Here is a 120,321-nt window from a genome sequence, read left to right as displayed (position 1 = left end):
GGCGTATTGGGAGGGTCGGTTGGGGTTGGGTTCTGACAGACCGAAAAAGAAGGCTTCGTCTAGGGAAGGGAAGAAGGTCAAGATTGATCTGGCGGGGGAGTGGCTGTCAGGCGTGCACCCGGGCTTGCCGGTTCGGTTGTCTGTCGCGGATGATCCTGAGCTTCGGTCTCTTGTCGATGCGTATCTGCGGCGGTGGGCAGGCAAATCGGGCCCAAAGGCTAAGGCCGAAGGGCAAGCTGCGGCAGAGGACGACGGGGCTGTGATTGAACCCATGGATGTACGCAAGATGGATGACCTGGCTGACTGTCTGGTCCAGGGCGTGACTTGGTTGGAATGGCAGGCTATGAGGCAGCGGATTTCGACAGAGGGGCTGGATGCCGTCTTGCAGTTGGAGAGTGGAAAGCTTTGATGCATTTGATACCCTGTATAATAGATTGTTTTATGAACGTGATAGTATACTCAAGATCATGAATTGTCGCTGCATGCTACTCTGTATACATTTGAACATGGAGTCTAAGGGTTTAGTGTGATACTGAGTACGTTGCTGCATGCTGCAACGGCTATTGTCCATGATAAGCTTCTAACTTGGGCCGAAGCAACAGTTACTGCAGAGGTGGCAGACAAACACCATGGGAAGAACCATAGAAATGGATTGGATTCGCTCGCTACATAGTCTATAGAGATCGTCACTCTGCCAGAATGCAACAGATCGTAGATCTCTACGTCATTCCGGCAGATCAAAAAGTAAACCATACAATTGCATAAAAGCCACTGTCGTCGAACAATGTCGGGTATCCGAGTCTCGCCAGATGTGATCAATGACCGTTTGCAATACAGAAATTCAACTGGAAGCGTCTCCAGAAAACTGCAAAAGAAGCAACTTCGTTGGTTAAATCAGCGAGACCTGGCCAGATCCGCTTCGTGGGAGAAGTAAAAGAAGCACCAGAAGGGTGTAGAAAGATTCCTGCCCCGTTGGATAAGATGAGAATGTAAGAAGAGTAAAAGACGTCTAGATGAAGTTTGTGCCCGATCTAAGTTTGTACCAGAAGAAAAAATGATAAAGGAGAATCCCTCGTTCAAGAGGTACAACGCCAGCGGGCGCATTTCGCCTCGGAAACGATGATCTCTCGGCTACACAACGGTCATTGTCACAGATTCGGAGACCCGGCGACTCGCATTAGGCTGGCTAACTTAGTGGCGGCGGAAGCCGGTGGGGTAGGGCAGCTTGCTGGTCTTGAAACCAGTGGGCTTCGCGGCGCCGCTGGGGAATGGAATAGTGCCGTTGCCGTAGGGGCCACGAGGGAAAGAGGTCTCAGTGGGAACGGGCATATCGGAGGTCTTTCCGTTGCCCTTGCCGTTGTTGTCGGCGTAGTGCTCGTTGGCGCCGCTGTCCTCGACGTCGTTGTCATCCTCGTCGTCACTAGCGGTGGAGGTAGCAGTGAGAGTAGAAGGAGCAGTCTACAATTGCATTGCGTTAGCACCGAAGACGCCCCAAGACAAGAACAGAATCGATACATACCACAGTGACAGTGGCAGTGACGGTGACAGTCGCCTGGCTGCAGCTGTCTCCGCTTCCAGAGCTGCCAGAAGCAGCAGAGGAGGTAACAACAGCGATCAGAGTAGCGGTCGAGGTAGAAGTGGAAGAGAGTGTGGTGAGTTCGTCACCAACAGCAGCAGAGGAAGTCTATGATACAGAAAGTCAGTCCATCGGTTGCAATATGACTGCAGTAGTCGACGATCAACATGTGACATACAGCGTAGACGGTGTGGACGTCGGTCGAGGTCTTGTGGATAGTAGTGGTGACGACGGTCTTGGTGCTACCAGTGCCCAGAGTGTAGGTGAGAGTGACATCCTGGCCACCAGTGGCGGTCTCGGAGCCACCAGATCCAGGAGCACCAGTGCTGAGAGGGATGGAGCTCGAGGTGATCACCGAGGTCGAGTCACCAGCAGCGGAAGAGGTAGCAGCAACCGAGGAGGAAGCGGCCCCAGCGGACGAAGAGGGCACGGGAGTAGGATAGACGACGACAGTCGAGGTGGAAGCAGGAGCCGTCTCGTTCAAGCCTCTGGCGTGGAAGAACTTGCGAGCATGGAGAGCCTGGTGGTTGGCCTCACCACCGGCAGCCAGGATGGCCAGAAGAGCGACGGAAAGCTTGCTTGTGAATTGCATTTTGGACGTATCGCACAATGACAATCAATGCCTTTGCTAATCTTTAGAATGTTTGGGTTTTCTGTTCTTTCTGGGGAGAAGACTGCGCTTGAGAACGAGTGTGGGGGAAGCGAAATCTATTCGCAACCGATATCAGATGAAAGAATGACTGTGTAGAGAAAGGAATGATCTCTGACACGGAGCAGAAGTGAAGGCAGCAGACAGTCTAGATAAAAAACCCAGAAGAAATGAGGGAGACCCGATGCTGATGTAGGGGAATTAAAAGGAGGGAGGGGGGCCATCCGAGCAGATTTGTATATTGGTTGTAGGATTCAAATTAAATTAATTATTTTATGATTTTTAATTATTATTATTATTATTATTATTCTTGTTATTATTATTATTATTTGTCTTTGCGACAAACATCTCGTTTCTGGTACACGGCACAAGTAGCTCATGCAGTACAAACACTAGGTACCTGGTACCTGAGTTGCAGGCTGCAGAGTGCACTCAATTCCCATAGAAGGTTAAAAGACTCTGAAGTGGGTGGCGTCAAGTGGGGAAGCTAAAAAAGGCCAAGTCGACGGCATAAAGGCTAAATACTGTATCGTGTTGTAGACTCTGACAGGCATAATAATGTCACAGGCATATCAAGTCAGTCTCTTCTATCCTCCTAGGTAGTAATGGCAACATCCAATGCTCGGAAGTGTATCATTCTGATACTGTCGATAAAAACCTCGTTACTTGATGGATTATTCTCCGTAGCTGCCTCAAATGATGGAGGTAATATCCAATGTATTGGGTGGGTCCAAGCTCAGGAACCGCACGCATATTCGCTGCGGCCTGAGATGAAGGCCCGTTTCATGCTGTCCTGGCTGCCTGTGATTGGCTGATTTCCCTTGCTTAATCTCTCCGCGTGCCTCTCACACGCTTCTGTTTTCCGTTGCTGTGGTGGGATTTTTCCTTGGTACTACTACTACTTATCTTACTAGTACCTAAATTGTCTTCCCTCCTTTTTCCACTCTCGCCGTTCGGTTTGCCGATATCGAGATAGTGCTAGATAGATTCAGGACACGGCACAAGTTTACGAGGAATATCTAGAGTTAATAGGAGACTTAGATACTAGACTGAAGAGCTGTCCAACGATAGGTACGCTTTTCAGCTATGGCACCAAATGGCTGTGATATCAGGATGATAACCGTATGTCCTAGCTGGAGGTAAATGCCAAGTTACCAAGTACATTCGCGTACGCTGGGCACTCGGTGTAGATTGATTATTTCCCAGGTGGCACTTTCTCGAGGGGCGAAAGAAATCAAAGAAGCCGGAAAGAATGATATTGCCTCAAGTTCCAGGCCCAGCAATGCACGACTCTTCCCTTGAAAAAGGAAAGTATCCAAAGTAGTGGACCCTGCACTGGCAAATTCATCTTGATCTTCTCTGGGATGAACATATTTTGTGTCTCTCGTCGAGACTACTACCTATCATCTCAAGTCCTCCCGTCTAATCTGCACGACGGGAGTAGTTCTGGGTAATACTGATTACGGGCCCAATTCTTGGTTACGGTGGATTCTATGCCCCTTTTCCCCTGTTCCCGTCGTGAGATAGGGAAGAAACCATCTAATTCTTCACATACAAAGAGCGTGCTCTGTGGAAATCGACATCAATAGTGCCATTTCCGCGTCTATTACCGAGGGGTACATTGAGAGACATTCGACCAGCTAGGGTAAATTGCGAGCTTTGACAGTTGCCGATCAACAGTCATCATAACGGCAAGCGATGATCGATAGGTCTCGATACGGATTATCGATGAGAGGTGGAGAACAGAGAGTCTAGACAACGAGCAAATTGTTCTGGAGTCGCGGCATTTTTTTCCAGATGATGAGAGTCTAGATAGCTTCTTCAGAGGTCAAGCTTCTCTGGGAATCCTATGTCGTTGTTTAGAGTAGAGACCGTGCATGATGCATCACAATTGAGGACTCATGGTATCCTAGATACTACTACTACTTCTGCAAAGGAGTCTCATTCCTGTATTCAGACTTGAAACGTGGTGCGAAGGGATCTGTGCTACAGTCTGTTACTTTCGTGGCTTTTGTCCTCCCTTGTTCGTTGTTCCCATATTAACCACCCTACGCCAATGTTTCATCGTCGGAAGTGGCTTGAACGTCGGCAGTAGCGATGGTGATACTGAACCACAGAGCATGGAGGACTTGAGAGTTGGGACATTGTGTAGTCTGACTCCTTTTTGAATTATGTACTCCTTGTACAGTATGTTTCTTGCAATAGTTAACTGATGACAATGATAAGTAATCAGCATCAATAAAATGTCACAGCAGAAAATATATTTTGCCTAATCAGAAACCACTTGACACGCTCGATACCTGCATAAGTTCTAACTCCTGCCTCCTGCTTTGCCTTTTCACATCTTGATCACAGAAGCATCAGATCCCTCAAGCATTGAGATGTTCTAGATGAAACATGCTCCAGACGATCTTCGCCAAGCAAATATGGAGTAATGCGTTTGAGATTCGAACTTCGAGCGAGCAGAATCAGCCGAAGAGGGGTCCAGATTCCAGACACCAGGCCTCGGGTCCCTGGATCAGAATCCAGGACTCTTCCAAAGTTCCAGGTTGTCCGGAATTGCTCTCATGGAGTTGTGATTTGTGAGGCACCAGGGGACTCACCTAGTTCTCTGTAGTCTGTACACCGCGCAACAATAACCCACAATTATAATCGTCCCCGTGTTAATTAAGCTGTTACGAGCTTGTGATATGGCCCGTGGCTCACAGACCAGTCTATGCTGACTAGACTGGTCCCAGAGGGAAGCATGACAGCATCAAGATCTAGAGCACTATTGAAAATTGTGAAACTGTCTCCTGGACCCTGGATAGAGCCATTAGAGTGGCTCTGCTGGACCCCAGCAATTCCCCTGTCAAGTAGATACTTCTGATGGAGATGATCAAAAATGCTCGATATCTGCTCTCGTTGTGCCGTGGGTTGGGCATTCTAGAACTACAGCCGCCCGCCTCTACCCACATACGCCCGACTTCTTACAAAATGACCCCACTGTGGTGGACGGCAGTCAGCCGCCTCTGACGTGACTTCACCAAGCATTGTTTGTATGGTTGCTTGTTTGACAGTCCTTTCTCACTATCATCAGGCCGTAAGTGTCTTGCCAGTCGATTTGTCTATCACATCCATTCATCATGGCGAGCAATTCCCACCAGGCGCTTCGATCACACTACCAAGCCGCATTGAAACGTTTCATCGCTTCTTCCAGGAACCTCGAGATACTCAACTCCGTTCCATCGAACCAATTACAAGAGCACAAACAGCCTTCGCAGGCCCCAGATGTACTCTATGTTCTGGACTCATCGTTCAACCCCCCAACGCTAGCTCATCTGCGAATCGCAAGCTCGGCCCTTCTCGAAAAACCCAGCGTCCCGTCGCGATTGCTGCTCCTCCTCGCTACGCAGAATGCCGATAAGCCGTCCAAGCCTGCCGCCTTCGAAGACCGTCTGGTTATGATGGAGTTGTTTGCACAGGACCTGTTATCCCACTTGCGGACAACCTCGTCATCTCCGGCAAATGCGAGCCTCCAACAGATCGACATCGGAGTGACAAAGAAACCATACTTCGTGGATAAGGCGGCGGAGATTGAGCAGTCAGACGTATACCCGAAGCCCCTGGAGCAGGTCCATCTCACGGGCTTCGACACTCTGATCCGAATCTTCAACCCCAAGTACTACCCCCCGGAACATACCCTCCAACCGCTTGGGCCGTTCCTCTCGCAACATAGACTACGAGTCACCATGCGTCCGAATGATGAATGGGGTAGCAAGGACGAGCAAGAGGCTTTTCTGCTCCGCCTGGCTCAGGGTGGTCGGGAAAATGAAGGCGGCAAGCGTGAGTGGGCGCAGCGCATACAGCTTGTAGAAGGGAAGAAGCCGGGTGATAGGGCCGTGAGCTCAACGAAAGCACGCGAGGCCATCCAGACGAATCCTCAGGATCTCGACTGGTTGACCCCTCGCAACGTCCGGGATTACATCCTGTCCCAGCGGCCGTACGCCGAGTAGACGAACTCACGGCATCTCGATGATGAAATACTTCGAGTAAATTCAGACGGCGCTATCGTAGCATAATGACTTTTTTACCACCTGTTTCGTGTATTATACATGAACCTGCCACCCCGAAGCATATATACTGAGATAAACGACCCAACCGGAACACCCTACTCCAACGTCATATACCTAGCATCAAGGAGAAGTACAACCGTACGGTGCAATCGTCCTTTTCACTCATCGCGATCTTCTCTCTTCCCCAGGGTATAAGCCAACCCACCGCCCGCCATGTTGGCCAGACAAAGACCCATGGTCGTGCCGCGAACAATCCCCCGCGCGCCCCATTTCTTCATCAATGGCTGTCGTCGCCGACCTGCAAGCAGAAGATAGAGGCCCGACCAGGCGGCGCTGATCCCCGCGCTGTCTGTCTTGAAGCCCTGGATATTCGCATAGCTTGTGAATAGGAGGACCGGGGGAAATAGCATTGGCAAGAACTGGAAGGGACGCATGTGTTGCGCTGTGATGAGAGAGGCGAGGAGGGTAGGAGGGAACGGGTTTTCTAGAGGTAGAGGCATAAACATTGATTAGTTTCATCACAGATTGTATATTCATTGTAAGCTGGGTCCTCTTACCTCCCCATGCCTTGGCTCGTTGCACGAGAGACTGTTTCGCCTCTTCCATTGGATCTGCACCGGCCATTGTTCCGGATGAGTGGGATGTCTTGATAAAGGTTCAATAATGAACGAAGGTTATAGAATGAGAAGTCAGGAAAAAAGTTCAATTAAGGATTATGGGGACTGTCTTCCGATTAATGCTCAGCCATGCGACAGTAGCTCATCTGCTCGATAGATAAAGTACTCAAGCTACTGCCGGAAGAGTGATAATCTGACAGGCCTAGCCCGGGGCTTAGCGTCAACATCTGAACCTCCGAAAGACACCACGTTTATCTTCCAAAGCTAGGGCGACCAACCACCACAACTCTACGGTCAAATTGACGCCATTCATCCTTATTCACTGTTAATACATCGAGCTCTTCCTGTTTACCGTCTGAAAAGCGCATTATCCTCTCGTCGCCTTCGCTTACGGCCACGGGATCGGTCCCTCCCGCCTTTAACTTGCGCCGCCTCCGAAGCGATTTTTTTCTCAATAAGAGGAAAAAGAATAGATAACCGACCAAGCGGGTGTCAAGCCAAGATTCTTCTCCCACGACCGGGCGACTAAAGGCCATCATACACGCTCTTTCGCCATGCCGTCCGCTTCAGCATCCGGCGTGGATAATGGCGGTTCAGCCAGATCACGCGAACACAACCAGGGGAACCAGGATCGCAAATACACTGCGGAGCAGAAGGCGGCCGTGATCAGGATACGAAAATGCTCGAGCACGGCGTACTACGAGATTCTATCCTTGGAGAAGTCAGCGTCGGATGGCGAGATCAAGAAGGCATACCGCAAATTGAGTTTATTGACACATCCCGATAAGAACGGGTATGAGGGGGCGGATGAGGCATTTAAAAGTGAGTTCTTCCTGCTCAGGTGCTGGGATGCTGGGATGCTGGGATCTTGGACGTAGCTGATGAATATGGCCGCAGTGGTCTCTCGAGCTTTCCAAGTGCTATCGGACCCGGACAAGAAATCCAAGTTTGATAAGTTTGGCGGGGATCCGGACAGCAGGTTCACGCCTAGTGCTGGGCCGTCGGGGGCGTCTCCTTTCGGTGGCTTTGGTGGTGGTGGGTTCCCGCGCTCAGCGGGTGCTGGTGGTCCTATGTTCGAGGAGGAGATCTCGCCAGAGGAGTTGTTCAATCGCTTCTTCAATGGCGGGTTTGGAGGAGGAGGGTTCAGCCCTTTCGGTACGCTTGGCTCACATCTTTTTTTTTGTCTCTCCGAGAGTTCATGCTTACGGATGCTATTTAGGAGGTCCCCAGTTTGTTTTCAACATGGGCGGAGGTCCAGGTTTCCGGGTACACCAGTTTGGAGGACCCCGACCGCGACGAAGACCTCGCGAAGCCAGCGCTCAGGCTGAAGCCGCACCGTCTGGCTGGGCAACGTTCCAGTCACTCCTCCCTCTTATCCTTCTATTCGTGCTTCCTCTGCTCTCCTCTCTTTTCTCTGGCTCGTCGTCTCCCTCCGGTCCTTCCTACAGATTTGACGCCGCTGTACCCCCTCATACTCTGCAGCGGACGACACCAAAATACAACATCAATTATTTCGTCAATCCCAGCGACGTGGAAGACTACAGTGCGAAGAAACTTCGCCAGTTGGACACAAAAGTGGAAGTCGACTATATCACCAAATTGCGGTACGAATGCGAGAGCGAAGTACATGCTCGGGACCGGATGATGCAAGAGGCCCAGGGCTGGTTCTTCCCAGATGTAGAGAAGATGAAGGAGGCGAGGAATATGGAGCTGAAGAGTTGCCGGCGGTTAGATTCTCTAAAGGGGAGAAATTAACCAGCGTCACGATACGTCCTTTGCGTTTTGACCTGAGATCTTGTTTCTTCATACTTAATTCCTTTTGGACGTTGCTCCTTCTGTCTGCCTTTTTTGTTTTGCATTAGAAGCCAATGACGGGCGGAGAATTTCGATGGCGGCCCATGGACTGATGAGTTACTGGAAGTCTACGATCACTCTTATTCTGCAAATACTTTCTATCAGCGGCTGTGAAAGCGAGACTGAGATATCAACTCAAAGACATTTGATACTCTTTCTTCAGAGGGATCACAGTGAATGACATTACCTATCTTCATGCTTGACAAGTGGAGGAATGGCAAAAGCGGTCTAGCTTAGTTAAGGATATTAATCATGCAGGCGAATCTCAGCGACCATGACCGAATGTCGCCTGTGTAGAGTGACCACTAGCATTCATCCATCGGCCGTTGTCGTTAATCCTTCTTGTTACTAAATCATAGATGTCCCCGGATTCCGCCAGAGTACATATTTATTTGACTGTTGACTTTTGTGATCCTTCTTGAATCAGAGTCATACCGATCACTGCTTACTCTATCTTTCTCCGCACCTTCTGCCCCGCTGACAGAGCCTCTTCTCTTGGGGCATTCGTTCACCACTCTCTCTCGTCAACAGAGGATGTCAGATACACTCTCTGACGCGGATAAGGTGAGTGCTGTACTGCTTGATGCCCTTTATCAAAGTGAGTGGTTTATGGCTGGATGACAACTAAAACTTTTCGTGCAGATCCGCAACAAGCGCCTCGCAAAGCTTGGAACCCCATCCTCATCCTCACAAAACGCGGCAGCCCCAGAGACAGCCTCTACCGAGCCTCCTACACCTTCGCAGCCGAGTCCTTCTTCTCAGCAAACTTTCGTCGCTCCGCAGCCACAGATCAATATCAGCAGCGCACCGCGCTCCCAGACTTCTTCGCCTCGGCCGGAGTTGCAACAATCAGAAGGCAAGCGGATTAAGATCACACCGTCAACCTCTGCCACTCCCGCACCAGACCGATCATTATCTGCTACCCCGGTATCGAGCACCCCTCCGCCAACGAGGGCAGAAGAGAGTATTGAATCCTTTGAGGATCGCACACTAAGCGCCGTCTTCAAGCTCAGCTTGAGGGAGGACCGACAGCGGGACATCCATGGACACAGGTTGATCTATTTGCCTGGGTTGCGGAGCGAACTCGAAGACCAGGGTCGGGAACCGCGCATCGAGACTACTGTCCTGGACCAGGCCCTCCTTGAAGCCGCCTCGAATGCCCAGCAGAAGCCTTTAGACTACCTACTGCCATGCTGGAGGCGGATCTCGAGGCTGCACAAGGGCTTTCGCCGTGCCCGCGAGGATGATCCGAAATTCGGTGTCATCTGTGAGGCCCGGCGCCTGTGCATGAGCTATTGCATCTTCGCGATCACGATGCCGGAGATGTTCGGGTGTGTTCTTGCCTATCCCTTGTCCAGTTGACCAAACGGACGACAGATTTGACTGATTCTGTTGTCCTGTAGGCTCGAGCCATCTGAGCGGTCGCCGCTCAAACCATATCTTCTTCTGGATCCCGAAGATGATAAGGGGGTTGATCTTGAGTTCTTGGGCGAAGCTGTGAAGAGATTTGAGGAAGACGAAAGCATCAAGCCGGCCTTCATCGCCGCTGTGGAGGAGATGAGTCGTGACCTTGCTGCGATGACTATCAATGATGACTACAAGCCTTATCTAACGGTATGCTATACCTCTGACTTTATTTTCTCAAGATCTCTGCCGCTAACCTATCTAGGCCCTGCGAAACCTGGTTGGTAATCCGGTCATTGCAGCTGCTATTACGGAGTCGTCTTTTTTCAACGAGTCTCGCGATCCAGCACTGTTTGAGAAGGACACGCTTCTGGGTCCCTGGTTCCGCTTGTCACCTCTCCAGAGCAATGTTACTATGACCTATTTCTCAAGTCCCAAGACACGGGATCAGTCATATATCTTAAATGCGCAAAGATCCATGAGAATGATGCAGCAGATGCTTGGCTCGGATCTGTTTGATGTCATCAACCATATCATTCGCGCCAACAAGGAGGCAAGAGACCGAGTCCTGGACTGGTTCGCCGCCGCTTTGAACATCAACCACAAACGAAGAGCGATGCAGGTGGATCCTACTACTGTATCTTCGGATGGTTTCATGTTCAATCTCACAACATGTCTAGACAAGCTTTGTGAACCTTTCATGGACGCAACCTTCACAAAGGTAGGCTCTGCACTTATCTCATCATGCTCGTCCACCAAGCTTACGAGGTTCCTAGATTGACAGGATTGATGCGGGATATCTGCACCGGAACCCACGCGTTGATATGAAAGATGAAACCAAGATCAATGCCGATCAGCATGCGTCTGACGCGTTTTACTCAAAACAAGAAGAAGGGACTTCTAACTTTATCACAGAAATCTTCTTTTTGACTGTTGCTGCTCATCACTATGGTAGTGAGTCCCTGACGGCAAAGCTGGACCAGCTTGAGAAGGACCTTCGGCATATGGAGGGTACGATCAGGAGGTTTGAGCTGGAGCGACACAGATGGATCAGCAACCCAGTGCAGCTTAGGGTATTTGAACAGGCTCTGAAGAAGTACAAGGACAAGCTGGATTTGGGTCTCGCTCTGAAGTACAGTCTGCAAGGTGTTTTGTTCGACGATCAATGGCAGGCACGCTCCATGCTGTTCATGAGATATGTCATCGTTTGGCTACTCAGGCTTGTGTCCGGCGTCAACTTTCCAAAGGAACCGATTAAGTTGCCTCTTCCGGAGCAGCAGCCGGAGGTATTTAAATGTCTCCCCGAATACTTTGTGGATGACATTGTCAGCAACTTCAAATTCATCATGTGGTGTATGCCCCAGATCATCACCGCGACCCAGGGAGACGAGCTGGTTATGCTCTGTATCACTTTCCTGGAGAGTTCGGACTACATCAAGAACCCTTACCTGAAAGCGGGTCTTATTTCGATTCTGTTCCGAGGGACATGGCCTCGCCCTGGTGGCGCCCGCGGTGTTTTGGTCGATCTTTTGAACTCCTTCCCTTTTGCTAATGAATACCTGCTGCATGCCGTCATGAAGTTCTATATTGAAGCAGAGCACACCGGGACGCACACCCAGTTTTTCGACAAGTTCAACATTCGCTATGAGATCTTCCAGATTATTAAGTGCATCTGGCCAAACACTCTCTATCGGAACAAGCTCTACAACCAGTCCAAGCAAAATCTGGACTTTTTCGTTCGTTTTGTGAACTTGCTTCTAAACGATGTGACATACGTGCTTGATGAATCCTTTGGCGCGTTTATCACGATTCATGATACCCAGGTGGAACTCAGTCGCAATGGGAACAACATGGATCCTCAGGAGCGTCAGCAGAAAGAGGAGCAACTTGCTTCCGCGCAACGGAACGCCAAATCCTACATGCAGTTAACAAACGAGACAGTCGCCATGCTAAAGTTATTTACGGAAGCGTTGGCAGACTCGTTCACCATGCCTGAAATTGTCCAGAGACTGGCAGACATGCTTGATTACAACCTGGATGCCATGGTTGGCCCAAAGAGCTCCAGCTTGCGAGTGGACAATCTGCAAGAGTACGGTTTCAACCCGCGGGCTCTGCTGAGTGAGATCGTCGACGTATATCTCAACCTGATGACCAAGGAGAATTTCATCATTGCCGTTGCAAGGGACGGACGATCCTACAAGCCGGCGAATTTTCAGAAGGCTGCGGATATCCTGCGAAAATGGTCGCTGAAATCTCCGGAGGAGCTCCGACAATGGGAACAGCTACAGACGAAGGTCAGAGCGGCTAAGGAGGCTGACGAACAAGCGGAGGAGGATCTAGGCGAGATTCCTGATGAATTCTTGGGTATGTTCGATGAATTACTTACCTGTGATGGCCAAATAGCTGACAGCTTTTCTCTAGATCCCCTGATCTATACCTTGATGGAAGATCCTGTTATCCTCCCTGGATCCAGGGTATCCATAGATCGTTCCACTCTTCGATCTCACCTTCTGAGTGACCCACATGATCCATTCAACAGAGCTCCGCTCAAGATGGAGGACGTAACCCCTGGTAAGTTTCCATTTCTCGCCCATCTCGAGCGTCGAAACCGACCCGGCTGACTGGTTTGTCTAGATACGGACCTCAAGGCCAAGATCGAGGCATTTAAGACGGAGAGACTAACGGCGCGACGACAGCCCTTAACGCAGACTGTGACTGACAGTATGGATACGTCGACTGATTGAAGTAAAAAAAAAAAAAAAAAGCTCGCATTGAAGTTGTTGTTGATAATTATTGCTCGGCATAGACTTCTGAAGCCACCCAAGCCAGCCAGCCCTTGCGCATACTTCATTTTGAATTAGGAATGCCATGCTTGACGATCCCGGATTGGAACGGATTTGTCTTCACGTTTCCCACATACTGCGTACTCGGCTATTTTGTATATACTGATACATCATAAGTACTGGCTGCTAAGGAGGGAGAAGAGATGTATCAGTCTACAATTGTGACAGAGTTGGTCGATGTTCGATACATCGGCCTGTCCTTGCATTTCGTGTAACTTAAGTACCTAATCACGTGCAGCGACTATCCCGTGACATCATTGGATAAACTCAAGCTATTGATTGTTCTTTGTTGACTCGCGATTCACCTCCATCATATCCCCAAATTCACTTCTCTTTGTTCTGAGGCTTGGGAGAGGTATATAGTCATGGTCTGGAGAACCTCCTATTGAAGAATTCCTGATCACCCATTGTCTCAGACTCGCTCTAGCGCCCTCAGCATCTGAGCAGCCCAGACCAGCGTGACCCTTGCAAGAAGTAGCTTTATCAAGCACTATTGCCGCGTATGTTTGTCTCTAAATTAGTGTTGATCATTTTGGTTTCACCTTATTGCATGCTTATACTGATATGCCAGACAGGCAAACATGGGCTCCGCATTTTCGTCGTTCCTGGGGTCTCTGCCCCCTCTGAGAGACTTCATCCTTCCCACGCCCCAGGCCTACACAGCCCTGCTCAACATATTCCAATACTTTCCAGTTGTAAGTTTATACGATACTACTGAAACTATCGTACTCTAACCCACAACCAGTTCTCGCTCGTCCAATGGGCCGTCTCCTGGCATCCAGCAGGCAAAGGCTCCTACCAGAGCTCCTGGCTGAACCTCCCAGGCAAACTGGGCTGGTTCATCATGGAGGTCGTGGGACCGGTGAATCTGCTCTACATCCTTTGCAAGTTGCCGCCGACGCTCAACATTGCCTCGCTCCCGCTATCTAATAAGCTCGTTGCGTCCCTGTATGTAATCCACTATATCAACCGCGCCATCATCTCGCCCTTCTTCGCGGCCCCCAGTATGTCCCCCATGCATGCGACCGTCGTCACCATGGCGGTGCTGTTCAACTGGCTCAATTCAACCTGTCTGGCCGGTTGGCTGGTGGGATACCACGTCCCTGTGCTGGGGTACCAAACCGACGGCGCCGTCTCGGGCCCTCTGGGAGGGTGGTCGTCGCGGTACTCCCCCGCAACGCACTTCCTGCCCTGCCTGGGGATGGTCCTCTTCACGGCCGGCATGCTAGGCAACATCCACTCGGAGCGCACGCTCTTCCGACTCCGCCGCGAAGCAGCCGAGAAGCGTGACGCGGCCAAGAAGTCCGACAACGAGATCACCCAGGATGAAGACGAGGACCATCCGACCTTCATCCAGGCGTCGTCCTCGTCCATGGACGCAAACGCGAACGCCAACGCCAACGGCAAGAAGAATAAATACGCCAAGGTCTACGTCATCCCACCCGCCCGCGGCGTCTTCCGCTCCATCCTCTACCCGCATTACGCCTTCGAATGGCTCGAGTGGCTCGGCTTCGCCCTCGTCGGCACGGCCGTCTTCCCCGCCCGCCAGGCACTCATCACGGGCGCCTATGCCTCGCCGCCCTTGCAGATCGCTCCGTGGTTGAGGCCCGCTGCGGCGTTCGCGGAAAAACTGCAGGTTCCCCTTCCTCTTCCGGCGGTCGTGTTTGTCGTGAATGCGGTGGCCAATATGCTGCCTCATGCGCGGTGGGGGAGGAAGTGGTATGTGGAGAAGTTTGGGGAGAGGGCGGTTGCGGGTCGAGGGGCTGCTGTTCCATGCTGTTCGTGGCTTTAATCTGGATTTGAGTTGTGAGCTTCTGCGATAATGACATTGGCGGAAGCAAAGCTCAAAGATGGGATATCATCTCTCTTGGAATAGTATCACTGGAGAGTATCGCTAGTTGCTTTGGTGGACAGGTCACTCATGACTTCCCTTCGCAGACAGTTGCTGCGGTACATGCGTTTCACAAAAGGTTCTGTCCGGATCAGATATTCTTAGCCACAAAACTTCAGTCACCCTCTACAATGTCTACGGAGATACAGGAGAGACATATTGGAAATTGCCTTTCATTTGATTAGGCTCTAGAAGGTAGATCTAAAATCAGTACCTCCAGTGTCATGTACAACACATTGTTGAAATATTGAAGAAAAACCATCAGCGGCGCCGACTGCCGCGATCATGCATATCCCTTTTGATTAAAAACCGCAGTAACGAAGAAAGAAACATCCCACCGAAGGAAATGCTGACCGCATGTAGAAGCAGTCATGTATGGCTTGAACGCCGATGTTGAAATCGTAAATGTTGAAACTCCGTTTGACCCCCATATTTTCTAATACAAAACCCTGAACCCTTATGTTGAACTTTTGGTATCATCGTCGTAACTCATCACATTAACAAAACGAAAAAGAAGTTTCGTTTGTTTTCCGGAGCGACAGGTTGAAGAATGTCGTCTCCGTTTATTGAAAGAACCAGTTACACCATTTATTTGGTGTACTTCTGGCGGTAAAACTTGGCAGCGTTGACCATGTTGGTCAGGGCAGCCTTGGTCTCGGGCCACTGACGGGTCTTCAGACCACAGTCAGGGTTGATCCAGAGCTGGTCAGGGCGGAGGTAAGGAAGCATCTCCTCGATGCGATCCTTGATCTCCTGCTCGCTGGGAACACGGGGAGAGTGGATGTCATAGACACCAGGACCGATGTGGCGGGGGTAAGCCTCCTCAACGAAGACCTTGAGCAGCTTGGCATCAGACTTGCTGTTCTCAATGCTCAGAACATCGGCATCCAGAGCGGCAATGGCGTGGAAGAAGTCCTGGAACTCGGAGTAGCAGAAGTGAGAGTGGATCTGAGTACCATCGGAGACACCGGTGGTGGCCAGGCGGAAGGCGCGCACAGCCCAGGCGAGGTAGTCCTCACGCTCCTTGCCGGCACGCAGAGGGAGACCCTCACGGAGAGCAGGCTCGTCGACCTGGATGACCTTGACACCCGCGGCCTCGAGGTCAATGACCTCGTCACGGAGGGCAAGAGCCAGCTGCTGGGCCTGGACAGACTGGTGGACGTCGTCACGAGGGAAAGACCAGCGGAGGCAGGTGATGGGGCCAGTAAGCATACCCTTCATGGGCTTCTTGGAGATCGACACGGCGTACTTGGACTCCTTGACGGTCATGGGAGCGGGACGAGAGATGTCACCGACAATGATGGGAGGACGCACGCAACGAGATCCGTAACTCTGGACCCAGGCGTGGGTGGTGAAGACATAACCGGTGAGACGCTCACCGAAGTACTGAACCATGTCGTTACGCTCGGGCTCACCGTGGACGAGAACGTCGAGGTCAAGCTCCTCCTGGATCTTGACAACGTCGGCGATCTCCTTCTCGATGAACTTCTCGTACTCCTCAGCGGTGATCTCGCCCTTGGTGAACTTGTTACGCTGGATACGGATCTCCTTGGTCTGAGGGAAGGAACCGATGGTGGTGGTGGGGAAGAGAGGAAGGTTGATGGACTTGGTCTGCTCGGCAAGACGGATGGGGAAGGGAGACTTGCGGTTGTGCATCTCATCGGTGACAGCAGCCTGGCGCTCCTTGACCTTGGGGTCGTTGGTGCGAGCGGAAGAGGCACGAGCCTGAACGGACTTGGCGTTGGCCTCAAGTTGGTCACGGACAGTAGCCGGGCCCTCGGTGACGGCCTTGGCGATCACGACCACCTCGTGGGTCTTCTCAACAGCGAAGCTGAACCAATCCCGGACCTCAGCATCGAGATTCTTCTCGCTCTCTAGGGTGTGGGGGACGTGGAGGAGAGAGCTGGAGGTAGAGACAATGACTCTGTCCTTGCCGAGCTTCTGGATGGCGAGCTCAACCTTCTCAATGGCAGCCTTGAAGTTGGTCTTCCAGATGTTGCGACCATCAACAACACCGGCAGAGAGGACCTGGTTGGGGCCAAGAGCGGCAATAACAGCATCGAGCTGCTCAGGGTTGCGGACAAGGTCCACGTGGATACCATAAAGGTTGTGAAGAGCAGGGAGAACATCAATGTTGTGGACAATGTCACCGAAGTAGGTGGCAAGGACAATGCGGGGGGCCTTGTCACCGAGAGCACCAAGCTTCTCATAGACAGGCTTGAAGGCAGCCTTGGACTTGACAGGGAGATCGAACACGAGAACAGGCTCGTCAATCTGAACGTCCTCGACACCGGCAGCCTTGAGCTGGGCAAGGAGGTCAACGTAGAGGGGAACCAGGTCGTTGATCTTGTCAATGGGCTCAACTTTCTGACCACGGTCGGCCTTGGCGAGGGTCAGGAAGGAGACGGGACCCAGGATGACGGGACGAGTGACGATGCCAGCCTCCTTGGCCTCGAGGAACTGAGCAACGGGCTTGGGGTTGGCGGCGAGCTTGAAGACCTGGTTCTCCTGGAGGGTAGGCTTGACGTAGTGGTAGTTCGAGTCGAACCACTTGACCATTTCCTGTAGATATCATATTAGAATCGGGAACCTTCTGAACAAGTGGTTGTTGAAGGGACACCATACCAAGCTAGGAACGTCAATGGCGGGCTGGCCCTCAGAGGCGGGCTTCTGGAGACCACGACCCATGGCGAAGTACTCATCCAGGGGGTGAAGGTTGTACTTGCTGTATCTCTCAGGGACGACCTATTCAATGACTTTGTTAGATTATCTACCGGAATATGGATAGCAGTCAGGGGAACATACGCCGAAGAGCTGGATGTGGTCGAGGACCTGATCGTAGAAAGCAAAGTCGTTGCTGGGGATGATATCGACACCAGCATCTTTCTGGATCTTCCAGTGCTCAGCACGGAGTCTCTTTCCCTCGCTCAGGAGCTCATCACGAGAGATCTTGCCACCCCAGTAAGCTTCGGTGGCCTTCTTGAGGTCACGGAGCTTTCCCATACGGGGGAAACCCAAAACGGCGCTACAGACACAGATGTTAGGGCAAGTCAAGAAGAAAGTGTTAAACAGTCAAGAGAGTCAGTGGATTCTTACGATTGAACCATTTTGAATGATGTGTGATATGAACGAAGAGGGAGAGAGAAGAGGAGACGAGGCTTGAAAGAGAAGGAAAGAGGAATGGTAAGAGGGATGAATTGAAAAAGTCACACAAAAAGATGAGACCAAAAACAGACAGACAAGAGAGATCAGTCTCTTGCTGAAGAGAGAGTTCAAAGGGGAAGAGGGAGGGATGAGAGAGGAAGAGGGAAGAGAAGAAGCAGAGAGAGGGACGGGGGAAGGGGGAGAATATTAATATTGGGATTACTGGATGGAGGGGAACTAACCCCCTCCTCCCTCCTCGATGTGGGCCCGCCGATAGATAGGAGCAGCAGAGGGAAAAAAAAAAAAAAAATAGTAAGTCGGAGGGGAATGGAGGGGTAATTGGTGGTAATTGGCCGGTAAGACACGACACTGAGCTATTAGGTGTTTTTATTAGGACAGGTAATAATAATAAATCGATGTTTCAATGACAGTCAATGTATGATAAACTCTTCCGGAACATACCCAAGTAGTCATGAGTCAAAATGGCGTGATGGTTTTTTGTCCCTTCCAGAGTCTATCAGTCTCCATCCAATCTTTGGGCCCCATATTGTCCTCCTCCATAGACCATAGTTAGGTATGGTAGTACGTACTCCGTTACGGAGTAAGGACGGAGCATGTAGTTGGACATCGGAGAAGGCTGGCCATTCCGGCTCGGGGTCCGTGATCGGCCACTAATTAGGGACAGTATCAGATTACTGGTTCTTACCATACATACGGAGTACATGGATACCTAGGTATGGATACTATCAGAAAACTCTGGGTTTCAACAGCTGTCCTCTGCATACTGCGGAAGGGTGAAGATGCCTGATATTGGTTATGGGTACATGCAAGAATAGCTGATATAGCACAGTTACAAGTTCATTAATTATATCAGTAGGAGTGATGTGGTTGTCAGACTAGACCCTTAGATGGAAGGAATCAAGACAATTGCTTCAAACTAAGGTACCTAAGATTATCCTTGCCACGGTAGACTCGAAGTTACGGACCAAATAAGAAGGAAGCTGAGCATCATCTCTTCTCCAGTCGATCTGAATGGGACAAACCCCCAAGTACATTTGCGAGTGTAGTGTACCTAGACCGCTATTTGGGAAACTCGTACAGATCCTCGGTCAGGATGTGCAGAATCTAGATAATCATGAGATGAGCAAGTGCCTATTAATTATCGGTGACAGAATGACACAAGACGCGTAATATTCTCACCACATTGGTGCTCCTCCCGTCTACATTGACTCGGTCAGAGGCATCCATTTACATCGCCGACTGATATATTATGGTCGACCCTGTGAAGACAAATGAAGTAGGTATGAAGAGCTAGAGACGGGAACGGCCAATAATGTCCCTAGAGGTCTTCATCAAGAATGGAAGAATTGCAAAGTTGTCGGTTCAAAGGCCAGAGGAAGCAAGAACCTGAATGCCTCCTTCCTTTTCTTGACCCTCAACACCAGGCTTCCGTTCGCTGCTTCCATTCTGAGCATCCATGATCATCCTCATCAGAGTCTCCGGGCTGAGCCTGACCTCGACGGCTCAACCCGGGGGCATGCCTCGCTTCAGCAAACTACGCAGCGATCGGTGTCTCTGCAAGGATCGCATCCTGTCTGCACGGAAACCTCACTGATGCTCAATGGATCTCCTTCTCTGCCGTCGGTTTAGAAGGATTTGGAAATCCCCCTCCTCATCCGTCGCTGAACAATCATACCAACTGAACGAGACAGAGTCACCACTCTTCCTAGATGACCATCCAAGAGGTGATTGAGAATGACCTGCTGCTTACATCTTTGCTGGACACCCTTTCTAACATGAACAGGCCTTGCATCTGCGAACGAATATACAATCGTACCTCAAAGCCCAAGAAACTCCTCTGAAGGTATTTCCGAAAGGCTTCGAAGGAGGCTCTCTCGAGAGTCAAGAAGACCGAACGTGGCTTCACGAAGATCTGACAGGAGATCTGGCACCTCTTTGTTCTCAATCTCTTCGAAGTCTGCGAAGTACGGCGCCGTCGTCACACCACATGAGTTTGGAAGTGGCTTGATGAGCGAAAGAGGCTATGATAGTGATGCACAGTTCATTTCTACTCCAACTCACATTGCGGATTATGTAAAGGCTGCAGCCAGTATTGGTCGTAAGGGTGTACCCCCTGCCCAACCCTACCGCAACGAAGGGAAGAGTCTCTGTGCAAAGGACGAAAAGTGTCCGATATATCAGCATACAGAAGTGTCACTCAGTTCACCGGAGCATGAAGGCTGGAGTCCGCAGGCATTGCATGGGCTTTTCATCTCCCACGAACCCAAGGTCCAAAGTCCTAAAGCCAGAGGGAGTCCTCGTCCTCGCGCGGGCCTGAACAATGAAACTACTCCCAACGAGAACAATGAGAACTATGGCCCTGTCCCAATTGCTTCAGCTTCAGCAGCATCCCTGAACATCTTTGATGACGAGGACATCATCTCTCCTGCTCTTCAAGAACAGCCAGGGTCTTCTGGTCGCGGCTCTAACAGGCCAGACCATCCTCTTAATCTGCTCGGCCCGTTAACCGAGCACTCTCCAGAACTTCTAATCACAAAAAGAAGACAACGACATCCAGTATCGACATCCGAAGGCCAATCGATCCACCTCACGGATATGAACATCTCTAAGATGCTTGCGTCTGCGTCAACTTCACCTCGAATCCTTTCGGCCAGTCAATCAAGCGATGAGAACCCGCCCGGCAGCAACTCGGGTACTTGGACGGCGCAATATCAAGGCGGCAGCCTCGGTGCTCCCGCTAGAATATTGACACCGTTCTGGGACGCAGGGGTATTAAAGCTGGGGGTGCAAGATGCGAGGCAAGCATCTTCGTGCTACTCTCCTAGGACTAGCTCCGCGTCCGCTGACGTTCCAGCGAATATTGAGAAGACAAATGTGAACCAAAACAAGCGAGAAATCAACTGCAGCAGGACACCTTTCGCTGCTCTTTCACTTGATGCTTCATCTCGAAGCGTACCACTCTCGGAAACTAATGTTCCATCTTTGCATGATGGCTCCCTTGGCAAAACAGATGCCTTGAAGAGCAGATTTACAGAACAGTTTGACTTGAACCGGTCCATAACCTCCCTCGGATCCGTCGCAATGAGCAGTGGAATGACGTCGCCGCGCAAAGTCAGCATTGGATGGATGTCCGGAGGGCGACGTCTCGGCTATGGATATACTCTGGTAGATGGAGACAAGGACGACACTGCTGAGAAAGAGTCCAGCAAGGCATCATCGATCAAACCCCACATTTCGAATATCATTGATCGTTTGAGAGTTCACCGCTGGTCTGGCGCAACTGCTCTCATCAGGCCTTCAAATGCCAGCGACTCTGCGAGTTGCGACTCTGTCATCAATTCTCCCTCCTGGTTTAGGCTCCCAGATCGAAAAAAGTATCACGCCGACGCTCACATGTCTGATAACCGAAGAGCTCTATGGAGCCTGAAACCTGGAAACTGCTCGAGCGACTGTCTGTGTGAGCGTCATGCATTGGGGAAGCGTGCGTCAGCCTCTGATGAGACCCTCGGAGAAAGTTCTATGGGATCTGCGAGAGAACCACAGTCATCACAAAGCCTACGAATGGGACAGCACGATCTTAAGCATAAAGAGCATAGGCATACGACGACGACAACCAATCCTAACTGTCAATACGCCATTGGTCGAAGAAAGGGAGCACAAATCATGAAATTGAGGTTCTCCAATCATAGGAGTTGGCGCGATACTGCGAGCGATGATGTGTCAATGTCTCCGTCAAAGCTTACTGTGAAGGAAGAGAATTCACACAGTACTTTTCAAGACAAAGAAGGATGCATAACCTCACAAGATGTCTTTGAACGACCCAGTGTCCAGCAGTCAGAAGGGGACAATGAGAAATACCTTCGATGCGCTGACCAGGAAACAATTACCGATGATTGGGCTAGCATGTACCAGGACTGCCTCGAGTTGTATTCCGACCCAGAGTGAAGTTCTCTGGAGGAATGGATCCTTTGCCTAGAGAGACGGAGTGCGGATTGAATTTTCGGCGAGAGCCAGGAAGAGGTGTTCGAGGGGCGTAGTCTGATGGAACATGGATGGCTTCAAATATTGCCTTTTTCGGACTGTCTATCAAAGGCGAGCAGTGACATCCATGGGACCATGCCGTTTGTTTAATTCACAATGTTATCCCTATTAGCACATAGAAAATATGAAGACTGCCAATGGACCAGAAAAGGAAATCAATTCATGTAGTCGTACAGAGGTATATTAGAACGCAGAAACACCGAGGCCAGATATCCCACCGAGCGAGCTATTTCTTTTGCCGCTTGGTACTCTTGTCACTCCCATTGCTCAGTACACTGGCTGAGCGTTTATGAGATACGCCCTCGCGGTCCTCCGTACTCTGATCCGCATCTTTGCCGGCTTCGGCACCTTTCTGCCCCTTATCAGCATGCTCTTCCACGGCATTTTTAATCGGATCTGCCGAAGGAGCAGCGGTAGCAGAGTCTCCAGCTGCAGAATCAGGATTCTCCAGCTCTTCGGACTTGACCTCGGGCCTTTCCTTGTCCTTGACCTCCTTCGTCTTGCGCTCTCTTTCCTCTCTGGCTGCCTCCAGAACACGGATCTCACTATCGACCTTCTCCGACACTTTGCGCGCATCAAGCAACAGGTTGACCGAGTGGATAAGCTTCTCGAATTCCTTGCACACGCGCTCCGTGGGCATAAGCAGACGCGGCGGGATCTCCAGCTCTGCCAGCGCCGTGGCGAGTTTCTGAGACTGCACGTTGGACTTGGCCTGGGTGAGCTTCTGTGCGCGGTCGCTTCGGAACTGCACGCCCGGGGCAAGACGTTCGTGGTGCTGTACGCCGTACCTGGCTTCTTCGGCCGGGGTGAGCGTCTTGACAGTTTGCGGGGGTTCTTTGGCGGCGGCGGCGGCCGCTGCCGCTGCCGCTGCCGCTGCCGCTGATCCCTTCTTGCTGGATGGAGCGGCGGATGCATGGCTGGGGGTATCTGCTCGGCTGTCGCGCGCGCTGGTTGGGGCGTTCGATGTAGGCGTTTGTCCTGCGGGGCTGGGCGCGGCGGCTTCGGGTCCGAGGATGGAGCGTCGCTTCTTGCTCTTGTCGGCTTGGAGGAGGGTTTGTAGGAGTTGGGATAAGCCCTGGCTAGACTGGTATATGGTAGTATTGCCCACACTGATGGGCACTTCGAGTCTGGAGTAGAGCTCCCTGCGTTCGGTCATGAAGTTTTGCTCGTTGGATGTGATGCGTTTGAGTTCTTCCAAAAGTATGCCTTCCTCGCGTACTTCGTCTGCGGTGCGGTTTAGTTGGAGTGCAGCGAGCTCTTTGCGAGCCCGCTCGCGGTCTGGGTCGAACTTCATCATCTTCTCGTGCAGATCGAATTCGGCTTCGGACATTTCCGACGGGGGATGTTCCAGGGCGAGCATTGATGCGGCGATGAAGTAGTACCGCGCTTTCATCTGCTCCATTGTTCGATACCGTTTAGCAGGGACAAGCGCGGTCGCAGTCGCTTCGGCGTCTATGAGTTGAGGCTGGAAATCGTAGCGATCGGCAATAACCACCCAGCGGAGATCGTACTCTTCGACCACGTCCATCAGATAGTCCGTTTCCTGCCGCGACCAGTCATCGCTCTTCAAGTGCCGGTTGTATTCCTCGTCCGTGTAGCGCCTCGGTACTCGAGCTTTGACATTGTATTTTGCAAACGCATATTCCTTTTCTGGTTTTGAAGCGCCTCCTTCCACTGTCGCCTCATCGACCTCCATCTCCGACGATCCTTCAAGTGCCGGTGCTTTTGCGGATTCTGGTTGTCTTTGCCAGTGACGCAGAACAAGTCCATCCGATCGAGCATTGTTGGTGAAGGGGGTCATTTGCCTGGTAAGGAAGAATAATCAGCACCGCCATAACATCAAATCTCCGCAAGTCAAGAGCATACCATGGGCGCACTCTGAGCTTGCTCATCCATTTCGGCCGTCCCTTGTATCTGTTCTCGTTGATGGCGATCGGAGGCGCCCTTTCGCCTAGAAGCGCGTAGAGCTCACGAGTAATACCCTCTGAGGCATAGATATCAGTGTCTGTGTCTGGTAAATTTTTCATGAATGCAAACCGACCTGGTCGCTTTTCGACCACCTTTTGTTTCTTGTGAGGTCGAGGCTGCCCCTCTGCGGGCAAATCCAGCATGTCGCGCACATCCGCGGCGGCCATGATGGCGATAAATCACCGGAAAAGGCTTCAGTTGATCTAAAAGTTCACAAGATGATCGGATACCTCTAGTGACAGAGTACTGGATAAGAAATTAAAAGAAAATCCAAAGGTGGAATTAATGATGAGATGCCGAATGTGATGGCTGAAAGAAGGAACCGGCACGCAGAAAACGGCCGGTTTGCTCCATTCCGCCCATCGAATCGCGCCAAGGCCGTCCCGTCGTTGGTGCCAGATCTTCAGATTCAACATTACCAGGTCGACCATCGACAAAGCCAGTTTCTCTTCCAGCATCAATTGTCGTCTTGACTACATTTGGGATCTTCAACATGGCTCCGACCAGATCATCGGCCTCGTGGCTCTCATCAGCCCTGGCCCTGTGTGCTATCCTCTGTCTTGCTGTGCCCGCCAATGCCCTCTATTTCTATATGGACGGTCGTCAAACAAAATGCTTCTTTGAGGATCTTCCCAAGGACACTCTGGTTGTTGGTACGTGATGGTTATCCCATTGACCCCTGTTCATCTCTGGTTTGATTGCTGATTGAAAATTTATTCGGAATGAGCAGGAAACTTCAAAACCGAAGTCATCAACCAGCAGTCTAACACGTACTCCGTCGACCCAAGCTTAAAGATGCTCATCACCGTCGACGAGACCTTCGACAACGACCACCGCGTCGTCTCAAAGCGCGACGGTCATGCCGGCCGCTTTACCTTCACCGCCGCCGACGCCGGCCAGCACAGAATCTGTCTTACTCCCGACACCAACGCTGCCACGGGCGGCTGGCTGTCCGGTGCCCCCGCAGGTGCCGTCAGGGTAAACCTGGACATCGCCATCGGCGAGACGAGCAAGATCGAGACAGAGGACAAGGACAAGATGAAGGATATTGTGCAGAAGGTCAAGGATCTCAACGGGCGGTTACAGGACATTCGTCGTGAGCAGGTGTTCCAACGGGTATGTTGTTCTTCCAACTTCCTACACTGATCGAATTGGAATGGTGTTGCTGATTGCCAACTTTCGTCGATTGTAGGAGCGCGAGGCTGAATTCCGTGATCAATCCGAGGCTACCAACTCCCGAGTCGTGCGCTGGACCCTCATCCAACTCGCCGTGCTTTCCGCCACATGTGCCTGGCAACTGTCGCATCTTCGGTCCTTCTTCATCAAGCAGAAGCTGACGTAAGGGGGTGAAATTGGGCGCAGGAGAGGGAGACTACTCGGCGTACATCTGTTGCATGGGAAGTAGCATTCTTTTTCTCTCAATCTGTATCATCTCAGCTTGATATGTTTGCGGACTATGGAGCATACCCTCAGACAACCCAGCTGCTAAGATGGGTATATAAATGTAGACTGTCTACGCTTGTTTGGTGGGTTGGCACGGACGCGGTATCTTGGCTGCGGTTAAGACAACGAGGAGGAAATGACCTGTGATGACACTTGTGAGCTGGGACACTCATGCTATCCTGGGTTCTATCTGTTGCATTTCCAGCGTTCTGTTGTTATAGTTGTGGATTGAGCTTAATATGGATGTAATGACTTGGTTTACAAATCAGTGCCCTCTGTGCGTTCTTCATGTAGCCTGTACTAGAAGAAACGAACTGCTTGCCAGTCGGCCAATTCCATCTAATATTGGAATACAAATGTACTTATATATTTTGATCCTGTCACAGTCATCGGCCGTAAATGATGTATTAACAAGAAAGACGTATCGCTCATCATAAAATTAAGCAAAACGATTCCGTGCATGAGTTTCACCTTACACGGAACTGGGTATAGAAAACATTAAGTAGGCATTTAAACAATGAAAGGCAAAAGGCAGAGAGGTGAGTAGGCGGCGGTAGTAGCAATGCAAATCATGTCAGGTGTCATAATATGTTCATCCGGTCGAGACTTGGACTTGTCGCCTCGCTGCAGAACTCAACGAGCAATCGTTCCAGATCTGACAGCTTATAAGGTTTGGTCATGTAGCCTTTGATGCCGACTTTGGAGGCGCGTCCGAGAGCCTCATCGGTTACATCTGCACTGACGGCAAGGACCGTGGGAGGCGGCAGCAGTAAGTTACTGGACGAATCGTCTGTGAATTGACAGCTCGGTTGATTCCGAAGGGCCTGGCACCGGTACTCATCTACCAGTCTGAGGATCTTCGACGTTGCCTCGTAACCATCCATTTCCGGCATCCAGAGGTCCATTAAGACGACGTCAACTGGTTTCGTGCGCTTACGTCGGTGATCGCTGTCGCCCAACTGATCCTCTGCTTGTCTTTTCTGACAGTCAGAGGACCGACTCGAGCTTTCGGATAACTGAGATGCCAAAACATCCTGCATTACGCGCACAGCTTCCTTTCCGTTGCAAGCTTCGTAAATATCCTGGTACCCGAGCCGTTTGAGCATGTTCACCAGAACCCGTCGGTTGATCATATTGTCTTCAGCTACCAGGAAGGTGAGCGGATGCTTTTGTCCGAGCTTCTTGTCATACGCATCCCCATTAATTGAAGGGCGGATAAATTTCGCGGTGGACACGGAGCGAACGGGGGTAGATGTCTGAGACAAAGTTTCTTCTGTCAAGCTTGGGGAGGGTTGTTGGATCGGCTGCCTCGGCAGGCGAATCGAGGGTGATAGCATGGACTGCTCGAAGCCGGAATTGCTCAAGGTAATCGTCGCGCTCAATCGCGACGGATCGCCGCCGTCAGGAGGCGTCAGATTACTTGGCATGCAAGCTACCGGCTTGTTGTTTGACTCGGATTGAGTGACGGGAATACTAATTTCAAATTCCGAGCCACGATCGGGGCCAGAGGTAGACGAGCGAACACAGATCAAGTCGCCACCCATCTTCCTTGCAAGACCCTTAGCGACCAGAAGTCCGAGACCGAGGCCCTCCTTGCTCCGAGTGATTGACGCATCTTCTCTTGCAAAGGGTGTAAAGAGCTTGGGCAAAAAAGCCTCTGGTATACCTGGTCCAGTATCTCGCACGGTGATGAAGAGGTCGCCGATGTTAGGACCAACCTTTGCGCAGACCGTAATCATACCACTATTTGTGAACTTCACTGCGTTTAGAAAGACACACGAGATCAACTTTGCCAGGTCTTTGTCATCCACGAGCAAAGTTTCCGGTAGAGCTTGATCGACGCTCCACACGATAGTCTTGGTAAAAATCTCCCCGTTGGAAGATCGGGTCCGAACCTCAATCTTCTCTCCTAGCTCCGTAGCCTCGCTCAGAGTGAAATCAGGTCGGCCACCGACATGGAGGGATTCATTTATCACCAGCCGAAGCAGGTCGCGAAGCTTGGTCACTCTCAGAGAGGGGCTTTTCATATTGAGGTTGATGCCTTCCAGCAGAAGATGGGGTGCCGACCTCCTCACAGCTAACGGGGGACGCGGCTCCACCATGTTCGCCATGACCGCTTCGATGTGGTCTGAGGGATTTGCGTGAACGATTTGCTCGCTCTCGTGGACGGCATTCTTGACGTCCTCACTCCGCGGAGACAGCTCTTTCTTGGCCGAGAGTCGCGGCACCTTGGCCTTGGGCGTTGATGCTTCGCTCCAGTCAGCGAGATGGCTTCGTCGCCGTTTGTATGAGTTGACTGCAATGTTGCTGCCTTCGGGGCAGATGTTTGGCAGACTTTCGATCGGTGACTGGACTGGGCCACCGAACGGATCGCTCTCCCGCTCCCGCTGGGGGGTTTTGGGAACTTGCATATTGAGATCGTAGGCATGAACAACATTATCTGCGGCCTCAACCGCCCGTCTTGCACTGTCTGTAATTCGGTTTGTGCATTAGCGGCTTGCTTCGGAACGATGTTTCCTCGCAACTAACCTTGAACCATCTCGATGCTTTCCTTGAGAGATTGAAAGACATATCCAGTTTTTGGAGAAGGTTTCCCTTGCATGGCTTCTCGTACGGTGGCATGCATGACGTCCAGCATTCCCACAACTCCTTGCATTGGCGTTCGTAATTCATGGGACAAACTTCGAGCATATGGCTTGAGAGGCTGAGTCGTGAATTCGGTGTAGCAATCGGCAATGCTGGAGTTCATATTATCGACGGCTCTTACACTTCCGGGGGTGCCTGTGGCATCTCTCTTCGGTTGTTCATTGACTTTCGAACGTTCATTATGAATCTGCTGGACAACCAAATCTTCCAGCGAATACAGGATCATCTCTAGGAATGACCATGAGAGATTTCGCTTCTGTAGGCCAGTCTTGGACCACATGAGACCGAGATGGGCGATGCACTTCGTTTCAAAGAAGAGCGGCACAGCCAAATATCCGTCCGCGGAAAATGGAAGTTTGTCCTGACTGAAAGAGATAAGAGATTCAAGGTTCTCCGGGATCAAACATGGTTTCTCGTGGTCCATATGTGACAAGGGATTGCCCCCAGCAAAATACCTGTGCCTGTGCATCCCAACTGTCTGGTACCCGTCATTGTAATAGAACGCAGTGCCAAACAGACGTGGCTTGTGATCTCCCATCTCACTCACGGGCTCATGGTCTTGGACCTTGCGAGCTACGAAGCCATACTGGGCACTGCAGATCGAGGTGACGCTCTCCATGAGCCGGTTCCAGAATGATTCCGAGTCTAGAGCTCTGAGTTCCTGCTTCAATTTCACCAAACGCTCAATGGCGATGTTTTGGGCGCTGCCGGCATATCTGCGAGTGGGCGAGGAGTCGAACCCTGGCTCGTCGTCTCGGAATGTAGCGGCAGTTGTATCGCCAGGGAGACACTGGGATTTGCAGGGGAGAAATGACATGGTTCGGCAGGAGAGGATTGAATCCGACCATTCTGACTCGACTGAATCGGACATGATTCTCGGAGTGGGGGAGTTTTCGCTGCCGATGGGTAATGGGTTTGATATCCCTCTACCAATGGTGTTTGCTGTTTTCTTTTCCTCTGCTGCTTCCGCTGTCAAGGTATAGGTGGGCGCCACGAGGCTGCTGAAGACTTGAGGGAGATCAGAGATTCACAAAACAAGGTATCGTTGAGCGAAACACAAAGCATGGCTCTCTATCTGGAGGAATAACAATATAGATTGTGTTAGCGGACCATTTGGGCGAGATTCGAAGAGGGAAGACAGAAGCGATTGTTTGTTTTTGGCAGCCCTGCAAGCAATGGTTACCGGCTGTCTCATTGACGACATACATAGGTTTAGTGATCTCTGTGGTTTGAGGACGAAGCCCAAAGACTGGAGCTTCACCGCGGGGTAGGCGCGAAGATCGTGCAACGCCCAGACCGGGTATATTCTGACTCTTTGGAGGTGTTCGCAGCCAGTTCTGAGGCACAGGCTGTTTCAGATCGAGGGTTTTGTGAGATGTAGATCAATTCCTGACCGACTTCTCTAATGGCGGCTCGGTGTTCAAATGATTCTCATGTTTTCTTCCCGTCACCTCCCGTGACCTTCTTCTCCAAGGGGAACTTCCTCTGATCTAAGGTACCAAAGCCACAGTAGGAATACTGATCCAGTCACCTTGATTGGCTTAGAGACGGATTGGCGAGGTGATGCTGGAGGAGGTATCGGGGAAAGTGGAAAATCAGCGGAGGAGGAAGGATTAAAAGGACAAGCACATGGTGAGAGAACGAGGACTGCGTTGGTTTGGTTAAAGGATGAAGATGATAGAGTAGAGTAGGGGGACAAGCAGAGAGAAAAATACGCGGGGAGTAGGCTAAGGTAGACTTGTTGGTCGACTAGTCAATATATTATTCTCAGTACTGGATAGACACTAGGCACTATGGATCTAAGAGTGATGAATGACCATAAGAGACTTCCATGTTGTCCGATTTCCATCTGTAAAAGACTCCAAGACTGACCAGTCTGCTATCTCTCAAACTGGACAGATCCATTTCTTCTCTCCATCGGCTGGTCTAGACACACGGGAAGGCTGAAACGCTGCAAACTGTAGGCCTCAGCATGCCGATCAACTCCATATCTCTTCCATCGTCAATACTTTTGTCTCCAGTTCTCCAGAAATAAGGTGGTTCTCATTCTCATAGTAGTAGTATTTCATCTTGAAAATAACAATGATAAATAAGAATGGTTTGGATCAGGAACAGAGTGGAACAAATTGTGGTGCTGTGCCTGAATCATTACCGGCTGTACAGGGACCCTCGGACCCTCCTCCATGCCTTACTTTCCAGGCGAAAACCAGGATGGCTGAGATCTAGAACGACAAAGTGGACAACAGTGGCAAATTGACAGCATGATGATGATAGCAAAGATTTGTGGTAGGTAAGATTCTGGGATATCATTGAACAGCGTCACTCCAATCTTTCGATGACCAAAATCATGGGTTCATTAATTGAAAACGGTCGAGTTCCATGGTTCAAGCATGGCTCTCTGTCACAACTTTGGATGTATTGCTATGGCTTCATTGCGGGCACTTAAAGGCATAGTTTGGGTTTGACACATTTCAGTGACCTAGAAGGGTAGTGAGCCATGATATTGCTATTCCCCGTCCTTGCGCCTGTTCTGTTCTCCTTAAATCAACTTGAAATCGTCAAGTTGCGAAATATCCCTATGAACCGAGGTATTGATCGGTTTCATATGTAGATCGATGGCATCACAGTCGGGTTATATCTATGCACATCATGGTACAATGCCTCGATCAATCCAGCTGTCACTTGAACCAAGACAGTCGTCAAGATGAATATAATCAGGCCTTTCAACATCAGTATCCCCGACTCCCAACTGGATCTCTTAAACCAAAAACTTCAAACCGCTAGCTTCCCCGATGAACTGGACGGTGCAGGCTGGGACCTGGGAGTCCCACTGGACGAGATCAAACGACTAACCGCATATTGGCGCGATGGCTTCGACTGGCGCGCGAAGGAGAAGGAGTTGAACGAGAAACTGCTCCAGTTCATGGTCTCTGTCTCTGTTCCGGGCTTTGCGCAGCTGGACATTCATTGCCTGCACCATACGAGTCCTAAGCCGGGTGCTATCCCGCTCCTCTTCCTACATGGCTGTAATGTACCATTTCCGCGGTTGGCTTTGTAGATGAAGGTATTGACTGGTATACAATATCCAGGGCCAGGAAGCTTTCTTGAAGCCGTCAAGCTGATACCTCTCCTGACGAAAGGCGATGAGAATCAGCCAGCTTTTCACCTGGTGGTGCCTTCGCTGCCAAACTTTGGCTTCTCTCAGGGTGTGAAACAGGTCTGTCCAAGTTGTGCCGTCTGTACGGCTCTAGCTGACTTGCGTTGGTCTATGTGTAGAGAGGCTTCGGTCTGGCGCAATATGCCCAAGCGATGCACACTCTCATGCTGAATCTAGGCTACGAGGAATATGGTACGCTTCCATGACGATCCATTCCATTCCGTATCAATATCACGAACACACTATTGACAAGTCGACAGTCATCCAAGGAGGAGACTGGGGTAGCATCATCGCCCGCGTCATGGCATCGCTCTACCCCCAGCACGTCAAAGCCGTCCATCTCAACTTCGCCCCCGTGGCTCCTCCCTACCCATGGCGCCACCCATGGATCTTTCTGCAATCAGTCCTCACTCTCCCCTTCTCATCCAAAAGCAGGGCTCTCATCTCGACTACCCTCAACTACCTGAACCAGGGAAATGCTTACATGCGCCAGCAGGAAACTCGTCCCCAGACGCTGGGCTACGGGTTACATGATAGTCCCGTCGCCCTACTGGCGTGGATCTACGACAAGTTACACGCGTGGGCGGACGACTATCCCTGGACCGACGATGAGATCCTCACTTGGGTGAGCATCTACCAGTTCTCGGTCGCTGGTCCGGCGGCGTCGGTTCGGATCTACTACGAAGCTGCGCAGACGCCTCCTGTTGATGCGCCAGCGTCAACGTTGAAGAGGGTGTCCACCGTTGATGCAATCTCCGGGTCCATCCCCGGGAGTGTCAAGTTGGCCGTGGCTCATTTCAAACGAGAGTTGATCAAGTTACCCTTTTTGTGGTGTCGGAGCATGGGCTCTGTGGTGCGGGAAAGTGAGTTTGAATGTGGTGGTCATTTTGCCGCGTGGGAGGTACCGGAGCTGCTCACTGCTGATGTGAGAAGCTTTCTGGGAAGGGGTGGTCAGGCGTATGCTGCCGTAACCGGGAAGAATGGCTACTAGGAGTGGAAACCTATAATCCAGGTTCATGGAGGAAGAGTCATCAAGGTCGTAAAGCAGCCTTCTGCCCTTGCTCATTCCGGTTCGTGTCAGGCAGAAGCTTCAGGGCTAGAGGTACATGGACCGACATCGCTGTGCTCTTCCTTCCTCCATCATTTGACGGTATGTAGGATTTAAGTCAGACCAGCGACTGCTTCCGACCAGTATGTTTCGATCAGGATATGATTATGAGATAACATTAAACGAGAACGAAAGAATGCGTGCCAAATACAGAATGTCTAATCTTGTCTTCCCTTGAGTAGCCGCTTCGTCACCTTGTCTTTCTCTATGATGTATACTTGAGCACCCCAGCCGGAGAGAGCATCTCTGTCAACTGCACTGAGAAGGGCCTGAGAAATGGTCTCGAACAAATCTTCAGGGGACTGAATAAGGTAAAATCGAACGTTAGCGGAACCTTCCTCGCAATATAAACTGAGCCCAAGAACGTACCAGATCTGGCTCCCACAGACCCTCACAGGTACCGAAAAGCTGGTCGCTTGCCGTACCACTGACAATGAAATCCTTGGCGAAATCGATGCATCCGATACTGTCGAACCCGCAGATAAAAGGCTTACCCGTCGTGCTGTTCACGCCAGCAATGACAGGGCTCACGAAGAAAGGTCCGAAGCGTCTCTCATACAGTGATGAACTGACCAGGTTGGCCAGAGTCTGGGGCGCAATGTTCCGTTCTTCGCGGAGTCGGTACATGTTCACCTTGTAGCGGAAGAGATCTGAGACGGTGTTGACGTCCGTGGCCAGGCCAGTCAAACCGAGGTAAGTCGAGGGACCGTAGTTGAAGATCTTGGGGAAATTGTTGGAGACGGTCAAGGCCTGCATGCCCAGTCGGAGGTCGCAGGCAATTGCAACGCAGTCCTTGCCCACCATGGCGACACAAGCTCCGCCATCTAAAGAAGACACTGTCAGTCTCTTGTATGTGAGATCATGGTGAAGATCAGGAAGAGTGCGTACTGATATCGAAGGGAGAGCTCTGTAGGTTGGGTTTCAATTAGCTCAAGCTGCTCAGGTTACGAAGGGGAAGCTCAACTTACCATGCTGAATTAGGTATGTCGAGAAATTGCAAGCAGGATGAGATCTGAGAGAGTCAAATTAAAGGAAACGAAGAAGTGAGGGAAGGAGGGGAATGAATTCAAGGTGAGGATGAAGGTGATGATGGAGAAAGGTGATAAATGACGGGGAAGCTCTGCTGCTGGTCCAACGCGTGAGAGCCGCCCAGAGCTTCGTTGCGGATGACGCTGCGCCCGCTGCCTACGGGAACCGTCCAAAGTAGATGAATATTGGACACTCCTCGTTGATGTCCCAATCCCTCCTCTTTCTTTGAACTTCTATTTTATTCTTTTACAAATCTGTTTCTATTCAGATAAAGAACTCCTGGTTTTGTCAACCTCTCTTTTCATCTCATCCTCAAGTCCCCAGCTGCCATCTTCCTTCATAGTTGCCCCGCAATAATAATATCATACAAGCAAGCAATCGCCTTCAAACCATGAGCTCACATGTCGTCGTTCTAGACTCGACTGCTCGAAGAGCCACAATCAAAACAACACCCGGGAAACATCTGACGGATATCCTGCAAGAAGCATGCGCTAAGCTCGGCTTAGATGCGAGCCAGTACGGCCTCAAGTAAGTGAACTGAGCTCTCGATGAAGCAATGAAACGGACTCTAACACTTGGGAAGGTACAAGAGCAAACAGCTCGATCTTTCTTTGGTCTTCCGCCTCTCCGGCCTCGCTTCCGGTGCGAAACTTGAATTAGTACAGCTCTCCCGATCGCCTTCCATTGTCACGGTCGCTTTACAACTGCCCGAGGCAGAAGCTCGAGGCGTCCCCAACGGACGGCTTCTAGACAAGTTCCCCAGCACGACAACTTTATGGCTAGTGCTGCGCAAGTTTGAGGCGGGTGTTGCAGGTGGCGGACCGACTCGAAACTTCACTGCGAGAGGCGTCCCAGTCGCCAGTGCCGGCAACGAGGGATCCGGACGCTTATTTTACGAGACGCCAGTCGTTCAGGTCATGGGGCGAGAACTGTCGACATTCGATGATCTTCAGAAGTCACTAGCGCAGCTTGGATTCAATAGTGGGAATGTCCTGGTCAGATTAAGTTTCCGGCGGACAGAGGAACCTCTGGAGGTGGCTATGGTTAAGATTCAAGATTACTTTAAAGCGTTTGAGGATGCTGCCCCGAAATCACAAGAGGCGCCCGCTGCGCCAGCACAACCTAAGCCTGTCACCGATTCAAGCCAACCTCTACAACAAGTGCCGAGTGCTGAAAATGCTGAACCCCTGGGTGCAGCTGCAGCACCTGCGCCATCAGCACAAGTACCGCGACCTGTTTCTCATCGCTCCATCGCCTCTACCGAGCCATCTGCTGTGATCCAGCCCTCATCGCGACCAATCACAGTCTTCTCAGCACCATCCAACACCACCCCTCAGGCCGCCCAAATGACGTATAATGAAGACGACTACATTCCATCTGTGGACCAAGCACAAGCTCACCAGCGCCGTCTCAACGCCGCCTCCCGGCCCGTCCGTCTTCCCACGGATGCAGAAATCGCCGCCAAAGCAGCAGAGGAGGAAGAGAAGCGTGCAGCGATTAGAGAAGTCGATGTCAAAGTCCGTCTTCCGGACCAGAGCCAAGTTGTCTCAAAGTTCGGGCAACAAGATACCGGCGCAACGCTCTACGGCTTCGTAAGAAGTTGTCTGTCAGAGCAATTTGCCAGCGAGAAATTCATACTCACGTCCTTCCCTGCTGGTCCCCCTGGTCTAGGCGCGAAGAGGATTCAGAGTATCATTCCAGATACAGACCAGACGTTCCTGATCAAGGATCTTGGCATGATCGGCCGAGTCCTCGTCACCTTCTCTTGGGACGCAAGTGCATCTCCCGCCGCTCGATCAAGCAGAGCAAATCTCCTGAAGCCTGAGCTCCGGAACCAAGCTCAGGAGATCAAGGTCGAGCAGCCGTCGGAGTTGATGGATACTTCACAGGATACTGTACCGCCGAAGGTAAGCGGACTCGGCGACCGCGATGGAGAAAAATCTGGACGAAAACCTGGCGGGATACCCAAGTGGTTGAAACTGCCCGGAAAGAAATGAGAATCAGAGATAGCATTTCGTTATTAGCGTGTGATCACATTGTGTACGTTTAGAATGACCAATGGTTACGATTTATCTACGGACATGCTCCAAGTATACTCGACTCTCGCCGGTTTTGTGAGTCGCCGTCGACTTGATGCCATGGGCGTCTATAGCATAGATGATGACGGTAGAAAATAAGGACATTACAGAATCTTCGCAATGCATTCGCTGCGAGCGATAACACCGAGGAAGCAAATCAGCGTGGAGTCTTGGCAAAGAACTGAACCCAGGTGATAAGTGGATCGATTCTCTTGAGCAAGTGTTTCGATAGGGCAGAAGTAGTGTTAAATTCAAAGTCACCGAGCCCATAAGGCCAGCCCGAAAACTCCCAGTTGCATTAGATTCAAGAGATCCATTTTGGTATTTAGTCCATGCTTATTGCATCATGATTCAGTCCCTTCCATTGGACCTTTTCGAAGAATTGAATGTTACGGACAACAATTCCTGGTTCCATGCGCCAACTCAGCAACCGAAACGATTTCACTTAAATTTCGTTATCTCGTTCTCTGGCGATAATAAACACATTTTCAGAGGAAGGAAAAACGAATTTAGTGACCAGCCACACGTCTGGACTCGGCGATGACTCTCTGCATGTCCTCAACCTTTCTCTTGCCACGGGAGAAGGTACCGAGCTATAACAGAGGATTCGTTAGCATTGTTCATAAATGATTGCAAAAGTTCACATCAGGTGTTCTCCCAGCTCGCTCCACGAGTCGGCGGTCGGCAATCTCCGTAATTGAAGGGACGGATTCGTGGCGGGGGTGATGTTCAACCGATTGTTGCCGTATGCTTCATCAAATTGTACTCCGAAGCGCAGACACCGCAATCATGCAATTTCCCAATGAAGCGAGCAGAGAAAGGAACACCCGTGAAGACCAATATCCAGAACTCGTGACGTACCCTCTTCTTGGCGAGCTTACGAGCTCTCTTGTCCTGAGTGTTTCTCAGGAGTTCGATGATACGACGCTCATAAGGGGCAAGACCGACAACCTCACGGGCGATGTCACGGACGAAGGCAGTGCGGCGGGAAGACTGGCCCTTGGTGCGGCTGATCCGGGTCTTGGGGGTGTTGAGAGGGGTGGTTTTCTATCATGGGAACCCAAGTCAGCTTCACTGAAATTGTTCCTCAATTCCATAACCAAAGTCGAATGCTTCCGATCGATTTTTGTAAAGTCGGGCCCAAGAAGTCCAGTTGGTGCGTCCTTTGTCGTTCCATTTCTCTTTTTTCAAGAAGGAACTCTGCCTTTTGACAATCCGACAATATGTCCCCTCCATAGTATGTTCCGTATCCTCAATACAAATCTCTCGAGATCGACTCGACAAATACCGACCGGAAACATTCTTTTTCTTAGGGAAACGGGAGAGGGATTTAACATACGTGGCCCTTGTTCAGACCGACCACGATTCCGGAACGTTCCTGCGCCATCTCGACGGTTGTGACTGGGGTTTGGCGACGACGGTGGTTGCTGGAAGGAAAGTTGTCGAGTCGACGGTCGTCGGTGCGGATAGAATCGCGATGGAGTTTGCAAAGTTTTGGTTGGCCGCCCGCGTTGGTGCGTAGGCGAGCGGTTAGGGCTTAGGGCTAGGGTGGCAGACCTACATCAGTAGATCGCCCTTGCCGCATGGGGCATTGCTGTACCAGGGTAAGAGCTTCTGCTTTACCCTTTCGGGAAGGTATGCTTCTTCATCTGCCCTTGAGTCTCATATTCAGCGTAAGATACGCATGATGTATTCGAGTTCTATCGAATCTTGAAGCACCGATAATCTTTAAAGTGAAAGGCTATTGCGGGAACATGTACGGTGAATTATCCTCGCTGAGACGCAACATCTACCTCAACTGTCTTTAGGATCCCCGAACCATAATTTGATCCATGTCCAGCACCTCGACTTTTAGGTGGATAACTGTCCGACGCTACTTCTGGAAGGTCAAGTCTACCCATCTGGGCCCCAGCAGTTGTGCCACTGGTGCCTGAGAAGATACGTCGTGTGTGTCCCTCGGGCTGTTGCTCAATATCATCCAGCTCCCAGTTGGTGCTCTGGCAGAGCTCGGTCATGCTAAGGCTCCCGCTCGATTGTTTCCTTTGACGAGTCCGGCTGACGGGCCAATTGATTATTTCTATCGCTTTCTTCGCCGAGTGGGACGAATGGCTGGTGCTTGCACTCAAGATCAGGGTACGTGCTCGCTTGAAGAAGTGCCTGAAGAAGGTTGGTAAAGCCGGCATACAACTGGCTATGATTCCGGACGTGACTTCGGCGGACCTTCATTGGAAAACAAAGACAACACTGTCAGCAATTCGATCATAAATCAAAGACATAATCACCCACGTCCGAGGAAATGGCCTTACGTCCATAAGAACTCGGGGAACCAGTCGTAGGTCTTGTCCTTGACGTTTCTGTTCCGTACACTGGCCACAAGGCGCATGATACTACACATGCAAGCGCTATGTTATCTTGATCAGCTCGAGAAGACGCTCGTAATCATCAAATAGCAAAGGATGAATCTCACAAGATGCCGGCAGCGAAGATCGCGGATGTGGCCCATTTCTTGGAGTTTCTCATCTGCAAGCGCCACACACTCACAATAGGCAGAACTAGTATCAGAAAGTCTGACGCCACATTGATTGAGGAAGTCACAATGATGGGGATATTGATATTGAGACAATGCCCTTTGAGGTCCTTATCCCAGATCTTCGCTCTAGGCGAGCATTCGAATATCTTCACGATCGTGTCTGCAAAGTAGAAACCCAAGTTGAGCCAGATAAGAGCTTGGATGCAAAAGAAGGTCTTGCTTCTGAAGGAGGGAGCAAATACACGTGAGTAAAGCAGAAGAATTGATAGCTTGGTGATGAAGATCAGAGGCCCATAGACAATCTGCGACGTATTTGCCAACTGAAGCTCATCAGTGAAGACACTATCCCGCGATTCAGGGCGCTCGCTTACCTTGCTATATTTCCGCAGATCAGATTCATCCACTTCCCATATATGGATTCCATTGCCGTATCTGTCAGCCTCGAACGCGATCACCACGTATGCTACCAGTCCCAGCTAGGATGTTTATGAGCAACTCATTATCAAAGTCATAACAGAGAGCCATACCCAGGCTAGAACGCAGCACACTATGGGACAAGTGTCTCAGCGCTCGACGACCTAATTGCGGATAATGATTCTCAAACTGGGATTTCACATACAGTCCTCCCATCCCGGTGCTTTGGTGATGAGTAATTTCGAATAAATCCGCATCCAGACAAGAACTGTACTTATAACCAGGCATGTCGTTTGAGTGACGATATTCCAGTAGCGCACTGAGTCTCGGTAGTCATATGTATGAACCTCGCTTGCAGAGGCTTGCATGCCCTCAGGAACAGTCATTATGCCTTGTTAGATAGGTTTCTTTGTAGGAGCAATCCCAGCGTCAAGAACGGTGCCGATGAACTATATGACGAGATCAACACCAAGGGCATCAGCGGTTCTACAGGGTAGATGTAACGTCTATCAGGGGCATTTCCCGCAAATCAAGATGCAAAAGAGAACAAGCACCAGGAGCCTTGTAATTCCCCTAACACGCAGCAGCAAATCATCCGTTGCAACGACACTGAACACCAGCAGCTGCTGATGTAGCATCCAGCATGCGCCCATGGCTGCCAAAAGACGATCAAAATCACCCATGCGGTGAGATTACCTGCATAGACGCTTATGGTCCATGAGCCTACGGCTTCGCCTTCACACATGACGAAGAATGCCTGGTACAACCGAATCAGAAACCCCGTGGCACAGAAATAGAAAGGATCGATATACAAGCCTTGATCTGCGCGTGGAGACTGGAGAATAATCCACTTATCCTAGTTCAAGACTCGTATTTGATGGAAGGACAAGGGTTCAATCAAGGAGCCGAGTCGGCTGTGCAACCCTCATTGCGGCAATAGAGGTGGTCCTCGTGTTACTGGCCAGTATTCTGAGTGCATTCGGAACTGGTGGAGGAGAGATGACTCGCGAGTCGCACTTCTGGGGCATGAGGATGTAAGATTGTAAGGGATTAGCCTCCTGGTGCAGATGAACATGTTGATGAGATTCGAGAATGCAGTCTCTTCGATTTGTCTGGATTATCACGCTCAGCGTGTAATTATAAAGTCCCGTGCATACTAGCACAACTGATGTTGCTGCTCGATGACCGGGTATTGAGTGTAGGACAGTAGGAATCTATGTCTGTAGCACGGCGGTCACGGTTTGATTGTCAAATGCACACGCCAGCAGTCATAAAGAGACATGGAAGTGAAGAGGTAATGTATCACTACTCACAGTTGAAGGCTACTACACTTGTTTATACTTCATCATCCATGGCAGGGTTAGCCTATTGAATTCTCTGAAGCCAGGTATTTTCATCTGTCTAGAATCGGTATATACATATATTCAAATTCAGTTCGAGTTCTCGTTTATAGATCACTCTCACCCATTCATCACAGCTTCACAGAGAGCGCTCCATCCAGGCCTTCCTCCCAGCTTTCCATTAGCTCACCACAGAGCAGTTCCAGTGCTGGCATGTCAAGCGTCTTCTCGAGCTCACTCCGAAGTTGCTGACCACCAGCCAGAACGAGGTCGACCAGGGAGCCAAGCATTCCTGAGTCGGAGATTCGCGACTTGAGAGCACGAATATTTGCTCTCACGCTCTCATACGCTTCCCCAATCAGGCCTGCCAATTTTTCAACACGGTCCTTGGGAAGCTTTGCTGTCTTGGAACCCTTCTTCGATGCGATGGTATATATAAAGGACAATGCCTTGAGCGACTCTAGCACGAGGAAAACGTCATGTAAGTATTTCCATGATGGGGCCGAGGGAGTTTCCGGTTTCAAAAACACTGCAGTCCTCGACATAACAGGGGAGAGTTTCGCGCTATCTAAGGCAAAGTCCTTCGACGTGAACTCGAGCCACTGCTCCACCTGCGATAGGCAGGTGTCAACTTCTTCCGAACTGACCGATCTTGATCCACTGAGGGTCTTCGTCACTTTGAGGAGATTCAGATGTAGCTTGACGCTCTCTATTTCAGGAGCTGTCATCTCAGACTCGGCAACTGAGCTCAGAAGATCATCCAGGCTAGGCACATCAAAGTCTGAAGACACCGGCTTCTGAGCAGCGAGGTTCTTCAAGAGGTCGAACAGTTGATCTGTCAATTGAGCCGATTTCACCCAATGTTTCTAAACGACATCAGTCACGTTCTATCCAGAGACAAGAAGGCAGACTCACTTTAGGCAGAGGTCCCAAGCGCACTCGCTCCTCAAAGGTAGGCTGGCCCGCTGCTTCACAGTTCATAAATGCATCAAAAACACGTTGGTCTACCATGGGAGATGTCTCTCTTGCTGAAGTAGATGTTCAAGTGAGCATTTAGCTTGATATATTCCGTTGGAAAATGAGAAAGACTCACCCAAATCACTGTACCGGCCCATGTTGTCGCCTCCAGCTAACCGCTGTATCCGCTTCACATCTAATGCCCACATTCTACGGCAGATACTGTGCTTGAGCCGCCTCTGAAGGTCAATGGTTCCTTCGACGTTCACATAACTGCCGTATTCCAACCCATTCGTCCTGTTCCTAACTGTCGTGACATCCGCAGTCCGGTAGAAATTGAGAGCTTGTACAAATGCAGATTGCGGGTGGAAATCCTTGTATTCTGCACCTTCAACTGGCGGTGCTGAATGGGGGTGGATAGTTGCTAGACGTGTAAAGAGATTGTGCGCCACTGTTTCGTACTGCAGCTGCTTGACAGCTAGTTTGCTGAACGTCCTGAGAGCCAGAGATCCTGCGCCTAAGCGAAGGTATATCCGAACGAGCAGCAACAGCGCGTTGTAATTATGAGGAGAGTCAATCAAGAGACGCTCAAGAATACCCGCTGCGCGAATCAAACTGGTGTCCGGGATCTGGTCCGGCTTATCATTGATCCAGCCTCCACTGAATCGAATGAGACTCATAGCGGCGAGCAAGCAAAGGTCATCACTTGGCTGACTCTCGATGGTCGAGCCGGCTGCGCTACGCTCAGGACGCTTTGCACCGCGGAAGATCTGGAGGCAACGCGAAACAAAATCTTCAACTTTTTGCTGTGTGGCATTGGCCTCGTCAGCCGAAAGCAGGGAGCAGTACTCGAGTTTCAAAGCATTGATCGCCGAGACGTCCTTGAACGGATCATTTTCCTTCATCTAGAGAGTCAGTAACCAAGGACATAGATCGCGGTCATTATTGGACATACATCGCCTTCACTTCCTTGGGACTGAGACACGTATTGAACGAACTCCGTTAGTGATCCCTTATCCAAATCAGACAGGTATTTCCGAAGGTCTCCGAAGCAATAGAGTTTGGTTTTATTTCGATTAAAGTATTCCTGGCAGGCGGTGATCAGATCATCGCTCTTTAGGCTGCCGGACTTGAGGCTCCAGTGGATCAAGTCAAGGCGTGCCAACTGTGCGTTGCGTGATCTGGGAACAGCCTGGATGAACTCATCAATGAACTTCCCGATCTCGGCAGTAGTTCTATAACCTTCATTAGCCTATCAGAGGTCTCTCCTCCAAAAGCTGACTTACTCAGTGTTCTTAATATTCTGAACCGAATGAACGAGTAAGCTCCAGACAGCCCAGTCGTCGCTCTCTTGGAGAGTCTTCTCCTCTGATTCATTAGTCGGAATTGCCAGAATATCCTTCGCGTAGGAGAGACCTTCAGCCCACATCTCAGCCTTCTCCAAGCCAGAGAGCTTTTCTCCAATGAAAGACCAATCGTTTTGAACAATTCGTGAGTTCAGGCCCAAATTCTGGCTATCAAGGAGCTTCACAACCTCGGTGTGACGCCCTTGAGATTCGCAGATCTTGATGAGTAGTAAAAGCTCCTCGGCGTTTTGGATGGCTCTGGGAGTGCTCAGCAACTCTTTCTGTTGTGATGCGTATAAGAATCATCATCAAGCCGCGAGGATATATAGCGTGGGAGCCGCCCGAACACGGAGAGAAAAGGGCAAGTTTGAACGTACTGGATCAGCAGGGACGCTATCTGCAGCTTTGGAGGCCATACGATAAGCCAGTGTCCCAAAGAGCTTCCGTTCGGCCTCCGAACTGTTCTTGTCCACAGCAACAAGGTAACTGAGGAAAATGGCCCAAAAATAGTATTTCCGCGTCTTGGGGAAGTTGCTCTGAAGGCTCATAGCAGCCTGCGAAGAGCAGTTAGACCCGAAAGAAACTCAGCCGTAGGGATGCGGGTGGTTCCATCAAAGTGCAGCACTGACCTTTTGCGCTGATTTCCAGTCATCTCCCTCGAATGCATATGAAAACCACCTCAACTGAACTTCTACGTCCTGCGGCTTTGCTTTGGCAGCTTTTTCCCACAAGCTTCTCATGGTATCCTCCTTGCCGCCTATCTTCTGTAGCGTCTCCTGCAAGATTTCGAGTGTGTCTAGATCTGTCGTTGGTGGCTCTAGCTTGCACAACTCGAGCGTTTCGGCAAGGCCGCGCTGGCGATGGGCGTCGTCCGCATGGCGGTATAAGATCTCTGCTTTCCACGCCTGTTTGATACGAACAGAAGTTAGCAGCCACTCATGAATAATATTGCAAGAAAGTGTTCTGTCACATGGCTCGGAAACAGCCGAAATAGTGAAACGGAACACTGGTCACACCACTGAAACCCAAGAGCGGCAGTGGATAATTTACCTTGAGAAATCTTGAGTCCTCTCCCTTTTTCATGCGTTTCTCGATTAGCTGTAAAGCTTGCTTCAAGTTCTGCCCATCAATGGCGTCCTGGATTTGCTTGTTCCGCCGATAAAACACGGCGTCGTTGGTGGCCGACATTATGAATCAGAAAGCCCGGCGGTAGCAATATGAGATAAGATCTAGTAGACAGGGATCGAGGTCAAGGCAATGACCAGATAAGGTCGTTTGCTGCCCGGCCGAGCACAGCACAGTTGTGCGGGGAATCAAATTGAAGATGGCGGAAGATGAGGGGAGTACTTGTATCAGAAATTCGTATCATTGCAGTATTCTTCTGTTTGGCGGGGAGAGATTCTCCCGAGGCGGTGATGGATGAGGTCTGTCGAAGCTATTATTATTCTTTCACATGTCTCATTGCTACTGCTATAGATCATGAATATAATCTCTTGTACTATTGACTTTTTTGCTTTACTCAGTGAGTGGCTATATTGCGATCTGTATAAAATCCATGAAAGGTGCCTTTCATAGGTCTTCATTCACAGCATCACAAGACTATCTATATAAATCTGACAGGAGCACCAGCTCTTAGGGGATGGCAATACTGAGAATACAAGTATATACTCAAGAAGTCATTTACAAGCTCTCAGGTAATTGTAGCACAGGCATTTTACAAATAACAAAGACAAATTCCACGGTAGTACAATACACCATAATATACAAGTTCAGACAAAAAGTTCGCTCGAACTCCACGGCGTAAACTTCAGGAAAACACCCCCTAATTCAGAAGAGTTGACTCTTGTAGACCTGCCGCGCCAAAGTAGGTACGCAGTTGTATGAACCAAGCACCGAGAGCGCACCTACTCCTCAGTGAGCCAATCGGACCTATATCGCCTGAGTTGAGTTGGAGAAAACGAATTCGATCAGCAGGTAGTACCTGTTTCTTCAGAGCCAGTAATATCTGCCCTGGAGAAACAAGAGGATCCCAAGATTCATGATGTTTGGGTGTCGGAGAGGGATTATCGCTATACTGCATCCCAGTGCCTAAGCGGTGCTGCAGAGGTATCATCATCGACAGCGTTGCGGAAAGTAGCTCTCCCCTAATAACAGAGCAGGTGACTAGGTGAGCTTCTTCTGGGTCAACTGGAACAGTGTTAGCAAGATGACCACATCAGTCCCCTGAGCGCCGTCCTTGCTCCCCATCTGGGCTGTTTTGACTTTGCATAATTGACATTGACTGGTTCGACATACCCATTGTTTTTTGCAGTCACGATAAGCTCTTTTAGAGAATAAGTTAGCTCTTGTAAGTCTAGGAAGTGGAATACCAGCATAGAGTCGCAGGAAAGCATGAAACAAACATACTGGAAGTAGTCTCCACACATCTCTCTGTCAAAGGCGTTCCGCTTCATGCACTTGAGACTTCGATCTGCGAAATCCTGGCATGGGTCATAATATTCACTCGCATGTTTACTGAATCAAGGTCAGTATCTTAACAAGAGCATGGTTGAAGCAGAGTCTGGTGAAAGTCGGAAGCACTTGGATACATTACATGCTCTCTGAGAATTACCGGACAACAAGGTCACCAGAATCATCCGGAACATGATATAATACGAAAGATGGCACAGAGGATCTTGAAGAACAGGTGGAATGAGCTTACTTGGCAAATTTGCGCTCCGCTTTCTCCCAAGCATTGGGTTGGCCTGGCTGTGAAGCCTGTGAAGCCTGTGAAGCCTGTGATGACTGTTGTTGGTCGGCTTGGGATGACTGCGATGACATCTCTCCTATGAATGAAGTGTCTTCGAGTCAGAGAACGGTCTTTTTGCGCAAAAGCTGAGCCAAACAACAAGATGATCGTGGTCTTGTACCTGTGAGTCTACCTAGATAATTGCAATCTCCTTCCAGTAATGATCCAGACTCCATGCGAATGATACATGGACTGGTGCCGAGGAAAATCCGGCCCGGGTCCCGCAGTCTTGGCATATGGAGATACTTTGATGGAGCTTATTTGCATGCGCAGAACAGTGACAAAAACGAAGCGCCTACTTAAGGGACTCGCACTGACTGAATTAGATTTTGTAATTGACTGAATGGTAAAAAAAAGCTCAGAGAAGGTCTGCAGAGCCCATTGTTATCACATAAGATATGCAGGCCTGTTAGTAGCTAGTAATGAGTAGGACCCTGCCCATAGTTAATAGTAACATAGTAAGTTTTGCTTCTAGAGATCTCATTTATGAAGTATATTATAATAATAAAGACTTGCGCGTAAGGCATATGTAAATAGACTGTTTATTCATGAGATTCACTACTTTATAGTTAAAGCATTCACTAATAAGTAGTATGAGATTACATGATGTTGCGACACTAAAATCACTTATCATAGATACTTCGAATTCACACACCCTAAGTGCCTAAAGGGATAAGTATGCGTTAAACTCTCTTATTTTCTTTCTTCTTCTCTCGACAGCATCAATCTGTGTTGACTAGCCTCGCAGGACCACGTACTAGTCTTTCTAATCCATCATCACCTGATTCTTCAGGTTGGAATCGCTGTCGAAGACGTGAGTTCCCCTCGATAGCCCATCGCCTGTAGTTGCAGGTTCAAGGATGATGGATGAGATTTCAGTGGACTGACGATAATCCAGAACCAGAACCATGGCGACTTCCGGAGCCCTTTCGTCTGCTCCATCTCCAGATCTAGCGATTGATTTTCACACCAACGATGCCGGACATATAGGAATAGAGAGTCATTCCTCTCAGCCACAAAGGCAGGCCGAAGCGGAGTTTGTCGAATTCGACCCAGCTAAACATCTCGATTTTACTCCTCCTTCCAAGGTCTACACCATGGCAGAGCTCGGGTATCCAGAGCGCCGTGGTATTTCTCCTGTTGGCGTCTCTGAACCCTTCCCAATGTTCTCTGCCGAGGCCATTCAAATCATGAGAAAGGAAGCCCTTGGGGAGGATGTCTTTGCCAAGTATCACTGCTCCAGCGACCTTGCCAAAGGCCAGCTCAGAGGCTATGCTGCAGAGTGAGTTTTGCGATGTCTTCGCTCACTTTGAATCGTGCTCTGACCTTAGCAGGTGCGCCCCGTTTGTGTACGACGCCTGGAAACACCCTCAGACTCTCGCTATTGTCTCTGAGATTGCCGGAGTCGATTTGGTTCCCGTTATGGACTACGAGATAGGACACATCAACATTTCCGTCCAGAGCGAGGAGGATAAAGCCAGATATCTCACAGCAGTGGCGGAAAAAAGTCAAGAGGCTGACAAGAGTGTTTCTGACGGTTCTTGGGAAGACGAGGATCCGATCGTGGATTGGCACACTGACGGCTATCCCTTTGTCTGCGTGGTGATGCTCTCCGACTGCAAGGACATGATTGGGGGAGAGACAGAGCTGAGAAAAGGCAATGGCCAAACGACCAAGATCCGTGGCCCCCAGATGGTAAGTCCAGTCTTTCACGGGGGGTACAATACAGGCTTAACCAGGTCGTCAGGGTTCGGCAGCAATCCTCCAGGGACGGTACATCGAACATCGAGCCCTCCGAGCCCTGGGAATAACCGAGCGGATCACAATGGTGACCTCCTTTCGCCCACGGTCTCCGGCGATTCCCGACCACACCGTTCTGACTACTATCAGACCGATTTCTGACCTTGGCGAGTTGTATCATCAGTTTGCAGAGTACCGCTTTGAGATTCTCGAAGATCGTCTCAGGGGAGTCAACAAGTACATGCGGGACCGCAAGCGTGCAAACCGCCGCTTCAACACAGGATACCTGAAGCAGTTCATTCGTGAACAGATCGAATTCTTGGAGCACATGGACCGAGAGATCGTTGACGATGACAAAGTCATCAAAGGCGTGACTGGCGACAGCCACCTCATTTCGGAAGATCTGAAGCTGAAGCACTCGAAGAAACTTGAGCTCGCTGCGGCAGAGTAGGCTGACGCTGCTCATTTGTTCAAGCTCTCAGTCCCTTGTGTCGCCTTCAGTACTCTGGGGCAAGCAGCTTTAAGACAATTGCTCAGTAGGCAATTGAGTCTAGTCTTTCGCGTTTCCTCTATTACTCCTGGCTTTCAGGGTCCTGGTTGCGTGGGGAATTTGCTGTTCGGTGTTTTTCTCTCATTTCGGGATGTCGTTACCCATAACGTTCAGAATGGCCAGTAGCCGATTCATGACAATATTCGTTCTGAGAGAAGAGAGTCGTAGTATCAAAAATTGCGATGAGTCTAAGTAAACGATCGATACCTGGATGTTCAGAGTTAGAACCTCGACTGATTGAAGGAACTATGCAACTTTCTTCAGACTCAAGTCGTGAACTAGCGGGAAGGAACAAGATTTTGTCGTTTAGCTGTGAAGAGTTCAAAGCTTGACAGCGATATACGTGGAACACATTTCCCTAGATTCTATGTGAATTTCTTTTGGAGCTCATGTACCCGAGCCACCTGTTGTTGTGCAGGGAGAAGGACTATGTCAAGCTGCGAGTCTCCCAACACAAATCAGAATGCAGCACATCGAGCCGTTCCCCCCAAAGTGCTGTCAATAGGATGCCGATTTTGATAATGACTGACAAATGACTGCTCGGTAAGCTGGTTCAAAACCAAACCAGTAACACTATTCATAGGCATCAACATATGCCTATTAAGCAACCGAGTTCGATTCAGAGCAGAGAAGCAGACAATGCAGGCTTAATGATGAATAGAGCTGCACTATTACCCCTGTTCGTCGAGGAGGGAAATTATGTCTCAGCCATTGCATGAGTACACTGTCTTGCATCTTAATATTATTCAACTATTTGGTCTTTCGCATGTTCAAGGACTGAAGTGTCATTGTCGATTCAGAGGCCCACACTGCTATTATTGTTGGATAATAGCCTTCATATTTAGGCCAGGAACATGAAACTAAAGACAATCAGACCTGCATACGAGGGTAGGACTTCTCAAATTTTCTTTGTCAAAGATGATTGACTGTTGATTGATGAATTGTGAGGAGTCGAAAGGGGCTGTTGAGCCATCACATCGAGTCCATTGGAATGGAAGTCAGGTGACCTGCCGCCTATTGTCCGACGCGGTGTTTGTTCAGTTTGCGCGCGGAACTTCCGAAAAAGAAAGTCATGCTCACGTCGCCCTGTCCTGGCTGAGGACCGTGGTTTATCGACCACGACTTTTTCTTCTTCTTCTGCTTCTGCTTCTGCTTATTCCTTTCTCAAGTCCCCTCTTCCCTTCGCTTTCTTCCAGCTTTTCTATCGTCCAATCTTCACTCGGGACGATATCACCGAGTCCTCGAGGATTCGTCCCGGTTCACCGTTGGAATCTGATCTCCTCCGCCTCTTCTATACTTCAGATAAAGTGGCTGCCGCGTTATAGGTACTTTGAAGCCTTGTCGACAGAGAAATCCGAATCTTGCCACTATCGCAATATTTCCAATTTCGCTCGCGCGGTTGTTCGCATCTGTGTTTCCTTGTCATTGCAGTGATTTTCGGAGCGATATCGACATCTTTCTCTTCCTGGGGAGGATATTAACCCATTAAGCAAATGTCGCCATCTACTACCGCGGGAGCCAGATCCGCCAACGGCCCCGATAATGTGAACTCGACTAACCCGGCAAATGGATTGGAGGACGGTGCATCAGGAGTAAGTAGACTGAATTTGAAATTCACCCCAAGGTTCTCGCCAGGCCGATGCTAAAATAGCCTTGCACAGCTCGTTCAAACGCTACAGGGACATGTAGACGAAATCAGATCTCTCTTACAATGCAGTATTTGTGTTAAACCACTTTATGAACCTTTCACACTCGCCTGTGGGCATACCTTCTGTTACAGTGTTAGTTTGGTTTGGTCAAAGTACTATTTCCATTATTCGGACGAAATCTCTAACATTCGGGATAGTGCTTGTCATCATGGTTTACTTCGGGAAGATCGAACAAAACATGCCCCGACTGTCGGGCGCCGGTAAAAACCCAGCCTGCGCCTGCCTACTTGGTGAGATGCCCTTTGTCTTCTGAACAGTATCAATCTTCAGGACTCTTGCGCTAACATTCCCTCCTGAAGATTCGTTCAGTCGTCCAGATGTTCACGAGTCGGGCAGAGCTCCTGGATAAAAACGAGACAACCGCTCAGCATGAGCGTTCTCAGCGTGAGGAAGCTGAGAAAGTGGAGCAAGACAAAAGGAATACGCATCCAAGAGAAGGGGGATTGTTCCGGGGTACATTCAATAAACCAATCCATCAGGCGCCCATCATCGACGTTGAAGATAATGTCATTCGCTGTCCGCGCTGTTCTTGGGAACTTGAAGATGATGCCGGCTGCGCGCGCTGTGGATACCATCGAGACGATCAATCAGTAACGGACGCTTCCGAATCGGTGACCGGATGGACCGAAGAGGAGGAGAACTCTGAGATGACTGATTACTACGATGACGAAGTTGACGTTGGGTTTGGCGGTGGCTACCGCAATGGCTGGGCACTCGATCAACTTTTCCACCATCTAACTCCCGCTCTCCGGGGCCAAATTCAACGCCTCCCTTCCGTCGACTCAGCAAGTCTTGACTATTCGGAAATCGACGACTACGATGGCGGGGAAGAGGATGCTGATATGGATTCTTTCATTGATGACGACGAACATATCGGCCGCGATTACGTCTCTGATTCAGATATATCTACCGTCGTCGGTGGTCTGGACCGTAACGGAGCCCATTACGACGGGTCACAGTTGGACTCTGACTCTTCAATGTCACACACTAGTGATGATGAGGATAGTTTGAACGAGCTTACGCCAACTGGATCCAGCTACCTGGACCACGATGAGCAAGATGATGAACATGACGTCGACGACGACGATGACGACGATGAGCCTGTACGGCCGCCCGTCAACGGGAACCGCCGTCGTCGGGGACCTACCTACGATGAAGTAGTGATATCAGTGAGAACTCAGTCAAATTCACCCCCGACTGTTTTCACCTCCAGAATATCGCATCAAACGAGTTCCCACTCGGCTCGTCGCAGTATGTCATCTCATCAGAATCAAGCGTCTACTGCGGGATCATCGGCCTATAATGCGATTAACCTGGAAGATGATTCTGACGAGGGCCCCGTTGGACCGTCACGGCGGGCAAGAAACAGAAGGGGTTGCAGGGTTCAAGTCTACTGAGCAATCCAGTGTCCTCCGGGTGGTGCAGTTCCATTGATGAATTTGGCTTGCGACCTCATGGACCATTTCCCCCACGCTGCACACCCTTCGGACAGATTCGCATTCTGTGTCCTGTTGCAAGGGTGCAGGGCGAATAATAAGGGGAAGCATAAACCATGGAGGTGGTACTGCGCTGTTTGCGCTCACGCCGATCATAATGTTTTAATTTCGACGAATCACGATTTCCGGCATTCTGGAAACATCGTACAATCGATGCGTTTACCTTGTTCACTCATCGGTGGGAGTAAAAGGTCGGATCCGGGTCTAGGGACATCTGTTTTAGCATTCGAGGGCGTGATTTTGGCTTTATTGTTCTTGTTCATTTTCAATACCCCTTCCCGTCATTTTCAAGGTCAATTTTAAGCTGTGCTCTATTTGGCCTTAGCTGCTATCCAGCGAACACTTTAAAACAAGGTCCATTAATCTTGCTGAAGTTGTCTTTACTCATAGAGAGATGTAGTTTGTCCAGTCGACAGGTTTTAGGCACTACTATGAAATTTACGGAAGAGTCCATGGCATGTCAGAAAAACGCAACTTGAGCCCATATTGATATCAGGCTTATGTTCCTAAGGGGACTCTGCAACAAATAGTTTTTCATGGCCTGTGTTCTCGTTGATCTATATACATGAAGGCTAGGGAATGTACCGAACGCCGGACTATTTCCTAGTACAAGAAGATGCAAACAAAATCGAAGCTGGTATACGAGTCTTTCTACACCATGAAATTCTTGTCAATGGGTTGCAGAACTTCAATTCTGCAACCAAATGCCCTCACAATAAGGTAGGTTCATGGACGTGTGCATGCAAAATGCATTCTCCAATGCCCCGGTCAGCGAATGTGTTCCAGTCACTGCTTGTTGTTGGAAATAAATGGAACTTCAAAGACCACCGCGCCGTTGCGGCCGTCAGCTGCAGACCCCTCATAGGAATTGTTTGTAAAGCACTTCCAGCGCCCAAACCTGTGTTCCTTCCCCACAGCAGCGACGATGCAGAGACCGCGGGGCTCGGACTCGGACGACTTGGACTTCGACTTGGACTCGGCCGGGCCTTGGCCGGGTTTGGCCGTGTCGGCACGACGCTCAAAGACGGCGATGTCGTTGATGACACCCCTGATGAGAGGTTCGGCTTCGTCCTTGGCGTCCTCGGTGTGTTGATTCTGGGGCTCGTCGACGGACATGGTGTCTGCGTCGGCGGCTGTGTTAAACTCGAGGGTTTGTTTGAGCTGTCGAGACGGCGTGTCCGGTGCGGCGGATCCGAGCTTTCCTCCGCCGACGGGGCCAAGCGGTATGATTGTCCTCTTGTCCTCGGAAACCTTCCAGGCTCGGATGAAGCCGTCCCAGCTGCCGCTAAGAACGATGTCGGTGCCAGGTACTGTTGCCAAGGCGGTGATCCAGCGGGGCATGCGCCGCAGGAAACGGGAGTTCGAGCCCGCAAGTTTTTGATCGACCTCAGCTGAGAGCTCGTCCAGTGGTGGTAGAGGGTCTAAGCCGTGAGCGCATTCAATGGTGTGGAGAGGCTTCTTCTTGTGAATGGACCAGAGTGAGATAGAGCCGGAATCTGAACCTGTGACAAAATGGTTTGGAGGTAGAGGTGCCACACAGTCGATGGTATTTTCCCGATACGTGTTTTTGGATGATCCGCCACGGAAGACCAGTTGTGTTTCTTCGACGACCTTCCACAACCGAGCGGTGCGATCGCGTGCTCCAACACTGATGCACTGATCGATAGTCATGGCGGCGACTGACGACACATTGTCCTGGTGCCCGAACAGGGTCTCGACGTAAGCATGGCCGGCCGAACTCAAGGACCATGTCTTGATGGTTCTGTCATAGGAACCTGAAAATAATTGCTCACCGGAGCTCATAGTGGAAAGGTGTCGGACAAAGGCGAGCCCACTAACTGTATCACGGTGTTGGCTGAAGGTTTGCATTGGCGTCAAAGTAGCAGCATCCCAGATGATCAACTTTCGGTCCTCTCCGCCAGTAGCCACGAACTTCCCCGATGGCGACACGGCGACTGAAAGGATAGCCTCAGTATGACCATGTTCCTCGCCAGTCTCTGCGACTTTTCTTAATCCCCGAGCGAACTTCACTTGCTTTGGCTTTTTCCGTTGAGGCCTTGCAGGACGCTTAGATCCCTCATTCTGTTCATTTGTCGCTGGAACCGTGGCGGATGCGTGACTCGGCGTTGCGAGTTCCCACTTGATCAAGGTCTTGTCTTTTGACACTGTATAAACATAAGGCGGGTGTACTGCAATTGAAGTTGTCGACTGGGTATCTGCGCGGAAAAACAACGGCGTCGCCGTCGAAAAAGCTAGCTCCGAAGCTATCTGACGATAAGAGCGTCCTTTAAATTCATCCTTTTCGAGCATCAGCCATCTGGTCTGTCCGGTACATACTTGTGCAGTACGGCTGGGTTAAGGCGATTAAAGAGGCGATACATACCACATCCTCCTTTAGTCTCTCGGCAATCAAATCTCGATCAATCTCAGCAGCATCGAAGCCGTAGTCGTCCACCTCCTCCCGCACATTTTCCAAGTACCTCTCAGCGAGTTTCAATCTTCTCTCTGCTGCCGTCTCGCCATCCTCAGACTCCGAACCGCTTTCCTCTTCGGATACTGCCGATGCCACGCTCTCGTCGTCATCGTCCAGGTCACTTCCAGAAATCGATTGGTCCCTTTCTCTCGTCCTGCTTCTCCCCTTCGCACCAGAATCTCCGTCCGCGTCTACGCCTCGCTTTTTTGATGCCGGAGCTGTGGCGCGGTCGTCTCTCTTCCGCTTTCGCTGAGAAGCGGGCAATGTGAAAAAGGACGACATCGCACGACCGCGTCTGAAGATTACCGTGCAAAATTATCGGTCAAAGCAACTTTGTGGTCGACAATGAAGTATTAGGGTAAGAGATGCCGGGCATCTTTCTTGCATGGCCGCAAGTAATAATTTCTTGTCGCTCTTTTTTTCTGCCGCTGGTCCGTGCAGGAGGCGGCCTCGGAAATCGGAGGAGAAGTTAACGCCTAAATGCTGAGTCAGCGGCCAGCTCCGCAACAACTCAGAAGCTCCAGGCAGTGAAGCTCGCGCGGCTTCCAGGTGAGCTCATCAGCTTACAATCTCCATCGTCCTCATCCTTTTTCGTCCTCATCCATCATATTCTTCTCCCCTTCCTACGACAGATTTCTCTCAAGATGTAAGAATAGTATTCTATTTTTACGAAGAAGTCACGGTCTAACCGCTACTTTTAGGGAGGTTCTACTAGGTATCACTGGCAAGGACTTCGTCATCCTGGCGGCTTCCAAAGCCGCTATGAGAGGACCGACTATTCTCAAAGCAGAAGATGACAAGACACGGCAATTGAACCAGCACACTCTTATGGCGTTTTCCGGAGAGGCAGGAGATACAGGTCCGTAGAGTTGGCTTGCAACGAATGACATCAACAGAGCACGGCTGACGATCGTTGCGGATAGTGCAATTCGCCGAATACATTCAAGCCAATATTGCGCTATACACGATGAGGAACGACACCGAATTGGGTCCGAAAGCCGTTGCCAACTTTGTTCGAGGAGAATTGGCACGGAGTTTGAGATCACGGAATCCCTACACGGTCAACCTCCTGCTGGGCGGAGTGGACTCCATCACACAGGAACCTCACCTGTATTGGATTGACTACTTGTCTGCGCTAGCCCCAGTACCCTACGCCGCACACGGTTATGCTCAGTAAGTGTCGACATTAACGGGGTTGATGAGTGGTCGTCGAAAGCATGGGAGCTGACAAAGTGTGTTAGATACTACTGCTTATCGATCCTCGACAAACACCATCATCCTGATATCTCCCTCGAACAGGGTATGAAGCTCTTACAGATGTGCACAGACGAGCTCAAGCGCAGACTACCAATCGATTACAAGGGCGTACGTTCCCGATTAACAATCTAGCGGTATCCGCTTTTGCAGCATCAGCTACTGACTTGTTCCTATAGGTCCTTGTAAAGGTCGTTACCAAGGATGGTGTCAAGGAAGTAGACGTCGATAATGATAGAATAGTCAAGAGTGCTTAGTTTCATACCTGGAATGACGGCGTTGTATCATACCATAATTTGTCTTTTCACTGATTTGCTTTTGAAGACCGGATGCATGGCAGGTATTTTCCATGACTTGGGCACGTATGTAGTCTCTAGATATGGAAATGATTGAAAGAGTCAATACTCTCCTTAACTCAGAATATCCGCTTGAGTAGATGGTGATGCCTCGAATGGGATGCGCATTGGTGACGCTGCATGTTTGACATGTTTGCATCTCTGGTCTCTATCGCGTCTTCTAGAGCTTCGCCCGGCAATAGTTTCGGAATACCAGCTCCATCTCCGGAATTTTCAACTCAATTGTTAATTTCACGGCCACGATGTCGAAGAGACAGGCAGAACTGTCGCTCGAGGACGAGCCTGCAGTAGGCTCTCCTGTTTCGAAGAAGGCTCGTGTGGAAGACGAGTTTGAAGAAGGTGATCCCCGCAACGGAGCATTGCCTTTGCGACGGGCCAGTGGCCAGGAAATGGAGGAGCATGAACGCAAAGGGCAGGATATACTTGCAGCAGCTGATCGTGAAGAGGAAGAGATGGAGGAGGCAATTCCAGAGAACGCCGAAGTCGCCGAATCGTCCGATGTCGATGATGACCGGCCAGTCATCGCAGCGCCGAAACGCCAAAGTGAACCTATGGAAGGCTACAGCGACCTCTACCTCGACACGATCAATCGCGAGATTCTCGATTTTGACTTTGAGAAGCTGTGCTCCGTCAGCCTTTCAAATATCAACGTATACGCCTGCCTGGTCTGCGGCAAATACTTCCAGGGCAGGGGCCCCAAGTCGCATGCTTACTTTCATGCTCTCGAAGTTGGACATCATGTCTTCATCAACATATCGACCAAGAAGGTTTATGTTCTTCCTGAAGGATATGAAGTCAAGAGCAAAAGCTTGGATGACATCAAATATGTGGTGGATCCTCACTACTCAAAAGAGGAGGTTTCTAAATTGGATAAAGAGGTTCACGATGCTTTTGATCTTGCAGGCAATCGTTACAGACCTGGTAAGTGTTTTCTTCAGTTCCGTTCGAGATTTTTAACACAAACTAATGTATTTGATTTTCCCCCTTAGGCTTCGTGGGAATGAACAACATCAAAGCCAACGATTATCTTAACGTCGTAGTCCAGCTCTTGGCTCACGTTTTCCCAATTCGCAACTACTTTCTGCTGCATCAATTTCCTGTACCAGGCACGCCGGAGTTGGCACTTCGCTTCAGCACACTGGTACGTAAATTGTGGAATCCCAAGGCTTTCCGCTCGCATGTTTCGCCGCACGAGTTGCTGCAGGAGATTGCGCTCCGGTCATCGAAGCGCTTCACCCTTACCCAGCAATCTGATCCAGTAGAATTTCTCTCCTGGTTTTTAAACAATCTACACCTGTCCCTAGGTGGTTCGAAGAAACCATCGTCGACCCCAACGAGTGTGGTACAGGCTGCTTTCCAAGGTCACTTGAGAATTGAAAGTCAAGCCATTACTGCGCACTCGGATACCCAAAACGCTCGTCTGGTCTTCACCGAGTCAGGCACTATCAACAGTCAAACCACCCCATTCCTCATTTTAACTCTGGATCTTCCGCCAACACCCCTCTTTCAATCCGCGAACCGAGAATCTATCATCCCCCATGTTCCCCTCACAACTCTTCTAAACAAGTACAACGGTATCACTGCCTCCGAGAAGTTGGCTCACCGTGTCCGACATCGTCTCCTTCATCCTCTCCCCCCCTACCTCTTATTCCACATTAAACGATTCAGCAAGAACAGATTTGTGTCTGAGCGCAATCCCACTATTGTCACTTTCCCGTCACCGCGCTCTCTAGATATGTCGCCGTACGTGGAACCTAACCCGGAGATCTGGCCACCTGGAGAGCCAATTCTCTATGATCTCGTCGCCAACATTATCCTTGATCCCACTGTGGCAGCACCAGGTGCCACTGAGGATGCTGCAGAGAAGGGCCTCACTGCTGCTGGCGGAACATCGTCGGCTGGTGCCGGTGCTGGCAGTGAGAGGGTGGCCTGGCTCGTCCAGCTCCACGACAAAGCCATGGCAGTGGAGAACAGACGGCATCAAAGTCAAGGTGATGGGGAACAGCAAGGACCTGAATGGTTGGAGATCCAAGATCTATTTGTCAAGAAGGCCGAGAGCGAGACTCTGTTCACGCGGGAGGGCTATCTGATGGTTTGGGAGCGTCGAAAGATCCCTGGCATGAATAATCGGAAAGGCAAGGGCGCTGCCAAGTGAGAGACGAGTGCCCTCAATGAGTGAAGCCGGGATTGGGAACAATATATCAGTATTTTATTCCAAAGAGCACCAGCTGTTATAGATCAAGCCGCATGTGCAAGATATACTGATACACTACTCGCTTGGACAGATACTATTGTACAATTAAATGTGATGTATAATGATGGTGATAATTTTCCATGCAGTTTATTATTCTGCTGCGGACACATGTAGGATGCTGGAATGAAAGCTACAATGTCATTACTTCGTATCACTATTTGAGTTTACACTGTACAGCACTCTCCGCATCGAAGGAGAATTCAAGTCAGGACATGCATGTCAATCGCAAAGTGACAAGACAATTGCCAGTATTGAATCAGCACGCTCATAAATTTCCCCAACCACAAAATCGCTTGCCGATCCTGATTGCAGCGCCTGATATCACACCCCACACACTTGCGTTCACCGCGGCTTGCAAGCCCACCATGAGGGCCAACTTGCCCATATATGCCATTATATCAGAGGAGGAGCCACCTCCACCCCATGCACCGAGGGAACGGACGTCGGAACGTAGAGGGGACCCTACAGATGACAGATAGGAAGAGGCGAGGCAACGCAAATAGTATGACTCGAGGGGGATGAAGAGCGCAGTGGTGGCAATAGAGGCGATGTGTGAAGCAAGAGAGTCGACTGGATGACAGGAAAGGATTGTGACGCGGTGTGGGACAGAGGAGGCGTCGGCTGTCATGTCCCCAGAAGCGAGAGCGTCTGCTAGTGGCGGTGGCAGCTCCCCATCGGAAGCACTGGCATGAAGGACGTCCGCTTCCGAGGTCGGCTCAAGATTGTCGTCCTGGCTTGGCTCTTCCACGCTGTCTGGTAAAATGCTAGCGAGTGTTGAGACCGGCTGCGTGGCGGGTGTATCGTGTGTAGGCTGCTCAGCTACTGTGTACTGATCGTGCCCTTGATCGTGAAATGGAATACTTGACGCACTGTCTCCGGCTCCAGGAGACAGCGCGGCGGTCATATTAGAAAGACCATCGCTGTCTACAGTTTCCGAACCAGCTACCGTAGTGAGATTTTGCCCCTGATTTGCTAGGAGATTGTCCAGGAAATCCTGGATTGACCTACGGTCTGCTGGCTCTCCGTTGTAGTCGGACCGGTCGATTTCGTTGGCAGTTCTTGGATTCTGTGGGTTCTGGTTGTGCGCATTACGGTTTCCCAAGACTTCCAGCTGCATGGTGATCACGTCTGAATTCTGATGGATCAAGGATGCTCGAACACGTGGCGAGGTTGGAGGAGAGGTTGCAGGAGACGACTGGCGCGATAAAAGGGTATTGGATCGTGAGTTGAGCCGGCTCTGAGTGTGCTCAATAGAGCGATGGGTATCTGCCGAAGGGTTGGATAAATTTACAGCAGAAGGAATGGTGCTTGGTCTCCCTAGTGTGGCTGCCTCCAAGGAGAAGCCTGTACTCAACTCGGCAGGCGACTGAGAAATCGGATCATCCTCACCGGATAGGACCCTGTTTTCGTTATAGTCTGCATCTTGGCCAAGCGGCTGTGTGGAAACATTGAGCCCAGAAGATCCGGACTGTGCAGCTTCAGCATGATCCTGGAGAGCCAGTTCCTCAGGAGAAGCGGTTGTCCGTAGTGAAGTCTCTTCCTGTGGTAAACGAGATCGGTAATGCGAAGAATTAAGCTCTGTCTGCAGCTCTGTCATGTTCAGACGTCGGTGGTCTATCCGTCCGTCCCTGAGTGTCGAACTCGCCTTCTCTTCAGGTGCACGCCTCGGTCTAAGACGAACCAACGACAACATCCAGTCCCGGAGGGAAGACAATTCATACATCACATCCTCTGTAAGAGACAGATTACTGCGGCGATTCTCTTCTTCTGATCTGCGTCCAAGAGTTGGTACCATCCAGTCTATCAGATCATTCTCGAACGCCACTCTGATGGAGAGTTCATCCGCAAGGCTCGGCTTCGGTAATCTTCGGCGAATCAAGCGATAAATCCTTATTTCTATTATGGGCCGCAGGTATACATAGAGATAGACGAGAAGAGAAGGAGTCTTAGATAACCCCAACGCAAAGTTGATGATGGTTTTGAAGGAGAGCTCTGTGGGCAAAGGCGGAAGATGCATTGAGGTCAAGTTGCCTATCGGGAAAAGAAACTGAATACCTGGAAGAGAATACGGTTGGACTAGATGCAGGGATTGCAGTAGTGAGTATACATATGTCTGCAATGCCAAGACAAGCAGAGTGCCTTTCGCCCTGCCGAAAGAGTTAGTCGAAGACGTTCAAGTATGATATCAGACACCTACGCAGAATGAAACATGGTGAGCGAGGCCCGCACAAGGCGTGACCAAGGGTCATCATTGAGATACTTGTTCTGTAGAGAGGCAACAAGGCGTTCAAGTGGATGATGCCGAGAGATAGATAAAGAAGTAGACACCGCCCATGCGGGAATTCCAGAGAAATAAAATCCCATCATCCCCATAGATGAGCGTTCACGACTTATGATATCCAATAGAGGAACATAAGTGTAGCTCTTGAATACCTACGATACACTCAATTAAAAAGCTTTCAAGGCTTTAGATATCGGTATGACTCTGGACTTACCTGTATTCGCCCTGCCAACGATGAGGTCCACCATGAACTGAGGAAAACAGCGACTTGATCAAAAGTAGCCATGATCAATCCATAGTCGTTTTCAGCAGCGATCATATCGATCTTCTGCTGCTCGTTTGGAGCGCCAGCGTTTCGATCCTCACTAACAACAATCCCCATTGTTGAAAGGATGTCATTCTTAGCTCTTCGTAATTCTCTGCCAAAGCTCTTAGAATCCGGGTTTATCGGATGCCCTCTTTCGTCATAATGCTGGACATAGCCGTCCGCATGGAGAGCGGAAGTCCTTCGATGAACTCGGCCAGATGCATCGGCCACAGGACCTGCAGGAGGCTCGGGGGGCTCGTACGGAGACCGGCCCTGCTCGATAATCAGGTATCTTCCAACACAATGTATAAACACAACTCATGATAATAGACTCAGTGTCCGATGACCTCTTTCAGCAAATTCAAACAAATGCAATTGTTACAGGTGCCAAGCCGGTAATCAAAATAACGGGGTTCAAGTGATAATGTCTCAAGAAAGACTACAACGAATGAGATATGAAATTCAAGCCTACCAAAGCAAGTCGATTTCTATAAGCCTGCCGCCCCATTGTGAGCTACTAGGAGACCTGACCCTGTCTGTCAATAAGTCATGAGCCCATGGTTCAGTATCATTATCCCTTGAAATAAGTCGGAATCAAGAGCTTTGTCCAGAAAGAAAGGATCTTGAGGGATACACCTACGATGAGATGGTCGAGTGAACAGTCACACTGATAGTTGGGGGCGTCTGATCACGTGTGTGCTGCTCGCGGCTACTGCGCTTGGTGCACGGACCAACGTTTATCGCCTTTTTTTTCTTCCCGCTTGACAAACAGAACAAACATTGTGGAAAAAGATCAAAAGTTTCTGGAAACAGCGCTGTCCTACGTCGCTTTGAACGGCAACAAGCGTTTCGAATTGTGTGTTACTGGGCAGATTCTGGACGTATGATGGCGCGCTAGTCTCTTTGCAATATCAACTTCAAATCCACCAAAAATCATGTCTAAAGCTGTTGTCAAGACGACTTTCGAGGCGTCTCGTACGCTTCGTCCCATATACACCGGAGGAAGTACCGCGCTCGATGCCAGTGGTCGGTTACTGGTGACTTGTGTCGGCGAGGATGCATTGATTGTGGATCTTGAGACTGGCGACCAGCTTGCCAGTCTTGAAGGGGTAAGTCTGGACTTTTTACTTCAGAGTGACCGAGTCGCAAGTCGCTGACCCAGAATTGCTAGGATGGAGAAATCATCACCAGCTTGGCAAGTACGTGTCTCATGTTCCCTTTTCCCTGCCACGGACCTCGTCTTTGAAGTCTGGAACTAACAGCATTATCAGTCTCTCCATCGGCTTCCCACGTCATCATCTGTTCACGGTCTCTGTCAATGCGAATTTATGCCTTAACACCCGTCGATGAAACCTCCAGAACCATTGAAACAACTCTTCTTCGAACTTTAAAACCCCATACCGCACCTGTCGTGACATCTGCAGTCGATCCGACCAGTACATTACTCGCAACCGGAGCTACAGATGGCTCCATCAAGGTCTGGGACATTAGGGGAGGCTTTATCACACATACCTTCCATGGCCATGGCGGTGTTATATCAGCCCTGTGCTTTTTCCAGGTCCCACTTCAGGATGGAGATACAAAGTCTTCCTCAAAGAAGAAGCAGTCAAAGAAGAAGTCCGTGGATTTGGACGGTGACGAGGACATGGCCGAATCTGACTCCGTGGTGGGCTTCCGACTTGCCTCGGGAGACGAAGAGGGCAAAGTGCGAGTGTGGGATTTGAACAAGAGAAAGTCAATGGCAATGCTCGAGTCTCACGTTTCTGTAGTACGAAGCTTGTCATACTCTCCCTCGGAGAATGCACTGCTATCTGCTGCTCGAGACAAGACCGTTATCGTCTGGGATGTGAGGACTTTCAAGACGCGGCGCATCATACCCGTGCTCGAAAGTGTTGAAGCTGCTACATTTGTCGCCGAAAGTGGGCTGTGCATGGTAGCAGGTGAAAACGGCAAATTGCGCGTCTGGGACTGCAATCGCGGAGGAGAGGTGACGAAAGAGCAAGAAGCTGGGCCTGAATTTGAGGCAGTTGTGGCCATCCACTACTTCCCTGGTATGAAGTTCGCTATGACCGTTCATGCAGACCAGACCCTGAGGCTTCATTCCCTCGATTCCTTGTCCGCCTTCAAGCCAGGTTCCACACTGGATCCTTTGGCAGTTGTCAGGCGCATATCAGGCAATGACGACGATATTATCGATTTAGCATATGTTGGTCCCGATAGATCGATGCTGGCGCTTGCCACCAACACGGAAAGCATTCGCATTATATCAGTCGCTCCGTCTGAGGATCGTCCGTCGAGCCAAGACGGTGAATATTTCGGTGCCGATGTCGCACATCTCGAGGGTCATGACGATATCATCATATGCATCGATGTAGATTGGTCTGGTCATTGGTTGGCGACTGGCGCGAAAGATAACTCAGCCCGTCTTTGGCGTCTTGATCCCAAGACATCATCCTATACATGTTTCGCGGTTTTCACCGGTCATGCAGAGTCATTGGGAGCTATCAGTCTTCCTCGAGTGCCGCCACCAGCCAACACACCCGCACACAATGACCCCTTGAACCATCCACCTTCGTTCCTTCTCACAGGCTCTCAAGATCGTACAATCAAGCGATGGGAGACTGGAAAGCTAGCTTCCCTCAGTTCGTCGAAACCGCACGCACCTAAGGCTTTCTATACCCGAAAAGCCCACGAAAAAGACATTAATGCCCTTGACATCAACCCTTCATCAACTCTCTTTGCTTCAGCTTCCCAGGATCGGACTGTGAAGATCTGGTCCACTGAAGATGGCTCCGTTGTCGGTGTCCTTCGCGGACACAAGAGAGGAGTCTGGTCTGTTCGCTTTGCCCCCATAGACACTCCCATCATCAGCGCCGACACCAAAAGCAGTACCAACAGGGGCCTGATTGCCACAGGCTCTGGAGACAAGACCGTCAAGCTTTGGAGCTTGTCTGACTACAGCTGTCTTTTGACATTTGAAGGACACACAAACAGTGTGCTGAAAGTCATCTGGCTCCCGCCTTCAGAACTGTCCACCAAAGGTGGAGACGCAGAGGAAGATGATGCAGATGCTTCGGTGCGCAAAACCGCTGCCCAGCCTAAACCCCTAGTCGCATCTGCAGCTGCCGACGGATTGGTTAAGATCTGGTCGCCTTATACCGGCGAGATCGAGACTACCCTCGACAATCACGAGGATCGAGTCTGGGCGCTAGCGAGCCCTACACCCTCCGGCTCTCGTGCCGATGTCAAATTGTCTACTTCTCAAAAAACCTCCACTCCGTACGCGCTCGCCTCCGGCTCAGCTGATTCCACTGTCACCTTTTGGACTGATACCACCTCGGCGACTTACACTGCTGCGGTTAGCGCCAATTCTGCCCGCGTTGAGCAAGATCAGCAGCTGCAGAATTACATTAGAGCGGGGGCTTATCGCGAAGCTATCACATTAGCCCTTCAGCTTAACCATCCTGCACGACTCTTATCTATCTTTACAACCGCAATCGATGCTGCGGATAATCCGTACTCATCAGACGCAGAAAAAGACGAGCGTGTCAACAGTTTGACTGGTGACGCATCGATCGATGAGGTCCTTCAGTCCCTCGATCCCTCTAATCTCCGCCTTCTTCTACTCCGATTGCGTGACTGGAACACTAACGCGCGCACTTCTCGGGTGGCGCAACGAATCTTATTTGCTTTGTTCAGATCATATCCTGCTTCAACGTTCGTGGAGCTGGCAACCTCTAGCATGGCAAAGCGAGGCAGTGATAGTCGCACCGCAGCAGGCATGAAGGATATCCTGCAGGCTTTGGCCGCATACACAGAGCGGCATTATCGTCGTATTGAAGAGCTGACAGACGAGAGCTTCCTGGTCGAATGGGTTTTGGGTGAGATGGACGGCGGCGTAGGCCTCCTGGGAGACCTCGGTGTCTCCAGTACAAGCGAGGCCAATGGTGATCAAGTACCTGAACATGAAAACGACTTCATCATGTTGGGGGTATAGACGCTGCGCTAGTGGGCTAGTTCATGTATAAAGTATATAGAGAGTGACATATTGGCGCTTCACTGGCGGAGTATGCTTGTATTTCATATACCATTTTCGTCCTTTACGGCGAGGGAGTCTAAAAGCATTCCATTGTCTCTGTCCCTTCTCAATCTTTTCCTGCATTTCCTTGCTTAGAATCTATTTTCGGGCGCTTTTGGATACAGAGATTCGCAGGCTTGAAGCAATTGAGACTCTTTCGAGATCACATTTGGGGAAGATCAATCAAATGTCTGTAGACAGAATGTGACCATATCTGAATCCCCAAATCACCATGGGTATCATACAAAGCAAATTCAGCACGACTATGATATAAACATTTCTTCTCTCGCATATGTCTATCTTATTTGAAGCCATTGTCCAACATTTTCCCAGACATTAATCATCGCGTCTTCTTCTCCGGTGAGAATCTCGATCGCTATCTCGGTCACGTCCGTGCCGGCTAGACGTATGAGAGGATGAATTTCTCGAGCTGTACCGGTCATCATCCCGATACCTGCTGCTCCTGTCGCGACTCCTCTCTCTATCCCGATCCCGGTCTCGGTCTTTATCCCGCTCACGATCGCGGTCACGATCGCGCCGGTCTCTGTCTCGATCTCTATCACGATAGTAACGATCGTCTCTCCCGCTGCCGTCTTCATCGTCGTACTTCCGCTGCCTGGACTGTCGATCACTGGATGACAAACTTCTGTCTCTCCGTGAAGATCCTGTTCTCTGCATGCCGGATCGATCGCTGTCATCATCGTCGTAGTCTCGCCGGCGAGAATGCCTATCCCTGTCTCTGTCTCTGTCTCTGTGGCGTCCGCTCTTTTCAAGGTTGCGGTCTCGTCTTTCCCGCCAGTCGTCGTCTTTCTTTGCTTTAGCCTCCTTTTTCAAGGCTGTGAGCTCTTCCTCCGTGATGTATTCACCAGTCTTCTTATTCCGCATCAGAACGGGCATGTAGACTCCTTCCGTATTGCCTTCGCCTCCCTGGGCCTCCCCTGCTTTTCTAGCCCCTTTGCGCATTGCAGCCTTACCCCACGCACCAAGCTCAGCCTCCGCGCCCTTGCCACCAGAAACGTCCTTCGCCCCTATACCCAAAAAGCCCGGTCGACGCTCAGGTACCCGAGGTCTCTGAGACCTGCCATCCGTAGCGGAAGTGCCGTATTTCCCCCGCCCGATCGACTGGCCCTCCTTCCAACCCATCCCACGCAAGAGTGCAGCACCAAACTCCTCCACCGGTATAGCGTTGTACTGGTCCAGGGTCGCCGGCTCAGGCCGCGAAGCCACATCAACTCGGAACGAGCCAGCCTCGTCGAGCCGCACAGGATAGCCCTCGTCAGCTTCCCGCTTCGTACTCTCGATGACCAAGTCCGTCCGACCCTCCGTCTCGCCTTTGCTCTCGCGAATGAGCGCCTGCAGGGCAATTTCGTCCTGCGTCAGCGGCTTGCGTTCATCGATGACCGGGGGTATAAGCGGGCCGGCATCCCTCATAGCTTGGTCCTCGCCCGGTCTGGTCTGCTCGTCTTGAGAGGGTTTCGCGAAGCTAAGACCATAAGACATGCTCGGACGATCCGCCTCGTGGTTACTCTCAGCAATCTGGCCTCGTCTCTCAGCTTCTTGCATCGCTTGTACCTCCTTCGGTAGGAGGTTCTTCCCCCGCGCGCCTCTGTTCACCCCCACGCGGTCGCGCCAGTTGTTTTTGCTTGTTACGGGTATAACCAGTTCCCGCTTCCCTTTGTCCACTACCCGTCCATCCGCTGATAGAACCGTTCCGGTATGGGTGTCGAACCCCGCGACGGCTTCGAATGCCGACGGGGCTTCCTCCTCATCGGACTCATCGTCATGAAGACGGTGTGGGCGTCGCGCAAGCGTCCGACTTGGCGAGTCGGCTGCTCGTGACGGAGAAATATTGAACGCACTTCTTTTCGACTGTCCGTTAGGCCCGGATCCAGTGAGCGACAAAGAAAATGGTTTTGATGATGGGTTGCCGTCCTTGGGCGGCTCTGAGAAGGACATTGTGACAACCGCGTTGTGTCCAGACACGCAGCTGAAGCAGACGAAAAGCGCTTATATATTAGCGACCATATGTGTAATTTGTAGAGAGGTAAATTGTTCAGGAAACAAATTCATGGACACATGGCAATGCTGGAAGGCGTGGAGTTCTGCTATGTTACGTTATCGACGAGGCGGTGCGGGTGGCGAAGCACCTTTTAAGCGCGCGCTTAGATGGTCTCATTTGCGCTACCACTACGTACAGTTCTTGAGGACGCAACATGTGAATAGGACCTTACCAGGTTCTAAGAAATAGGTCTAATCGAACAATGATCCTCATTGGCTTCTTAGATTCATCAATTCCATTTGGATTTTCACAAGTACATCCAAGTACTTTCAATCCATCCTATCAGTACAGGTAGTGAAAACATTGGCAATCGCGAGGGGTGAAAGCCCGAGAGGGAGTACACATGTATACCCATGCGTCCCGGTACATCGGGTCGAATTCAGGTGCAGCTCGATGCAGCGTCTGAAAAAAAGTGCGGCTGAAGTGTCAGAGCAAAGAAGGCGGCCCTCGACGACAGCAAAGCTCGGGTGGTGCGAAGGACGAAGGAGGAGGTGAAGAGGGACGGGAAAAGGAGGTGTGACATCTCAATCGTGATGCGAGGAAAGGAGAATGGGAAAAAGCGGCCAATAAAAGTCTTGTGGGGGTGGGCAAAATATGTACAAGTGAAGTGAAAAAGAAGTATCGCGCATCGAGTAGACGACAAAACAATTCTTGCACCAGAGAGCACGAATTCCAAGCCTCAGCCACTAGGGATCTGAGCCTGAGGAGGATGAGGACTCTTGCTTGAGCCTGGTACAGGACCCGCCTGAGCACTTCCACTGCGCTGTGTTTGCGGTGTTGCGCTACGGCTCTGCTGTGGGAGGGCGCCATTCATCGCAGGTGAGTTGCCTACTCCAATTCGATTCTGTTGAGCAGGCTGCGGGACACGCATCATAGGCGAGAAACCTTGCGCCTGAGGAACTTGCATTCCCGGGCCCCCATTAATGCCAGGTTGAGGAGATTGAAAATTGCCATCGTGCGGAACTTGATAGTTGGCCTGGACACTAGCCATGTTACCTGCGGCTGCATTCATGGCCACCTGGGACATTCGCTGCTGCTGGTACTGATGTAGCCGGTCTGTGGCCAACTTGTTCACTTGCTCTGGGGGCATGTTAGGGTTACTCCGCTGAATCTGGTTCTGGATGCTACTGATCGTCGGGACAACTCCGCCCGATAGAAGATTGGGTTGGCCCATTCGAGGAGAAGGAGTGGATACGCCTTGAGGTATGGCATTGTGGACAGACGGGCTCTGCATTCCACCCCCGGCCTGGAGAGCCGCCATCATAGCTGGGTTATTTGGGGTGCCGTTGACATTCGGCAGGTTCATATTCGGAGAGTGAGAGCCTTGCGGTCCGAACTGCTGTTGATTATGAAACTGTTGCGGTGCTTGCTGAGCCTGAGGTTGCTGATGTTGCGATGGCTGGGGTTGCTGCTGGCGAGACTGCAAGATACGCTGCTGCTCTTGTAGGCGGTTTGCTTCGCGAATAACGCGGGCATTATCCGGAGATGTTTGTATTGGCACTCCAGGTCGACCACCCGGGCCCTGCGGCATCCCGGCCTGTGGCATCATCTTCATCGCCATCGGATTCGGAGGTATGGGGCCATTCATGGGTCCTCCAGCCGGCATACCTTGCATGTGAGGTCGGCCTTGGCTGACGCCCATCCCTGGTGGCATGCCATTCGGCAATGCGTTGGGCATTCCGTTAGGCATCCCATTAGGGGCAGCGCCAGGTATACCAGGAGTTCCAGGATTATGAGGCATACCGTTAGGGGTTCGTCCAGGTGGAGCGTTCATCATTGGCTGCTGGTTAGGTATTTGGCCTGCACGCTGAGCTGCCAAATTCGCCTGAAAGAAGTCAGTGGTCAGGTCCATTTCTATGGGGAGTGACATCTCACCCTCTGCTGAGCTATCATTTGCTGACGGTATTGCTCTTGCCTCTCCTGAAGTTTCAACTCCCGATCGTATTTGAGCCGACTGAACTCGGCAGGGGACGAGATCGGAGGCTTCGGCTGGTTTGCTTCATTGACCTTCCTCAACGAAGCAAGATGAGAAGCTGGAATAAATGAAGATAGAGGTCAGCGTAATTCAACGCTCTCAATCATATTGGAAGCTTACCGTGTTGCTGCTTCTGAAGCATCGTCTCACGCTTCTTGGCCAGCTTTCGCATAGCATCAAGCAATGCAAGATGCTTCGAAGACCTCCTTCTGTCGACTCGTACAGGTTGCGTTGTACGCCTGCGAATCGGTGGCTGCGCTTGGGCATTGTTGTTACCCCCCTGTTGTTGTTGTTGCTGCTGCTGCTGCTGAGCAGCCTGCTGTTGGGCCAGGACAGTGCGTTGGGCAGTTTCTATCCTCTGGTGATAAGCGCGAAAATATTGTGTTTTCGACATGTCGGCAGGCAGTCCTTCTAATCCCACCCATCGCTCGAAACATTCCCAGGGTGTCCGTCTCTCGGCGCCCGATGTAAATTGGGAGGATGGAGTAAGGCAGCTGGATATCAACGACCAATTGTATGAATACTCCTTCACAAGACGTCGTAGCTCGTCGTCTTCAGCATATGTCCACTGAGATGACTGCCTGGACTCGAAGAAGCCAACGGAGGGCATAGGATATTCAGTTGGGGGCCTGAAGGAATGACCGGGATGGATACGATCCCGTAAGGGTTTATTCTCAGGCCTGAAAAGCGCAACATTGGTCTGTTCAGGTGGCAAGTCTAACATGCCGTCCTCCGGATTAGAATCGTATTGCGAGTAGTCATAGCGGCTACGCTTTCTGGGTGGCTCAGTCTCGTGGAACCTAATCCTACCAGAAGCATATTTCGAGACGGGCAATATTTCAGTCTTCCAGGCAGAATCGGGAGGCTCCTCGAACATTGGCAGATTGGTTCCAGGAGCGATCTTCACGGGCGTGTATATCGGCAGTTCATCAAGGATTTTTTGAGCCGCAGGTGTCATGTCTAACGAAAACGTGAACTCATCCGAGCCAAGGGAAAAGATTGCGGCCGGAGCCACAGTGTCACGAAGGTCATGACGTATCTCGTCGTTGAAGCCGTCACTGACGGACTCATCTTCTGTGGACGGTATAAGATCCGGAGTAGGATGCGAGACAATGAGCATCTCGTCAGTTGTCTCCTCGGGCGGTGAGATCATGCTGGATGTGTGGGCATCTTTCCTTTCGAAATTCGACGAAGGTATCCTGCTCGGCACACGAAGAAGGGCACGATGCTCCGGGTCACTGTTGACATACTCGGCGCACCAGTCAGCACAGCTCTTCGCCGCTGCAATCTTCCATTTTCGTTCTTCGCGGAAGTCGGTGCGCATCCACTTCATATGATCAAGCAGGACGTCCCAGTGCGTTCCCTGCCGAGGAGGCTCGACTGAGCGCTTCAATTGGCGCAGCGGCCATCTGTTCGCATTCTGTAGGGCATAGATTCGACGTAAGGTACGGCAGTCCATTTGTTCTTGATATTCAAGGAGGTGGTTGGAGGTTGTAAGGGTCTTATGAGCTGAAGCCAGGAGTGTGCTAAGATTCGTTCCTCGAGGAGGAGCATATGCCTTGTTCTGGAACAAGGTGAATAGATAGTCCTGCTCTTCGTTCAACCTAGCTAGTTCACCCGCATATTGACGGACAATATCCAAAGAATCATCCTTTTCTTGTTGCTGTTGTTGCTGTTGCTGCTGCTTGGGAAAAACCACAGTCGACAGCTTGCTCCTCTCTTTCTCTCGCGCTTTTCTATCTTTCAAGCGCATCTTCGCTGCAGACTCTGGCGAGGCGCTAGGTGCAGCCCGCACCGCATCAGCAGGTTTCTCCATCGGATGAGCTTTCTCAGGTTGCACGACGGATGGTTTTGGAGTCTCGCCGAGTATCTCAGATACGGACTTGTGTCGGATGGCCCCAGATGATACGCGAGTTGTCATACGTTCCGGTTGAGGAGGAATCATAGACGCCGTCGACGTTGGCTTCTTCCCAGCCGGAGTTGTCGGCGCAACCACCTTAACTTCAGTACCAACTTCAGGCTGGGTCTTTTCCTGTATACGCTGTGCCGGCGGCTGGGACTCCTCGGGTGTGACAACAACTCCATCTGGCCTCTTGGGTTCAGGAGGCACTGCAGATGTAGAAGTCTGATCTTGGGTTTCCTTTAATGGATCGATTGCCGCAGACGGAGTGGGGCCAACATCCTCTCTGATAACTTCATTCGACACACTGCTTGCTGTTGCGACGTCGCCGATCGACTTGCTTGCAACTAAGGTGTTTTGTTGAAGAGATTGCGCTGCCTCCAGCTGAAGCTGTTCGTCCGGCGTGGACGGGACCAAGCTTGGCTGTAACTGTACAGGTCCAACATGTTTCGGGCTCCGCGCAACTTGACCCGCTCCTTCTGTAACTTCCTCGGCAGGACTGGTATCAGGGGAGACAGCGACAGGAACGGGAGTGTTGTTCGAATAAGGACCTGCGGACGAGGCGGGTGAGAGAGGTTGATCTTCTAAAGACTGAGGCAAGACTAGAGACGGTCGACTAATAGGCTTTCTTCGCGCAGAGGGTAGTTGGTCCGAGGTCGCGTGTGGAGGTGCAACTGCGCCAGGGGGCTGCTCTTTCCGAACCGGAGAAACGCTGACATCCACAGATTCGTGGCTGGTACTTGTAGGTGGAGTTTCAGGCACCGGAACGCTCGTCTTTTGCGGTAGTTGGTCAGGTTGTGTAGACGTCGCAGGTGACTTGTCGACCTGCGTGATTTCAGAAGTTACAGCGAGCGTCGGTTGATGGTGAATGCGCGCATCATCCTTCTTCAGCGAATCTTCAACCAGTCTCTGCTCGATCACCTGCGCAGTCGGGCCCTCCTGCTGCTCAGAACTGGGCGCAATGCCTTGAACGACACCTTCCACTTTAGAAGGCGCATTGACCGGGGAGACATCATGTGTTTTGATAACTGAATCAGCTACCTCCGGCGATGACTGCTGTCTCTCAGGGAGCGGGATGAGAGCTGCAAAGTCGGGGAATGGTGGAAGAGTAGCTTCATTGAAATAGCAACCTCTATAGAGATGTTAGAATACGCAACCCATTCGAATACCGGCATGTAATGCGTAACACGAGGAATGAGAGTTCAAAAGGAATAACAAATATCGACAAGATCAAGAGTAAGATCAAAATAATGCATGTAATATCGCGCGAGATGCAGTATAGTTACTTACTTAGAGAGGTCGTTGGCGTCAAGAAACGCCTGTTCTTTTTGGTGATATAGCGCATCGGTCGGAGCGTTCTCGGTCGCGCCCGCAAAGCCTACGGTCGCGAAGTAGAGCTCGCTCAGTTTGCGCTTCCGCGACAACAAACAACGTCTGAAAATAATTAAAATAAGCGATAATTCGACATCAGGAGATCATGTACAGTAGAAAAAATCGCTCGAAAATATCAAATACTTACGCGATCTCATCGTTCTTGGAGCGGAGCAGCTCGTCACGGAGCATCGAGTCTATTTCGGGAACACAGCATCCGATTAACGCGCTAAAAAGAAAGGGAATGGATTGAGCGAAGTCATCCAGATGGAAAAAGTCGCTCAAAAATGATGAAGCCGGCGGGGTTGGGTGGTTATGTGATGCAGAAAAATTGAGACGCGAAGATTTCACCGTTGAAGGGATTTTTGGGGTGTGGTGATGAAACTTCTGAACGGGTAGTACAGGTGAGTTTGGTTGGTTGATTCTGGTTACTGCTTGGTGATGGGGGAGGCAAGTGTTAGGTATGAAAGGGTGCCGGGAACAGTCTTGTTAATGGCGTTTGGGTAGGGGCAAGACCAAGCAACAAAAAAGTATGTAAGTCAGTAATGAGATCAGGGGTGTTGTTGCAGCCTCAGGCTTCAAGGCCACCAACATCAGAGTGGATGACCGCATTCAGATTTAGTGACTGCGCCACAGGCATCAAGGCCGCCTCCATCTGTCACCGCCTAAGACTGCGATAAGTCTGGCAGAAAAAAAAGTTACCCGTTCTGCAAAATTATAGAGCGTTGAACTGTTGATATTCGAACACTTAAGACACATTGTTTGAAGAAATCACTGGATAAACACAGTCATGGCCAAGCGCAAGAGAGAACAGTCTTCCAAGGATACCCAAACTTCTCCGAAAGCGGCAAAAGTTGTCAAGCCATCCACAGCTCAAAATGTCTTCTCGGCTGATGCGGCCAGTCCTGCGGTCACTTTGCAGATAGTCACTGGCTCTTATGAGCGTGTGCTACATGGCTTTACTGCTGCTATTTCTCCAGTCTGCTTCAAATCTGCAGATTCTCATGAAGCCGAAACCGACAAAAATCTAGTTCAATTCGTTGATACTTTCCTGTTCGAAGCTCATGCTTCTGCTATCCGTTGCCTTGCTTTGTCTCCGGTGCCAAAGAAAGATTCTACTGAACCACCCAAAGTCATCTTGGCCAGTGGAGGCACAGATGAGCGAATTAATCTCTACTCGCTGTCTGCCGCTCCTCCAGCGGTGACTGAGCATTATCCAACAGTTCCGACTCTGGCTGGAAATAAAGTCCTCGAGAACCCGAAAAACCGAGAACTTGGCTCTCTTCTACACCACAGTGCCTATATTTCCGCCTTACATTTCCCTTCACGCTCCAAGTTATTGGCTGCTGCGGAGGATAATACCATTTCTGTCACGAAGACCCGCGACTGGACAGTTGTCTCCACTATCAAGGCCCCTCGTCCCAAAGTCCAGGGGAGACCAAGTGGTGATACCGCACCGCCCGGAGGCGCTCCCTCGGGAGTCAACGATTTCGCAGTGCATCCCAGTATGAAGCTCATGCTCTCTGTCGGTAGAGGAGAAAAGTGCATGAGACTCTGGAATTTGGTGACAGGAAAGAAGGCTGGGGTGTTGAACTTTAGCAAGGAAATTCTGCAGAGTGTGAAGGAAGGTCGCTGGAGCACTGGGGAGGGCAGAAAGATTGAATGGAACCCAAAGGGTGAAGAGTTCGCCGTTGCATTTGAATGGGGAGCCGTCGTCTTCGGGATAGTGAGTATTCCTGTCGACCTTCTGAATCTGCGCGAGCAAGTCTAATCATTTGTAGGATTCAACGCCCGTTTGCAGGGTGCTACCAAGCCCACGAAGCAAGGTGCATCAGATGAAATACATCGCTCTTGACCCCTCTGCGGAAGACGGCGAGGAGCTGCTTGCTGTCTCCACAGAGGATGGCAGAATCATATTCTACTCAACTAAGAGGTTACAAAAGGCTGCAGATGACGACGAATCTCCAATTCCTTACGCTGAGGCCGTTGCTGAGCTCGGTGGCAGAGCATCTGGCTTTCCTGGCAGAGTCAAGGATTTCGAGATCTTGAATGTAGGAGAGGAGTCCACGGTACAGAAGGGCGATCTCCTTGTGGTTACCGGGAACAGCGAGGGTGTTGTGCGCGTGTGGATGGTGCACGGGAAGAATCTCATTCGTGATACGAAGGAGAAGCCGAAGAATTCTGACGACAAGGGCAAAGGATCAGAGAACCTGCAGGTTGGAAAACTCTTGAACGTCTATGAGACAGGGAATCGGATAACCTGCCTCAGGGCTTTCATCATGCTACCCCCAGAGGACCCCTCAACGCTTGATGACTTCGAAGAGGGCTCGGAAGATGAGATTGAGAAAGAAGAAGAAGAGGAGACCAGCGAGGGGAGTGACGAAGAATGAATGTACATAACTTCCAGTGATATATTGTGCTATATACCCGACCATGTGCTCATAGACCACCGTATGTAAATCACTGAAAGCAACATAATTTGTTCAACTGATTTCCTAGAATGACTGGCCCAAACATCAAGGCTGTATCGTATCATACAGGATGCTATCATGATGGTTAATTCATGCTTGATTCTTTTACTGGTTGATGTGAGTCATTCAAGTGTGGCATTGAAGAGAGTGAACAGGTGTTTAAGCTCAGTGAGATAAAAGGATCAACTAACTTTGTTCCTCCATCAGAACCATTATATCCATGAATTTCATGCAAGAGAAAAGAATACCTCAAAATTCCCTTAAGTTTATAGATCGACCTGTTCTTGATTGACTGTATCAGGTCAACCCAGTTAGCAGCCCACAGGGCACGAAAGAGGCTCCCACCGCCCACTCACACTCCACTACACAAATCAGAACCCCACTGGTATCATATCGCCTCCGTTTTCCTAGCAAGCAAATTTCATCCAACAACGGAACCCTTGATAATCACCCCTCCACTCTCGGACTAACCCCTTCCTTAAACCCCTAGGTTCTCTATCTCTCTGTCCGTGAATATCAAAGGGTTATTATCGCAATCATGGCTACCAACGGCGATTTTACCGACGATGAATCGCAGCCTGGCTCCCCCATGCTGGATGCGGCGAACGGCCAGTATGACATTGAAGAACAGGAGCCTCTTGATCTGGAAGAGAAGCCCCTCAAGTCTGCGATGAAGAAAGGCTCTGTGCCTGTTCCTCAGCCGAAGCGTCCAGAACTGCCCGAGCAGCCCAACCCAGAGACTCTCGATTTGTCGACACTGACGCCTCTGTCGCCCGAGATTATCGCGCGCCAGGCCACAATCAACATCGGTACTATCGGACACGTCGCTCATGGCAAGTCGACTGTGGTGAAGGCTATTTCGGAGGTGCAGACTGTCCGATTCAAGAACGAGTTGGAGCGGAACATTACCATCAAGCTTGGTTATGCCAACGCGAAGATCTACAAGTGCGACAACCCTGAGTGCCCTCGCCCGACGTGCTTCAAGAGTTACAAGAGTGAGAAGGAAGTCGACCCTCCATGTGAGAGAGAAGGATGCACAGGTCGTTACAGATTGCTGAGACATGTCTCGTAAGTAGATCGAGTTTGCCTTCGCGTGTCGAGGGGGACTAATAGCTAATCCTCACTACTCACAGGTTCGTTGACTGCCCTGGGCACGATATTCTTATGAGTACCATGTTGTCAGGTGCCGCCGTCATGGACGCCGCCCTTCTGCTGATTGCCGGAAACGAAGCTTGCCCCCAGCCCCAGACTTCGGAGCACTTGGCGGCTATTGAGATCATGAAGCTCAGCCATATCATCATTCTGCAGAACAAGGTTGACTTGATGAGGGAAGACGGTGCTCTGCAACATTACCAATCGATCCTGAAGTTCATTCGTGGTACTGTTGCCGATGGCTCTCCTATCATTCCCATCTCCGCTCAGCTCAAGTACAACATTGACGCTGTCAACGAATACCTTGTTTCGCACATCCCGGTTCCAGTCCGTGACTTCACTGCTTCCCCTCACATGATTGTCATCCGTTCCTTCGACGTCAACAAGCCCGGTGCGGAGATCGATGAGTTGAAGGGTGGTGTTGCAGGTGGCTCTATCCTGACTGGTGTGCTGAAGCTGAACGACGAGATTGAGATTCGCCCCGGTCTCGTTACCAAGGACGAGAACGGCAAGATCCAATGCCGCCCCATCTTCTCCCGTGTCGTCTCGCTCTTCGCTGAGCACAACGATCTGAAGTTCGCTGTTCCTGGTGGTTTGATTGGTGTCGGAACTCGTGTCGACCCTACCCTGTGCCGTGCCGATCGTCTCGTCGGTTTCGTCCTAGGTCACCGTGGCCGTTTGCCGGCCATCTACACTGAACTGGAGGTCAACTACTTCCTGCTGCGTCGCCTGCTCGGTGTCAAGACTGCCGATGGCAAGCAGGCCAAGGTCGCCAAGCTCACCAAGAACGAGGTCCTCATGGTTAACATCGGCTCTACGGCCACTGGTGCTAAGGTTATGGGTGTGAAGGCTGATGCTGCCAAGCTCAGCTTGACCAGCCCGGCTTGTACAGAGATTGGAGAGAAGATTGCTATCAGCCGGAGAATCGACAAGCATTGGCGTCTGATCGGATGGGCCAATATTGTCGCGTAAGTCACCCTGACTAGCCATCGTTGTTATGGTTTTATAGGACTAATTTGTTACAGTGGTAACACTCTTGAGCCCATTCTGAACTAGACAAGATTCCCTTGTCAGATCAATTAGGTCAACCCGCTCGTGAAATTGTTGAGGGAGACATTTGGGGTCCCAGCTCATTCGCATTCCCCGATTCTTCGCCAGCAGATCTAGGCGGTGGAAGCAGCAGAAAAGAAAAAGTTGATGACTCGAGATCACGAAGAGCGTCGGGATTCACTCCAGTCTAGAGAACACAGGAAGCTCCGATGTTCGTCTCTTCCAGCCGTTGGAGCTCTGAGGAGGTGGATTACGATATGCAGAGACGGCCGTACTTGAGGGGTTCTTAAAAGGCTAGAGGCCGTCTGTTTTGGTTGAGACATGGGCGCATAAAAGAATGAGTCACGTTGATGAAGTGCCACTACTTCTGTGATGTGTGTTATGAAGCTGTTCTTATGTGAAAACTTTCTATTTTCTTCTATATATTTGTTGCTTTGTCTCCTACTGTGGAGTACATATGTAGATGGTGTGCCAGGTAGACGATGAAGTATTAAGGGAACAGGATGGGAAAGAGTCCCATATGGCCAAAGCTAAATATGCGATACTATATACAGAATAGACTATCAATCCAGTTATGATTCTAGATCTCAAAGATCACATTCGTTCATGTTCTGAAAAATATGCGGTCGAACATTCTTTGTTCTGTCAGCTGGAGATGCGGCCAGTTTGCACTAAGTGGCTTTTGACTAAGACATCACCATCCATCGAGCGGGAGTACTTGCATCTGTCAACACCACTAGGCTACAAACAACAGGTCAACAACACAGCGCTTTGTTTGAACCGCCTGTTGTTGTGCTGAATTTTCAGCCATGTATATCCTCGAGGTAAGCTCTCTGCATTCGTCCCTTCGTAGCCACCTGACGATGGTCTGTTGATGTTGTTCTGACCGAACGATTCTGCCCTCTATAGCAACTTGCGCGTCTTCTGGACCGCCCGCTCTTTCCGTGGAAGAATGTTCTCGTGGGATTCTCTTTAGGTCAATTCATTCTCGAAGGATTCTTGTCCTTCCGACAATACAAGGTGTTGCAGCGGACAAAGCCACCCAAGGTGTTGGAGAATGAAGTGTCACAGAAAGTCTTTGATCAGAGTCAGGTAAGCATTTCAAGATGGGATCGGAGATGGGAATATTGCTATTATCAAGATCACAGGTCTGACGTGTCCGTCCTTGTCTACAGGCATATGGTCGCGCAAAAGCCAAGTTCGGTTTCATCTCAGGTCTTTACGGTCAAATCCAGAATCTTGCATTCATCTACGGCGATGTCCTCCCCAAGCTTTGGGGACTGAGCGGTCTCTTGCTAACGCGGTACTTCCCCTCTCGGTTCCAGGGTGAAATTACCCAGACGCTCCTGTTCATCTTCGGTTTCAACCTGATCAGCACCGTCCTGTCCTTGCCCATTTCATACTACAATACCTTCGTTCTAGAGGAGAAGTTTGGCTTTAACAAGCAGACGCTCAAGCTCTGGGTTACCGACATGCTCAAGGGTCAGATGCTGGGAATCGTGTTGGGAACCCCGATCATCAGTGCCGTGCTTAAGATCGTCCAGAAGACTGGCAATTCGTTCTTCTACTACCTGTGGCTCTTTGGTGTCTTTGTTCAGATCTTCGCTATCACCATCTACCCCATTGTCATCCTGCCACTGTTCAACAAGCTCTCACCTCTAGAACCTGGCGAATTGAAGACCGGCGTTGAAAACCTCGCCCGCAAGCTCGAATTCCCTCTCCACGAACTGTATGTCATCGACGGCAGCAAGCGCAGTGCTCACAGCAACGCGTACTTCTACGGACTGCCGTGGAAAAAACACATTGTCATCTATGATACTCTGATTGAGAAGAGCGAGACTGAGGAAGTCGTCGCCGTCTTGAGTCACGAACTTGGTCACTGGAGCCTCGGTCACACTACTAAGCTCTTTGCTATTGCTCAGGTATGTGTTTACTGAACTTCTTCTTGATATCGCGACCTTATAAAAAACACCAAAGTGCACAGAAGAAGGCTAATGGTCCATGTTATAGTCTCACATGTTCTATATTTTCGCCCTATTCTCGGTTTTTGTGAACAACAAGTCCCTGTATCAATCATTTGGCTTCCACCAGGAAATGCCCATCATGATTGGATTCCTCCTGTTCTCAGATGCTCTGGCTCCCATGGATGCTGTCGTCAAGCTCTTGATGAACATTCTCAGCCGCAAGTTCGAGTTCCAAGCTGGTATGATTCCTGTCCTCTTGTACTTCTTTAGAAACAGAAGCTGACCGCGCCACAGATGCCTTCGCCGTGAAGCTCGGGTATTCCGAACAGCTTGCCGCGTCCCTTCTCAAGCTTCAGATCCAGAATTTGAGCACCATGGACGCTGACTGGATGTATGCCAGTTACCACTACTCTCACCCCATCCTATCCGAGCGACTCAAGGCGCTTGGCTGGCAGGGAGGAAAGGTCACCGACGTGAAGACGGAAGATAGCGAAAAGCCGGTCAAGGCTGCTGACCGGGAGCTTTGAACACAACCGATTCTCTTCGATATAAGTCCTTTCTCTCCTTTTTCGTTCCGTTCACGGTGTTAGGTGGCGGCTGGGGCAAAAAGGTGTCTGTTGGTTGTAGAGCAAAGGTCGATTTTGATTCTAGTATAACAGCAAACTCCATACCCTGTGTGATGTAATATCATCCAAAAACAAACGCCAATAGCAAGATACGGGTCCTGTACTTTGAGAACCAACCAATTGAACCGAAAATCCATCAGCAGAGCAATGCAAGTAACCCAAGTGAAGCTTCCAGCCGGATTCGATCTATGCCTCCGCGCCCTTGGCTTTAGCTCTCTTCTCGGCCAACCGGCGCTCCTTCTTCTTCCTCTTCCGCTCCTCCTTGTCCACGACATGTTCGTCAGCCTCAACCTCTACCCTCTCAAGCTGCTGCTCTTGCTCCTCGTCATCTTCACCTCGCATCTCCTCCTCATCGTCATCCATCGCATCATCAGCGGCCACCTGCTCATGCTTGGTCGGATCCTCCCACTCGACATTATCGCCGTTCTCACCCTGCAGCGCCTCACCGGCATTGATCTTCGCCAGAGTCAAATCACGGCCCAGAACCTCGCCAGCCAATCCGGCCTGGACGCGCTTCAGGTTATGCAGGATGAGATTTGGCGCTGCAGCTGTGGTACGGGAGATGGGGCCGTGCTCGCTGATGCTAGCGTTGGGTTGCAGGGCTGGATCTGTGGCGGCGCGGTCGAGATAGGCGGCGAGGAAGTCGTGGGCGGCGGATTGGGAGATGGGTTTTGAGGAGAGGATGGTTGTTGGAGGAAGAGGGGAGGGGCCTTGAGTTGCCATTCTGGGTCTTTTGAGGCTTGTTGCCTGCTCGGTTGATTTCGTGGAATGTAGATCGAATTAGTTTGCAATGGAAGTGTCGCAAGTGAATGGTTGAGGGAGAAGTTTGGTGGCTTAGCGCGATTGATGAGCGTATGTCCCGGTGGTCCTGGGTGGATGATTCTTTGTATAGAATGAACTCTGGAGAAATTGAGTGTAGCCAAAGCGACAGGAATGAAGGTCTGACCATGAAATCTTGAAGCATCAAATTGAAAAGAAATCTGCTGGTCCGTGCGTCCGCCGCGCCGGAGGTTCAATTTTCGTCCGCCTCAACTGTTGGTCAATGTCCGATAGCCTCAGACTCAGAGACCATCACCATCTCCGCAATATTCAGCGATCCAATCAATACATTTCTGGAAGAGGGCGATCACAAACTCCTTAATTGTTCAGTCCTTGTGAAACTTCGACATGCTCTGCTTCCAGTGTAGAGCCGTGCCCTCCGCGCTGCGAAATACAATGCGCTCCCAGTCGTTCAGGTACGTCCTGTCAATTCTGTCGAAGTATACTTTCGACTCTCGAGAAATTCTGCCAGCTGTCATATCAGACGGGGACTCTAAGTTGACAACCAACGCAACAGACTCCCGACTCAGACCCTCACCACCTCCCTATCAACACCACTCCGCACGTTTTCATCCGCCCTCCGTTCACAGCCGACCCCGTTGACACAGAGTCTCCCCTCATTCCGCACATCTCTCACATCCGCCTCTTCGCTGTCATTCGGTCTGACGCAACAGACTCGGTCTTTCTCCGCCAGTGCGTCGCTGGCCGGTAGACGTGCTACCTACAATCCCTCGCGAAGAGTGCAGAAACGTCGTCATGGGTTCCTTGCGCGGCTGCGGTCGAGGGGAGGGAGGAAGGTTCTCCAGCACCGGAGAGAGAAGGGACGGAAGTCGCTGAGTTGGTAGTGGGTTTGCTTTTTGCGGTGGTAAAGAACTTTGAGAGAATTGTACGGAATCCACTTGGCTTTGCCTGGTTGGATATCGAGTGTCGATGGATATGAAGATGATGCCGTCTCGATTCTTTCTGGGCTTATCAGGATTATTCCTGTGTTCTTCGTGGTTGAGAGGAACGGGATAGCTATTCCGATCACTGGGGTGATTTAGATCGATGGGATAGCTGGTGTGCATCTTGTGTTCGCTGGGACAAGATGCTTTTTCTACATGTACCATATACATACAGTTATCAGGTCCTTGCATTATACTTCGGTTTGCGTCGCTTATGAATAGGGTCTGTCATTCCAGGGCCACGATCTGGACCGAAGAAGCCATCAACATTAAAATCTTTTATATACAGGAAATGGAAGCAACACAGATGATCGATACCGGCACTTATTTCATGATAACAGCGCAAACTCTTATTTCCATCAGGGTGAATATTCTTCTGATATATATATATATATATCAAAGGTACTTCGGGTATAAATGCTAAAATCGGGAAGATGGAATCTGCAGATGTAAACGCCACTCCTATCTCAGCCTCACCGCACCTCGTACTTCCCCGTGTGGACACCATCCAGCTCCGCCACAGCCGGCTGCTGCTGCTGCGAGTCCAGCTCTGAAGGATATTGCTGGGGTCGAGCCACCGGAGGATAGACACCGAAGGGGCCATTCTGAGACCCCGGCAAGAAGGCGGAATTATTCTGCTCTGCTGCGAGTCGCTTCTTCCGGCGCAAGCGCACCAGAAACAGCGCGAGCAGACATCCTACGATGACAACGCCTGCTCCGACACCGACACCGACGCCGATCGCTATGGTTGTCGTCGAGTCTGACCCTGAACTGTGCGAATGGTTTGAGTTTGCGGCTGCGCTCGTGGTGGGGGCTGGTGTTATCGACGATGTTGTCGACGATGTTGTCGACGTCCCTTTGCTTGTTGATGCCGTGGAAGTTTCCCTGGAGGACTCTGTCGTGGTTGTCGCCGTTGAGGTAGGTTCTACACCCGCCGTCGCAGTGATGGTGGGTTCGTCTAGGGTGAATTTCAAGTACGAGGCCTTGGTACAGCAGTCATCTGCAGAGCAGCAGTAGTTGTTGGTGGTATTCCCGCATCGCATCACCCATTCTCCACCAGAGGGACTTTCTGCAGAAAGAGTTCGAATTGAGTGAACATAGTCAATTAGTGGTCTGTGACTTGAGGCTCACCTGCAACACAGTGTCCCTGGCATTCAGGCGCAGCCCACGTTTTGTCCGTACAGGTCCCTCTGATGAACTGAAGGGGATTGCCTCGGAGCCATCCCACCAGCCTGCGGGCTGGCAGAGCTGGTTGGAAGTGCAGAGGAAGCCCTGTGTACAGCAGACACTGGCCGAGGCTGACGCGTTGCATGGACGATCGTTCGATATCGTTCCGTCAGGCGTATAGCAATTCGTCGCTGAGGCGGAGGGGACCGTCGAAAGCAATGCGAGAATAACGAAGCTGACATTGACTAGGCGACGAAGTAACAACCATCTGGCTGTCATCGCTGCTAGCCGTAGCATTGCATCAATCATCAGCGTTGACCGACTGCTGACTCGAAGCGATTTCTATAGTACTCAAACTTAGAGAGCTATGACATGGAATTAAACGAGTATATCGTCAAGGTTGTTTCGGATTTCCCCTTGAATAACCCATCAACGGCTGATCACAGCGAGAGATGAGTTAGAAGGATTGCTCATGGGAAAGAAATCATGTTGGCTGTGTCACTACTTGAGATTGGGGCCGTTAGTTATCTCACGATCGACATTAAACTAGTTATATTGTGCGGCGCAGCTATCCTGCACACCCCAGCGCTTACTGCACCATCGGCTCCAATCACAACTGGCAGTATGGAGTGATTTGATCGAGTTTGCGCCTAGTGAGACAACTAAAACAGCAGATACTGTGCTATTGGCTGGGGGTTAATATACGTTGAATTGCATGCGATTCAGGGCCTCTTCGTCCAATTTGCATGATGTATCAGTATTGCTGTTCAGAAGGCTCGAAAAGTCCAAGTGTTCCGTCCGATGTCGCTTAATAATGTGTCAGATTTTGTCTCTTCATGCTGTTCTTGTACAATGGAGGAGGAACACCTGTCATGTCTAATATAGTGAAAGTAAATCTCTTGTCTAGGCCGTGAGGTATACATCCGATCGCACGATGCCTCACCCGATGTCATCATAACTTGCATCACTCGTTATCATCAGATCCTTCTTCATCCTCCGAGCCAGATTCGGATTCATCATCTTCATCGTCGTCGTCATCGTCTTCATCTTCGTCTTCGGATTCTTCGTCTTCGTCGCCATCATTTTTCAATCCATAGTCATCTTCAAAGTCCTTCAGTGGCTGCACCACAGGAGTGAAACCAGTCGCTTCGAGGCCTTGTTTGATTGTCTATATCGAGAGTGAGTATCTGAAGCTCACAAAGCACTATTCTACGCATGCAAGGGAACTCTTACCTCTTCAAGCACAGGCGCACAGGTGACAACAAGGTTCGCCTTGTCCGGAGCGAACAACGGCAGGATGATTTCGCGCAAGGCTGCCTTGACGTCTTCAACACTAGTGACCCGCACTTGTTTGAGCGTCTTTTCCTTGTAGTCGCTGGGCAAGTTGCGAATGACCTGACGAATGAAGCTGCCTTGCGCCGCACTGGCGACGGTCGACTGCTCGTTGGCGAAGCTGACAACAATGCTGCTGATAGCCCCCTCTAACATCAAGGGGTCGAAGGGGATTGCACCGGAGAGGTGGTCTTCGACAATCTGTTTACTAGACTCGAATGCCTTGTGTGCATTCGGTGACCGATATACATCAAAGTTCACAAAGCCGGTGTCGATATTATAGGCGAAGTTCGTACCGTAAGCCAAGCCCTTGCCACGGACGGCAACCCAAAGAGGACCCTCGACGGCGTTCATATACGCAATGGCAACCAGCAGAGCGGGGAGCTTGGGGTGATCGTACGAGTCAAGACCCCGAGCTGTTGCGTAGGCAAAGGACGAGTCAATCGTCGGCATCGGAACCACATACGACTTTCCACCAAGGTTGCGACCTGCCTCGCTCAGCAAGTCCCTGCGGACGGTGACGGGCTTCAGAGGGGTCACATCACCGAGTCGCTCAGCAAACGGCTTCCAGGACGAAACTGGGTTGGGTAATTTGTCAATGTCTGCGATGACCAAAACTCGCATGTTCTCAAACTTGAAAAGAGCTTGTCTGATCTCTTCCATGCGAGCAACAACGGCCTCGGGTTGCTCAGCCAATTGTCGCTTGATCCGCTTAAGATACCGCGCCTTGACCAAGGTGCTCCGCGCCCGCACAATGGATTCAGCCGCGTAGTGAACCATGACATGCACAGCTGCCAGCATGTCATCACCACTACGCTTGGCGTCGGGCACATCAGCAAGGAGCCGACTGGTGATCGCGCGCAGTCTCTCCACATCAAAGACTGAGTTCCAGGAGAGCTCCTCAAGCCAGGCAATTGCACTGCTATACTTTTCTATTTCAACCTGGAAGGAGATGCGCAACATCTCCGAATTGCCCAGGCTTCTTGCACCCTCCATCGAATAGCCAACAGTATCCCTTTCCAATTCAACCACAACTTGTTCGAAATTGATCGTCTGCCCATCCCGTTGAACGGGTAGGTTGAAGAACGCCTCCGTATACACGGACAGAAGGGGACGAAGGTGGACTGGCACCGACTGAGCCGAGATAAGAAGTGAAAGCTGGACGAAGCTACTAGGTATATGTTCAAAATGGATGAATAGTGGCAGCTCCGAGCCATCAGCATCCACCAACTCCTGAATCTTGTTATCCGCGCGTCCGGCTCTCAAGGCAGAGCCGGATCGGGCCGTCGTTGTCTCCACGAAATGGATAGATTCAGTACCAGGAATCTTGAACTTTTCCAGCATCTCTTGAGGAATCTCTTTATCATTTTCAGCCTTTGCCTTCTCCAGTTTGTCGGCCAATTCCTTCAGGCCCTCGGGTCCGAGTCGCTTCTTCTGAGCTGCAACTCTGGCCTCTTCCTCTTTCTTCAAGGTTTCAGACATCTTCAATGATGGCACACCAAGTATAGTGACATGGGGTGCATCCGAAAGCCACTTCTTGATGAAATTACGCCATTCATCCTCACTCCACTTCTCCAAAACGTCGTACTCTTGCAGGGTTGCAACGTCCAGCAGCGTTGAGCCATCTTTCTTTCCGAAAAGAAAATCAGAAATGACATACTCTGCCAAAGAAGAAGCAGAGTTCTCAGTGGAAAACTTCCAAGTCCGCTTTTGTCGGTCGATGCATTCTTTCAGATACTTCATGTCCAGGTCCTTCTTCATAGCGTCCTGGAGAACCTCGAAGAATCGTTTCTCTACCTGGGCGAGCTTGGCGGTTTCAACACTGGTCAGGGTGAATCGGATTTCGACACTTGGATGATCTTCGGTAGCATAGTAGACAGCACTGGCAAGCTGTTCCTTTTCCACAAGAACGTTCTCTAAAAGAGAAGCCGACGACCCAGCCAGGTACAAAAGTGCGACGTTAAGAGCACCGGCTTGTACATATAAGCGATGAATCACAAAAAGGATGAAGACGGGGGGAAGACTCACTTTGTACGGGATCAGTGCAATCGGGACCCAAAAACCTGATTTCTATTTCACCAAAAGATTCGTCCTCCTCGGGGAACTCCACAGTCTTCACAATCGATGTCTCCAATGGAGGAGCTTGCTTGGAATCTACCCATGGTCGTCTGAATGGCGAGTCAGGACTTGGAATGACATCCAGGATAGTGTCTTCGAATTTGTCAAGCGTTTCTAGCATATTGTCATGGTCCACCTCACCCGTGATGATCAGACACAGGTTACGAGGTTGGTACATCTCACGATGAAACGCGCGAATCCTCTCCGCGCTGAGGACACGAAGCTGCTCCATCATGCCTCCAGTCTCATAACGAAAGCCTACGCCAGGCGGGTACATCAGCCGTCGAGCCGTCAAGTCAATCAGTTCAGCGGCGTTGTTTTGCACTCCTTGCATCTCCGAGTATACGACTCCTGCGTCGTTACCGGAACCGTCTATGTGGTGCACTTCTGTGTAGCAGCCTTCATCTGTCAGAGTAGGTGCAATCACATGCTCCAGATAGACAGGCAAGATATGAGAAAACCCCTCCCAGCCCGCTGTATCCAGCGTGTAGGCTGTGTGATCCGTGGCTGTCCAGGCGTTTGTGTTAGAATACACTCGCGTAGCAAGCTTATCTAAGAATCCCTTGTATCTATAATTGCGCGATCCCATGAAACACAGGTGTTCCAGAGTGTGAGGGGCACCCGAATCATCCAGAATCTCTGTGGCAAGGACAAAATACCCAGTCACCTTGGGGCCTTTCTGATCAATGACCACTACTCTCATGCCGGTCCTCTCGGATTCATATTGAATGAACTCGCTCGGCGAGTAGTCAGGCTTGAACCTCTGGAGTAATTTAAAGTGAGTCTTCTGGCTAGAGGATGACATATTGCCGTACGACATGAACGGAAACTCTTTCCAGTTTCCGATGTTCCAAATACTGCCGAACAAGTCTCGTTGAGACAATCTAGTACAAAGTCAGTAATTCAGAGACCTTTTGATGTATGAGCAACGTCTGTCGTCGGGAAACAGTAAAGGAATGGCTGATTCAAGGAAAGAAACGGGAGCTGCACCCATCCCATGACTGGCATCCAGGTAACAGAAACACAAAAAACAACCAAAAAAGAGCGGCTGGCTTGTATAACGCTGCGAAGAACACGTTGGACGTGGACTCTTATGACGCTATGGATAGCACACGCTTCGAAGCGGCATTGACGTCGATAAAACGCGGGACAGAGAATCTTTTTATTCTCCGTTTGTGCTCGGTAGAGACAACGACTGTACTGTACTCACATAGATCGAGTAGGATACGCCCGACTCAGGCCTCGCTGGAAAAGCCGAGACAACACGACGGAGTAAACGGCGCCGACGCTGCTGTTTCAGGGGGGAAATGAGCTAGTTGTCGTCGAACTTGAGATTCCTTTGAGAGTGGAGTTTGGGTCCCGTTCCTTAAAGAGCAACCATGCCAATAGTAGCACCAAAGTATCTCAAGAGACAGCGTCAAACAAGCGCGTATGGCTGAGGCCCCAGCAATTTTACAGCATCAAAAGACGTCCTCAGTGCTAATCTGCAAATTATTCGAAATCCCATCCACTAGTTTATGTAGAGGACAGCTCGTGGTGAGGCTTCTTCAGCTTATCCAGCTAAGGCGGTGAATCTGACGGTGAAGTCACATGGCGGGGATTGTTGTTATTATGAACAGCAAGGTCGCTTGAAGCTTCTTCCAGCTACTACCAGGACCGAAGCTCATAGCTTTCCTGCCCAGGATATATTGTCAAGTCCTGCGGGCATTGTATCACCCAGTCAGAGCTGTGAGATTGCCTCTGGGCTTTATTTCAGCACAAGCTCAGATACTTAGAGCAACTATCTTGAAGATGTCTCCGCAGGCGTCGGAGCAGAAGATTTGCCAGTCGGTACTGAATTTCGTCACGGAGGGCACTTATCCGGGCTCAGAAGATGTTGTATCATCGACGTTTCCTACGTCGGCTCTTGCTAAAGAACTGGCGCTTATATCGAATGCAAGGGAGCAGGTCGAAGTATGTGCTCAATACCCGCAATGTGAAGTCCCCAAAATGCTAATGTCTCTACTTTCCACAAGGCTGAAATAAACTCATTGAGTCGAGAGAATGACTTTGATGCCGACGGTTGGATTTCACAGGCCAAACAGCTTCATGCAGATATTGAGCGATCCAGGCTTACGGCGCGTGAGATTGTTGCGCAGCACGAGAACACTCGGCCCTTGCAGCTGAAGGTCGAAGACGCCTCTGCGAAAGTTCGATTGATTCAAACAGAGATTGCTTTCAATCAGGCCGTGACTAGGACCCTTGAGGAGGTACAAGGGCTTTGCCAACGACTCAATGCAGGACGGACGGACCTTGCGGAAGGCCGTATCATGGCCGCCATTGACACGGTGGACGCGGTGGAAGACACTGCACAAAAGGATAGTCTCTTCGCCAACACCAACGTAAAAAACATCCTGGTGCAGAATGTCGCCGACCTGAGAAAGCAGATCGCGGAGGATCTCCGCGCTCGCTGGAACGACCTACTGAAGGTTGACAGACAGGCTGGCAGTTTCCAGGTCGCCAAAAATGACTGTAAGTTGCATCTAGAGGAGGTGCTATATGATTCAAATCTAACGGTGAATAGGTGCCTTGCTGGATGATACAATAGCTGCCATGGGTCGATTGGACCTGCTTGTCCCAGCAAACGACAAACTCCAGAAGGATCTTCTGTTAGCGATAGTGGAACCGATCTTGCTTCCTAGTCTCGACGACTATAGCCGTCTGATTTGTGTTACAGAAGGCTCGATTCACGTGGAGCCCGAACCATCCACAACCACTGCTCCGCAGCTTCTCGATCGTGTCTCCAATGTCTTAGGTTTTCTACGACAATGTCTGCCTTCGTCTATTTCAGATTCCTTCTCGAACACTTTTGTACCAGCTCTGTCCTCCAAAATCATATCATCTTGGCTTTCATCTGCGATCCCTACAGATCTTGTAGGCCTCGCTGACTTTGAAGCGACCCTGGATAGTGTGCTGGAATTTGCTCGGACAATTGAGACACTTGGATGGCACGGCCAGGAAGAACTTGTGTCTTGGGTGAGCCAAGCACCCCGCCTTTGGCTTACCAGGCGGCGAGCTGACTCCCTCGATCAAGTTCGTAAGGTTCTTGCGGGGAGTCAGGGGTTAACAAAGCAAGTAGAAAGGGTTGAAAAGGAAGAAGTATCTCAAGCAGATGAAGTACTGTTAGAAAATGCCACTTCGGACGATTGGGATGCTAGTTGGGACGACGACAACGGGGATGAGTCCAAGGGGATCTCCTCAGGAATCCAAGAAGATGAGGATGATGTCACCGCTTGGGGTCTTGACGACGACACGAAGGAGGGCATAGTGGAGACCAAACCCGATATCTCAGCATCCGCTGACGACGATGATGCAGATGCATGGGGCTGGGGCGACGATGAAGACGGAGATGCACGTGTTGAAAACCAGCCAGCCCAGGAGACTGATAAGGCGACGCCTGTAATTGGAAGAGGCATCGGACATCATGCGCCCCGGGAAGTTACCTTGAAAGAACACTACACTATTACGGATATTCCGGACTCCATCATGGCAATTGTTCGACAGCAGGTCAGGGATTCGGAGGCCATCTCACAACCGGGGTAAGTTGACAATGACTTATGATCTGTACATGCGCTTACAACGACTTAGACACAACCATACACGTATTGTCTCTTCTGGAGCTGGTCTTCTTGCACTTCCAACGTTGATCCTGGCTATGTTCAAGGCCACGGCACCTTCATTTTACAGTCTCAAACTCAATGCTGGGCAAATGTACTTGTATAACGACAGCTTGTACCTCGTCGAGCAGCTCCGGACGATGGTTGAGGAACATGAGCTTTCGCGTCTCAGTCCAGATTTGGATGCACTTGAAAAGTTCGGCAAGCTCGCTTATAGCAAGGAGATGCAGACTCAACGCACCATAGTCACCGACTTACTGGATGGCGCCCAGGGATTCAGTCAGTGTTCAGAACAGCCGTTCCTTGGGGAGTGCGAAAATGCAATAGGTGCCACTGTTGACAGAATCCGTGATGTTTACAAGGAATGGCAACCGATCTTGTCACATTCTGCGCTTCTTCAATCGATTGGATCGTTGGTATCCTCCGTCATCAACAAGATTATCATTGATATCGAGGATTTGGGTGATATCTCGGAAGCTCAGTCCCAACGCCTAGTGTCTTTCTGTAATCAGGTCTCTCAATTGGAGGACTTGTTTATGCCAGGGGCCACTGAGGGTATTGAGCGTGTGCCAATGACCGCAGTGTACGTGCGCAACTGGCTAAAGTTTCAATACCTGATCAACATTCTGGAGAGCTCTCTTGCCGACATCAAATTCCTTTGGTCAGAAGGAGAGCTCCGGCTCGAATTTTCAGCGGAGGAGGTGGTTGATCTGATCAAAGCTCTCTTTGCAGAGTCTGATTACCGACGGAAGGCGATTGCAGACATTAGAAGACAGTCTCGGGGATAGAGACCTCCATCGGTCAGCTGTATATAGTTACATATTGTAAAATATAGCACAAAAGAGTCCTGATCAATGCTGATACGATTGTGTTTCACTATTTTCTCCAAATTGGCTGAACGGGAGGAGCGGCCAAACTCCGCGCACTGCGCAACTGGCCGCATCGGCCACCGTATTTTTTTCCTCACTCAACGGTCGACGGCAGCAAGATTTTATATCGACGAGAATTTTCAGACACGCCTCTTTTGAGATAGATATCCTCCGAAATTCCGATATGAATGACGGCTCAGATTTCGATGCTACTGCGGCCTCGTCTGCTGCCCAGCGACAGGTCCGCGTGCAGCTCACCAGCAAACAAGAAGATATTGCGCTGCCAGATAACGCTGGACCAATCCTAGTTCCTACAAGTAGGTCATCCCCTTCTAATAGCATTCGAATAAATTGTCGCATGACTGACACGTCTGCTACTACAAGGTCTGCGACGATATGCGCTTTCGACATTGGTGAACAACCTTCTTGGTAGCGACAAACCGATCCCATTCGAATTTCTGATCAACGGTACATTTCTGCGGACTTCGATTGATGAATATCTAACCGCCAACGGTATCTCTGCGGAGACGACTTTGGAGATTGAATATGTCAGAGCATTGATTCCCCCGCTGCACATCGCATCCTTCCAGCATGATGACTGGGTTAGCTCGACTGATGTGCTCTCTGCAACCTCTCCCGCTGCCACCTGGGCATCAGCAACAATTTCTCAAGGCCAAGAGAAGATTCTTTCTGGCAGCTACGATGGATTGCTTCGAGTGTGGAACATGTCTTCTCAGATTGTTGCGACTTCCCCAGCCGCCGCCGATGGGGGGCATACGGCATCCATCAAGGCGGCCAAATTCGTTACTCCGAACCAGATTGTATCGGCAGGCCTCGATCGTACAGTACGTCTATGGAAATATTCTGAGAGTGAAGGAGGGTTCTCGGGCACAATAGCTCCTCAGCTCGAGCTGTACGGACACAAGTCTGGCATTAACTCTCTGGCCGTGCACGCGCCCTCGAACCGTATACTATCCGCCTCCTCAGATCATAATGTCGGCTTCTGGTCGACCAAGAAATCGGACGCTCCCGCCGCGCCAGAGAACCTGCTGCTATCGGCCGCATCGAGGAGCTCTAAGAGGAGAAAGCTGAACTCTTCCGTGACCGTCCCCCAGCGAGGGCCATTGGCACTTTTGTCCTCGCACACCGCGCCCGTATCGGCTGCTATCTTCGATGCCAAGGACTCGACGGTTGGGTACTCGGCTTCTTGGGACCACTCACTGCGCACATGGGACCTTGTCACTGCTACCCTGGTGGACACCCGGACGACATCTCACTCGCTTCTTTCCCTTGAGCATCTTCCGGAGCTCAACCTGCTCGCTGCGGGAACATCCGCGCGCCACATTACCCTCATTGACCCCCGCACATCAGCGACGACAATCTCCACCATGACACTGCGGGGTCACACGAACGCCGTCGTCTCGCTGGCTCGTGACCCTCACAGCACATATGGTTTGATCAGCGGAAGCCACGACGGCACATGTCGCATCTGGGATATCCGTGCCACGAAGACTGATAAAGACGGTGTCGTCGGCGAGAGTGTCTACTCTATCACACGGAAGAGTCTGGAGGAGCAAGGAAAGTCTGATACCAAGCGCGTCGGAGGGGAAGGTGTCAAGGTCTTCAGCGTTTGCTGGGACAAGACAGTCGGCATCGTCAGTGCGGGAGAGGATAAGAGGATTCAGATCAACCGGGGCGAAGGCGTACTGTCGGCATAATATGTATCGCACATATTCTTTTGGTTTCTTAGTGGAGTACGAAAAGTTGGAGTTATTGTCTTGTCTCGTTTCAATATACAAGCATGGTTTTGGATGTCATGACTGATTTAGACACCATCAGATTTGTTCTGTAGAGATGAAAGAGCACATAACGGAGAGAAATCAGAGAAGAGCTGATCTGCTTTTGGATTCGCGTCCTCCTGCCTGTAATATGATACATGGATATAGAAATTTCAAAACTACATAAGAGCCAAACGAGCATAACGCCATTTCCATGCCTTGAAGTATAGCAGCCATCATATCAGAATCACAATCTTCTTTCCATACGGTTGAGCTTGACAGCAGTCGAAATCTGTGGTTCTCGTCAGTATACACTCTTCTCTGTTTTCAAACCATAGCACGATGCAAAAACGTCTGTAATTAAACCCCAAAGGTAAAAGGGCAACCCACCTGTGTCCTCGTTCTCTGTCCCCGAACCGGTAATCCCAGCGCATGGCGTCTTCCCCGGTACGACCCCGACTCCTTCAACCGCTTGATATCATCGAGAATCTGTCTCCGGAGATCATTCTCAATCTTCATGTCGGATAAAGCAGCCGTGAGGTCCAGAACCTGCTTGTTCGCAAGCTCGCCGACCTTGCATGTAGGGTGGATGTGGAAGCGGGCAAGGAGGCGTGCAGAAGCCAGGGGACCAACGCCGAAGAACGTCTCGATTGATTTCTGTGTTAACCGTCAGGATCACGTTAAGGCTGTATGAACAAACGGATATTTGGCCGCCGGGTCTGAGTCTTGGGATAGAGATGCGCTTGCCTTGACGAGATTCCGCTCGGGGAAATTCACACCCAGAATGAAGACCTAGATTACGGTGAGCATGCATCATTGCTGTGAAAAGAAATTGGGCAATACCATCTTGGTTAATTAGCTGGAATCTGCAGCTTCTAGTACCGGTTCCTCTCTCAGTTGCGCTGGACTGCTGTCATTGATCGCAGTTGATCTCCGGGAAGCGGAAGAAATTAGACTGCAAAAACATTTCTCCGAGTTAACTTTGCAAATCAATTGGATACTTACGCATTCCTGTACTAGACGCTTGGTCTTGTTGTATATTTCGCATATTTGGGTCCACATTTCAGCAGACTTACGGCAAATCATCTTGAAAAATACGCAGCTTGTTTATTGAAAACGTCTTGGCATCTCCGCACGCTATGGATAAGTGCAAGCTGGCCTCGTCCTCCTTCAGTTCTCTGGATCTATCTCACAGCTTTCTCACAGTTATAGCCTGAAATCCACTCGTACCGGCAACTGTGAGCAACTATGAACTTCAAAAACCTCTTTTTGTCCTTCTTCCTGGTCTTCGCGGTTGGACTCGCTCTGGTCCACGCCGAGGAGACTAAGGAGCCACGAGGCCCAAAGATCACAAGCAAGGTTAGCAAGTTTCCTGCATACTGATATACGCATCTCACAATTGATTGCATAGGTTTTCTTTGACATTGAGCATGGAGACAAGCCTTTGGGCAGAATTGTGCTTGGATTGTACGGCAAGACTGTCCCTAAGGTAGGTAATCGCCCTAGTCACCAGCACTGCTTCTGAGGTCTGGACGGGACACTAATGGAACGGCCTGGGTTCAGACAGCTGAGAACTTCCGGTACGATTGTTCAATCAATTGAATTTTTTTTATCGACCGATACTTAATGTAACACAGCGCTCTCGCTACCGGTGAGAAGGGCTTCGGTTATGAGGGCTCTACCTTCCACCGTGTCATCAAGAACTTCATGATTCAGGGCGGTGACTTCACCCGCGGCGATGGTGAGTTCTGCATATCAATTGGCAACAGCGCATGCGCTGACAGTATTTGACATGTAGGTACTGGTGGGAAGTCGATCTACGGCGAGAAATTCAAGGATGAGAACTTCAAGCTTAGGCACACCCGCAAGGGACTTCTGAGTACGACACTCCTTGAGCCATTGACTTGAATGTCGCCGTTCTCTAACTATATCAGGCATGGCAAACGCTGGCAAGGATACCAACGGCTCTCAGTTCTTCATTACCACCGTTGCTACTCCGTAAGTTTTCTTTCCGTGATTTACTTGCCGATCTATACGAACAGCGTACTGACATCTCATGTTCTGATAGATGGCTGGATGGTCGCCACGTTGTTTTTGGTGAGGTCCTTGAGGGCTACGAAATCGTGGAACAGATCGAGGATGTGCCCAAGGGCCCTGGCGACAAGCCTGCGCAGACCGTCAAGATCGTCAAGAGTGGAGAGATCGAGGATGAATCCACCAAAGGTAGCCACGAGGAGCTGTAGACCCGTTCCTGGTCAGTCCTTGCTGCTTTGATAAGCAATCAGATATGCTGATGGTTGGATGACCCTCAGAACAAGAACCAGCTGATGAGCTCTACGATGGAGAACCGTCAGAAGTACCCACTCTACCCGAATCGTCCCCTTATTCTCTTCGCAACGTTGCATTCCTTTCCATCTTCATCGCTATGGTTGTGATCTTGGTGAAGATCAGCAAGAAGAAGGCAAAGCAGTTTGATGAGAAGAACGAGGTCTAGTCAACAGTGTTGGTGTTCAACCTCAGCAGTCTATAAAGACCCATATACAGAATACATATTTCAAGCAAGATATTTAAGCTCGATAGGCGCTGTGTGGTGGTACGTTTGACCTACTATTGTACAGTCCGGAATGCCGCCGCCAGTAGGCGGTGGCAAATGTCTATCCGATGAGCCAGGCATAGAATCATAGTAGTAGTAGAGAGTGGCAATCTGGAACATGTCACTTGTGGGGTTAATACGCTCGAAAAGCAGTAGTAGGTACCTTACTATTTCTTGGTATTAGTACTGAGTAGTAGTATGAGGATGAAATCAAGCGTAACCCCGTCTTAGCAGAGACGTAGATACTCTGTACCCCAAAGTTGACTCTCTTCTCGTGGGTCAAACAATGTGCTGACTCTGAAACTACAAAGAGTGTAGGAATAAACAACATTGCTTTTTGTTGCCTGGATGATACTATTGAGCACCCAAGATTCAATAGCTTGAGATAATATAGTTGATGTTGATAACTTGATAGTATCCAAGTACCTATCCCTTCTGTACCTTAGACGTAAGTGAATTCGATTTCATTTAGCCTTTTGAGCAGGTCCACAAATACAAAGTTACGGAGTTCTACCTTGCTTTAAGGTGTCTGAGCCTGAGCCAGAGAAGACATATGCACTCCGTAATCATTGCAAAATTCGCCCTGATTGACATTGAAGCACGTGAAGAAACCTACCTAGGAACCTAGTAGTATACCTGAAACTAAGACATTCATGATACTCATAATAATTGATCATGATTCTATTTTACCTATTATTCAATAGTAGTACCTCAGTAAGATGTTGTAGGACACTAAAACACAAAAAAGGTGATAAAACACAAAAATGGTGAAAATTCAATGGAGAGAAAAAGACTGGGCCCAGCCTGTATGGTTATCTGGATATCCAGTCAGACCCTCTCCTCTCCTTTTTCTTTTACTCTACGTTTTTTGAATTTTTTTTCTTTTTTTTTTTCGCCTCCTGGTGTCAGGTTTTCCATTTCGCTGGATCTTCTCGTCCTTCCCACAAACCCTTCCGCCCTCTCTTCCATCGTTCTCCCCTCCTCCCATCTATCATCTACTACTTAATCTCAATTTCCATCTTCCTCTTTCTTTCTCCCCTCCCCAAGTCTCTCTCCACATAATAATTACCTGTCTTTCTCTTCCTCCCTTTTTCTTTTCTTCTTTTGCAAGATTTGATAGAGGGTTAGATCTGGGAGAACACTGTTTTCATTTTTTTTGCCTCCCTTCAGGTCTTCTAAGTTTCCAACCTGTGTTACTTCTCTGCCTGAGACCTTTGCTACATCGCCACTTCATAGAGAGACACGATTTTGTTTGACGTTTCTCTCTTCTCTCATCTTGTACAGATTCTTGATTTCGAAAAGAATCTCAAGCCTTCCTTACAACAGATAATCTCTGAAATAGATTGTCTGTGTCCGTTCTCGAGCTAAAAGAACACTAAGCAAACCGTCGATTGTACGTTCACAACTGCAACCCCAGAGTCAACAGATTCGATTATTTCGACTTCAAACACTGAACTGGTGAACCGGATTGCTCATTTATCTTGTCTGATACAGTTTCGTAAAAATCACCGCAATCATGGCCGACAGCTTGAAGATGGGAAACCTCTCCCTCAACGAATCTCAGCATGCGCCTGCTGGTCCTAACCCTTCGAACGGCCGCGCTGCCTACATCCCTCCCCATCTCCGTCAGCGCACCACGGGCGCCAACGTCGACGGTGCCGCTGCTCCTCCTCCTCCTGGTCCTGCTGCTGGCGCGTGGAATGGCCCAAGGTACGTATTATGCAATCCCTTCTGAAGTTTCAGCCTTCACGTCAAGTTCTTCGTCTGTGTTCGTTTTGGCTAACCGTGGCATGACTTCTTGCAGAAACGCTCCCCGCGGTGGCAACTGGGCGAATGCCAACGCCTCTGATTTCAGCCCTCGTGGTCCCAATGTCCCCAATGGTAACAACAGCTGGACTCCCACAGAAGGTCAACGTCAGCCCTTTGATCCACATGCTTACGGACACCCAGGACACGGAGGCTCCTACGGCGGCTCTCAAGGTGGTTCTGCCAGAGGCTCTGGAGACGGCCAGTGGCGCGACGGCAAGCACGTCCCAGGCCCCGCAAACGCCCGCCTGGAGCGTGAGCTTTTCGGTGTTCCCAACGATCCCACCAAGCAGAGCACTGGTATCAACTTCGCCAACTACGACGACATCCCCGTCGAAGCATCTGGTCAAGATGTTCCCGAGCCCGTCAATGCCTTCACGAACCCTCCGCTGGATGACCACCTGATTTCCAACATCAAGCTCGCTCGCTACCAAACCCCTACTCCCGTCCAGAAGTACTCCATTCCCATCGTGATGAACGGTCGCGATCTCATGGCCTGCGCTCAGACTGGTTCCGGAAAGACTGGTGGTTTTCTCTTCCCCATTCTCTCTCAGGCTTTCCAGACAGGCCCTTCCGCCGTGCCTGCCCAGGCCTCGGGTCAGTTCGGCTACGGCCGTCAACGCAAGGCGTACCCTACTTCCCTGATCCTCGCCCCCACCCGTGAGCTTGTTTCTCAGATCTTTGACGAAGCCCGCAAGTTCGCTTACCGCTCTTGGGTTCGCCCCTGTGTCGTTTACGGTGGTGCCGATATTGGCTCTCAGCTCCGTCAGATCGAGCGTGGCTGCGATCTCCTGGTCGCTACCCCTGGTCGTCTCGTTGATCTGATCGAGCGTGGCCGCATCTCTCTTGTCAACATCAAGTATCTGGTTCTCGATGAGGCTGATCGTATGTTGGACATGGGTTTCGAACCTCAGATTCGCCGTATTGTGGAGGGTGAAGATATGCCCAATGTCAACGAGCGCCAAACTCTGATGTTCTCGGCCACTTTCCCTCGCGATATTCAGATGCTTGCCCGTGACTTCCTGAAGGATTACGTTTTCCTCTCTGTCGGTCGTGTCGGCTCTACCTCTGAGAACATCACTCAGAAGGTTGAGTATGTCGAGGACCACGACAAGCGTTCCGTCCTCCTTGATATCCTTCACACTCATGGCACAAGCGGTCTCACTCTCATCTTCGTTGAGACCAAGCGTATGGCGGATGCTCTGTCGGACTTCCTGCTGAACCAGCGCTTCCCTGCAACTGCCATCCACGGTGATCGCACCCAGCGTGAGCGTGAGCGTGCTCTGGAGATGTTCCGCTCAGGACGTTGCCCTATTCTGGTTGCTACTGCTGTTGCTGCTCGTGGTCTTGATATTCCCAATGTCACCCATGTCATCAACTACGATCTCCCCACCGACATTGATGACTACGTTCACCGCATTGGTCGTACCGGTCGTGCGGGTAACACTGGTATCGCCACTGCTTTCTTCAACCGTGGCAACCGTGGTGTTGTCCGTGAGCTGATTGACCTTCTCAAGGAGGCTCACCAAGAGGTTCCTTCCTTCCTGGAGAGCATTGCTCGCGAAGGCAGCGGATATGGTGGACGCGGAGGCCGTGGAGGCCGTGGTCGTGGCGGCAATGCCACTCGCGATATGCGTCGTATGGGTGGTAACGTGGGCGGTGCTGCTCCCTCCTTCGGCGGCAGCTATGGTGCTCCCAGTGGCAGCAGCTATGGCGGCGGCGCTGGCGGCTACGGTGCTGCCCCATCCTACGGTGGTGGTGGTGGCTACGGCGGTGGTTATGGCGGCGGCAGCTACGGAAACCCCTCTGGCCCCACTGGACCCTCTTCCTGGTGGTAATTTACCTAGGAGGTTGTGGTCCTTGGCGAGGCCGTCGGGTCTGAATGGCTCGTCTTCTCCTCTTACGCCTTTCATCTGATGGTTACGATCAGAAAACGAGTCTTGAAGTACCTTTTCTTCGTCCTTTTTCCTTTTTCCACCTACTATCGGGACCGGCTTTGTCACGACTGCCACGACTTCCTCTTACAATCTCATTTGTTATTTGTTTCCTCGATTTGGGTCTGTGGGTTTTTTTTTTATCTGCTGAGCATTTCGCGATTGCTTTTTTTTCGTCCGCCTTTTCCATCTTAGACATGGGACGTTCGATGCGGTCCGATATCTCCGTCTCGCTGCTCCGAACCATACACTCGGTATGGATAGAAGCGCCTTGATCGGCATTGCATGATTATCATAGATCGCGTTGACTTTCCTGTTACGACCGTCTTTTTCAGATACCCTTACCTGTTTTTCAAGCGTCCATATGGAGGTACGCTTGAACGATGCACGCCGAGCGGGAGTGCCGGCTTTTCGTCTTCAGAAAAGTACTGTTTATGGTTTTCATATGCTCGGTGCTATTGCAGCTGCATCGACTGTGTCTTGCAACATAGATCTCTACGGTTTCGGTATCTAAAGGCGGGCCTGTTCTGTGTCTTTCGTCTGAGTTCTTACTCGTACGTGCATGCGTTATTCCTGTTTTTGTGGACATCAATGCTTTCTTCTCCGAGATGTGTCATTTTTTTCCATCGACTCTGGACGGAGATTCCGGGTCTGCGCATCCACACCGCATGAAAGAAGAGGCGAGTGCACGTGGCAATCGTGTCCACGAGCCTGTTTTTCCTTGTGTGTACTTTCCTTTTTCTTTACCGCGGTGCATAAATTACTCGATGCGAGTGATATAGATGGGATTATTTGCATTGTGTATGGCGTTGACTTGAGCTGCTGTGTCCACAAAATATTCTCTGCACTGGGGTCCGTGGAGGCTTGACATTTGAATGGGAGTCTTTTTCTGTTTCATTACTCGGATCCTCGGAGGGATAGCTGTGATTTCTGGCGCATTGATGTTCATGCTGGTTCGGAGGCATCATCGTTTACTGTCAGGAGCAGCTTGGGGCTTTAGGCCTTCTAACGGCACGGCGTAGCTCACGGAGACCCTTTGTCTCGAGAGAAGAGAGCTACCTTATTATCAATCAAAAAGTTCTATTTTTCTCCATGTCATTGTAGCTCTTGTGCCATCACGTAACTGTCGCCCTTCAGGAAATGTTCTCGATCTGACTTCATGGTGATGAGCAGTGACAAGTTCCTTTTACTGCCTGGATGGAATGTGGGTATTGTGACCTCTTTGGGTATTCCTAGTCCTCAATGCATTGACTGGAAACTCCCAGCCTCCTCTTCCTCTACACAGACATGGCATATTTCTGTCTTGAGATGTTGTGTTTCTGTAACAATAGCAGGTCAAACTTGACATAAATATGGAGTACGTCTCGAAGGCCATGTTCTCAGTCCTTACATAATCTGGAGCTTCATCTCTCTCTTGTTGAGCATCTTCGCATTGATAAGGTACTAGGGGAATGGCGAAATCCGACAACGAGTAATTTTTATTCGAATATTCTAATATTGAATTTAAATAACATTAATTAAAGCGTTCAAGAGCTCATATCAAATACATCTATCTCATTGTGAGGTAATAATAGGGGAAGACGGGATGATTAAAGAACAGTAGTAGTATGACCTCTGTATAGCAAAGATCCGGCAAGGCAAAAGAACCCGGAAGGAAGCCAGAAAGAAATATCGGCACCAGAACACCCACAACGCTCCTTTTGCCTTTGCTCGAACCACTTTCTTTCCTCTTCATCCAACTCCAGACTCCATCTTCGATCATATTTATCATCATTGCATCCAGCCCTCATCTTCATTTTTTCTTCTCCAACGCTCAGGAGTTTCTCTCATTCTTCTTCAACTTGTGGCATCATTTCCTCCCCTTAACCAGTTAGTTACACGCTTCGCGGTCCTCGAGTCCCCAAGTCTGACGGCGTGTGACGCCCCCCCTACCTGGGGCACGAAACAACAATCCACAATTTCCGAGCATTCGCGACAATCGATAATTTCTCCATTGACAATAACCTACCTCATCGAGAAATTGCTGCATTGACGGATCCCTTCGAAGATGGCCGACGTCGAAAGCAACGTCGCAGACGAGTCGTTTGCGCAGTCCGAACCCCAGGACGACCAGCCTGCGCACAGCACGGTCAGCGCGACGGTCGGCATAAGACGTCAGGCGAATGGCACTATTGGCTCCGTCTACTCGGGAAACAAAATCAGGCATCTGAAGAAGGAAGATGGCATGCCGCTCTGGCGCAAGGACATCCAGTACCAGTTTCTCAAACTTGTCTTCGAGGATAAAACACCGGTCTTCACTCGCTGGTCTGATGGCAAGAAGAACTTGGATTTCGCGGATATCTACATCGATGCGATGGCGAGGAGCAGTAAGACGAGCAAGATTCTCAAGGACAAACTGCAGAGCGATAAGCAAGCTGCCATCAATATGGCGATGGTTTGTCTGCTTGTTAACTTTGGGAGGATGAACACCACTTTGAACTGTATGGTTTGCCCTTCTCTTCGTCTCTTCACTCGGCCCTCTTCGCGGACTCGGTTTCCACCCCCCCCTTAACTTGTGCCATTGCATCTTTGACTGACTCGGAGACAAATCTAGTTTTCCCAGAAATGCGCGCTCAACTACGGACTTATCACTCCATTCCTTCTTTGCAGGCGCACCAGGACCCCAACGCATACAAGCAGCTTCAGGATGCTCCCCGTCTCAAATCCATCCTCAAGGGTGCGTCAGAGGATGTCGACCAGCCGAATACGCTCGAGAAGATCAAGCGCCATCCCATCCCTCGAACTAATCCGGTGCACCTCATCTTTGTCCTCGCACAGTATGCTCCCAAGGTGTCGGAGTTGCACTTCTTCCCTCCCCGCGATTTCTTCGACCTGGTCATGAGATCCACGCTCAGCAGTAAGAGCCGTGCAAGAGCTTTCTTATGGCTGATGTGGTGGTATCTGGAGAGTGATTACTCGCGTGAAGCCGCCCTTAACAACCCATTCGGCGCGGGCCAGGATGGTGAAGGAACCGAGGGCCTGCCAATCAAGGTGCCCAGCTTCGAGAGCCTCACGGAAGAGCAGGCAAACGAGGAAAACGTGGATACGCCCTCTGAAATCGAATACGGAGAAACAAAACGCTTGGAGCGTAAACGTAAGTTCATGCGATGTCAACTCATTTTCTGCCTTCCGTACGTGGGCTGACGTCGTCATAGGCATTCTGGAAGAGGACGAGCCATTACCCAGGCCGCCGAAGCGTCCCCGAAAGGGTAATTCCGACCATCTCCCTTCGTGACTTCGAAAAGTCTTATGCTAACCGCTTTTGTAGCTCCGTTTGACTACTTATACAGCGACAGGGTGGTCACGGGAGAAGGTCCTTCGTGTAAGTTCGGTTCAGTTTTCCACCATGTGTAGTCATACGTTAACCAGGATTGTCTATGAGTAGACGAAGATTATAATGGAACCAGCTCTATGCGGCCGCCTTCCAAGCGTCCAGCGGATCAGGATGAAGGCTATTTGACGCCTACTCAATCATCGCGTTCTGAGTCCAAACGACCCAAGCGGGAGTCGTCTGTCAACCGCTCCGTCGGTCAGCAGCGACTGATTTTGAAGACGAAGATGGAGCAGACCCCCGACGCCTCCTCGCCGGCCCCTCCAGGATCAAGTCATCCGATTCTGAATAGATTCGTGACCGAATCCACTATTGGTCAGCCTCCCTCAGCTCGCCGCCCTCGACCACTTACCCAGCACCAGTTGGCTGTCGAACAGAATCGGCGCCAGCGTATCGATTATCTCCTGGCCAAGCGTAGAACCGAGGTTTACCGGATTTTACGATCGAAGAGAGAAAGTGAAATGCCATTCGCACGCTACGGTCGCTTATTGCAAGGTCTTCCGGAAGGTTACGACACTGAGGACGAGGAGGTCTCATGGGGCAAAGGTGGCTTGATCCCTCACCACGAGGAAGAAGAGGACTTTGGAGAGTCCGCGGGCTACTTCTTATCTGTGATCCGTAAGGCCTCCAGAAGGCTTGACCGCTGGGATTATGAAAACGCGAATGGTCCGAAGAGAGACCGGAAGAAAGAGAGAGAGGAGCGCCAGAAAGCCAGGCAGAATGGCTATGCCATGGATGCCCTTGACCTGAGTGGGCGAGCCTCGATGTCCGCTCGTAGCAGAGCCCGTGCTGCGCGCAATGCGAGACGAAAGCTCGCCGAAGCAGAGGCTGGTGGTGCGGCGGCCGGCGGCGAGGCCTCCAAGGGGCAAACTGCTTCGTCCTCCCGCTCCAAGAGCAGCCGAAGTCGCCCTAGCCGCGCTGCTGGAGGTGCCTCTTCAGGTGTGGCAGGCAAGGATGATCTCGACGTTCCTTCGCAAGATCAGGAGCTCTCACCGTTGCCTCCTTCCATCCGTCTGGCCGATGAGGATGCCGATCTCGACGGCGAAGGTCTTGACGACCTGGATCGTGAACTGCTAGGGGAAGGAAGTGGCGATGAGGATGATGCTGCGGATCGCGACGATCGTTCTTCGCGCCCCGCAGAGCCTGGTTATGAGGATAGTTTCATGGGCGGTGATGCGGATGACGACGTAGAAGCGTTATCCTCCGACGACGAAGTTGACGATGAGGAGGATCTCGACGACGGAGAGGGTGGAGTCGACGTGGACGAAAACTCCTCGACTTTCGAGGGTGGAAATGGATACGCTGCCAGCGAGACCTCTTCTGTTGCTGGTGATACTACCGCTGTCCTAGACGAGGGCAAAGAGTAGTAGAAACACCGCTTCCATGATTTGGTTTCCTTGCGGAATGCTCCTACAAGTCACACTAGATGCTTCATATTCTAGCACCCTGTTTCTTATTTTGACTTCCTCTCTTCCTCCTTATTCCTTTCAAGATACTTAATGTGTCTTTGCTTATGTGACCATGTCCATCTTGGCACCATAGCAGAGTACAGCAGCCACCTACGATTATGAGTGTTCAGAACAGACATGTACTCAGAATGACTCAGGACTAGCCAGAACTGCCCACTTCTGCTCATATTAAGCGACATTTTCTTCTACAGCCTTTTATGTCAAGTTCATGATGAAGAGACATCGAACAACACGCGACCGATAAATCCGATAAATCCAGCGTCGGAGTCAAACGGGAAAGCTCAAAGTCGCAGTGAGCTTTTCGTCAGCCAAGCACATCGGAGACATAGTAGAACCGAATCAAATTTCGTTATTGGCCAACGAAAGGAATGTCAGTCCATCTTTGACTCCATACAGGGCTGTGGTGCATATCTCAAGTGGAGAGATGGCTGGCGCTGCAGTGCAGCCATGGAGCTGTAGAGTCAACCCATGAATCATCTCCAATTCCACTTACTACAGTATATACGGAGTGGCAGACTTGAAATATCATAGAGACTGTAGTGTCTGTGTGTCTTGTTGGGAGGGGAACCCTGGATGGTTGCGAAGTCACCATACATAGACTAGTATTGATTCAACAATGATTATTGACATGTGAACGCATCCGTCGCCTCCTCGTGTCTAACCTCAATTAAATCTCGGATCTGTTCACAGCACAACAAAATCCACACTCATAAGATATCTATCGCATCTCTGTCATTGTGTTTATCCTCATACCAGGTTACACTTGTAACCGTGCCATCTCGCATTTTTATAGAATTTCAACCAGAATTGCACGATACTCCTCCTCGTTCCAACGTCTGTGTCCCCAGAAATCCGCCGATCACAGCGAATCTTCCCGCTCACTTTCACCTGCAAGTGTGCTCCACTCCAGGTCTTGAACGAGTCGGCTTCTGTCGTCCTTCCCTCGTCTCCTCATAGTTTCGAACTTTCGCTTATTCGATAACTTGCGCTGTCATTGCTGCAGCTGTACAGCTAGAGCAGCTTCCAGTGTTGTCGCTGCACACCTGACAGGTCCTTGACCTCTTTCTCCTCCCTTTTTTCCTCCCTCACGGTGTCTCCACCCAGTCCCGTGTCCACCACCAGGCTGGCTATTCCTTTACTGCAGAGATCGATTTACTGAGAGGGGGCATTCGATCATTCATTTAACCAGCATTGAGTTATTTTCGATGATATAAAACCAGCGGACTCTCGATCGTGACCTTCACCTAGCCTGTCGATATCGAACTCATATTTGGATTCGAGAGATCACAACTACCAGACTGTGTTTATTTCTGTCGGGCTCTCACACCGCGAAACATACCATATCTTTATTCGGCAGACCACCTGTCATGTCTGATGAACCCACCATTCTTCGTCCTCGTCCGCGGCGAGTGTTCGACCTTACGCCTGCTTCGAACGAATCGTCCGAAGCTCCTACTCCTGCGGAGCCCGCCAACCCTGACCTGCTCAATCCCAAGGACGCCGGTTCGACCAGCGTAAGCCGCAATGCTTCCATCATGAATCTGACGTCGTCTACGCTTTATGGCATTTATTCTCCGACCGCATTCGAAGGCTCCCGAGATGAGTCGAGCCCCTGGGGCACCGAGGCACAAACACCTAGCTCGGAGAATCCACCAAACATTAAAACAGCTCTTGAGACGCCGAGTGGCCCTGTGCAGAGAACTCGGTCGCGCCTCATCCATGGGCTATTCCGTGGGGTGATTCTGCCTCAGGTGTTACGAAGCGCGCTTCTCTTTGGGTTCGGTGTGGTCTACGGAGTTATCACGGTCCATTTGCATGAGAATCACTGGATCACGCCGGTGAAATTGGAGAATATTCGCTACTATGATTCATGGCACTACCTGGGTTTGTGGGGTCTGGCTGGAGTGGCTCTGGGAAATGTGCTTCCCTGGCTGGATTCCTTTGCTGGGGAGTGGGATACGGATCGTTCCCGGACCGTCAAAGGGCATGGGAACAATCGTTCCAGCGAAGATCGTACCCCTGCTTGGGTTACAGTGGCTCGGAGCGTTGGGGCCTTTGTTGGAATTGCGTTTGCTCTGGTAAGGAAGTTATTCCGATTCTTTTGTTTTTCCGATCGCTCCATCTATCTACCTACGGGCTTGTAACGCTGACTAAACTCTGATGCACAGAGGAAACTCCCCTGGGAGTCAACGACTCAGGCATCTGCCACTCTTGCTCTCGTCAATCCTGTGCTGTGGTACCTCATTGACCGCACAAAGGCAGGCTTCCTATTGTCGACCGTGGTTGGACTGGCCGGGACAGGTGTGGTGCTGGGGCTCAAGCCGGAGTTGGTCCCAACGCCCACAGATACTTCTGCGACTACCATTCCTCTGCTGAACGGCACAGTCGGGGAATATGGACTGGTGACAGGCCTCACCCAGGAAGGTGTTGCCATCCGCATATGGCTCGCAAGTGTTCTCTTCTGCGCCTGCGTCTGCTTTGGCAACGTCGGCCGGCAACTTGCCATCGGAGGTACAAGCAGAGACGGGCTCAAATAGCCTCCTTCAATTTTTTTTCCCCGTTTTGTGTTCATTTTTAGGTTGCTTGGTTTGGGTTGATCGGCTCCAGGTAGCTTCGTGGCACTGGTCACCATCGATAGATAGGGCTCTTAGCATAGAATAGCTTCATGATAGGATAATGGAAATAATCATGATCATCCCATGCCCTAGGCCTGAAGGCCCAAGCTTTGGGTGGGATCTTACGATGTCAATGGTGATGTCTCCAGCTACTCAAGTTGCCGTGTCCTCAGCCACTTCGACCACACACGAAGACACCATACACATACTCAGGGATTCTACAAAGGCTGTAGAGCCAATCATTGCAGTCCCTTCCACCGAACTCGCCATTAGACGAGATCAAGTCAGACACTGCACCCAAGATCGGCCCTTTGCGGTTTCCCACAATCCCTCTCCATTCTATATGACGATTTCCGTACTTCATAGGCCTATCTCTTCCGTAGAAGAGGATAATCCTCGTAGGAACGCTTTTGAAAGAATGTTGTTTTTTGCGTTGTTCATGAAGAGAGAAAAAGAAGAAAAGAAAAGGGAAAGAAGTTTTCAAGCAGAGCGAGTTTTGTGTTCGCGTTGGGGACAGGTGGTCTGTGCTGTATCATGTGATTTTGGGAGACCTGGGCGGATGTGCAGAGCACAATTACGTAAGCATGTTTTGCATAGCATATATGAAAATCATGTGAAGACAGCTCAGGGGTCTTTTTTTTGAAATTGCATTACACACTAAGGCTGTAAATTACCAGGTGGAGAAGGGAAGTGGGACGGTTATTCTGGTAATCATCTGTAATGATACAGCCAGTCCGAGAGCGGCCATGATTCTCAGAGGGGGAAGGGAAGGGAAGGATCATGATTGACCCCGCGGTGGGATGAGCAGAGCTAGAAAAGCTTTAATTGTTGCAGATACTTCTCGTTACTGTGATTGACAGGGACCGTGACACTTCTCCTCATTCTATTCAGACTGTCATATCCTCAGGTAAGATCTCAGAGTCCTCAATAATAGACTTATCGTCCACACAGTCCAATTCAGTTGACTCCCAGGCGGGGCTTCCCTTCTGGTCATGATTGTCATCTGAACTTTTTTCCATACTCTAACACCCCCCTCAATTTCTGTCGGGGCTCGATTCTGACTTTGTCGTGTCCCAGTGTCCATCACAGTCAGTGTCTCACAATGTCTCAACAAAAGTCAGGTATGTCCATACTTGACATCTTCACAACCTTTTCTTCCCCTCAATCGGAGCTGGGGTCTGTTGCTCGCCAAGTAGTAGACTGGCCGGATGCTTCCCCACTATCCGAGTTTTTGTTACTCGCATGGAATTGAACGAGCATTGGGCTGACTCAAGCTTGCACGCTTCTTTTGTAAAAACAGCTATCCTCTCCGTCTACGACAAGACTGGCCTTCTGGACCTGGCCAAGGGTCTGGTCAAGCACAATGTCCGTCTGCTCGCGTCTGGTGGTACCGCCAGATTGATTCGTGAAGCTGGGTTCCCGGTCGAGTGAGTTATCAGCTCCTCCCATTTAGGCAGAGTGATGGTCATTGACATGGTGTTTCAATGGTTAGGGATGTCTCGGCTATTACTCACGCTCCTGAGATGCTCGGTGGCCGTGTCAAGACCCTTCACCCCGCTGTCCACGGTGGTATCCTTGCTCGTGACATTGAGTCCGACGAGAAGGATCTGGCCGACCAGAAGATTTCCAAGGTCGACTTCGTCGTCTGCAACCTCTACCCTTTCAAGGAGACTGTCAACAAAGTCAACGTCACCATCGCCGAGGCCGTTGAGGAGATTGATATCGGCGGTGTAACCCTTCTGCGCGCTGCTGCCAAGAACCACGCTCGTGTCACCATCCTCTCTGACCCTCAGGACTACCCCGAGTTCCTGAAGGAGCTGGAGGCTGGAGAGATCTCCGAGGACAGCCGGAAGCTGTACGCCCTCAAGGCCTTTGAGCACACTGCGGACTACGACACTGCCATCTCGGGGTTCTTCCGCAAGCAGTATGCTGGTAACGGCGAGCAGTACATCTCTCTGCGCTACGGTGCCAACCCTCACCAGAAGCCTGCCTCTGCTTACATGCTCCATGGCAAGCTGCCCTTCAAGGCTCTTAACGGATCCCCGGGCTACATCAACCTGCTCGATGCCCTCAACGCCTGGGCTTTGGTCAAGGAGCTCAAGCATGCTCTCGGCTACCCCGCTGCGGCCAGCTTCAAGCACGTCTCTCCTGCCGGTGCGGCCGTCGGTGTCCCCCTGACCGAGAAGGAGCGCAAGGTCTACATGGTCGATGACATTGCCGGTATCGAGACTTCCGGTCTGGCCCAGGCTTATGCTCGTGCCCGTGGCGCGGACCGCATGTCCAGTTTCGGAGATCTACTTGCTCTCAGCGACGTCTGCGATGTCCCCACTGCCAAGATCATCTCCCGCGAGGTCTCGGACGGCGTTATCGCTGCTGGCTACACCCCTGAGGCGCTAGAGATCCTCTCCAAGAAGAAGGGTGGCAAGTACCTTGTCCTGCAGATGGACGAGAACTACGGCCCCGCTTCCGAGGAGACTCGCACTCTGTACGGTGTTCAGCTCAGCCAACACCGCAACGATGTCGTCATCTCGCCCCAAAAGACGTTCAACACCATCATCACTCCTAAGGACTTGAAGACCCTTCCCGACTCTGCTCTGCGGGATCTCACTGTGGCCACCATCGCTCTGAAGTACACTCAGTCTAACTCGGTCTGCTACGCCCTGAACGGCCAGGTCATCGGTCTGGGCGCTGGTCAGCAGAGCCGTATCCACTGCACTCGTCTGGCCGGTGACAAGGCCGACAACTGGTGGATGCGCTTCCACGAGCGTGTGCTGAACATCAAGTGGAAGGCCGGCACCAAGCGTGCTGACAAGAGCAACGCCATCGATCTTCTCTGCTCCGGACAGACCCCCCGCAACGATATCGAGAAGGCCGAGTATGAGCGTGTCTTCGAGGAGGTCCCTGCTCCTTTCACCCAGGAGGAGCGTGACAGCTGGTTGTCGAAGATGGGAGAGGTTGCCGTCTCGTCCGACGCTTTCGTAAGTTCTTGGCCACTCTATTGTATGTTGTATAGCTTGTGCTGATGAGAGTCAAACAGTTCCCCTTCATCGACAACGTGTTCCGTGCTGCCCGTTCGGGTGCCAAGTACATCGCTGCCCCCAGCGGTAGCCAGAACGATGGCCCTGTCTTCGAGACGGCCGAGAAGCTTGGTATCATCTTCGTCGAACAGGGCACTCGTCTGTTCCACCACTAAGTGTGCAGAGTTTACGATTGTTCAGTGGGCGATGATACCGCAGTGATGCTTGTGTAGTCTTGTGATGACCTTATAAGTATGAACATCAATGGCCCTCTAAGGGAGTCATGTCCAAAAGTGCTTGATGTCTTTGATGTGATTATGGGATGTGTTGGCGTTGTGAATAGCGCCCTTAACGAACAGAACCTTGTATAGATTCAACTCAGTACCACTTCATTTATGTTTATGCTCTCTGTGGGATGCTGTAGCTGTGTAATACACTAACAGTAGACACACTGTCTGCATCAGGGGTTGAAAATAAGAAATCAGCTAAAAAATGCACACACGCGGATCTGAACCAGAGACCTCGTGATTAGAGTCGCGCGCTCTACCAAATGAGGGATGCAATTAGCGCTTGAATACCATGCTGAAAGATGTGACACGTCAATTGGAGTAAGGTTGTCGCTCGGCTGGATGCATGATCTGCAGTGTGTCATACCTTAGTGCCTTGGTCAGAGTACTTGGTATCTACAGGACGTTGCGAGCAAGGTCTCTGCTATGGCGATTGGTAGAGTACGGTCGATGCGCGTCGCTGGATCTCGGAGCTTCATGCTGTGACCGACCTAGGTCCTTGAGGTTTCCGGGATAGTTTACAGTGTTTTGTGAGAGGTACGTTCGCGGGTATCTGGTCGTGGTGGATTTATTGAAGGGATTCGATTGAAGGTCGCGGGTCGAATGACTGTTGAGGCGATTCAAAACGTGTGCACATAGCTCCTGCTGCCTATCGAAATTCCGACGGTGTGAGTATACAATTTAGCTGGTTGAGCACGTAGACTGCTGCTATTTGGGTGCATCGTTGGCGGTGTTGGTCTCTATGCGTCAGGCCTGCGCGGAAATATACTTGGGATCGGCCCTGGCCATGGGTACCACCGTCCCAGAACCGAGAACCACTCGAAAGAACCAAGGAACAGATGCTAGGATGGACTTGGCTCCCACCGAGAGAGAGCATCTACTGAGTTGAAAAGCTAAATCTAACCATCCCAAGTTGACCCAGAAGGTACGGTAGGGTACGGGATAAGAGTGATGGAGAAGACTCAAGATTATTGATGACATCACGACGAAGAGACAGCGAGGGCACACTTTAATGTGACAATTGTATATGAGACAAAGTTAAAGGTGGCTTAATATCAAGAGCTCGCATAGCTCAGTTGGTAGAGCGCATGACTAGTAATCATGAGGTCAGCGGTTCAAATCCGCTTGTGAGCATTTTTTGTAAATCTTGTTTTCTTTTTCCTTTTTCCCTTCCCCCCCCAACCCCAAATTCATTTGTCGCCAATTGACTGGCATCCAGGACGATGGATTCACATTATCTCCCTCCATTCTATCTATGCTCAACATCCAACTGCAAGGCGGAAATACATAGTTTGCTGAGGTCTAAGTATCGCAACATCCCACAGGTTAGGAGAATGACGACGGGTGCAGGTACAAATGCATGTAAGAAGCTTGGACAGCCCGCCTGCAGCATCGACAAGTACAGCCACACATGTCCTGCACAGTGGCCCGCTACTGCCTGTCAGAAGTGACACAAGCAATGAGGCTCGTAGATGCGAAAGGTAGGGTGGCCCTCAAGGCTGTTATACTCGGATCGACAGATAAAACATAATCTCCTCTGGGCCTGGCACACGCCCCTGGTTTATCCCTAGAAACCACAACTCTGCCCCTGGAACCACGGAAATCCGACCCAGGGGTAAGACCATACATCGAGGTCTGCTAGGTAGCGAATACTGCTCTCTCGTATATATTTATCAGAGGTAGTACTACTCGTTCCCTGGTATGTGATGTCTCGATGGGCCGTATGCCTGCGTCAGGTGTATATCGTATATTGTTAACAATGGCCGTCAGCTTGTGGTGTTGAGCTGCTCGCTCCGGATTGGCCCACAAGTAGCGCAGACGTCACTGTATTCGTTGATTTCGACCCTGACAACAGTGGTCGTCTATTCCCATAGTTCCGAAGTTGCATCTATATTCTGACATCGTGAAGTTGACCCAGATGCTACTGAGTGTCGCAAACCATATTTCGACCTCGCAGACCAGGAAGTGTAGTGTTTAAAATATCGAATGAATAGAAGGGAAGAGAGGCCACAAATGATAGATCAACACTGGTGGAGATAACTGGTCAACGTTCCCGTGGCCATAGATGATTATGGTCACCACGACCTTCGTCTTGCTTGACTTGATATCAGGTATAACATTGGTTGCATCTAGGGCATGCCCGGGAGGACGCATATGCTTCTGGATTGTAGAAGATGGATCGACCGAGGCTCAAGGGACCAGGGAAATGGGTGCCGTGACCACATACCTGTGCTTCGTTGCGGCTTTGCCCTCCATACATGGGTTGTGCTGACCGAGTTGTTTGCAGTCTCGGCCTTAAGGAGGAGCCAAGCAACCTCCCCACCACCAAGAGATGTGGAAGCTCAGGCTGGCAAAACTTCCGGTTACGAACCCGCCTGTACCAGGAGCGACTCCTATAACAGCCGCAGATCAACTTCACGAAGCATTAGGAGGAAGGACAGGAAGCAGTGGCCACGTCTGGACATATAGGTTCGTTTTATGACATGCAGAGGACTGCGCCCCGATGCTGACGCTGCACCCATCGCAGCGGAACTGATAGGCATGTCAACATGTTCGTAAGCCCAAGGTTGGTCGAATCTCATGACTATTGCAGGAATGGTAGCTAATGAGTACACAGCCCCACAAAACGAGAAGTATTGAGTCTGGATTGAGCAGCCGGATAAGAGAAAGCGACAGAGTGTCTTTCATCTCCCGAGCCAGATTACCTGGACATGTTTGACATGAACGAGTTTGCCACTGAGGCATTCTAGGTAGACTCGGGTATGGGCGTGCTATGTGCCATACGCGAGCGGTAATGAGGATTCATGGGATGGCAGCATATGTCTCGAGACCCCATAAGTTCTGAATGAAACCAAGAGTGTGACTGCATGACGCGAATGCGCATTCCCATCTGTAAAAAAGAGTCGATCAATCTTTATAGTCTTGCATTCCAGGAGTCCATCTCAAATTGAGATGGGGTCTTGATTAGTTTGTCTCACCTGAGCCTCCTGTAGTGAAGTGCTTTTTCAATGACCATCTTTGATTCAGCTCAGCTCAGATACCGTCTACTTTGCAGGCGGTAGTGAATCAAAACTGAAGTATACCAAACACTAGGCTAAAGAGACTCTGGCACCTGTCACTTAAAAACGGGCCTCAGGCTATCCACGTGCCTGTGAGCCTCACTATCACCTATGGGAGCTCGACCAAGACCATAAAAATAGAAAAAGCAAACACAAACTCCCAATTGAATACTTTAACCAGTCCCTAATATCCCAGGAGGTTGGCCATTTCATTCAATCTAATTCATTTCATTCACTTCTCTCATTCGCCTCATCTTCATTCTCATTGTCCTTAAACAAACGCTGACCGCAGGCGTTCTCAGGCACCGTTGCTTGCCCCTTTGCACGTGACGTCCCTATAAGCGACACCTCAGCAACGACAACAGCGTCGGCCTCCTGAGGTCACTTCCCGCTTCCCCCAGTTGCTAATCCACCTACATATCCCTCTCCCTACTCATCTACCTTCCTCTATTTCCTCACTTTTACCTTCTTTCTCGCTGTCTTTAGCTTCAATTTTCCGTTATTCCCTTCACCTTTTCACTTCAAGCTTAGTTGATTTCTTTTGAGCGGCGTTTCGTTGGGCGGGTAAGGTCGTCTTGCGGCCTTGGTAAATATGGCTCCTCTTCCCATCAAGTTCACGGAGCTTATCAATGTATTTCCCCTCCCTCATGTGTTGATCTCATTCCGCTCGTCGCCAGAGAGTGCTAATATCTGGTTCTTCTACTATAGCTGACAAATGCCGAAATTGCTGTATGTCCTGCCATCCGATACTGCCTGATGCCATCTACTGCCAAACCAGGGTGTCGCATGCCGGCATGCCGGACGCGCCTCTCCTTTATATCTAACTGTCGTGAATATCTGCTTACATTTTGTTCCTTCTAGCCACAATCGATTGGCTTCAACTCATGTGTAAGTACAGCATAGAGGCGCAGCTCCTAAAACAGGGATCTGACCGAAGCTTGCTAACCGTAGTGTCATTGCTCGATAGACTTTAGAATCGGATCATTTCGTTTGCGCGAGGCAAAAACTCAATGAAGATGACAAGCCTCAAGTCATTATCGTCAACCTCAAGAACAACAATGAAGTCATCAAGCGGCCGATCAATGCGGACAGTGCCATTATGCACTGGACCAAGAACATCATCGCCCTCAGAGCTCAGGGTCGAACAATTCAGATCTTTGACCTCTCTGCAAAGCAGAAGCTCAAGTCTGCTGTCATGAATGAAGACGTTGTTTACTGGAAGTGGTTCAGTGAAAAGAGTCTAGGTTTGGTTACCGAGGCATCAGTCTACCACTGGGATGTCTTTGATCCAACCCAGAACCAGCCTCTCAAGATCTTTGACAGACTTCCAAACTTGAGTGTAAGTGTGACGGAAATCAAAAAGACCAACACATTGCTCGACTCGTGGTAACTGACAATCACTGCTGCCAGGGCTGCCAAATTATCAACTACCGTGTCAACGACGACGAGAAGTGGATGGTCGTGGTCGGTATCAGCCAACAGCAGGGACGTGTTGTGGGTTCAATGCAACTGTATTCCAAAGATCGTGGAATTTCGCAATTTATTGAAGGACACGCGGCAGCTTTCGCTTCAATCAGAGTCGAAGGCTCTCCTTTGGAGCACAAGCTGTTCACCTTCGCTGTTCGTACTCAGACCGGCGCGAAACTGCAGATCGCCGAGATCGACCACCAGGAGCCGAACCCGCGCTTCCAGAAGAAGGCTGTGGAAGTGTACTTCCCGCAAGAAGCAGTCAATGATTTCCCGGTCGCTATGCAGGTGTCCAGAAAGTACGACATCGTTTACCTCGTTACGAAGTATGGTTTCATTCATCTTTACGACCTCGAAACCGGAACCTGCATCTTCATGAATCGTATCTCTAGCGAAACAATTTTCACTACAGCCCCCGACTCAGAATGTGCCGGCCTGGTTGGTGTCAACCGTAAGGGTCAAGTCCTGTCGGTCAGCGTTGACGAGGGAACTATTATCCAGTACCTGATGGAGAATCCTGCCATGTCTGGACTTGCGGTGAAGCTCGCCTCCAAGGCTGGCCTTCCTGGAGCGGATCACCTCTACCAGCAGCAGTTCGACAACCTGCTGGCGCAAGGCAATTACTCCGAAGCTGCCAAGATCGCTGCCAACTCTCCCCGAGGCTTCCTCCGGACACCAGAGACCATCAACCGTTTCAAGAACGCGCCTCAAACTGGCCAGCAGATGTCTGTAATCCTACAGTACTTCGGTATGCTTTTGGACAAGGGATCCCTGAACAAGTATGAGAGTGTTGAGCTTGTCCGCCCTGTCCTGCAACAGAACAGGAAGCACTTGCTGGAGAAATGGATGCATGAGAATAAGCTGGAAGCTTCCGAGGAACTTGGAGACATCGTGCGACCATACGACATGAACATGGCTTTGTCCATCTATCTGCAAGCCAATGTACCTCACAAGGTCATTGCCGGGTTTGCCGAGACTGGTCAATTTGACAAGATCCTCACCTATTCGAAGCAAGTTGGATACCAGCCCGATTACACTCAACTTCTGCAGCACATTGTCCGTGTAAATCCCGAGAAGGGTGCCGAATTCGCGGCCCAGCTCGCCAACGAGGAAAGCGGCGCACTCATTGACCTCGACCGCGTTGTGGACGTGTTCCTGTCGCAGAACATGATTCAGCAGGCAACGTCGTTTTTGCTCGATGCCCTCAAGGACAACAAGCCGGAGCATGGCCACCTGCAGACACGGTTGCTTGAGATGAACCTGGTCAACGCTCCCCAGGTTGCAGATGCTATCCTTGGTAACGAGATCTTCACCCACTATGATCGTCCCAGAATCTCCCAGCTCTGCGAGAATGCCGGCCTCATTCAGCGTGCTTTGGAAAACACCGATGACCCTGCGGTAATTAAGCGCAACATTGTTCGTACCGACAAGTTGAACCCTGAATGGCTCATGAACTACTTTGGCCGCCTTTCCGTGGAGCAGACTCTTGACTGCATGGACACCATGTTGGAAGTGAACATTCGCCAGAACTTGCAGGCTGTTGTTCAACTTGCGACCAAGTTCTCGGATCTCCTCGGGCCTGGTCAACTCATCAGCCTTTTCGAGAAGTACCGCACCGCTGAGGGTCTCTACTACTATCTCGGAAGCATCGTCAACCTTAGTGAGGACCCCGAGGTTCATTTCAAGTACATCGAGGCTGCTACGGCCATGGGCCAGCTTACCGAGGTCGAGCGCATCTGTCGCGAGAGCAACTATTACAACCCAGAGAAGGTCAAGAATTTCCTGAAAGAAGCCAAGTTGACCGAGCAGCTTCCTCTCATCATCGTCTGCGACCGTTTCAACTTCATCCACGATTTGGTTCTCTACCTATACCAGAACCAGCAATACAAATCCATCGAGGTCTATGTGCAGCGTGTCAACCCTTCTCGTACTCCAGCCGTCGTTGGAGGCTTGTTGGATGTTGACTGTGATGAAGCTATTATCAAGAACCTTCTGTCTACCGTCGAGCCCTCTGTCGTCCCCATTGACGAGCTCGTCTCTGAGGTTGAGACTCGAAATAGGTTGAAGCTGCTCTTGCCCTTCCTTGAAGCCACTCTGGCGACTGGCAATCAGCAACAGGCCGTTTACAATGCTCTTGCCAAGATTTACATCGACAGCAACAATAACCCCGAGAAGTTCCTCAAGGAGAACGACCTGTATGACACATTGACCGTCGGTAAATACTGCGAGAAGCGTGATCCGAACCTGGCCTACATTGCCTACAGGAAGGGACAGAATGACCTAGAACTCATCAACATCACCAATGAGAACGCCATGTACCGGGCCCAAGCTCGTTACCTTGTTGAGCGTGCTGATCCCGAGATTTGGTCGTTCGTCCTGAGCGAGAATAACATGCACCGCCGTTCTCTTGTCGACCAGGTCATCGCAACGGCAGTTCCTGAATCGACTGAGCCCGACAAGGTTTCCGTTGCCGTCAAGGCGTTCCTTGAGGCCGACCTTCCTGGCGAGCTTATCGAGCTCCTGGAGAAGATCATCCTCGAGCCCTCGCCCTTCAGCGACAATGGTAGCTTGCAGAACCTTCTGATGCTGACGGCAGCTAAGGCTGACAAGGGACGTCTGATGGATTACATTCATCAGCTCTCTGAGTTCAGCGCTGACGAGATCGCTGAGATGTGTATCTCCGTCGGGCTGTACGAGGAAGCGTTCGAGATCTATAAGAAGGTCAACAACTACATTGCTGCCGTCAATGTTCTTGTGGAGAACATTGTCAGCATTGACCGTGCTCAAGAGTTTGCCGAGCGCGTTGAGTTGCCGGATGTGTGGAGCAAGGTTGCAAAGGCCCAGCTTGACGGTCTTCGTGTGTCTGACTCGATCGAATCTTACATCCGTGCCAATGATCCCTCGAATTACCAGGAGGTCATTGAGACTGCCACTCATGCCGGCAAAGACGAGGACCTTGTCAAATATCTCAAGATGGCTCGTAAGACATTGCGGGAGCCAGCCATTGACACCGCCCTTGCTTTCTGCTATGCCCGTCTTGACCAGCTACCGGAGCTCGAGGACTTCCTTCGTACCACCAACGTGGCCGATATCGAAACGTCCGGTGACAAGGCCTATGCCGAAGGCTACCACCAGGCAGCCAAGATCTTCTACACGAGCATCTCCAACTGGGCCAAGCTGGCTACCACCCTGGTGCACTTGGAAGATTACCAGGCTGCAGTCGAGTGTGCACGCAAGGCCAACAGCGTCAAGGTTTGGAAGGAAGTCCACCAGGCCTGTGTTGACAAGAAGGAGTTCCGTCTCGCCCAGATTTGCGGTCTCAACCTGATTGTTCATGCCGAGGAGCTGCAGGACCTTGTGCGCCAATACGAGCGCAATGGCTACTTCGACGAGTTGATCAGTGTGCTCGAAGCCGGTCTGGGTCTGGAGAGGGCCCACATGGGCATGTTCACCGAGCTTGGCATTGCTCTGTCCAAGTATCACCCTGACCGGGTCATGGAGCACCTCAAGCTCTTCTGGTCCCGCATCAACATCCCCAAGATGATCCGCGCCTGTGAGGAAGCGAATCTCTGGCCAGAGCTAGTATTCTTGTATTGTCACTACGACGAGTGGGACAACGCCGCTCTGGCGATGATGGAGCGTGCCGCGGATGCCTGGGAACACCATTCATTCAAGGATATCATTGTTAAGGTTGCCAATCTGGAAATCTATTATCGTGCTCTGAACTTCTACCTGCAGGAGCAGCCTTTGCTCCTTACAGATCTACTCCAGGTCCTGACCCCTCGCATCGACGTGAACCGTGTTGTACGCATTTTCCAGAGCTCGGACAACATCCCTCTAATCAAGCCATTCCTGTTGAACGTCCAGACTCAGAACAAGAGGGCCGTCAATGATGCCATCAACGACCTCTTGATTGAGGAGGAGGATTACAAGACTCTGCGCGACTCGGTAGACAACTATGACAACTTTGATGCGGTGCAGCTGGCCCAGCGTCTCGAGAAGCATGACCTCATCTTCTTCCGGCAGATTGCGGCGAACATCTACCGTAACAACAAGCGCTGGGAGAAGTCGATTGCACTTTCCAAGCAGGACAAGCTATACAAGGATGCCATTGAGACCGCGGCGATTTCTGGCAAGTCGGACGTGGTTGAGGAGCTTCTTCGCTACGTAAGTTTATCCCTCATCAATCTCTTTTCTCATTGAAACAATTCGCTGACTGTGTCTAGTTTGTCGACATCGGCAGCCGAGAGTGCTACGTGGGCATGCTGTACGCCTGCTACGATCTCATCCGCCCCGATGTCATCCTGGAGATGTCGTGGCGCCATGGTCTTCATGATTTCACCATGCCCTTCATGATCAACTTCCTCTGCGAGCAAACACGTACGATTGAGATGCTTAAGAAGGACAATGAAGAACGCAAGGCGCGGGAAGTGTCGCATAAGAAGGAGGAAGACAACACACCAATCCTGGGCGGCTCACGGCTCATGCTGACGCAAGGACCGGCGACGCCTGCACCTGCGCCGATGGTGTACGGACAGGCGAATGGCATCACGCCCCAAGCCACTGGCTTCCGTCCGTTCTAGATGACGTTTGTCCATTAATGTATGTTTAATAAATATGATCTCCGCTGATGCCGAAGCGATTGAGGAAGGGAGTCAGCTAAAAAGAAGGGCAAGGACATGACATGCACGGAGAATACCAGGTGGTGTGCTAGTGATACACATGGCTGGTAATCTCGTCCGCGATGTGATTTCTACTCATTATTCCTGATGGCATTGCATTTCTTTTTTTATTTTCTGATTCCTTCGTACCAATGTATTTGATAGGCTTTGAACATTTGTATCTTTTTTTCTTTGCCGGGTGAATAAATTTAGTATCTTACGGCGTGAACAATATTTCGCCCATGTAATGTTGATTTCGGCCTCGGACTCCGAACGCGAAGTGTGGCTGCCGGTCCATTGACTGCAGGAGCCATTCTACATTCTATCAGCTGTTTCTGACAATGAATAATGGAGCTCTGGATCGGTTAGAAGGGAGCATCAAAGAATGCAGGAACCGGAGGATCGTAGCTGCAGGGAAATAGATTAGCCCGGACGATTCGGGGCAGTGAACTTTTCCCGTGGGGATGGCGATTTCGTGGAGAGGCCGATGAGGCCAACATCAAGAAGGACAGACAGGATCGAAATTGTGGAGATGCAGTCCTGATAGCGATGCGAGGGGATGATTGACTGTGATACTCCGTACTGATGGTGCTTGAAGTAACAATAATACTATCCGATTGTCGGACTGAAAGAGTTGTTATCTCGCAGATGTAGTGACCAGGGTGACAGAGGAAGGGACAAGCTCATCGCTGCATTTCGGTGCCGGATTGAAGCAGGAGTCTGGTAGAGTACGGAGTACGAACCATCTGCACGGAGTAGTGAATTCTGCATTGCTGACCGCAGTAAGATCGAATTACCCGATATGGAATTTGAGAAGCTGGGCATAGTACGGAGTACTCTGTATAGGACACGAATGCAAGGGTATATCCTTGCCGATTAACTAGTACTACTAGGGGTGTTCTGGCCACTCTTCATTGCATTGCAATTTAGCATTTTAGGTATAGTGTCATGGTAGGCCAAGCCGCTAAGGCCTAATCTGGGAGTATCCCCGAATTACAGAGCTTGAAAATTCAATTCAACTGCACAAGTTCGTGCAGTTAACTTGAAGACATTAGTCTCTGTAATTCATCTATTCTAGGTTTAGCGTAGCAGATCTAGTAAGGGAAAGCCAACAGGAAAGCCAACGTCAGTTCAACCATAGAAAAATATATAATGAGGAAGACACTTACCTACAACATCAGTATCCCATTAGTATCCCATCAAAATAGAGCTAAATTAGTAATTTCTAATGCCTTAGTTACTATGCTCTTCTCCCTAAATTAATTTACTACTATTATTAAGCCTATATAGCCAGCTCTAACAGCTACAGCAGCTCTAGTGGGAGGGATCATGATGCCATAACCAGCATCAAGATAGTATCGCGGCTCTAATCAGCTGACTGATTTTATTGTCTCCTTAGATAAGCTGAAATTGTTTTTCAAAAATGGATACTTTTTGATTACTAGGGGCCGCCTTAGTAGGGAGGCTATACTACTTTCATCCAGTCTTACAATGCAGTGAAAAAGTGGCCAGAACACCCCTACTGGCAACTCTGGGAATTCCACAGATTGAGAATCATACATTGCGATGATCATGGAGCCAAGCTGTCCATAGTCCATAGTTACCTTAGCTTATGTCTACTGTCTACTACTACTGTCTACTGTAGATACTATGTGTCCCGAAAGGGATGTGTAGAGGTCAGATGACCTTTCCACGGTGGACGAAAGTGGTAATTTTGTATTTGTCTCCCAAGACCTCACGGAGCGATCCAGTCTTGTCCCGTCTTGTCGGTATGACCATTGCCAAAAGAGATTTTCTGCCAAGGTCAGAGTTTGGGCCGGTAAATTTCTGATTTGTGAGATCGTGCCTGTACCAGTTTGGGACTGCTGATGGAATTGGATAACTCTTACTCTGGTCCGTTGATCGGTCGGGGCATTCCAGTCCGAGACAAGAAGAACCAGTCAGATGCTGGCAATTTGGATTTCTTGTGGCTGCGATGACCTCGGTCTATCTAACCAGAATCATTCAGGAGACACACTAGAAGGACCTGACGTGATTTCACGGAGTTTGTTCTCCGGCAATGCTGTCGATCAGGCCCAGACTTGGCAGATTGGACTGTGAGAGCGCGCCTATCGCCGTTTACCTACGGAGATTCTCAGCGGCATACGGAGACTACGGAGTAGCCTGACGGACTAACTGTTCCAAATGGGATTGTGGATAGGCTCATTCAGGTAATATGAGATCTCCATACCAAGATAGGAACGACTAACTATCCTAGAATAATGCTAATAGGAGAGTATTTCCTCACAATTCAGATGGATTGATTGATTATCTCCCGAGGACCCGAGGTTGTAGGGATCGAGGTACCTGAATAACCCGAATCTTTCTCGGTAGTCGATATCTAGATGGAATATGACATGAAGCCTTGTGGGTGTATATTAGCTTGGAGGTTATTATGTCATTTCCCGAGTATCTAGACTACATCTTGAAGATCTTGCAGAGAGGGTCAGTTCTTCTGTCTGTTCTGCTTCGCTGAAGTAGTAGATAGATAGTCGAGATAACCAACGACAAAATCAATTAACTAACTATTATTTCATCCACCAATGATCCGGTCGAACGGATAATCCTCCTGGCTGAATGTCGGATAGATAGGTAGTCCAGTATGTGATTTTCAGTAGAGTAAAACGATTTGTACAATATTCAGAGAAGAAAAAAAGAAAAGAAAAAAAATGGCTAAGGATATCCCATGGAATCCCCCGCTGCCCGGTGTACCGGTGAGCTGATTCCAAGACTTCCAAGAAGTCGATCAGAGTAGCACTGATTTTATTCTGTATATACTCCATAGTGCTGCATCATCAGGATGCAACTACTGCAGATAGTCTTTTCAAATGATTGTTGGATGTAGATGATCAGGAGTGTATTTGTAGATACCGTAGGCCTCAGGCAGACAGACCCTTCTTATCACCTTTCCAACTCCCCGCTCTTCGTTATCAACAACATCCATCCCCTTCACTTTTCATCTTCATCAGCTTCCTCTGTCTGTTGCTGTCTCGATCAATTCATCCCAATTCATCCCTGCATCATTCCTACAAGCTCCAATCCGATCTCCATCGACAATCCCCTCGCCTATTCCACCCGTGGAGTCGTGGTTGTCGTTCCAACCTTTCCCGCCCCTCCGCTGCCGAAACCGGTCCTTTTTCTTGCTTCTTGTGCTGCCCCGCGGGAAGCTTCCCTCGATCTCTCTCCTCCTCTTCCACCAAGGTGACTCATTATTTTCCTACTTATTTCCTTCTTCTTTTCTCCTGGCTCGCCATCATTCGCGTCTTCGTTCTAAACTTTAAAAGTTCCCCAGCTTTCTAACCTTCCTCCTCTTCTTCAACTACACACCTCCCCCATCCCCCTCCTCTCCTCTCCTC

General features: G+C 50.4%; 36 protein-coding genes across 36 annotated transcripts; 22 read left to right on the top strand and 14 right to left on the bottom strand.

Annotated features, from left to right (window-relative positions):
* Positions 1–1,191: 1,191 nt before the first annotated feature.
* Positions 1,192–2,168, bottom strand: CDV56_108645 (uncharacterized protein; the record flags this gene model as incomplete). The annotated part of the gene is made up of 3 exons (XM_026762264.1): positions 1,192–1,458; positions 1,520–1,684; positions 1,755–2,168. 3 exons carry the CDS (start codon positions 2,166–2,168, stop codon positions 1,192–1,194), a joined length of 846 nt encoding a protein of 281 aa, XP_026615568.1.
* Positions 2,169–5,350: 3,182 nt separating this feature from the next.
* CDV56_108548 (nicotinate-nicotinamide nucleotide adenylyltransferase) lies at positions 5,351–6,220 on the top strand (the record flags this gene model as incomplete). The annotated part of the gene is made up of 1 exon (XM_026762167.1): positions 5,351–6,220. The coding sequence occupies one exon, from the start codon at positions 5,351–5,353 to the stop codon at positions 6,218–6,220; it is 870 nt and encodes a 289-aa protein (XP_026615567.1).
* A 218-nt stretch (positions 6,221–6,438) lies between these two features.
* On the bottom strand, positions 6,439–6,904 carry CDV56_108525 (uncharacterized protein; the record flags this gene model as incomplete). Its single annotated transcript, XM_026762144.1, has 2 exons — positions 6,439–6,764; positions 6,838–6,904. The coding sequence occupies 2 exons, from the start codon at positions 6,902–6,904 to the stop codon at positions 6,439–6,441; spliced, it is 393 nt and encodes a 130-aa protein (XP_026615566.1).
* A 547-nt stretch (positions 6,905–7,451) lies between these two features.
* Positions 7,452–14,790, top strand: CDV56_108329 (ubiquitin-ubiquitin ligase UFD2; the record flags this gene model as incomplete). Its single annotated transcript, XM_026761948.1, has 11 exons — positions 7,452–7,719; positions 7,795–8,052; positions 8,117–8,574; positions 9,394–10,082; positions 10,155–10,365; positions 10,421–10,876; positions 10,932–12,519; positions 12,577–12,726; positions 12,790–12,886; positions 13,570–13,693; positions 13,744–14,790. 11 exons carry the CDS (start codon positions 7,452–7,454, stop codon positions 14,788–14,790), a joined length of 5,346 nt encoding a protein of 1,781 aa, XP_026615565.1.
* A 687-nt stretch (positions 14,791–15,477) lies between these two features.
* Positions 15,478–17,996, bottom strand: MET26 (5-methyltetrahydropteroyltriglutamate--homocysteine S-methyltransferase; the record flags this gene model as incomplete). Its single annotated transcript, XM_026761864.1, has 4 exons — positions 15,478–17,451; positions 17,515–17,634; positions 17,695–17,914; positions 17,986–17,996. 4 exons carry the CDS (start codon positions 17,994–17,996, stop codon positions 15,478–15,480), a joined length of 2,325 nt encoding a protein of 774 aa, XP_026615564.1.
* A 2,065-nt stretch (positions 17,997–20,061) lies between these two features.
* On the top strand, positions 20,062–21,999 carry CDV56_108132 (uncharacterized protein; the record flags this gene model as incomplete). Its single annotated transcript, XM_026761751.1, has 1 exon — positions 20,062–21,999. The coding sequence occupies one exon, from the start codon at positions 20,062–20,064 to the stop codon at positions 21,997–21,999; it is 1,938 nt and encodes a 645-aa protein (XP_026615563.1).
* Positions 22,000–22,321: 322 nt separating this feature from the next.
* On the bottom strand, positions 22,322–24,230 carry SWC4 (SANT/Myb-like DNA-binding domain-containing protein; the record flags this gene model as incomplete). Its single annotated transcript, XM_026761680.1, has 3 exons — positions 22,322–23,900; positions 23,962–24,079; positions 24,137–24,230. The coding sequence occupies 3 exons, from the start codon at positions 24,228–24,230 to the stop codon at positions 22,322–22,324; spliced, it is 1,791 nt and encodes a 596-aa protein (XP_026615562.1).
* Positions 24,231–24,556: 326 nt separating this feature from the next.
* Positions 24,557–25,405, top strand: CDV56_108021 (emp24/gp25L/p24 family protein; the record flags this gene model as incomplete). Its single annotated transcript, XM_026761640.1, has 3 exons — positions 24,557–24,716; positions 24,794–25,179; positions 25,256–25,405. 3 exons carry the CDS (start codon positions 24,557–24,559, stop codon positions 25,403–25,405), a joined length of 696 nt encoding a protein of 231 aa, XP_026615561.1.
* Positions 25,406–26,087: 682 nt separating this feature from the next.
* On the bottom strand, positions 26,088–29,023 carry CDV56_107898 (uncharacterized protein; the record flags this gene model as incomplete). Its single annotated transcript, XM_026761517.1, has 2 exons — positions 26,088–27,976; positions 28,036–29,023. The coding sequence occupies 2 exons, from the start codon at positions 29,021–29,023 to the stop codon at positions 26,088–26,090; spliced, it is 2,877 nt and encodes a 958-aa protein (XP_026615560.1).
* Positions 29,024–30,856: 1,833 nt separating this feature from the next.
* Positions 30,857–32,300, top strand: CDV56_107782 (epoxide hydrolase; the record flags this gene model as incomplete). The annotated part of the gene is made up of 4 exons (XM_026761401.1): positions 30,857–31,178; positions 31,242–31,369; positions 31,429–31,501; positions 31,570–32,300. 4 exons carry the CDS (start codon positions 30,857–30,859, stop codon positions 32,298–32,300), a joined length of 1,254 nt encoding a protein of 417 aa, XP_026615559.1.
* Positions 32,301–32,575: 275 nt separating this feature from the next.
* pup3 (proteasome core particle subunit beta 3) lies at positions 32,576–33,388 on the bottom strand (the record flags this gene model as incomplete). Its single annotated transcript, XM_026761367.1, has 4 exons — positions 32,576–32,719; positions 32,787–33,241; positions 33,306–33,324; positions 33,386–33,388. The coding sequence occupies 4 exons, from the start codon at positions 33,386–33,388 to the stop codon at positions 32,576–32,578; spliced, it is 621 nt and encodes a 206-aa protein (XP_026615558.1).
* A 449-nt stretch (positions 33,389–33,837) lies between these two features.
* Positions 33,838–35,443, top strand: CDV56_107668 (putative UBX domain protein; the record flags this gene model as incomplete). Its single annotated transcript, XM_026761287.1, has 2 exons — positions 33,838–33,974; positions 34,030–35,443. The coding sequence occupies 2 exons, from the start codon at positions 33,838–33,840 to the stop codon at positions 35,441–35,443; spliced, it is 1,551 nt and encodes a 516-aa protein (XP_026615557.1).
* Positions 35,444–36,033: 590 nt separating this feature from the next.
* On the bottom strand, positions 36,034–38,854 carry CDV56_107526 (uncharacterized protein; the record flags this gene model as incomplete). Its single annotated transcript, XM_026761145.1, has 8 exons — positions 36,034–36,117; positions 36,386–36,571; positions 36,864–37,060; positions 37,422–37,681; positions 37,831–37,911; positions 37,992–38,530; positions 38,582–38,601; positions 38,674–38,854. The coding sequence occupies 8 exons, from the start codon at positions 38,852–38,854 to the stop codon at positions 36,034–36,036; spliced, it is 1,548 nt and encodes a 515-aa protein (XP_026615556.1).
* A 1,085-nt stretch (positions 38,855–39,939) lies between these two features.
* Positions 39,940–43,299, bottom strand: CDV56_107323 (MDM20/NAA25 family protein; the record flags this gene model as incomplete). The annotated part of the gene is made up of 8 exons (XM_026760942.1): positions 39,940–40,674; positions 40,724–40,836; positions 40,902–41,670; positions 41,721–42,000; positions 42,052–42,392; positions 42,489–42,665; positions 42,741–43,016; positions 43,162–43,299. 8 exons carry the CDS (start codon positions 43,297–43,299, stop codon positions 39,940–39,942), a joined length of 2,829 nt encoding a protein of 942 aa, XP_026615555.1.
* A 2,508-nt stretch (positions 43,300–45,807) lies between these two features.
* CDV56_107140 (uncharacterized protein) lies at positions 45,808–47,090 on the top strand (the record flags this gene model as incomplete). Its single annotated transcript, XM_026760759.1, has 3 exons — positions 45,808–46,181; positions 46,234–46,594; positions 46,647–47,090. 3 exons carry the CDS (start codon positions 45,808–45,810, stop codon positions 47,088–47,090), a joined length of 1,179 nt encoding a protein of 392 aa, XP_026615554.1.
* A 2,125-nt stretch (positions 47,091–49,215) lies between these two features.
* On the top strand, positions 49,216–50,295 carry CDV56_106996 (uncharacterized protein; the record flags this gene model as incomplete). Its single annotated transcript, XM_026760615.1, has 1 exon — positions 49,216–50,295. The coding sequence occupies one exon, from the start codon at positions 49,216–49,218 to the stop codon at positions 50,293–50,295; it is 1,080 nt and encodes a 359-aa protein (XP_026615553.1).
* Positions 50,296–51,180: 885 nt separating this feature from the next.
* Positions 51,181–53,149, bottom strand: CDV56_106838 (ribosomal RNA-processing protein RRP9; the record flags this gene model as incomplete). Its single annotated transcript, XM_026760457.1, has 2 exons — positions 51,181–52,662; positions 52,778–53,149. 2 exons carry the CDS (start codon positions 53,147–53,149, stop codon positions 51,181–51,183), a joined length of 1,854 nt encoding a protein of 617 aa, XP_026615552.1.
* A 198-nt stretch (positions 53,150–53,347) lies between these two features.
* Positions 53,348–54,378, top strand: pre1 (proteasome core particle subunit beta 4; the record flags this gene model as incomplete). The annotated part of the gene is made up of 6 exons (XM_026760392.1): positions 53,348–53,354; positions 53,417–53,513; positions 53,569–53,726; positions 53,791–54,040; positions 54,109–54,232; positions 54,301–54,378. The coding sequence occupies 6 exons, from the start codon at positions 53,348–53,350 to the stop codon at positions 54,376–54,378; spliced, it is 714 nt and encodes a 237-aa protein (XP_026615551.1).
* Positions 54,379–54,719: 341 nt separating this feature from the next.
* On the top strand, positions 54,720–56,632 carry CDV56_106655 (ubiquitin carboxyl-terminal hydrolase family protein; the record flags this gene model as incomplete). Its single annotated transcript, XM_026760274.1, has 2 exons — positions 54,720–55,398; positions 55,467–56,632. 2 exons carry the CDS (start codon positions 54,720–54,722, stop codon positions 56,630–56,632), a joined length of 1,845 nt encoding a protein of 614 aa, XP_026615550.1.
* Positions 56,633–56,996: 364 nt separating this feature from the next.
* On the bottom strand, positions 56,997–59,394 carry CDV56_106482 (uncharacterized protein; the record flags this gene model as incomplete). Its single annotated transcript, XM_026760101.1, has 3 exons — positions 56,997–58,878; positions 58,929–59,164; positions 59,227–59,394. 3 exons carry the CDS (start codon positions 59,392–59,394, stop codon positions 56,997–56,999), a joined length of 2,286 nt encoding a protein of 761 aa, XP_026615549.1.
* Positions 59,395–60,254: 860 nt separating this feature from the next.
* CDV56_106225 (U3 snoRNA-associated protein UTP13) lies at positions 60,255–63,316 on the top strand (the record flags this gene model as incomplete). Its single annotated transcript, XM_026759844.1, has 3 exons — positions 60,255–60,428; positions 60,491–60,518; positions 60,591–63,316. The coding sequence occupies 3 exons, from the start codon at positions 60,255–60,257 to the stop codon at positions 63,314–63,316; spliced, it is 2,928 nt and encodes a 975-aa protein (XP_026615548.1).
* A 417-nt stretch (positions 63,317–63,733) lies between these two features.
* Positions 63,734–65,353, bottom strand: spp2 (spliceosome ATPase-activating subunit SPP2; the record flags this gene model as incomplete). The annotated part of the gene is made up of 1 exon (XM_026759720.1): positions 63,734–65,353. One exon carries the CDS (start codon positions 65,351–65,353, stop codon positions 63,734–63,736), a length of 1,620 nt encoding a protein of 539 aa, XP_026615547.1.
* Positions 65,354–66,135: 782 nt separating this feature from the next.
* eaf1 (MYB and HSA domain protein) lies at positions 66,136–70,894 on the bottom strand (the record flags this gene model as incomplete). The annotated part of the gene is made up of 5 exons (XM_026759329.1): positions 66,136–67,281; positions 67,332–67,489; positions 67,552–70,463; positions 70,622–70,765; positions 70,851–70,894. 5 exons carry the CDS (start codon positions 70,892–70,894, stop codon positions 66,136–66,138), a joined length of 4,404 nt encoding a protein of 1,467 aa, XP_026615546.1.
* A 598-nt stretch (positions 70,895–71,492) lies between these two features.
* Positions 71,493–73,092, top strand: CDV56_105542 (putative 60S ribosome biogenesis protein Mak11; the record flags this gene model as incomplete). The annotated part of the gene is made up of 2 exons (XM_026759161.1): positions 71,493–72,428; positions 72,484–73,092. 2 exons carry the CDS (start codon positions 71,493–71,495, stop codon positions 73,090–73,092), a joined length of 1,545 nt encoding a protein of 514 aa, XP_026615545.1.
* A 619-nt stretch (positions 73,093–73,711) lies between these two features.
* On the top strand, positions 73,712–75,381 carry GCD11 (translation initiation factor eIF2 subunit gamma; the record flags this gene model as incomplete). Its single annotated transcript, XM_026758987.1, has 3 exons — positions 73,712–74,241; positions 74,307–75,293; positions 75,351–75,381. The coding sequence occupies 3 exons, from the start codon at positions 73,712–73,714 to the stop codon at positions 75,379–75,381; spliced, it is 1,548 nt and encodes a 515-aa protein (XP_026615544.1).
* Positions 75,382–76,184: 803 nt separating this feature from the next.
* On the top strand, positions 76,185–77,866 carry CDV56_105168 (zinc metalloprotease; the record flags this gene model as incomplete). Its single annotated transcript, XM_026758787.1, has 5 exons — positions 76,185–76,199; positions 76,285–76,467; positions 76,551–77,297; positions 77,386–77,578; positions 77,634–77,866. The coding sequence occupies 5 exons, from the start codon at positions 76,185–76,187 to the stop codon at positions 77,864–77,866; spliced, it is 1,371 nt and encodes a 456-aa protein (XP_026615543.1).
* Positions 77,867–78,151: 285 nt separating this feature from the next.
* CDV56_105099 (uncharacterized protein) lies at positions 78,152–78,688 on the bottom strand (the record flags this gene model as incomplete). The annotated part of the gene is made up of 1 exon (XM_026758718.1): positions 78,152–78,688. The coding sequence occupies one exon, from the start codon at positions 78,686–78,688 to the stop codon at positions 78,152–78,154; it is 537 nt and encodes a 178-aa protein (XP_026615542.1).
* A 492-nt stretch (positions 78,689–79,180) lies between these two features.
* On the top strand, positions 79,181–79,629 carry CDV56_105039 (mitochondrial 54S ribosomal protein bL34m; the record flags this gene model as incomplete). The annotated part of the gene is made up of 2 exons (XM_026758658.1): positions 79,181–79,200; positions 79,302–79,629. 2 exons carry the CDS (start codon positions 79,181–79,183, stop codon positions 79,627–79,629), a joined length of 348 nt encoding a protein of 115 aa, XP_026615541.1.
* A 572-nt stretch (positions 79,630–80,201) lies between these two features.
* Positions 80,202–85,339, bottom strand: CDV56_104559 (putative zinc metalloprotease; the record flags this gene model as incomplete). The annotated part of the gene is made up of 5 exons (XM_026758178.1): positions 80,202–80,711; positions 80,860–81,237; positions 82,129–84,200; positions 84,256–85,229; positions 85,293–85,339. The coding sequence occupies 5 exons, from the start codon at positions 85,337–85,339 to the stop codon at positions 80,202–80,204; spliced, it is 3,981 nt and encodes a 1,326-aa protein (XP_026615540.1).
* A 3,715-nt stretch (positions 85,340–89,054) lies between these two features.
* YTM1 (WD repeat WDR12/YTM1 family ribosome biogenesis protein) lies at positions 89,055–90,588 on the top strand (the record flags this gene model as incomplete). The annotated part of the gene is made up of 2 exons (XM_026757656.1): positions 89,055–89,187; positions 89,255–90,588. 2 exons carry the CDS (start codon positions 89,055–89,057, stop codon positions 90,586–90,588), a joined length of 1,467 nt encoding a protein of 488 aa, XP_026615539.1.
* Positions 90,589–91,896: 1,308 nt separating this feature from the next.
* Positions 91,897–92,891, top strand: CPR2 (peptidylprolyl isomerase; the record flags this gene model as incomplete). The annotated part of the gene is made up of 7 exons (XM_026757443.1): positions 91,897–92,007; positions 92,060–92,137; positions 92,212–92,228; positions 92,286–92,389; positions 92,447–92,527; positions 92,583–92,646; positions 92,717–92,891. 7 exons carry the CDS (start codon positions 91,897–91,899, stop codon positions 92,889–92,891), a joined length of 630 nt encoding a protein of 209 aa, XP_026615538.1.
* A 1,866-nt stretch (positions 92,892–94,757) lies between these two features.
* On the top strand, positions 94,758–96,885 carry DED1 (DEAD/DEAH box helicase; the record flags this gene model as incomplete). The annotated part of the gene is made up of 2 exons (XM_026757024.1): positions 94,758–94,951; positions 95,046–96,885. 2 exons carry the CDS (start codon positions 94,758–94,760, stop codon positions 96,883–96,885), a joined length of 2,034 nt encoding a protein of 677 aa, XP_026615537.1.
* Positions 96,886–99,028: 2,143 nt separating this feature from the next.
* On the top strand, positions 99,029–101,718 carry CDV56_102844 (putative INO80 chromatin remodeling complex (Ies1); the record flags this gene model as incomplete). The annotated part of the gene is made up of 5 exons (XM_026756463.1): positions 99,029–99,461; positions 99,575–100,114; positions 100,176–100,229; positions 100,289–100,342; positions 100,406–101,718. The coding sequence occupies 5 exons, from the start codon at positions 99,029–99,031 to the stop codon at positions 101,716–101,718; spliced, it is 2,394 nt and encodes a 797-aa protein (XP_026615536.1).
* A 1,469-nt stretch (positions 101,719–103,187) lies between these two features.
* On the top strand, positions 103,188–104,357 carry CDV56_102509 (INSIG family protein; the record flags this gene model as incomplete). Its single annotated transcript, XM_026756128.1, has 2 exons — positions 103,188–103,898; positions 103,989–104,357. 2 exons carry the CDS (start codon positions 103,188–103,190, stop codon positions 104,355–104,357), a joined length of 1,080 nt encoding a protein of 359 aa, XP_026615535.1.
* Positions 104,358–105,537: 1,180 nt separating this feature from the next.
* On the top strand, positions 105,538–107,628 carry ADE17 (phosphoribosylaminoimidazolecarboxamide formyltransferase/IMP cyclohydrolase; the record flags this gene model as incomplete). The annotated part of the gene is made up of 4 exons (XM_026755693.1): positions 105,538–105,556; positions 105,736–105,862; positions 105,928–107,413; positions 107,473–107,628. 4 exons carry the CDS (start codon positions 105,538–105,540, stop codon positions 107,626–107,628), a joined length of 1,788 nt encoding a protein of 595 aa, XP_026615534.1.
* Positions 107,629–111,897: 4,269 nt separating this feature from the next.
* Positions 111,898–116,848, top strand: CDV56_100731 (clathrin heavy chain; the record flags this gene model as incomplete). Its single annotated transcript, XM_026754350.1, has 3 exons — positions 111,898–112,137; positions 112,209–116,432; positions 116,492–116,848. The coding sequence occupies 3 exons, from the start codon at positions 111,898–111,900 to the stop codon at positions 116,846–116,848; spliced, it is 4,821 nt and encodes a 1,606-aa protein (XP_026615533.1).
* Positions 116,849–120,321: the final 3,473 nt, after the last annotated feature.

Source organism: Aspergillus thermomutatus (genome assembly GCF_002237265.1).
Source record: "Aspergillus thermomutatus strain HMR AF 39 chromosome Unknown NODE_63, whole genome shotgun sequence".
NCBI lineage: Eukaryota > Fungi > Ascomycota > Eurotiomycetes > Eurotiales > Aspergillaceae > Aspergillus > Aspergillus thermomutatus.
Note: the sequence above shows the minus strand (reverse complement) of the source record. Positions and strands in the feature narration are given on the sequence as shown.